Raw genomic sequence first — 120,829 nt, 5'->3', positions numbered from 1 at the left:
TTCAAATCAATTGGGTAAAGGACCAACAGCTGCATTATTACTACATTGTTTCAAGAGGGAAAAGATAATTGCTTAGTACGTAAATCATAAAATGATGCCATATACGAATACGAAGAAATTAAAAACTAAGTTTGTAGGCATTAAGAGAAGTATACCCTTGCCTGGAACCAGGATTTGATTTCTCGAAAGAGCTTTTATTAGTTTTTTTAAATAGTTTTTGCTAGTGTTCACTTAACACAGGCATAAGTAAGGGTATCCTGAATGCCAAACGTAACACATTCATATTACATAATTATATTTTCAAATCAATGGCTTATCTATACTACGTGTAAATAATAGATTCGATTTTTTGGGCTTTGATACGGAAAAATCGGAAGAGTACTTTCTTTTGTTTTATATATTTTAAACATCATTAGTAGTTGAATTTGTTTTTATTTTTTCTCAATCAAACTAAATCAACGCTAATTAATAATCATCAAAAATTCCTTTAAAAAACCCCGTAAATCATCTGGAATTTTTTGGGTTTTACAATCTTGCGCATGTGCATTACATTTACGCTAAATCACGGGAAGCTCTTTAGTTTATGTTTCCACAATATCAAATTTGCATGGATAAACTCAGAAATGATAATATAAATAAGTGTAAATTTTCAATGAAAATTTGCTTTTATACTCTTTCTCAAAGAATATACGGGAGAGAGTTCCGAATGTCAACATGGTGTGTAAATAAACGAGTAAAAAACGTTTCTGAAAAAGTGTTGAATTCTTCATTAATATGAATTAAGTTTTAAGATGAAAGGTATTTACAGCCTCAAAATGGTTTGTTATGAACAATTTGACTGTTATTTTCAATGCAGCTTCAAATATTTTCTCCAAAATCGTTTCGGCGCGATTCTGCAATATTTTGCTACATTACGATTGTATGGGAGGCATTTTAACTGTGGCAAAGGCCTGTCCCGAGACATAATTAGATTGTTCTAACTCAACAAAGTGTAGTGAAATTAACAGCTTTTTTGTAGACTTAAGGCTTGGTTATGTAAATGTCAACAATACGGTGTTTTGGCGTATCTATTTGGTAAATGTCCTATATCATATGCAATGTCAACCCGTGCACGTCAAAGTCTAGTACTTAATTGTAAATATTCAAGATTTTACTTGATGTTTTGCTTAGATACTAAAGCATAAATATTATGAATAATGAAATTAAAAAAGAAGATATATATATATATATATATATATATATATATATATATATATATATATATATATATATATATATATATATATATATATATATATATATATATGATATTGTATTGTATTTTGTATTCAAACTTATTAACGTGTTTTGCAACCACTTGTAAACTGACACACGAATTGCTTTTTATTTTTCATAATGATACGTATAATGCTGTGCTCGCTCTAACGGTCGCACCGTATAACATACTCGAATATATGTACAATTTATCTGCAAAACAACAACTTCCTTACTTGAAAACTGTAGGACTGAAAACTGCAGGAGGAGTTATTGATGCATTAAGAGTACCTTATATGCAATATTATGCCAAATAAAATATAATACGCCAAAATTCACAAGCGAGTTACAGAGCTTACAATTCTTCGCTATGTTTACAAGGCGTTTGTTTACATTTCGAATGTTGAAGTGAAAATTCCAGTTTTAGACCTAAAATGAAAGTGTTTATTGTTAGGAACTGTTTATTTATGCTTAAAATGAATAATTAGATAGACAAACCAGATTTAAAAAGATTTTTTACTGGTATATTGAACCTATGTAAACAAAAACAGGACACGAGTCTTGTTTACATGACGAAGAATTGTAAGCCCTGTATCTTGCTTAAAACCCAACGACTGGCACCAAAATTTCATTTGATTATTAGAAATGCATTCCTAAAGCATTTCAAATAATAAAAACAGAAAAATTATATTTGACCAAAATCGTGACCATGTCCCTTTAAAATCATTAGAAACTAGAGTCACTGCAAAAATGAAAAAAAAAAACATTCGTTAATTCTCCACGAAATATTGCACATACGCTGACTATTGAGTGGAATAGTTTTAAGAAATGAATATTACAGACAACATGATACTGTATAAATGATGTTTATGAGATACTAGTATTCATATTTGAGATTTGACTTAAAAGTCTACTGTGGAGGTAACTTAATTTTTTTCTCAAATTGAGTAATAAACACGACAAAGATTTTTTTTGGTTAAATGCAAATATTTGACCTTTCTCAAACTTGAGAAAAAATCAAACTTAAGCCTGAGATTTGACTTAATTTTTTTTGTGATATCGGAACCAGGGACATATTAGCAACGATCGAAAATCTTGCGTGACGCGATTTCGAAGGTCTTTATATGCATCAATTTTCTTTTATTCTACTAAATACATTGAGTCAATATCCTTTAAAAAAGAAATGTGCTGTTTTACTCCACTCCCGTATATAATTATAATTACGATGATTAAATTCTCCCTTGTGCCTTGTCTACAATGAAGTTGAACTCCATAATTTTTTGTTCTTTCTCTCTCTCTCTCTCTCTCTCTCTCTCTCTCTCTCTCTCTCTCTCTCTCTCTCTCTCTCTCTCTCTCTCTCTCTCTCTGTTTTACGCAATGTAGTCCTTATTGTGGGAAGATAACGGAAAATTTGCATTTTTTTTTTCAAACGTACATGATTATTTCGGAATTAAATGTAAATGTGGCGGCAAAAAAATAAATTAATCCCGTTAGTGTATTAACGTTATTTTACGATTCATGCCTTTAGAGATGATCCATTCAACTTAAAAATGTCATTGGTGTAAGAAATGCAATTTATAAAAAATGAAAAATGAATATAAAAAGTTATGTCGATAGTAAAACGTAGCCATACAGCTTAAAAACACGATTAGAACATAAAATATTGTCAGCTATTCATTTAAAAATTAGCACCGCTTGTTGTCAATTGGCGAGGCCCCTGTTTTGTTTACAGGTTCGAGTAACACAAAGATAATGATTCTTGTCTTCAACCAAAGCTTGCTAACACCAAAGTATAGTTACGGTTGATTGCTTTCAGTTCAGTACATACTCTTTGATAAATGTCAATTTGAAGATCAAACGTGCATTTAAGGATGAAAATTGGAGTAAAATACAAAATACACAATGCAAAAAAAAACCTAAAAAAATGTTATTATAAACTAATAACTTGAAAAAAATCATGCAAAGAGGTGGAATCGAACCAGGGTACAAAAACCTTTAGATTTATGGTAAGTGACAGCTGTAAAATCTATACCATTATACTATAAAGTTTAAAAAAGTTTTTATAGGTTTTTTGTGTGTAAATTTTGACCTCAGGGCAGGGGTGCTTAAAAAAAACCTATCTTAAATTATTTATTTCATACACACTTATCAAAATATCTTTATTATCATATTTCAAGGGCAGGACAACCCTGATGGATTTCTTTGCCAAAAATAATGCAGAAATAGACCATTTTATTGCAAAAATGAAGTTAATCTAATATTTAATAGTGCAATATGCTAGGTTGTAAATTAAAATTCGAAAAAATAGTAATATGTAAAGTAGAAAATATCAAATGAACTTTGATTTATAAAAGATTTTTTCCGAGAAATAGATCTTCCTTATATATCAATTCTTTTGTTATCCTTTTAAAAAAAGTTTTAAGGTATCCCACTCCTCAATGTTGTTTTATCAAGAACATTATTTGAGAAGTATATGATTAAAATCTGTAGACAAAACATACTTAAAATATACAACGAAAAAGTGGGGTCAGTTTTCCTCCCTCTGAGTTATGGCCCATTTAATTTGACCTTTTTGCCTTAAATGCAACTTCAGTCTGATTAGGATATGTTGCTAGCAAACTTATTTCATCAAATATCATTTTTAATTATGCACAATGGTCAGACGGAATAGAGAGTTTACTAAAAAAATTGTATGAAGCTGCATAAATTTTTTGTAACCTTTTTTTTTTTTTTTTTTTTTTACCAAAAATAAACTCTCTAAAATAGTTACAATATAATATGAAATAAAAACTTTTTGAATATCAAGGAGCTTTTAAGATGATTCTAGTGGGCACATTTATATTTTAAGTATTATTTTGGCGCAATGAAATAAAGGGGATCAGTGATGTCAAATTTTAGACACATGTGTATAGGGATTCAAACGTAAAACTCCCAAATTTTCAGACATTTTATATATATTTGCATGATTTTATGCTTATCATCTATCACATCCTCAAGATTTAATTTTGTACATGTCAAACAGAACCTTCAGAACATGTTACAGACCTATCAAATGTTAAGAACGTGCGTTCTGAATAAAATGTAATAAAAAGAAAAGTATATTGAAAATTCGTAAAATTGCCTGTTACTGTCATTTTCGTCTAAAAAGCCTTCCGCACGAAAATATAGTTTCTCCAAGAACTTGTTTGTTAATTGAATTCAAATGGGTTTTTTCTCAATGGATTTTGTGTAATTATGAAATAATAATCTTTTTCAATATAATGATCATTTGCACAAGGAAATCAAACGTGAGGAGTAAGATACCTTAAAGTAGATCCAGTGTTCTGTGATGTCATACTTTATTGTAAAACTTTAAATTCTTTAAGATTTGTGTGATGGATCAATGTGTTGAGTATATCAAACATTTTGGCACAATCAACCAAAAGGTACTTTAAAAAAAGGTTATACAAAGTAATCTGTTACCTTCATCCTTTTTCAATTCAATTCTGGTTTGCTTTCTCCTTCTCCTATTGTGCATTCTGATATTGCCTCCATGCAAACTATTCCGTGCCTTAAAAAGTGATTGAAAACTATTCGTATGAAAATGCCAACATGGTGCTAAAATCTTTTTCCTGACTTCAATTTCAGTCAAATTTTAAGTGCAGTATAGAAAATCAAATCCTACTTGCCTAAGTTTTTGTCATCACCGGACACACGGGATACACACGTTTCAACCAGAATCTAAACAGACGGTACCTTGAGCAGAAACACATGTTAAAGGTTGAACATGGTAAATATGATGAATAAGTCTATTTTAAAAGTAGACATATTTTTTAAAGCAATTTTTAGAATCTCTATAAATTCAATAGTTCAAAACACAAACAGTTTTTCAAAGAATATTACACTGTGTAATGAAACGTAAATGAAACTTTTTTGCCCAACCTACAAACATTTACTGTGTATTTTTAAAGAATGTTATATAAATGAGCTGTTTTTTTTTTGTTTTTTTTTTACAAACAACCTTTATTATAAGGTATGGTGTGAAACAAGCTCGCCTATAGTCATGTTGTGCTTTTTCTATCAACATCCTTTAGTTATATATGAAAACCTGATCAAATATAACTTGGGTTAAACGATTTTTTAAAAAGATTGCATTAGGATATTAGATATATAGAGGATATCAATATTGTGGAATTTTATATTTGCTTTATCCAACGAGTTGAAATGGTGTATATATTCGCGAGGCTTTATAATTAAAATTGTCGCATAAATAAAAAGAAAACATTGAATCAATTTTAAATATATTTATTTAATTTATTTGCACTACAAATATTTTAAAACAATAAAATAATGTTTTAAAATTGCATAACATTTTATATACAATTTTCTTTTTATTTTGACATATAGCACAAAAAATATGGTATTTTTAATATAATGTCAGGTACATGCAGCCATTAGCACTATTTATTGCATCCTTTTATTTTTTAAATCAAAAATAAGACAATGTCGTCTACATGCGAACCAAAGTATATACAGGTAAAGTCTACCTGTGTCCCAAAGTATATACAGGTAAAGTCTACCTGTGTCCCCTTAAAGGGCCCCATGATTGCATTGACCAATTATTATTTTTAATTGAAGAGTAGGCGATCGAAGAACACACCATCTCAAGATGTTATTCACAGAAACACGCCTTTATGCTTTTATTCTTTTCATAGTTTAAGAGATAAACTTTATTGTGCTGAAATTTTTATTCAAAGATCCAGCAGTGTTATTAAAGAGACTGTACGGCGCATCTTATCAAAACACCGACTTGAAAAAAATTTCCGATCGGGTTCGGTATTTTTGTACTACTCATGAATGTATAAACTTTCAGAAAATTACAAAGTTCTCCATGCAATAAATCTAATTATTTCAATTAAGTAACCTATCACATAAATACATCGCAACGTGTTACGGGGTCAGCCTTCTGTACTATTACGCATGCGTATTTACTGTAAACAAAACACATGCAGGGCTCGCGAAGAATCTCCTGGACATATGTCTTTTCTACTTTTCATAGGTAATAACTGTTTAAAGTTTTTAAAATAACCACAATTATTATTTTGTAAGCATTTTTTTTCCGTGTCTATCATAGGAGTTGCTACAACCTAAATTTATTTTTATAAATGAGGCCCCTTGAGGGGTTATTTGACATATTTATATCTATTCATTTGAAAATGAACCTAACTTGGTAAACCATCTATAAATTATCGAGTAATGATGTGTTTCATTTAGAGAATCGCTTTAACCTGGTTTTCCATGATGACCGTGGTGTGACGAAGATCTTGTAGTTTTCAGCACGTGTCAATTACTGTCAATCATAGTCCACGTGGTACAAATAAACGATATAAGATTATTCCGGTTTGTACGACCCCTGAAGTTCCGGAAGCTGATAATTACGTTAATTGAGTATGTGAAAAGGATTTTCATGTATTTCAACTATTACAATAAACGTTATTTCTTATTTCTTAACTATACAATAGGTAAATCTGAAGTTATTCACACATGTGTTTTCAGCTGTACTGTCTCTTTAATCAGAATCAGTCATTTTCATATTACAAGCCTCATACTACTTTAAAATTTCTTGTTGGAATCACTCCTTCTGGTGTAAGTTCATTTGTTTCAGATGGCTTTGGTTGAAGAGTTTCAGACCGACAAATGATTAAGCGCACCTGTCTTTTAGACCTCATGGAAGAGGGCAATGGAGTGATGGCAGACAAGGTTTTTTCCACCAAAGACAAAAGAAAAAGAGATACACTCTTAAGATTCCATCTTTTCGTTTTTCTTCTAATTAGTTAATTACTCAAGAAATTTTAAATACTTAAGAAATTGCTTAATAAGGAAATCGTGTGGAAAGAGTTATAGGACGCGTTATTTGATGGTGTTCTTTCTCTTTCTTTAGCGCCATAATCCCGAACATTATAATATAGTAGCCGCTGGTAAAATATAGCCAATCTTGGGTCGTTGTTCAAAAATATATTTATTGAAGAGAAAAACTTCTAAAAATTTATAAATTATATAAGTTACACCAAATGGACACAAATGAAAATACAATTATAATAGACAAAGATAGACAATGAAATGAAACAGAAATATTACAAATTAGAATTAACTTCAAACTTAGCTTTGTCATAGTAAAAGTAGTAAAATACTTAGCAATTGCCCTGCAAAACTAGTTATGCACATGTGTAGAATTTATTGTAAAACAGTCTGTTATCTCGTGCGTACGGCATAAAATCTTTTGTCCACGACTTATAATAGCAATTTGTTTATTCGGTACTTTGATTTGTCCAAGATCGTTGAAAGGTTGCATGTAGAATGAAATAAAGATTGTTAGTAAATGCTTTTAACTAGGTTTCAAAAAGAAGGAAAATGTAGGATATTCTATGTATACAATTTAGGAGTGTTATTGCATGGGAAAAAATCTACCCTGCCGCGTGTGGTCAAAGACTCGCCTAAATACGGTTATTTCGATGGGGTATACTAGAGACTCCTGGCCTGTGTGCAACTTATTTAGTTAACTTTTTTACACCAAAATGAATTCATGCAAAACGAGCATGAGTTCTACGTACATTGCATTTACTTATTGTTATGTGTACATATAATAGTGCAGCTTTTTTCCCTGCCGGGGGAAAGAGGTGCGATTAATTAATTATTTTAAGATAAATCCCCTTATAGATTTTCCTGGGAATATTTGCAAATTCCAAAAGAGTAAAGAACTTCAATATACTTTACCTCGATTTCTATAATGTTTCTTAAATTCTTATGGAAATGCTTTAAAAAAGTTTTTAACCAGTGTTTATGGCTTATAATCCAATAAGTATAATGATTTGTTTATATTTATTCTAGAGACATGTTTTGTGGGACTGCTAATTGAATTTCCGTTCGTCATCTAAAAAGGTATTTTGAGTATTATACAACACATCATTTGTGTTCATTCATTGTGTTTCATATATTCTTGAGGTATAAGTAATGTTCAAGAATATTATTATGTCAAAAACATCATACGTCATACGTTTTTTTCAGATATCAAGTTTTCAAGGTAAAGTATGTTTTCCGGCAGATTATTGATGTCATTTCATTTTGTTTGAAAACAAAAAACATAAATTTTACAGAGTACTTTATTTACGATTTAAGAAAATAATTAAAGCATGCGAATAGAAAATATTTGTATAATAGCAACAATAAATTAAAATTGAAATGAAAATAATCATACAAATACGACAACATCAAAAATAGGTAAGAATGTTCATGCATGCAAAAAGAAAATCCTCCAAACATCTAAGAAAAAGCCCCTATATAAATGGAACAATTATATTAATTTTTTTTTTAAAAAGGACACTGATATTAAGAAGTCGTTTTTGTGTTTTTGTATAAAACCATTGAAAACGTTAGACTTCAAAACTTGTCCTTGCTAAATATGTCCACAGTCCGTTAACCATTTTAACTGGACGTCTTTTAATAGCTCTCTAACATTTGTTTATAATGGTTAAATAATAAGAATTTTTTTTGTTAGAAAACAATACTTGATACTTCTATCATGCATGTTAAAGAGTCAAAAATTCAAATAAAGGAAAATTTATCAAATCAAATATTAAAAGACTACAGCATATGGAAAAGAGCTGCGACGAAGAGACTCATGGCGCTGATTATTGGTATTCCGGAATCGGAACCTGAAAAGAAATTAATTGTAAAAGAATATCAATTTTAGAATAAAAATACTTTTCTGCATGATGTAAACATATAAAAGATAATATGAGACTTTTCTGAATGATGTACAAATTTTAAAGATAAAACGGTCTTTGTATAGTACGGTGTAAAAATATCACATGTATTGTCAAGTTTAGCCTTCATGATCAAATTCTGTTTATATAAAGACTTGAATATCAAACATAACATACAAAAATATTTAAAAAATATTCCATTGGGATATTAAATATAAGTCATTAATTATGTAATCACTAATCACATGATCGAATATGCATGAAGCAGTTTGAGTTTGAATAGAACAGTTACAAAATAATAATGAGGGGGGGGGCTTATAAAAATCAAACACAGAAACACCCTCTTAAAAAACCAACCCCGACCCTCAAAATCTCAAACGTGAAAGTGTGTTAGAGTTGCAAACAAGAATGGCAGAATGTCTGATATTTGCTCGGACATAATTGATGCTCGTATTTAAAGTAATAAAAAACTGTTACATACATCCTTTGATAGCTAATTTCTTTTTTGCCCTTTTCTTTTGTTCATAACTACAGCCAGGTGAATTATCAACGCATCTCAATTTGGTCCTTAAAAACAACAGTGATTGGAAATCCTTCTCATTAAAATAAAAACATGTTGCGAAATAATTTTTCTGTGACTGTATTTTCAGTAACATTTGCATAATTGTGGTCAATTCCTACTTGCAAACTCTTTTGTCACCAGTCCTCAATGAAGTTGCACAAACGTCCGCCGCACATTTAGCAGAAACACATACTGTGTAAAATATTTTATACAAGATGAAAAAAGCTTAAGTTGGGTTAACCACCATTCAAAGCGCATCTCTGAAAAAAGCATTAGATTCTTTGGAATACATCTAAAGCCTTTTCCTAACAACAAAATTAATATTTTACAATAGATCATTATACTTTCAATACAGTAAAATAGTAAACTTAGCACATCGTTCTTTATATAAATTAGTGATATAAAGGAAAGTAACTAGCAAACACTCTTACCCCTGTGACTGATAGATAATATGGCCATAAGAAGTAAGGCAGCAATGAAAACCTTGTCTGTGGCAGCCATTGCTTGAATCGTACAGTTAGCACGGTGAGGCTGAATCTGGGGTTTGGAATTGCGGGATGCAGCAAGAGAATCAATTATATATCCTTATTCTACTAGCGAATGGACATCTGTTAAACTGTTCAACTGTGCATCACTTTGCGAAAAATATCGACCAAAATCTGATAACAATGCTTTATCTAAAATATGTACCAAGAAGTGTAAAATAAAAAAGATAATAAATACAGAAAAACACACTTAAACTCAATTTAAACATCCTTATTTTTTACATGCAATAAATACGCAAACACAGATAGTTCAACTCATAGTGATAGACACATGTATATATGGACAACGATACATAAACGAATATAAAATATTTCTGCAAATACTATATAGTGTGACATATTATGTGTTAATTTCCAGAAACAAAATATTTTTGATATTGAACATAATAGACCAATTTACACTTTACAAAAGTTATGTTCCTTGGCTGCCATCTTTGAGGAAAAAAACCATAGGTTTCTCACAGTAGCCTTTGTAGTTCAGAAGTTTGTAACTTTTCCATTTTGATTGCCCCACGATGGGGAAACGTTACAAATTTTATCACAGTACGCTCAAATATTTGTTGCATAAATATGGAAAAAGTTCGGTTTTTTCTCTTTTGACCTTTGGATTGACCCCGCAAAGGAAAACAACTCTTGCAAAATGTGGAATGGACAATGAGAGCAACTAAAAAAAGAATACACATGCGTATACAGATATATGTATATATATTACAATTTTTATGTGATTATCTGCCATCGACTGTTATTATCTAAATATCTATAATTCTTTAGAAAAAATAAATTTTCTTTATAAATCCTATCATTAAAATTGCTTAACAAATTAAAAATCAGGTTTTGATAATTGTTGGTTGCAGTATCGTTTTTTTAAATACCAACAGATTTTAAAATTTTCCAAATATTACTGATATTATGTCAAAAATTATAGAATTAGAAATTTAATCCAAAACCTATTTTTAATGTCATACCGTTACTCAGTTCCTTACATTCTTTAAAAGATGACAGTTTATTTCACATGCATGCTGAAGAATCAGATGAGTTTATCTAATATTTAACAGTTTATAGTTTGGAATATTCTATGTAAAATTTGGAATTGGAGTCTTTTGTGACGTTTACAGAAACTTCTTTTCAAATATCGGTGGAATTTCCCCTGCAATTTCCTCCATTTTAGCAACTTTTTTTTTAGTTTCATTTTAATTTTAACCGGGCTTTGCAGTAAGAAAAGTCCAGGTGTATGCAGACCTATCCTTTACTACGCAATATGTATAATGAGACATTAAACGAGCCCGGGTTTCAGTACTTCAATACGTTTCTTTATAAAAATATCATTTTCGAACAACCTTATGTATTTGTAAGAAATAATATAATAGAGTTTATTATGTTAGGTCTAGTCTCTGTTTAAATTATTATTTTTTAATTGTGATAAACTTGCATTATTTAGTTCAGCATACTCAACGAATTTGAGTTTCAGTTATCTATCTTTTTTGCGCCGTCTAAAGAATATTTTTCAATAAGTAACAAATATCAACAATCATCTCCATCTACAAATAAATAGAATCTATTTACTCATTTTATCTTAAGACATTTATAGCTAGCAACAGATGATGGTACCAAAAAACATTAAGACTAACGAAATATTAAGGAATGCTTAAATATAATGAATAACTACAACACGAACTATACAACACTCTAGACTTTGATATTAAGATCATCATAGGTAATATAAATGCCAAATTAGGAGCAGATAATGAGTTATACAATAAGGCAATGGGAGAACATGACTGTTAAATCATGAATGAAAATGGTGAGAGACTTGCAGAGTTTTGTACCACTAACAATTATGTAATTTGAGGTACACTATTTCCTCATAGAAACATTTACAAATTAATCTGGCATTCTCCAAACACAAGAAAAAACCCAAAATTGATCACATCATAAATAAATTGAAAATGGAGACGATCATAAACGGATGTAAGAGTGAAGAGAGATGCCAATGTTGATGGTGATGGCTAATGGTAATTTTCGGAACGGAACCAGTTAAGAGGTCCCAACGGGGAAACAGAAATTTATAAAACACCATTTTTTCAATTCAACATATTGTTAATGAAAGATTGTTTTTCAAATTTTGATGTTTGAATTCACTGTGTTTTAAATGAAATATGCTACTCATTGCCTTTAAGCCATTACCGTTTCTTTCCCGAAAAAATGTAAAGTCACTAGTTGTTTTAAATTGTTAGACTTACAATGTACATATAAAGTTGAGATTTTAACCAAACTCAATAAATCTGTATGTGTTTTATCGGTAAAAAAATATTTTTCTTCTTTGTTATCTTTCTTTTGAATAATTTTTCTTCTGATTCCGTTCCGTTCCGCCAAATACCAAAATCTTTATGAATATTGGTATTTAACGGAACAGAGCGGAATCTTTCAAACGTTTTAAAATATCATAACAACTCATCGTTATTTGTTTTTAAAAATTATTTTGAAATGAATGAAGCAGGCTTTCAAATCAATTCAGTCATCATGTGTATGTGCTAATAATTAATTTCAGTGTTTGTGTGCTGGGTTAATCAAGCTAATGTTTACATCAAATAGAATTCTAATTTATACCAAGCACATTCGCAGGGATGACATTGCTTAAAAATAAATGATAGCCTTATTTAGGATACATTAAAATGAATGAGGATATAACAAATGTTCTGAATAATTTTCTTCTGATTCCGTTCCGTTCCTCAAAATACCAATACCCGTGTGGATATTGGCATTTAACGGAACAAAGCTTTTTAAAATATATAAAATATCATAACAAGGACAACATTTATTCAATTTATAACAAACTATTTGTTTTTAGGAAGTTTATAGGAGAATTAACGTGTTTATTTATAAGTCAAGCTAGCAAAACACAATGTTTACATCAAGTACATGTAGAATTTTATATTCCACTATGGAACGCCATGGCTGCCTTATAGCATTAAACTATAGTTATATTATGTCAATTTGTTATTTCATGATGTCAAATACCATTACATGGTGGTAATACATCCTTACGTTTGGTGTTCCATATAAATATTACAAATGTTGTTTACATACTTCTGAAAAAATTTCCTCTGATTCCGTTCCACAAAATACCAAAAATCGTGTTGGGGGTTTCTTGAAAGAAATATGTTTGACTTAAAGGGCAATAGGTAACATTTTATGTAATGTAAAGTGAATGCAAACATAAAAAGATTAAAAACAATCTTCCTTTTACGATAGGTTTAATTAAGATAAAGTTTTTTTTAAAATTCTGTTTCCCTGTATTGGTCTCTTAACTGGTTCCGTTTCCACTCCCACCTGCACTTTCAAGACATGACCAATGGACTCCACAAATATGCAGGAAGCGGTGGGCTAGAGATAAGCACTTAAAAATCAGATCCCTAAATTTTAATAACCCACCACTGGTCAAAATGTAAGATAACATTCTCTCATGTTCGATACCCTTACGTACTTGGGTAGTAAAGCAACAACATATGTTGGAGCAGAGACAGATATCAAACAGAGACTATCCAAGGCAAGAAAGGCATTTAACAACCTGCAAACTGTTTGGAGATCTAGTCAGTACACAGCTAGGACAAAACTAAAACTATACAAAAGCTGCATTCAAGCTATCCTAGTGTATGTATTAGAGTGTTCGAGAATGATAGAGAGTGATCTGAACACACTGTCAACTTTCCATACATAGTCCCTAATATGGATCTTAAGACTTTTTTGGCCAAATATCATCTCAAATCAACATCTTGGAAAATACGCGACAGGTGTCAACGAAAGGATATGACCACATTCATTGTCAGATGACATTGGAACTGGCTTGGCCATGTACTTAGAAGGGATTTAGACGGCATAACGTAGAGCTTACTTTTGGACACCAGAGGGTAAATGGAAGAGAGGAAGGCCCAAAGTCACTTGGCGGCGGACAATGGAAGCCGAAATAAAAGACCAAAAGAGAAGCTGGGGCACATTCCAAAAGCTAACCAGTGACAGACACGGATGGAGAACCCTCGTTCCTATCCTATTTACCAAAGGTGTCACGAGAAGAAAGTAAATATAACGATGAATATTCTTACTTTAATTGAACAATCTTCCCCCACCCAAAAAAAAAAAGATTATAACTGATTCAAATGTCCTGTCTTTATACTATTTGGAAAGAGGAAACTGCAGATTTTTCGATGTATAGACATATCCTTAAAATATCGTTAGTCTTACTCAGTTTTGTACATCACGTGTGGCCTGCCAGATCTGTCTCGAGATAAAATAGGAAAATACCTAAAAGTGTAGACATATTTTTTTCCACGGGGTCATTATTCCGCAGAATCACAATATCAATTTAAACTGCGGGTTCTTTGAATGACAAAAAAATCGTTTGAATAATTATTATTAAATTTAGTTCTGAGCGATTTTCATTACCTAGAATTTGTCCAACGTTGGACTTAAATTGTAAGAACTGTTCACAGTGAACGGTATTTATCGGTTGTGCACTGGTCGGTAGTCATTAGTTATCCGTCAAGATGTTACGACGCTGGCTAAAATCGTCTTGTGAAACACCACATGATGAATATTTACCAAACCCATGTCTAACATCTTAAAAATCTGTGGAAATTTCAGCAGCAAATGGGGCTGTCGTACAAGCAATGTCTAAATCCCTGAAGAGAAAACGAGGCGAATACAACCATTATTCCGCGGAGCAGAGATATAAAATGGCAAAGTACGCTGTGGAAAATGGGGTAATGAAAGCTTCTAAACATTTTAGTAAAGTGTTGGGAAAGCCAGTAAATGAGACTAGCATCAGAACAATCAAAAAATCTTTCATTTTGAAAAAAGTTACGAAGAATCGGATGGACGAATTCCAGGACGGACTCCCGTGCGACAAACGCGGACGACCAACTTTGTTGGGCACGTTTGTGGAAGATGTTATCGACTACATAAAAAGTCTTCGACTTTCGGGAGGTATTGTCAATAGACCAATTGTTATCGCTGCTGCTCGTGGTATTATATTATGGCTAAAAATCGTCAACATCTGGTTGAATTCGGCGGATCTATTGATTTAAACAATTCCTGGGCTCAAACAATTGTCCGGCGGTTAAATTTTGTCCAACGCAAGGATACGAAAGCTCCACGAAAATTACCAGAAAATTTCCCATAACAAAAAGAATTGTTTTTGTCAAAAATTGAAGAAATCGTTACAGAAAACCGTATTCCTGATGACCTGATCATCAATTTCTATTAGACAAATGTTTACATTGTGCCTGTAGGTGATTACACATTAAAGGAAAAAGGATCAAAACAGGTCCCTATTATCCCACTTGAGAATAATAGACAAATAACTGTCCTCCTTGGATGTACCATGTCGGGCTTCTTTCTCCCCCTCAAGTTATCTACGCAGGCGGAACGAATCAGGTTCACCCGAATTTCCATTCCCCGATGATCGGCATATTACCCATACGTCAAATCACTGGTCCAACTCATGATCAGAGAGCATGTGTGATTATGTTGAAAAAATTATAGTACCTTATATTAAAAACGTGAGAGAAAAATTGCCATTATGTCGCTCCAATGTACCTGCTTTGTGCATATTTGACGTTTTCAAAGCACATCAAGTAAACGAGTTCAAAGATGAGCTGACTCGCAACAACTTCAGGATGCGCTATTTTCCCGCTAGCTGCACATCAGAATTACAATCGTTAGATCTTTCTGGAAATGACGAATTCAAAAAATGCATAAAGAATCAGTTTTCTGAGTGGTACAGGGATCAAATTCAGAAAGACCTAAAAAGGTGAAAAACAATGCAGTCTTTATACGTAGATCTACGATTGTCAACATTGAAACCCATTCATGCGGGGTGGCTGGTCAAGGCACATCAGACAGTTAGAAGCGAAACCACTCTGCAAGGGTAGGAAAAATCGGGAATTCTCACGCGATTGAAAAAGTGAACGTATTCTGAATATGTGTCCATGTAATTTTACAGGTTTTTTAAACTGATTTCAATGAACTGGTTTTCTTTTTATCTGTTTATATGCATGTCGTATTTTTAAAGCCAAATAAATATTTTAATCTTTATTAACAGTCAATTTATGGGTTCACATGTCGTTTAAAATATGAGTTGATCAGTTTTATCAATTAAAAGTCAGAGCACAAAGCAGTATCGGGTCATTGAAAGACAGACCCGTTTGGGGCTATTTGTCGTCTGACACGTGCTGTTATCTCAAGCTGGGACAAGTTTAAATTCATGCAAGTAAATTTACAGAAAATTCAAATCTTTAGGAGATTAAATTATTTATTATGTGAATTCTTAAGACAAATTTGTTTGACAGTTTGCATAGATAAAAACGATATACATTGGGAACACATATATGCAAGTGTTATATAATGTAGTAACTTCCGATTATCCTTATTCATGTAATGCAATTTCAAAATTTCATTCCAAAATGCACTTTAAGTACACTGGGAAAAAATTCCGCGGAAAATTTGTGTCTGAGAAAGTTTCACATTATTTAAGTCTCATGCGCCAAAAGTATGTAAATTTATTCCTTGTACTATGTACACGTAATTTATTGTTAACAAGTCTTAATTTTTAATAATTTTTGATATAATGTTTTGTTAGATTTAGAAGCAATTTTGATTGATGAATGTAAATTCAATATGTACTTTTTTACATTCATTGAAATAGATTTTTCTGACTCATTTGTAATATTTGAGATCATTTAAAAACAACATTATGCGTTTTTTTAGAGATACACTAATTTTTTTTAGATATGTGAGAATATTAATTTAATTAATAACTTAGATATGGCAATCTTTACCAAATGAGCTTAAAAATTGTGGTTCTAAATGGTAGTCCAAACCGTGCACCGAAACATCATCTAAAGAAACTTCTTCACACATATCTGATTAAAACAATCTTTCAAATTAAAACAGTTATTTTGTTTGAAAGAATAAAAAAAAATATCTTATTTTTCTGTAATTAGTAATGTTCATTTGTTTTGCAAAATGTTCGGAGCATTGTCACTTTGATGAACTTTGTGAAGTGATGTCTGCTACAAACATAATGTCATAACGTTCACTTCGCACCTTTAATGACTGTGCATGTTTCTACAAATCTATAGAGTGAAACTAATATTGAAAAGGTGATTGTTTTAAAGGCTTCGCCCTCATCATGGTCCCACTGTAAAACATACGAATATGGGGAAAAAAGAAAAGACCCCTTCAAGGTAACTGGCGGTACTGCTATTTTGCAGGACTTATTGGCATATTTTGGTGAAATAAAGCAACGTAAATTGTTTAATTTATGTCACGTAATTGTCTATCTACCTAAACTTTGCCATGATATCTCAATTTGCCATGCAAAAGAGGGGTACCATAGTAGCCGTGTCTGGATCTATTTATAAGAAATCTTATAGTTATATAATCTTTAATTAATAGACAAGTTTTACCTTTTATTTGCAACACTTGTTTCCTTGTCTTTACCTTTATATTCTTGTACACTTCTTCATTGTATAGGTAGGGCTTAGTAAATGTGATATAGGTATAGGTAAGTCTGTATTAAAGCAGCTGACTAGAGTGCTTTAGAAAGGACAGTGAAATTCTTACAATGTTTTTACTGTACATGTTATCTCATGAAGACTGGTAGTGACGAAAAATATTGTTAGGTAAGGCTATTACGAAGACTTAAGAAATGCATATGTTTCGTTTCAAATAGAGAGATATTGTAAATATTATTAATATACAACGTAGGAGTGTTTTTTATGTAAAAAAGCATCAACCCTGTAACACATTCATTACAATTGCCCATGTCGCGTGTGGTCAATGACTCGCCCTCCTACCCCCTACGGTCATGTTCTGTTAGTTGAACGAGAGACTCTTCGTTTTCTAACACCTAAAAAAATTCATGTAAAACTGCAGGAAATTATATGAATTTACATTATGTTCTGTTTACAAATAACAGCACAGCTTCTTTTCGCTGCCCGGGGAAGAGGTAAGATTAATAATTTATTTTCTGACCCTTCTGATAATTTTTTCTTGGTAATTAGTTAAAATGTTAAAAGAAAGTAACTTCAATATGTATTCCCTACATCAATTTAATCTATCTTAAATTCTTATCAAAATAAATAATTAATATTATATATAAATTATTATTATTTTTTGTTTATTTCTATACAGGAAACGATTTTTGTTCGACAGCGAGTCAAACCGTTCATCATCAACATTTTAATCATGAACTATCCGTAAAGTCCAAGAGCATATCACGATAACTGCACAACTGCTCTCTGCACATGCGCAAAAACACTTTCGCAGTGCAACTTCTATTTTACTGAATCCATTCTTTTTTAGCTTTATTCATAACAACCTAAATGGTTTGTGCTTGTTGTATTGTTCAGTGCACAAATCGAAATGACTCGAAAGGAAAGAGGAAGATCTCCATTTTTTTTTTTTAGGTTTGTTTATGGTATTTTTCTATTTGAATTTTAAAACTACTAACTATGTTTATATATATTAGATAGGCAATAAGTCATAATCTCGTTTAATTTAGCTTTTGTTAGAAAAATCCCTCAGAGCTTGCTGTTTCTCTAAAATTCTTTTCACTGTCAATGAAGATATATTATAAAAACTATGCAAGATTTCAACAGAGTTTTAATAACCCACCACTGGTCAAAATGTAAGATAACATTCTCTCATGTTCGATACCCTTACGTACTTGGGTAGTAAAGCAACAACATATGTTGGAGCAGAGACAGATATCAAACAGAGACTATCCAAGGCAAGAAAGGCATTTAACAACCTGCAAACTGTTTGGAGATCTAGTCAGTACACAGCTAGGACAAAACTAAAACTATACAAAAGCTGCATTCAAGCTATCCTAGTGTATGTATTAGAGTGTTCGAGAATGATAGAGAGTGATCTGAACACACTGTCAACTTTCCATACATAGTCCCTAATATGGATCTTAAGACTTTTTTGGCCAAATATCATCTCAAATCAACATCTTGGAAAATACGCGACAGGTGTCAACGAAAGGATATGACCACATTCATTGTCAGATGACATTGGAACTGGCTTGGCCATGTACTTAGAAGGGATTTAGACGGCATAACGTAGAGCTTACTTTTGGACACCAGAGGGTAAATGGAAGAGAGGAAGGCCCAAAGTCACTTGGCGGCGGACAATGGAAGCCGAAATAAAAGACCAAAAGAGAAGCTGGGGCACATTCCAAAAGCTAACCAGTGACAGACACGGATGGAGAACCCTCGTTCCTATCCTATTTACCAAAGGTGTCACGAGAAGAAAGTAAATATAACGATGAATATTCTTACTTTAATTGAACAATCTTCCCCCACCCAAAAAAAAAAAGATTATAACTGATTCAAATGTCCTGTCTTTATACTATTTGGAAAGAGGAAACTGCAGATTTTTCGATGTATAGACATATCCTTAAAATATCGTTAGTCTTACTCAGTTTTGTACATCACGTGTGGCCTGCCAGATCTGTCTCGAGATAAAATAGGAAAATACCTAAAAGTGTAGACATATTTTTTTCCACGGGGTCATTATTCCGCAGAATCACAATATCAATTTAAACTGCGGGTTCTTTGAATGACAAAAAAATCGTTTGAATAATTATTATTAAATTTAGTTCTGAGCGATTTTCATTACCTAGAATTTGTCCAACGTTGGACTTAAATTGTAAGAACTGTTCACAGTGAACGGTATTTATCGGTTGTGCACTGGTCGGTAGTCATTAGTTATCCGTCAAGATGTTACGACGCTGGCTAAAATCGTCTTGTGAAACACCACATGATGAATATTTACCAAACCCATGTCTAACATCTTAAAAATCTGTGGAAATTTCAGCAGCAAATGGGGCTGTCGTACAAGCAATGTCTAAATCCCTGAAGAGAAAACGAGGCGAATACAACCATTATTCCGCGGAGCAGAGATATAAAATGGCAAAGTACGCTGTGGAAAATGGGGTAATGAAAGCTTCTAAACATTTTAGTAAAGTGTTGGGAAAGCCAGTAAATGAGACTAGCATCAGAACAATCAAAAAATCTTTCATTTTGAAAAAAGTTACGAAGAATCGGATGGACGAATTCCAGGACGGACTCCCGTGCGACAAACGCGGACGACCAACTTTGTTGGGCACGTTTGTGGAAGATGTTATCGACTACATAAAAAGTCTTCGACTTTCGGGAGGTATTGTCAATAGACCAATTGTTATCGCTGCTGCTCGTGGTATTATATTATGGCTAAAAATCGTCAACATCTGGTTGAATTCGGCGGATCTATTGATTTAAACAATTCCTGGGCTCAAACAATTGTCCGGCGGTTAAATTTTGTCCAACGCAAGGATACGAAAGCTCCACGAAAATTACCAGAAAATTTCCCATAACAAAAAGAATTGTTTTTGTCAAAAATTGAAGAAATCGTTACAGAAAACCGTATTCCTGATGACCTGATCATCAATTTCTATTAGACAAATGTTTACATTGTGCCTGTAGGTGATTACACATTAAAGGAAAAAGGATCAAAACAGGTCCCTATTATCCCACTTGAGAATAATAGACAAATAACTGTCCTCCTTGGATGTACCATGTCGGGCTTCTTTCTCCCCCTCAAGTTATCTACGCAGGCGGAACGAATCAGGTTCACCCGAATTTCCATTCCCCGATGATCGGCATATTACCCATACGTCAAATCACTGGTCCAACTCATGATCAGAGAGCATGTGTGATTATGTTGAAAAAATTATAGTACCTTATATTAAAAACGTGAGAGAAAAATTGCCATTATGTCGCTCCAATGTACCTGCTTTGTGCATATTTGACGTTTTCAAAGCACATCAAGTAAACGAGTTCAAAGATGAGCTGACTCGCAACAACTTCAGGATGCGCTATTTTCCCGCTAGCTGCACATCAGAATTACAATCGTTAGATCTTTCTGGAAATGACGAATTCAAAAAATGCATAAAGAATCAGTTTTCTGAGTGGTACAGGGATCAAATTCAGAAAGACCTAAAAAGGTGAAAAACAATGCAGTCTTTATACGTAGATCTACGATTGTCAACATTGAAACCCATTCATGCGGGGTGGCTGGTCAAGGCACATCAGACAGTTAGAAGCGAAACCACTCTGCAAGGGTAGGAAAAATCGGGAATTCTCACGCGATTGAAAAAGTGAACGTATTCTGAATATGTGTCCATGTAATTTTACAGGTTTTTTAAACTGATTTCAATGAACTGGTTTTCTTTTTATCTGTTTATATGCATGTCGTATTTTTAAAGCCAAATAAATATTTTAATCTTTATTAACAGTCAATTTATGGGTTCACATGTCGTTTAAAATATGAGTTGATCAGTTTTATCAATTAAAAGTCAGAGCACAAAGCAGTATCGGGTCATTGAAAGACAGACCCGTTTGGGGCTATTTGTCGTCTGACACGTGCTGTTATCTCAAGCTGGGACAAGTTTAAATTCATGCAAGTAAATTTACAGAAAATTCAAATCTTTAGGAGATTAAATTATTTATTATGTGAATTCTTAAGACAAATTTGTTTGACAGTTTGCATAGATAAAAACGATATACATTGGGAACACATATATGCAAGTGTTATATAATGTAGTAACTTCCGATTATCCTTATTCATGTAATGCAATTTCAAAATTTCATTCCAAAATGCACTTTAAGTACACTGGGAAAAAATTCCGCGGAAAATTTGTGTCTGAGAAAGTTTCACATTATTTAAGTCTCATGCGCCAAAAGTATGTAAATTTATTCCTTGTACTATGTACACGTAATTTATTGTTAACAAGTCTTAATTTTTAATAATTTTTGATATAATGTTTTGTTAGATTTAGAAGCAATTTTGATTGATGAATGTAAATTCAATATGTACTTTTTTACATTCATTGAAATAGATTTTTCTGACTCATTTGTAATATTTGAGATCATTTAAAAACAACATTATGCGTTTTTTTAGAGATACACTAATTTTTTTTAGATATGTGAGAATATTAATTTAATTAATAACTTAGATATGGCAATCTTTACCAAATGAGCTTAAAAATTGTGGTTCTAAATGGTAGTCCAAACCGTGCACCGAAACATCATCTAAAGAAACTTCTTCACACATATCTGATTAAAACAATCTTTCAAATTAAAACAGTTATTTTGTTTGAAAGAATAAAAAAAAATATCTTATTTTTCTGTAATTAGTAATGTTCATTTGTTTTGCAAAATGTTCGGAGCATTGTCACTTTGATGAACTTTGTGAAGTGATGTCTGCTACAAACATAATGTCATAACGTTCACTTCGCACCTTTAATGACTGTGCATGTTTCTACAAATCTATAGAGTGAAACTAATATTGAAAAGGTGATTGTTTTAAAGGCTTCGCCCTCATCATGGTCCCACTGTAAAACATACGAATATGGGGAAAAAAGAAAAGACCCCTTCAAGGTAACTGGCGGTACTGCTATTTTGCAGGACTTATTGGCATATTTTGGTGAAATAAAGCAACGTAAATTGTTTAATTTATGTCACGTAATTGTCTATCTACCTAAACTTTGCCATGATATCTCAATTTGCCATGCAAAAGAGGGGTACCATAGTAGCCGTGTCTGGATCTATTTATAAGAAATCTTATAGTTATATAATCTTTAATTAATAGACAAGTTTTACCTTTTATTTGCAACACTTGTTTCCTTGTCTTTACCTTTATATTCTTGTACACTTCTTCATTGTATAGGTAGGGCTTAGTAAATGTGATATAGGTATAGGTAAGTCTGTATTAAAGCAGCTGACTAGAGTGCTTTAGAAAGGACAGTGAAATTCTTACAATGTTTTTACTGTACATGTTATCTCATGAAGACTGGTAGTGACGAAAAATATTGTTAGGTAAGGCTATTACGAAGACTTAAGAAATGCATATGTTTCGTTTCAAATAGAGAGATATTGTAAATATTATTAATATACAACGTAGGAGTGTTTTTTATGTAAAAAAGCATCAACCCTGTAACACATTCATTACAATTGCCCATGTCGCGTGTGGTCAATGACTCGCCCTCCTACCCCCTACGGTCATGTTCTGTTAGTTGAACGAGAGACTCTTCGTTTTCTAACACCTAAAAAAATTCATGTAAAACTGCAGGAAATTATATGAATTTACATTATGTTCTGTTTACAAATAACAGCACAGCTTCTTTTCGCTGCCCGGGGAAGAGGTAAGATTAATAATTTATTTTCTGACCCTTCTGATAATTTTTTCTTGGTAATTAGTTAAAATGTTAAAAGAAAGTAACTTCAATATGTATTCCCTACATCAATTTAATCTATCTTAAATTCTTATCAAAATAAATAATTAATATTATATATAAATTATTATTATTTTTTGTTTATTTCTATACAGGAAACGATTTTTGTTCGACAGCGAGTCAAACCGTTCATCATCAACATTTTAATCATGAACTATCCGTAAAGTCCAAGAGCATATCACGATAACTGCACAACTGCTCTCTGCACATGCGCAAAAACACTTTCGCAGTGCAACTTCTATTTTACTGAATCCATTCTTTTTTAGCTTTATTCATAACAACCTAAATGGTTTGTGCTTGTTGTATTGTTCAGTGCACAAATCGAAATGACTCGAAAGGAAAGAGGAAGATCTCCATTTTTTTTTTTTAGGTTTGTTTATGGTATTTTTCTATTTGAATTTTAAAACTACTAACTATGTTTATATATATTAGATAGGCAATAAGTCATAATCTCGTTTAATTTAGCTTTTGTTAGAAAAATCCCTCAGAGCTTGCTGTTTCTCTAAAATTCTTTTCACTGTCAATGAAGATATATTATAAAAACTATGCAAGATTTCAACAGAGTTTTTATGAAAACTTAGCATTACATTGTATGCATTGTGGATACAATAAAAACTGCTTTTTCTTGTAAATAATTAAAAATCTATTCTTCTTGATGTTTTGAAAATGTATCAAACAATTTCGTCTAGTCATTGTGAAACTAATAGCTTAACCTAATAGTGTATAGAATGTAAAATTCTTCATATTCTTTTAATCTTCAAAGATCTCCAAAAGATGTAAGAGAGCGCCGTTCCTGTATTTGGGCTATCAACAGAAAAAAAAGTACTTCGAACCAAATAGGTATTCATGCATATGTTCAGAGCATTTTCAGTGTGAATGGCACAGTGATGATTCAGATGATGCCAATTATGCCCCGACCATTTTCCCTTACCAGGAAAATCTAGTGGATCTTATTAGAGAAGAGTGAGCACCTTGGAGAAATCTGCAGAATGTATCTTATAAATTACGTATTTAAGAAATAAATGGAAAAATAATAAATATCATAATTGTTCAACAAAAGTTGTAATTATTTGTATTTAAAATATAAAATTGAACCTTGAATTATTGTTTTAATATAAATTTAAATTTATTTAATGTATTTTTTAATTGTAGGTGTATACATGTGTAGTGTGATCGAATACCCCCGATGAGAGGACTAGATGTTGGCGGTGAACGGCTCTTGATCCCATCGACCAATTCTTAGCAAGCATAAGGAGGCTGGAGGTAACAAATAATTACTGGCAATAAATCTTCCTTTATCATGTAGAGTCAAATTCATATACAAGAATAAGACTAATTGGACAAGGCGGTGCGAATTGGTGTGTCAATGGGTGCATTCTCTTTGTACATTACTACCTAAGTTTTTCTACTCTACAAGAATCTTAAAGTGCTGAAACCCTTTCGATATCAGGATGTTATTCAGAGAAATATGCCTTTATGCTCCTATTCTTTTCTTGGTTTGAAAGATAAACTTGATTTTACTGAATTTTCATTTAAAGATCTAGCAGTTTGCAATTGGTTAATCAGAATAAGTCATTTGGAGTTATATGTATTTACTTAATGTTATGTGGAAAGCTTTTTCCCTGCCGGGGGGAGTAGGGGAGAGAAGAGGTGGAATTAACTAATTAATATGAAATAAACCTTCCTATAAATTTTCCTTTAAATATTTGCTAAAATTGATACAAAAAGAAAGAAACTATAATGTATCTTAAATTCTTATTGAAATGATTTAGATTTTTTTTAAATAAATGTTAATGGCTAAAAATCGCATAAGTATAATCATTTGTTTATTTCCATCCCAGAAAAGTGTATGGTATGAGTGCTAATTGAATTTCCGTACGTCGTCGAAACAGGTATTCTGTATGTTACAAAACAAATCATTTGTGTTCATTCAGTTTCATGTATTCTGAAGGTATCCCTAATGTCTAAGAACATTTTCATGTTTAAAAAACACACTTAAGAAATTTTCAAAATAAAGATTTCACTGTAGGGCATGTTTTATGGCAGACTGATATAATTTGTATAAGTTGTTTTTTTCATGCATGCAAAAGCTCCAAACAAACAAGAAAAACTCCAAAACAAAGGGGGGGAAACAACACACATTAAAAATACACAAAGAAAAAAGTTGCTGAAGTGTTCACTACTATAATCTACCGAAGACTTTACAGCTCATAATATGTTCTTTATATGTTCATTGTCCGTAAAACATCATTCGTTGTCTGATATTTGTTCTCGAACATTTATTCATAATGATTAAAAGGCAGTATGTCCACGTTATAGTTTAAAGCTATCTTTTTTACTTATACTCTGAAAGCTGCTTAATCTGAGTTTTATGTTGTTAAAAGATTGTATAAACAGTTCAGTGATTGTAATTGTTCATTAATTAACAGTTATCAGTGATTTTTACTCGTATTTTAGCAATATTTCTTCTGAGATGAGTTCATATTGGATATATCAAAGAACAGATGATTCACCCCTCAGGAAAATTCGCCAAGGGATTGGGTTGGATGTGGTTTACCAATAATGTAAATATATTTTTAAAAGTATTTTGTTAATCAATACACAAATGTTCAAACAAAACATTATAACAAAGTTTATGTAAGTACACAGAATTTTTCTTCTTAGAGAACAGTATTTGATACTTTTATCAGGTAGCTAAAAGAGAGCAACATTCTTTGTCCAAAATACAAAAATGTTTGAAAGCTGCATTTGACTACCAATCTCTTATCAATTGATAAATATATCTGGTTGTTAAAACTAGAGCATATGGAAGAGAGCTGCAACGAAGAGACTCATGGCGCTGATTATTGGTATTCCAGAACCAGAACCGGAACCTGAAAGAAAATGAAACATATAACATTGCAACCGCAACCCCTAATGCTATAAATTCTTGCATTAACAGTTGACAACATCAACCACTAATGATAAACCGCCGCCTAATGATACAATTTTATCATTAAGCGTCGCGAATGCAAAGCACACCTAACGCTTAATGAAACAAGCAAAAAGCTACAAGGCCAACCCCTAATGATACAAACATTTTATTATTAAGCGTTAGAATTGCACTCTTAATGATATGATAACAAACCAAAATGTGAAACGCCATTTAAAAAAGAAATATCTAGGAAAGAAAGATGGATGGCATGACAATTTATCATACAGAAGAAAGATTTTATCAGAACATATTATCCAATACAATGTCGTATCATACGGAACAATACCATAATGTAACATATTGCACATAACAATATTAAATCATAATACAGTATCATATAATTAGTATGATACAATATCATATTATATGATATAAAAATAAGATTTTTGGATACCTATCATACATATTATACAATATTGCATCATATAATACATTACTATATAAAAGTTTATATTAGTATACAATATTGTATCATATAATATAATTAAATTTCATATTCTGCAATATCGTATCACATGATTCAATGCAATATCGTATCATATTCTACAATATTGTTCCATATGATATATTGCATTAGGGGTGTTATTTTTCTTCTTTAGAGCCACTAGATCAAACTCAGTTAATAAATCGTAATATACTTAAAATCAGTTAGAATATTGCCTTTGATCTGTGATAAGCCCCAAAAACTCATTAAAACACATACTTCAAAATTACTGTAATTAAATTCATGAAAATGCAACATAAAAAAATCTATTTCTTTTTTTACTGAGAGGGTGTGCATTATAAACTCCATGACTTCTTGCTTACCATTTAATGGGGGATACTGTGATAAGCAGTGCACCTATCCTCTTTTTAGAATTTTTAAAATGTTTCTCTGTTACGAGTAAATAAAATAAATCCAGATTCCTGCAGTCTCTCTAAAACAGTATTTGTAACAATGACTACTTAAGAGCCGTAAAGTACGGAGGAATCTAACAATGTAATAGATAAAATACATGAAAGCATCGTAAAAACAAATCAGTTATGTAATTATAGCAGAGTTAGCAAATCAATGCAGCAAAACAATTATATTCACGTGACGAATGTCCTTAAATTTGGTAGAAATCATCATTATGGATAGGAATCTATAAACTGTTTACATTTAATACCAATTTCTTTCCAAAAGTGAAATAACTGCAAAACTTATGCAAAAGGAGATCAATGATTCAAATTCAATTAAGGACGTTGTTGTCAGGATTCAAGTTATTGAATTAGGCTAAAAAAAAGTTTGACATTTAGCAAAACAGAGGAAATTCGGACTAAATTTTCAGATTTTGTTTTCCACTTAAATTTTTTTGCTTGAACTTTAATATTTAAAGTTAAGATTTTATTTGTTGCTCAACATAATTTTGCATAATTTCTGTTAGTGTTATCTCGCTTTTTCGTTTAGATAATAGTACGGCATATACTACAAAAATATTGAAAAATGCTAAAATAAGATAAAAGAACCATAACTCAAAATTTTGATTAGTGACCTCATATGAACTTTATGCCAACAAAGAAAGGTCAGTACCCTTAGTTTTATTCTATAAATGTTTTAGCATTATCCTCATTCACTTTTTTGTTATACTGAATCATAAGTAAGTAAGGATTTGAAAACTGATAGAGGAAATTCGGACTTGAATATCTAAAAAAAATGTGAATGAAAACTTAATACTTTATATCTTTATTAATGTCACTACCATTCATAAACTGTATTTCATTTGTTTAAAAGTTTAGCAATTTGAATTATTTTCACAATTAAGAAAATCTCAGTCATAGTGTAAAATTTTTAGGGATTTTTCTTAAATTTTTCAAAAAATATTTGACCATTAACTCAAAAAGTAGGTCATTGTTTTGTTTTATAGTGTCTTGTTTCTCGAAATTATTCTTATGTGCTGTCGCTCGTAATAATGAGATACATGTAAATGTAACTCGTTAAGATGACAAACACACCGGTACCCCGATACAATACGTCAGTGTCTCGTTTTAAGGAAGGCTTTTTTTCTAAGATATACCCTTTCTCTCCGGTACTTTCTATAAACTGCAGTAAAGATCACAATATTTGTTTCACAAATAATAGAAAATTATACTGAAAACACAATGTAAAGTGTGCTCATTTTTATCTAAATGACTTCTATTCGCTATGAACAATTCATTTACTGTATGCTTTTAGCGAATTATGAGAGAGAGAGAGAGAGAGAGAGAGAGAGAGAGAGAGATCAGCTTGAAAAACAGGTATATTGAACCAATGTAAACTAACACATGGCATGTGCCTTGTTTACAAGTAAAGAATTGTGAGCTCTGTAATTCGCTTATAACTATACGACTGACACTCAAATTTTAGTTTATCACTAGCAATCTTTTCTAAAGCATTGTAATCAATAAATTTTTTAAAAAGGTTGTTAAAAGGTGATGCCAGTAGCCAGTAATTGCATGCTACAATATTATTAGATAAATGCTTTATGATGACTGTCAACATCCAGTGCTTTCTGGTCGCAATATAATTAAAAATGTATACAAATGAATATCTAACTAAGACAAAAATTCAATTTTGAGATAATTTTTTTAGCCATGAATTGACTTTATCAAATGCTAACTAACTTTGTCAGACTAATATAATTAAGCCATTTATTACAAAGTAAGTCTGTTGATATAGTTTATTTCAAATTAAAGGGCTTGGGGGACAATACTTTACTTCTGAATATGACACTCATTTCTACTGTAATTTTGGAAATCAAAGCAAATTTGTTATACCGTAGCATAGATCGCTATTTCGTAACTTTTCCCAGTATATTTTAGATTAAGAGGTTTAAAACATACATATTGGGTTTAGATATATCACTGATGCTATCATTTAACGGATATAAAATAATTACATTTCAAATCATTCTACTGCTATTTTGAAAACCAGGGTGCATTAAATAAAAAAAACTGCTTTAACCTATCTCTACGTAAAGATGTTGTACTATTTAAGTTATTGTTTTAAGGAATTACTGTGCAAATATTTTTCAGTATTAATATTTCAATCAGACTAACGCATTTTAATGACATTCATGTATCATTGTAATTGTTTTAAAAGAATGTTATGTTCATTATCTCTTTACTAAAGAATTTAGTTTAAGTCAAAAGAGGACGCATATACAAGTGGATGTAGTCATGTACAGTACCGTCATAATGCATTATTAGGTTGGGAGGAGTTCTATAAATGATTAAAAATGCGATTTTCATTGAGTTGTATAGGTGTTTATAACGTTTACTTATATTTTATTATAACCACCATAGACATTAAAGATATTCACAACAAGCCGGACGTCCATTGCAGATCAGTGTTCTACATTTAGATATATTATTATATCATTTAGAGTGCAATTGCAACGCTTAATGATAAAAATGTTTGTATCATTGGGGGTTGACCTTTTAGCGTTAGGTCTGCTTTGCATTCGCAACGCTTAGTGATAAAATTGTATCATTAGGCGGCGATTTATCAGTGGTTGATATTGTCAACTGTTAATGCAAGAATTTATAGCATAAGAGGTTGCAATTGCAACGCTTAATGATATTTGTATCATAAAGCGGTGTTTTATCATTAGAGGTTGAAACTGAACTTTATTTATTTTACAACGATTGATAAACAAGTTCTACAACTTATATTAATATCTCTCGTTGGCACGGATGTTAGCGCGAGGGGGTCATTGTTATGGGAAGAAGTTAGAGGTTGATACAGTAAATACTCATTATTGAATAAATGTGTCTTTATATAATGTAATACTGAACCCAAATAATAATTGAGTTAACACTTACTGAAATATGATAAATGTAAATTTATGAAACTTAACAGTAAAGAATATGTTTTCTTACGGTTTATAAGTTAATTAATACAATACATAACTAGATATTGAGAGAGCATTTAAAGATCTAAATCTGTTTTTGTATTATGTCAAACTCGTTAAGTAAATGAAACTTTTTTGATCCAACTATCAAATTTTACTATAAAAAATGTTAAATATAGAAAACTGCTACTTACATCCTTTTTCAATTAATTTTCGTTTTGCTTCTTCCTTCTCTTCCTTTGTACAAGTGGGTACATTATTAATGCAACTCATTCCGCCCCTAAAAGCATAGACTGAAAAATCATTCTTATAAAAAAGGAAACATGGTGCTAAATATCTTTTAAAATAATAAATTTGAGTGTTAACTATATAACAAATTCATACTTGCATGCGGATGCGTTATCACTGGACACAACAAGTACACATGCATCCAACGCAACCTTACAGCCTCTGTTTTGAGCAGAAACACCTGGGAAATGTTGTGAATATGATAAATAAGCCAAAGTTTGGTTTTATTAAAATTCAAAGCATCCATTTCCATTTTCAGAAAATGAATAAACTTCAAATAAAATTTCCAGGTCATTGCAAACTATTTCATCCACACCTTAGGAAAAGTATTCGTTTCTTTTGTAAACATTTATTAATATTAGTCTACTAAATAAACTATTAATGCATCGTTCTGATTATAAATGAGACAAATAATAGAAAATAACCAGAAAACACCCTTACCCCTGTGGCTGATAGATAACATGGCCATAAGAAGAAGGGCAGGGATGAAAACCTTGTCCGAGGGAGTCATTGCTTTTATCGTACAGTGAGCGCGGTGATATGCTGAATCTGGTGATAGACTGGCGGGATGCAGCAAGAGTCTATTATATATCCTTATTCCACTAGGGGCTGGTTTTCTTCTACGATTTGACATCTGATTGGAGAACAAATCAACCAATATCGGTAAGATTTTTTATGGAAAGATTGTTACAAGAAAAAGTCAAATGCACACACACACACACACACACACACACACACACACACACACACACACACACAGAAAAATAATTTTAAACAACTTTTAATTTCTTTACATAAAAGAAATACGCAAATACTTAAAGTTTAACTGACAATGATACATGTATATAAAAAAAAGAAAAAGGAAAGAGAATTACAAATATTTGTGCAAAGAGTACAAAATGTGAATATGGCGTGTTGCTTTACAGAAACAAAAGTTTTTTTTTCGATATTAAACGTAAAAAAGGGCAATTATAAAGGATTTAAATGTGCATAAAGATATATTTATATTACAATTTTTCAGAGATCATCTGCAAATGGCTTTTATAATCTAAATATTCAAAGCTCATTGATAGGCTAGAATTTTTTTTTCATTAAATCTTCAAAAGTCTTCAAAATTGCTTCCTCATATTTGAATGCGGATAAAGATTTATTAAGTTGTAATAGGGTATTTTTTAAACTACCCACATTTTTGAATTGTGCAGATTTTACAGTCATATAAGATTTGAAAGATTTTTCAATTACATGTATTACGTATTTCTGCCAAACATTATGGAAAAACGAAAATATCACACCATCGTTCATTTTACTTAGTACCAATTTTAAGGTGGTATAGGACACCTCCATATTGTGACGTATTTCCGATCGAAGTAAATAATAAAATCGAGTATAGTTTCATTATTCTTTTCTTTCCCTAATTTGTAACCTAATAAGTTAACGCAATTGGTTAGAGCGTAAACTACGAACCTGTCAGTCATGAGTCCGAATCCTGCTTGGGCGTTTATAATTTTTACTTTTAAAACTTTTTTTAAAACTTATCTTTTCGTCAAAAATCGGGAAATTTTGAAAATCTATAAACGGTGAAAGTATTTTGACTATTGTGTTCTTTTATCAACATTGACAAAAACTGGTGTCCAATACCACAAGTTTATTTATTTCACAGAAAGAACATTATGAATATTCAGATACTAATAATTCGATCTTGAAAGGATATCAGCTAGCATTTTTTTGAGAATGGGATGCAATGTAAAGCTGTTTACGCCATAATTTGCGTCGGCGATGAATGAATAGCGGTGAAAACGTACGCATGTGTTTGTGTTTTAAAAAAACAGCTGTAAATAATCGCATTAAATAGATATATTTTCCGGACAGGAAACCAAGGTCTCGTTTTGAATTACAACCTATAACGTGACAACGACAGCTAAATTTAGACTAATTCGCTAAAATAAAAATGGGTAAAGGATCAACAGCTTCATTATTACTACATTGTTTCAAGAGGGAAAAGATAATTTCTTACGTAAAGCATAAAATGATACTATATACGAATACGAACAAATTAAAAACTAAGTGTGTATGCATTAAGAGAAGTATACCCTTGCATAGAACAAGGATGTGATTTACCAAAAGAGCTTTTTATAGTTTTTGCTAGTGTTCACTTAACACAGGCATAAGTAAGGGTATCCTCAATGACAAACCTAATGCACTAATAATGCATACACATGTAATTATATTTTCAAATCAATAGCTCTTAGCAATTAAACCACCAGGAAGGATATGTAAAGATCCATAAGCAAACAATGATAACAACCACTCTTCCTTTATCAATATTAAACAAAACGCATTGAACTCCTGATTGCAATATTTACAATTTCTATTTTGCAATACTTTGTAGAAATTTTCAATACATACATTAAATTTACTCAATCTTATTTTACAGCAAAACAATATCAAACTTATAAAATGAGAAAAAATCTTTGGAACTATTCATTTTCTTACTTTCTTTAGATTTTTTTATTGCTGTTAGAAGAGTCTTTAGATTTATTATTGGGTTCTATATATATATATAGAGAGAGAGAGAGAGAGAGAGAGAGGATATCTATATTGTGTGATTTTATATTTGCTTTATCCGTCGAGTTGAAATGGTGTATATATTCGCGAGGCTTGCCGAGCGAATATAACCATTTCAACGAGTTGGATAAAGCAAATATAAAATCACACAATTATAGATGTTCTATTTATCTCATACAATTTGATTTATATTATGAAGCTTTTGAGACAGTCCCTTGTGTGACCCAAATTGTTTTATTTTTTCAAAGATTAAAAACGATGATGCAACGTTGTGTTATGCGGCTATTGTGACCTTGCGCAATACAATTTAGTACGTAATTCCTGAGATAAATCTAACTGTTTTAATGTAAAGTTTCACTGAAATAAACCTTAAAATAATTTTTTAGCTCTAGATAATTTTTCTTAGAGCTTATTCACTTGATTAAATGGAAATTCCGATTAGAAGACTTGAATAATCAAGTTTGTTGACATAGGCTACACAAAGTTGCGAATGCTCGTTAGTTTGAATTGACTCGAACGAGGAACAGATGTTGATGCATGATGTTTAATAAAACAAACATTAGGCTAGCCTTATGATTCAAAATTGAAAATAGTGAATAAGGATGTCTACTGGTGGTGGAATAAAAGTCTCATGAAACATTATTTCGGTAAGTTCTTGTATAGGCCTATAAACACAACCAGAGCGCTCTGTTTTCATCGCGTCGTGAGGATGAACTCCTTGATAGTGTGTAGTTTTATAAACTTCACAAAGCAAATTGAAAGTTGGAAGTGGGCTAAATTTATCAAAAATCTTGACAAACAAGAAAAAAAGGGTCTTCCCCCTCACAATAGCCCCCCGGTTCCGACGCCTGTGCTACGCAGATATGTGTTTTCCTTCATATTTAAATTTAAATCTTTGACAAAATCAATTTTATATTATTAATTTTTTGTAGTATATATATAGTTATGTTGAAAGTACTAGCAAATCTTCGAAAATAGGTCACTGAAGCGTTGAAGCGAGGGGCTGTGTCAAAAGTAGTTCCGACCGGAAGTATTTGATATAGCATCACCCGTGTGATATAGCAAAGGTTTATCACACGGGTAATAACACGCTTTCAATAAATCGTGCCCTCTAGCGGAAGGGTTATCTACCTTACTTAGCGATGACGTCAAACGAGGATAAACGTAATTACGTACATGTATGAAAGAATATTATACACGACATAAATTTGCGTGAGTAATTAATATGTTTTGCAACGTTTTGTTGTAAGAAAAAATATAACAATAATCGAAACTGTTAACATTTTCCTTGTAATTGACTAATGTAATCGATAATTACGCTCATTAAATCAATATTATATAATATAATCGATTACGAGTCTACTTTCACTTCACCACACGTATGAGATAAATATATATATTAGTTTCCTAAGAGTTCTTACGACAAATCATAAGGAAATCAAGGAAATTTCAGATTCATTTTAAGTCAAACGTAATGGTAAAAATCAAAGCTATCTCAAGAACATCCTAAACTAAGATTCTTACATCATTATTACACAGAGATACACAAGGCTTAAAAGCCCTCTAAGAGGTTTCAAGTAGTTTTTATATAATTATGTGGAAAAAGTTCAGATTATTATGTTCGTCATTATATCATTTTGATAATTCATGGGTTTTTAATATAAGATTGCTTACATTATCACATGTATTCGTCAATTTTACATTGATCGCATTTAGATTCTTTAATAATAGTCTCATTAGATCCTTCAAACTTTTAAATCAAAAAGGCAATAAACACCACTTCCCAACCGCTAAATATTTTTATTTTTAACAATTATATATACCCAGAAAAATGTATCAAAAGAATTTGTTAGAAATTGAGATCAATTATCCAAATTATAGTTTCAAATATACGATGAAAGAAACCATTAAAGAGGTTCGTTTCTGTCATTCTTGATATCTATTTTATGTTACCTCTTGTCTGAAAATCCTGCATCATATATAACTTCTATTTGTATTTTTGTATTTTACAATACCGAATTAACCCTATTGAATACAATTGTTAAAAGAAAATTACATATTAACAGAGTTTAGTAAGGGAGTCTATTTTGTGGCGGAAGGTTTTCAAGAAGAAAATTTTCAACAATTTTAGATTATGTTACTTTAGCTCCTAACTTTTAGCGCAGACCAAAGTCCACATTGTTAGTTTTATTAATGTTGTTCTGAAAAAAGGAAAACATTAGAGTGTTTCTATCGATATATTTTAGCATATTTAGCTTATTAGAAGTCAAGAAAAAATTAACTCCAGTTTTTGCCTAAATTGAGCTTATTTCATGTCATATCTCATTTTTTTCAGATGTTACCCCTACTTTTTTTTAAAATTTATTTGAGACATTATATGTATGTCTATTTATATGCAAAGTTTTTGAAAGATGGCATGACTAATACTTTGTTTATTTATGTTATAATTTGATGACTCCAAATTTTGTAACAATCTTAACATCTGCTGTTATGTTCGTCTCGTCCAGCGCATTTTGTAAGTTTTGGACTGACTCTGTTAGTATGACAGTGTTGTCAGCATAAAATAAGATTAACAAGTTTACTGCAAACAAGCAACTCGTCCTCTTAATCATTTGTGATAATACTTAACCGACTGACATTTCTCTTATTCATAAATTTTTCTATATCGTTAATATAGATGGAAAATAAAAAAGATGGTAGGTTTTTTCTTTGACGTACGCTAAGGTTACAAAATAAAACAGGTTAAGTTTCGTTATTCAGTTTTACTTTTGACTTTATACTGCATGTTGTACATGTTTTTTTTAAAGAATGTAAGACATATACCAGTTATGCTACTTTACTATATTTTAAGCCATAAATCTTCGCGTCACACAATATCAAATGCTTGCTTGAAATCAGTAAAAGCACAAAACAGTTTCTTTTTACAATGCATTAAAGTTTGTGAAAAAAGCAATAGTATAATGCTATCCAGAGTAGAATAACCTTCCCTAAATCCAGACTGGCAACCACTAATTAAGTTTAAGTCATCAGAATACATTTCAAGTCAACTGCTTAAAACGCTTGTAAAAAGTTTACCAAAACAGCTTAACAAAGTAACCTGGATATTTGTTGTTTTTTAACTATAACAGCTGAGAGGAATTTTTCTCGGTAATAGTACTATCAAGAAAGTCACAACTAGTTTCCTCACACTCAACTTGGTCGCTTCATATTATTACTATCAGTGCTTTCAGTTTTATTTTATTCCGCAATTCTTACATATCATCAATATTGACAGCGTATTTACGAACTTGATCCGATTGATTTAAAATTTTCTAGAAGTCCCAACTGGTTTTTACTGTGGAGATTTTTAAAATTTATCAATGCTGTGTAATTATGAAATAATAATCTTTCTGTGCTGATTGAATAAATAAAATCATACTGATTTAAAAAATAATGATCGATCGTGTGTAATGAAAACAAAACGAGACGATTGAGATACCTTAACTTACTTAAAGATCTTTTTATTTTATTTTGCTTTGTATATCAAACCAATGCCTTCTTTAGCAGTTATTGCCCCTGGAAGTTGAATTTCATTAGAAATATTTAAGACCTTTGAACCGTACAGTTTAGAGACACTGGACTACTTGAAAATGAAGAATTACCTTTGCCCATCCAAATGACATAAAGATCAAAGGTCAAGTTGGATTAAAAATCATCACCCCAAATCTATTGACATTATTTTTTCTCGAATAACGCAGGGAAAGCATTCCTCGATTCTTTCAAAACAGAAATATTTAAGGAATGAATTCAATATTTACTTGTTTTATACGATATAAAATGGTTTGGGACAGTTTGTGTTATCTGTTTCAAACTATTTTATATCGTATAAAACTAATAAATATTAAATTCATTGCTTATAATTTAATTTTTTTACTCTTCATTGTAGATTAAAACGGTCATTTGACCTTTAAAATGACGTAAAATTGTACAAAATTCAAGCGGAAAAATACATAACCCACGTTAGCGGGTTTTGCAAATTTTTCTGCAATGATCGCTACCTTCATAACCCGCATGAATCATCAAAGAAAGCATTTTATTATTTATATTAACATCTTTCTTTTAAATTGATTGTGAAAAGTTACTAAAATTCACTAAATTACTGTTAATGTACATATGTATATAATGTAAGCTAGAAGAAACAACCTAATCGTCTCCTGTGAGACTTTGAGTCTGACATCTTCATGATTTTTCGTGCAGTCCGTAAGGACAAGCGCGTACAAGGCCTGACAAATCCCCCCCTACCCAGCGTACAAGGCCTGACAAATCCCCCCTACCCAGCGTACAAGGCCTGACAAATCCCCCCTACCCAGCGTACAAGGCCTGACAAATCCCCCCCTACCCAGCGTACAAGGCCTGACAAATCCCCCCTACCCAGCGTACAAGGCCTGACAAATCCCCCCTACCCAGCGGACAAGGCCTGACAAATCCCCCCTACCCAGGCCTGACAAATCCCCCCTACCCAGGATTTTGAAATGGCATATGAACATATAAAAAATCTTCACATTTGAAACTGTGCATCAGAACATGTACATGTATAATATAGAACTGCATTCTCTGACAAATTAATAATATACAAAAAAACATGTACTTGGTACTCATCTCCGTTGTTTTGATTGATGCTCTCTAAGCATTACAGCAAGATTTCATATCTGTGCTAGCGCTATTTTTATCCGACATTGTATGTACAGAACATGAATTGTTGTCATTATATAAATGGTATTATATATTTTTCTCATAATCGATAAAAAAGCAAAACACGTTTTACTTAAAGGCAAATGAATTTGAAATAAAAACGCCGTCTATACGATTCGAACACCCTCTCCGTTGAGAAGTATGGACTACGAGCCTCCGCCTATCACAGTGAGCTACGCTGACACATTAGAGTACGGGTGAATAAATTTAACTCTGACAATAATTAATAAAGTTAAACGTTTTTGGTGAAAATCACAAATTTGACCTATTATCTCCAATAAATCAATAATAAAAATCAAAATAAACTCATTCTTTAAATAAAAGTACTTTTAGGATGGAGTCAGGACCCATTCATACCTAATTTTGCAATTAAAAACGGTGAATGATACAAGATTTTGGCAAAAGATGATGTGCAGCTTAATTTGGAAACCAATACCTGTCGTGTTTATAGAATAAACGCACAATATTGACTTACATCGTGAAATTTATAATGAAAACAATGCATATAAGTCAAAAATTAATATTATAACTTGAATTGAAATTCTTTCGCCTTTATTGCTCCGAGTGGGGGATATGCAACGCCCCAGGGGCCCGTTTCACTAAAAGGCGTAAGATACGACGAAACTTAAAAAGATAGAAACTTGTCAATTGTGTTTGCGAGAGAGAGAGAGAGAGAGAGAGAGAGAGAGAGAGAGAGAGAGAGAGAGAGAGAGAGAGAGAGTCGTAAAGTATTCAGGCATATTGATCTTGTTAAGTGACAAAATCACACAACAAAACTTACTGAAATGTTTTATTTGAAAGATATATTTGATGAAGCATATAGGATATGTTCATTCAAAATAATTAACTCATCAGCACTATTTTGTTATCGATATCTACGGTGATTTAACCATGCTTCGAACACCCTTGGAATTTCTATTTTGATCAATGGTCAATTATGGCCCGAGTATAAATATTTTTTTATATTAAATTTTCTGGTTTCCTCTTGCTCTATCATTGAAAGGAAATCAGTGAATTTGTTACAAAAATAGAAAATATAGCGAATTAATGCAGTAATGAGGTATTTAACCATGGATTGGACAATATAAAGCAAGCATCGAACAACCATACAACAGATACTAAATATAACGAAATTTTAATATTTCATGCACACACAAAAAAACCAAAAAACAAAAACAAAAAAAACGAAGAGACTCGAATAATTATATTTATTTCTTTCATATAAAGATTTGTGTCAATGTAAAATGTGGAGAAAAAATGATTAATTCCAAGTCTAATTTTTATTTTTACACAATTTGTTTCCGAAGTTAGTTTTTTTCCCGAATTATTTAAGTGAACGGGTACATGCAGATCATAAGTGCATGCACGTTTATTTGTAAATGTTTCACCAAAGTTATCAGATCCAAGGTACAGATGTATGTGTCAGACGTGTGATGGACTCAACATAAACTACCCAAGTACACTTACATGTGTCTTTAGTATATTGAACGAGGCTTCATATAAATTTGATGTTAATAAAGAGTAGGTGTATGTAGCCTACGAAATAAAATATATTTAATCTGGAGTCAGTGTTTTGCATCGGTTGTATGATAAATACATTATCTAATATTTAAAAAAAAATTAGGGACTTTTGACGACTCTAAAACATAGTTGGAGCTTTCATCATATTTTGGTATTTACATTTTAACAATACTGAAAATACTTTTGTGATTAACCTTAGTTTAACTACCTAAGATAACACCTTTTATTCACCAAAAATTAAATAAAAAAAGAGGAAAATATCAAAGTCAATAACTCACTTAGTGAGTTTTAAATTTCAAAGTATCCCGCTCACACATATTTTGCGTGGAAGTTGGGGGGGGGGATGAAATGCTTGAAATGCTAGACATTTCTGATACAAATATACCTTTGTACTACGTGTGCATCATGTAAACATATTTTCTGCATTATTCATTGCCCAATTTACTAAAAAATATGAAACGTAAATCAAATTATTGAATAAAAATAATCGAATGAAATCTATATATCGATTATCTAAATATGTCATTTTAACATGTAAACGGCAAATGCAAATATAAAGAATGTGCATAAAACATGGTAAGAAAGTTTCTATTCGAGAATTGGTACCACCTATCAAAAGCCTCCATTTTCTTAATTTCATATGAAATTAATAAAATTTACATGACAAATTGTACTATTTAACATTACGGTCAGCACCGATATTCTCAGCAACAAAATTAGCAGTCAATTCCTGTTTAGGATAATTACATATACATGCAACATATATAGAAGTACTGCAACTAAAGAAACTTTGCACACTTATTTGTATATATTTATATTAAACTTTAAATCCCGTCTGGAACCAAAGAATTGTCCGAGGGTCACAGTTTCAACAATTGAAAATCAACAACGTCAGGATGCTGGGACGTATGTAATATCATAATTCATACCATTGTTGTTCTTGTGAAGTTTTTAGATTTTTTCTATGTTAAAATTTTACCCATATAGTAACCCAAATCTACTCCCAGGGATCATGTGAATGTGAATCTGCACTACCTGATGATGGATTCACACAAGTGTCAGCCGTTTACGGAAAATGGTTTCTGGTAAGATTATTTACAAATGTCAAACATTTTCAACAATTCTTCATTATCTTTCCCTTGTAGAAAGACATTGCCTTCTTTTTAAATTCTATTAAATCCCCTTTACAAATGAATTATTAAAAGAGGCTAACAAATACTGCAGACGGACGGGGGACATATCGATAGACGCCGGACAAAAAGTGATCAGAGAATCTCACTTCAGCTATCAGCTTAGTTGAGCTACCATAAAAAAATCAAACCCCCTAATAAACAAACAAAAAACAAAATGAAACAAAGAATACAAAATAAAGGAAAATATTAGCAGAACAAATTCAGGTAAAAATTTTAAATATTCTGGCTTGTCGCCTTAACAACGGTTTTAATTCTTCATGAATGATTACTTTGTCGCAAAGATATTGTAATGATTATTATAATATATGAATTTGACTTTTAAACTCAAGATATCAACTACTGTTTTTACAGTCTAGTTGCTATTGTACACTTCTACAACACAATCATGTCTGTTTCAGCACCTCTTCATAAGAAGGTGACGGTAGATTGCTGTTGTTCACTGAGAGAGGTATGGGGAGATATGAGGTGTGGTCTGGGAGACAACTGGTACTCAGTCGGTGCACCGGACGGAGGGTACCCGGCGAACTGATTGAACGACCGTGCTGGTGGGGTATAACCATGTGGAGGGTTGTTTTGTCCTGAAACTGGTTCACTTCCCGCTAAGGCATCCTGATTTCTATGGTTATCAACTACAGGTAAAATTATAAAATACTAATCAATGCAAAGATTGTAATAAACAACTAAACAATAGCAAACCCCATTTTCATGAAATATCCCCTCACAGAAAAGCTAGAGACATCCTCTTTCCGACAAGAGACACCCCCTTACAGAAACAAGAAACAAGAAACATCTCCTCACAGACAAGAGACATCTCCTCACAAACAAGAAACACCTGGAAGACTTACCTTGATGGTAATGGTGGACGACCTTGGGCTGCTGATTCTGTCTATACGTCACTACTCGGTTCTGGTTCTCCATATCACGCGCTTTCTTTAGTCGGATACAGCACACAGGAACAACAATGGCCACCAACAATCCCAGGACTCCAATGATTATGGCGACGTATGAGGAGGAAGAGGTACTATTGTAGTCTGCAAAATACAAAACAAATAAAACTCCAGTAAGATCTGCTCAGAGACTTCATCACAACAATCTGTATGACCACCTCCTCCTCGTCATCACGTCATCGCAATCATCGTCGTAATCATCACATTTACAATCCAATCATCGTCATTGCCTATGTGTAGATATTGACTTTCTTCATTGCGGATATTTTGCATTCTCATAAAATATTACGAATTTGCATTCATGTATCTATTTAATTAAATAGTGTATGCTTAAACATGCTTATAGCATTGTGATGTGATGAAACATTAAGGTTTTTATGGTGGTATTTCGTATTTTTTACCGAACGAAAAATCTGTGTTCTGCTCCCGGCCGCTGTAGACCGTGTACGTCACTCGGGAGGTCTTCCTCTCCAGCCCGTCAGAATTCATCCTAACGTACAATCTATCGAAAGTGCAGTACACTGGAGTCTGCCCGGGCGAGTCATTGCAGTCATACAACTGTAAAGAAAACCGCCAACATTTTATTATAAAGTTAAAATTTATAAACGTTTACGTGTAGTTGTAGTGTCTAGTTATGAGTTTTATTAAACGGGAGAAAGAAACAGTCAAGAACTGTAATTGGCCCATTAAATAAAATTAATTTGTTTACATGTTTTTTTTTAAACAGTAAAGATATAAAAGTATTATTTTCACGATAGGAAACGGAAATTTTTGAATTCGTGAGAATATTCAACCGTGAAGCAATTAAATAGTACATGCTTCGTATAGATAAAAAACAAGACGCAATTTTATTTAAAAAGATTTGGTCATACGTTGTCATACCTTGGAGGGACTTGCATCGTAATCGCGGACCCTGTATTCGAGTCTCTGGGAACATTGTAGTTGGTTCTTTATTAACTTTACACAAACTTCTCTCTGTTGACTATTGATGCTGTCCCAACCACTAAAAACTAAGTCCTGACAAAAGCTGCTGGCAGTTGTGGATGTTACATGAGTTATAGTCAAGTTTTCTTGTGGGGTCAGCGTAAAGGGCCCGTCACAGCTCCCTTCCCCAAAAGTTACTGAAAAATACAAAATTGACACTGAGAAGTGACTTACACGACGAAGAGTTACCGTTACTGAATAGAATAATTCCAGACATTTTTTACTTAATGTCGAAGTAGACTCCATAAATAACATCCATAACAATATATATATCAGCGAGATCCGATGGATCATATTAATTAGTAATTCTAAGTATCTGGATTATCAAACTGCTGCATTATAAAACTACTATATGCTGTTTTGGTCAGCCACGGCGAAAGCAAACATTGAAGAGTGGTCGTTCTTTATTCCCTCTCTTTGGGAGCGGATCGAGAATTTTCATACATGTTCTGCTTTCAGCTGACTTGTAAAAGGTCTGTCAAGAACCTTATCAGTGCTATCGTTGGAGTGTATAGTCAATATGAATTTCGTGAAAAATATCTATCTATTTAATTCTATTGGTTCAGTTTAGATATTTGGACATGTTAAAAAATAAAATAGATAAATAAATGTACCTGACCAGATCTAGATAAAAATTTGAATAAAAAATTGCCCACATGCACTTTTGTTGACATGCTCTATATCTTTGTTAATATACAATTAGTTTGTCGACATGCAACATAATTAATGATTTTGACATGCAACTAATTGGTTTTGACATGCAGTGTGCAAGTACGTGTATGCAGCTATGCAAGTTTACTTTGGTTAGGTAATACTTATAACAGAGAGAGAGAGAGAGAGAGAGAGAGAGAGAGAGAGAGAGAGAGAGAGAGAGAAGAATAAGGGAGGCAAAATTTTAGCATTAAGATGGATAAAATAATGGAAAATAAAATAGCAACATATCTGTTAATTCTTTTTTTAAAAATCGTTCTAAAAGATATATTACACTTCAAATATAATTGAATTAGTGAATTCATGCGTTCCAAATTCGTTTAATTATATAATTTAGAAATTTAATGGTTTTCATTTTAAGAGTGGACCTGTCTTCTCAAGGAGACGAACAATCAACAAACATTAGAAACATCACTTTGTATCTTAACAGTTGGACGTTTTGGGATATTAACACAGGTTCGTAATCTCGTGGCTAGAGTCATTTTAGGCGGTATCGGACACCAATCGATAAAATTGTAGAGAAAAGTTTATATATATTTAAAATACTTGCAACGCATCAGAATTTTCGAATTTTACAATATTGTCCAAAAATTGTGTTTTAAACATTTTTGAAAGATAAAAATTATAAAATCCCAAGCAGGATTTGAACTATTGACTTACAGATTCGCTAACCATCTAAAGCCACTTCGCTACTCTGTTAGGTGACAAATTTTGGAAAGAAAAGAATTATATTATCATACTTGATTTTATTGTTTAGGCCTATTTCTATCGGAAGTACGTAACAACATGGAGGTGTCCCATACAACCTTAAACAATTAAATGCTTTCTTTGGTGATTCATGCGGGCTATGGAAGAAGCAACAAACCGAAGAATTACATAACCCGTGCGTTAGTTTTATTGTTAATATTAGATCTTTCTTATAATTAATTATTGAATCAATCATAAATAGTACGAGGGTTGTTCGGAAATTATTGAGACAACTCGAATATTTTCTATCCTAATTGACGAATTTTGGTAAAAATTGGCATAGACACTGAAGTTACGCCAACAAATAATAAAACAAAGTTAATATTTATTCGTTTGATGAGGTATCGGCGCTTCTGATTGGTTGAAAAATTTCTTTGATACCTGCATCAATAAAATTTTCGCCGGATCTACTTTTCTCAACTGCTCTGATCTAACACTATTTATAGAACGGGAATTTCCAAGATAAACACTGTCAACAAAATGTAAAGTTGTGTCTGTTTATTGTCAGCAAACAAAATGCAAACTTGTGAATATAAAAACTTGAAAGTTTAACCTTCAAAAATAAACAAAACATTTTGTTTGATTCACGAAATAGAAAATTAACCGTCTTCTTACGATTTCGTCTGCTTGAGATCAATCAACATTTACAGCGAGGCTGGCTGTTCCTTTTAAGGATTTCAATATTATAACGAACATATAGGCATATAAACTTTCACGGTAACACTGCTGTTCAAATTTGGTAACGATAATTTTTAAATTTACACACGTAGATGATCGGTCATCAAAATAAGCGTCGTAAAGAAAAGCTATGAGTAATGCATCAACTCCTTCGGTGAATTCCAAGCGGCAGTTATATACCATTTAAGTACATCACTGGCAATCTAGTTACCACAAAGTTTACAAAAGTCGCTTATACATACTATTCTTTGTCGACATATCAGCTATTTCGTCCACGATCGCTTTTCCTTGGATGGTTATGTCCAGTTGCATATTCCAGCGATCTCACATGAAAACTAGTTTTAATACGAGTTTTTCTGCACAGTGAATGATATCACAAGCTATCGCATGTATTTTCTTTTCGTTTTCAATTCAGCCGGTTCAGATTTTAAATCACTATTTGTGTTTAATCCATTAAATTCAGCCCAGTAGCTCTGCATCAGCTGAAGGCGAATCCATTTTGAATATTGTTGCTGTTGTTGTTTTGTATTCATACGCGCCGCTTCATTTACATTATTTACATTTTTGATCAATGACACTTCATATTTTTATATTTGAAAATGTTTTATTAAATGATAAGAAATGAAGAAAAAAAATTGACCGGAAAACTTTTTCATCAATGCGCTACGCGCATTGATGAAGTTTTCCGGTCAATTTTTTCTTTGATACGTCGATCAATGGAAAAATTATTATCTTCATTTCTTAATGAATATCTAATATTTTGTTTACGACGATAGATAAGCAAGTCGGTGATCGGGGTACCCGGCGCAGCCATGAACTTGGAGATTTAATAACTTAAACATCTACTTTATAAGTGTCTGTAGAATTACAGTTAATGATAAAAGAAATCAAATTAAATATGTCCATTTTGCTATTCTTTGCGACTAACTTTTGATTAAGTTTCACTGATGTTTGAGTTGAAATACGGATATGGTACACATATATTTACCAAACAATAGAAATCTGACAACGACTTTACATTGAATTTTGACGTCAAGGCGGCGCATTAAAAACCGTCAAACTGGTGGAAATCTCAGAAGAAGACCTTTTAAGGCCAGGCAATTGCTTCAAAAAACCTATACGACGACAAGACAAGGTATAGAGCTTCAGTTCATCAGATTTTTTTCACTGATTGTTTAACTAGAATTAGGCCAAAGGGATTGATTATAAAGTACTTTTGACACACTAACTGTTGTCAACAGTTCTAACATATATAAAAAATAACTGCAGGAGACATTCGCAGTAATTAGACTTTCGGGAAAAATAACTCGATTTTCACCCTGAAAATAACAAGAATGACAGAAAATGTAAATGATGACATCTTGAAATGAAAACAAAAGATGATAAATAAAGAATAGTTCTTATTTCCGTTGGTTTGTAAGGTGTTTAAAACACAGGAGCAATAAGAAGCGTTAAAATGACGTTGCGAAAAGTTTGCGGTTACGCCGGGTCATTGGACAAAGGTAGGTTGGTCAGCTTACCAGGAATGATCTATTCATGCCATGAACAAGAAACTTTTCACATTGATAGTCTCTATCGTGATTTACGTTTTGGTGAAATTTCAATGGTTTATCTTTTTTACTAAAAGAATAAGAGGAAATGTCTCAATAATTTCCGAACAACCCTCGTAGGTAAATTATCATTATTTTTAAAACCTTTCCCCTATATTCTGAATTGTTAAAATCGATACCCTCATTTTAATATTGGGGCCCCAAGAGAGATTAAAAGTCTTACATAAAAATATATAGAGAAAAATATTTAAAATTCTTCTCCAGAACTACAATGCTACAATCTGTGAAATTACTTTGCAAGTATCGTCAAATAATGTTAATTCAAAATTGTTTATAAATTGTGACCTCCTGATTAATACTAATACAATTTTTAGAATCTTTATTATGATATATAAAAGCTTTGGTGTAAATATTGGCATTTCTGGTGCAGTGATTGTTGAGAAAAATATTTTTAAAACACACATCCTATGTTCACCATTTCGCAATTTATCTCTCTTTTAAAAAGAACTTTGCATTTTATTTTAACAAGAAATAATCCCCTTCCCATAAGGATGCTTTTTGCCAAGTTTAATTAAATTTGGCCCAGTTTTTCTAGAGAAGTAGTCAAAAATGTGAAAAGTTTACATACGAACGGACGACGGACAACAGGTGATCAGAAAGCTCACTTAAACATTCGGTTCAGGTGGGCTAAGAAAAGACACAAGTTCAGTCGTATGTCCAGCCAGTTTGCGTGTTTCCTATAGAGATAAAAACATTGCAATGTTCTTGATTGTATCATTTTGTCCTCATTTTTTTCTCTTTTTCACCAAATGTTTGTTGCTGTTAATATCACCATCCATACTAGTGCAGACTACGTACATGTCATTTCTTTATTTACACATTTAAAAAGGTGTGTGGCAACGCACTTTGGAAAGGTGTTGGATGCAAATGGGAATTTTCGAAAGGAAACTATTGTATAGAAATGAAGAAAAAAATACTGATTGAACTACACAGCTTAATTTTACAAAAGTTATTGCTTAATTGTCTATAGATAAGATAAATAAAATAAAATACATATATACATGTACATAAAAAAACACAAACAAAAAGAGTATAAAAATATCACAGAGTACACAGTACAAAGTTCCCATGCTATCTGAAAAACGAGTTACAGCAAATAACCGTTTACACATAATTTGAAGTCGTTTACAATACAAATACTTTCATAACTTTTATGGCACAAATGTACTTTACTGTACTTTTTAACGATCAACAGTGGAAAAGCAGCTACAAAGTCATCAAGATCCACTTGCAGCTTGTCGTTGCATATTTTGTGCACAATGCCCCTCGGCACTTCTGTTTTATGATATTATCACTCTGATATTGCTAAGCAGAACTAAAGGTCTGTGTCTATGCTACACTTTTACTTTGGGGCCTCGTCGTACGATGATGAATCACTCGATGTCAAATGGACGCTTGTTGGTGTTTGTTGTCCGACCCCGAGTACGCAACAGGTGCGTTAGGGGCGGGGTAATTTGGAAACTGACTGCTCCACTGTTAAGGCCCCTGTGCTGGCACGCTGTACCCTTGTAGAGAGGAAGTGGAGGGCTGTCCGTGGCCAGGGTTCTGATTTGGAGACACGTCCTGATTTGGAACTAAAATGAAGACAAAAATATACTCTGTTTTGTATAAACGGGTATAGCTTTCATATCAATCCCGCTGGACGATTCAGGATGAAGGTGTTCATATGCAAACTTAAACAGTACTTATATTCATGTTTTGTTGACACTGTATATGTAAACACTCGGGTACAAAACTGCATGACAATATTCCATGCCGTAAATACCAGGATACCAATAGTTGCATACACAACACTTTCCTGGACGACAGTGCTCCTACACCGTATATATAACTGATGATAGTACTTACATGTATGTATATACTTGGGTGATTGTATTTGGAGTACTTACTCAATTTTCCTGACAATATATTATCATAAATTTTGATAAAAGTTTTCGAGTACATACTTAGATAATACCGGTATATACCTGTATGACTTTGATTATGTACGTACCTGGGTGGTAGCAATGATTAATATTGATCTGTGGTTGCTGGCTGGGGTTATACGTAGCCACTTCTTCATGGTTCCGATGCTGTGGTGCTCTCCAATGGCGCATGTAATACCCGAATATACAGGAAGTAAAAAACAATGCTGTCAGTAGTGTGGTACCAAGAAAGACGACAATTAAGGACGATTCTGAAAAAATGAAACAAAAAAGAAGAAGCATATATTAAAAGGCATCCACTATAAGCCACTTACCCCTATATTAATTTAAAAAACTTCTATGCCGTCACCCATTGTATTTAGTCAACGTTTATTTTCACTATTCAATCAACCGTTGTTGGATATATAAATATCCAACTGATGGGCAGTTGGATATTTTTAATATCCAACCGTCAATCAGTTGGATATTCAAATATCCAACAGTGCATAAAACAAAGAAAAATGACAAAATGTTGAAACATGTATTTCCAACATAAATCCAAACTTATAAAACAGAATCTTGTCATCCGATAAGCCACGAATAACATTTCTGCAGAAATATCTCTCTTTCTTAATTTTGATAACACTTCCATACATTGTACAAGTGTGTACTTTGCGTTAAAAATTCACCTTCTAAATCTATTTCTGCTCGGTACAGCGATATGGTTTTCTATAACATGCGCACCTGTTCACTAGTCCATGAATAAAAAGGTGTGTTTGGTTAGGTTATTGTGTATGGTACTGCTGCATCACAGTTGGATATATGAATGGGTCAATGCTTCTTAGAGGCTCAATGGGGGGAATTTTTTTAAGTAAGATGAATAACTCGATAGTGTTGAATAGTTTAGAGAAAACATCCCCTCCTCGGGCCTTCGGCCCTCGGAGGGAATGTTTTCTCTGAACTATTCAACACCATCTCGTTATTTATCCATTACGTAATATATTGAACACTACACTTTGATTTGTTTACAACGATAACTTGTATATATGTATTGTGGCCGCTGCCTGCTGTACCTTTTGAAGAAAGGATTTGTTAGATATATGTGTAAAACTTTCAACTTTCAAGAAAAGACAGGCCATGCACTGATAAACTGATTTGGCTACTGAATAACTTTGTAGAGAAGTGTTTCCGAAGTTTAAAATGATTTGTTTTTAATTCACTTGCAGTTTTGCGGTTTTGATTTGTCTAATTGTTTACTTTATCTAATCTTTTTTCGTTTTGCATGTTCACTGTATTTTGTATGCATCAACTTGCAGATTTCAGAAAAAATGGCAAATGTGTTCATGAATGCTACTGCAGAGACCAGTCGTCTTTTGTTTCGTTCAAATACAACCCAACGTGTTCGATTGATTTTAATAGAATACTGTTGATTTATTAAACATGGTACGATACGCTATTTTTAAAACTGGTCTTACTGGGATCGCTGTTCTGAGGCCTTTCTTTCCCGCTGTACACCGTGTAAAGTACTCGTGTATTCTCGCTCTGCTCGTCACCCTGTATCCGAATATATAAAAGCTCAAACGTGCAAAATATTGGAATAGTATCTACATCGTCATTGCAGTCACAACTCTGAAAAAAGAAATAAGATCATATCAGATGAAATAAATACGACACGAATTCAATTCCCACTCCTGTGGCGTTACTATTATCATGTGTGATGTGGGATGAAGATTAAGACATGTGCCCCTGAATTAAACTGTTCTAATATGAAGGCACTGGTTTCTAATTAACCAGATGTCAAATGTATGTCAACGTTTTGTCAATATACTATTAAACATACATATATTTGATTTGAAATAAACCTTTATTGTTATATTTCAAATTGTGCTGCATTTTGAAGAGATTCAGGTCAATTAGTGTATTTTCCATTTGCACAGTTTGACAGAATGTACATGTATTTGACATATTGTATTTGATATAATATACAAATAAATTACATGTAAAATTCAGTGTGTCAAACACTAGTCCCTGTATCCTTTGCAGTTTTCAAGACAGAATAATAACATTACATTTCAAACATGAAGAATAGGAAAATAATTTTTATAATTTGCTTTCAAAGCATACAAAACATACGAACCCAAGTATGCAGATCTTTAAAATCTGTTCAATATTAATTCCAAGAAACTCTTGTGAAAATGTTGCTGTTCAATGAGAAGCACAACAAATACTGACGATTGAAAAGTTTTTGAAACATAAATGTACGCAAAGCGAAGAAAAGAATCCTTCGCATTACATTAATTACGATGTAATTGTGTAGCTAGCTGCCCGAAAAAAAAATAGAAAAGTAAGCGTGTACAAGCGTGTAGGTGTATACCGTTATATTCAGGAATACTTCAAAATTAATTCTATGACTTGACTAAATATTTCCCAAGTATGACGTGACGTACATACCTTAGTTGGTTTGCCCCAGTTAGTGCCCTTTCTGTATTCAAGCTTCTGGGAGCAGTCAATTTTATAGTCCGTTACTTTTACACATACTTCGACGGGGTGATCATAATCCCAGCCACTGAATGACATATCCCGACAAAAGGTGTGCAGAGGGGCACCCGTGTGATTGACCATAAAACTCTCTTGTGGTGAAGGTTTGTATGTTCCCTTGCAACCGTCATCTTTAAACGTCACTGAAAGTTTCAACATAACGAACTAGTTTTTTTAAAAAAACCTAAATTGATAGTACTGCAGTATAAATTATGAAAAGAAAGATAGATTATCAAAATAAGAAAACTTTATCTGCAAAACAAGAAATGAGAAATGATTTTTTTTTCTAATACTAAAAATTTCAATACAAATCAATGCGATTGGCAGAGTAAATCCTTTAACCTTTTCGTCAGTTTCTTCTTCTTTTTTTTACGAAAAAGGTGGAGGCAAATATGGATAAATCAAATTAATATAGTAAGTAACATTCTCCTTCCAAATTGCAGGGATTAGTATGGAGTTCGTTCTCTCGATGTGTCTTTTGTTTCAGTCGATCAAAAAATAATCCAGGGAAAGTCAACAGCAGAAATACACAGAGGATATTAATAAACGATGTAAAATTGTTAGTGGCTGGCATATTTGGATTTTTTTAAAAAGCAAGCAATGCTGGAAATACGCTTGTATATATGTGTATATTCTTATGCTGACAGCTTCGTTGATTTAAAGACACGATTAATATATTGTGATGTAAATACATGTATCTAGATTGAATACCAATGTTTCAGTTGCATTTGTTGTTTTCATAAAAAATACATTTTTTTCAAAATGTTAAGGATTTTTAATAAGAATTTATAGGGGAATCAACAATATTTCATCATAATATATACATGAAAGGGATCAATATCACGGGTCAGCGTTCGTTTACTTATAAGTTAATATATCTAAACTACTATATTAAAATAATAGACTCGAATGTTTGGGCTTTAATACCGAGGAATCGGAAGAATACCGTTTTGTGTTTTATGTAATTTAAACATCATTGGTACTTGAAGATAACCAATTTGTTTTTATTTTTTCTCAATCAAGCTTCTCTAATTAATAATCAACGAAAATTCCGTTAGAAAATCCGGAAATCATTTTGATTTTTTGGATTTTACAATCTTGCGCATGCGCATTGCATTCACGCTAAATCATGGTAGGCTCTTTAGTTGATGTTTCCATAATATCACATTTGTACGAATCAACTCAGACACGATAATATAAATACATTTCATTGAAAAATTTTCATATATTCTGTTCATCAAAGGAAATACGGGAGATAACTCTAACTCAGTGAATTTAATATGCAAAAATCCTGAAAGTTCCGAAGATCAACATGGTGTGTAAATTCAAAGCGAGTAAACACGTTTTTTAAAAATTATACATGTCACATGTAAACCTAGAAAACCAAACATCGATTAAAAATAAACTGAACTGCTTGATGAAGGACATAATTTTCTAGGAATATTTTAAGAGGTTTTAAATAATTATTACGAGTAATATTTAAACGTTTACGAGGGAGTGAGTTGTCGTTCGTTGACGGTTGCTATACCACCATAAAAAAAAAAGAAACAAACTACGAGGTCGATTACTACTTACGTGTACGACCAAGAGATGGCGCAGATCTTAGGAGCAATAGAGACAATAGAGACACGGGTAGTAAACTCATCACGACAACGCCATGCTACAAGGTTCCTCGGTCCTCAACCTTATTTTAATGGCCAGACTGTACGGTAAACAAACAGAGTTATCGTTCGTTTTATTTTAACTACTGAAGCATGATCAGTTTATAACTATACTTAATACAACATTTTATACCAAGATACTGAAAATTTGTATGTACCAAGAAATATATCGCCCGAGTGTGTCTGTTTATGTCTTTACCAATATTATTTCATTACACATGTTATATAGACTAGGAAATTGAACAACACCCCCCCCCCCCCAAATTACACGTACACGCATGGGTTGCCGTTCATATTTTTTGTTTTGTATGATAACTAAGGCAAGGCAAAGGTTTTATCACACGGGTAATATACACCACACGATAGAAGTCTTATAACACACCCCTAGGGTTTATATCACACCCCTAGGCGAATTTTCGGTTTATATCGCGCAGCCCGGAAAAGGGCATAGTTTCTAAAAGTATACGATATTTATTGAAAGATCTTTGTGTATAATTAAACACAAAGTATGCAATCGTGATGTTTTTCTTAATATATAATACTGTAATAGTTTAGTTAACATTTAAGTATTTATCTAATACTATGATATTTAATTAATTTTATTGCATTACCCTTGCGTGAATTAATATTTAATTATTATTCATTCATATATCTGTTAAAGTATTAACGTTATGACAAATTGCTCCCTCCCGCCCGACTCCTATTATGAGCAATACAAACACACAAATAAAAACAAACAGCACTATTGATAATCCTATATCTGTACAGGATCAGACTGACAGATTAGGGTAAAATATTCTGTTTAATGATAAAATACTGGTAATAGTTACACTGTAAATATAGTAATATCGTAACAGGATCAAAATTAAGTATACGTGTATAAAAATAAAAGTGACAAGAACAACTAAGGTAGAAATATACAAATTGTACAATTCTACAAAATGTTAACAACACAACAACAGCTTATAATAGATGAAGAGCGAGCTGCAGCAAATAAAAATTTACACATAATATGCATTTTTTTACTTTAACAATTTGTATGAAACAAATGTACTTAAAAATACTATTAAAAATTAAAGGTCGAAAAGGCAACTTCAATGTCACTGAGAGAAAGCATCCAGTGGTAGCTTCGTTTACATTTGTTGCATATTTTGTGCACAACCGTTCGGGACACTTCAGATTCGGGATCTACTTCTGCTCTTTTTCTGGATGCTAAGTATTATTACGGGCCGACAGGAGGCGGTCCGTTATTTATTGTAACTGCGTATTAAAAGTAAAATTGCATGTAGAAATATGTTTTAAGCCTTTTAAAAATATTAATACATACTTTTTGTTTTGCTCGTAAATGAAAAGTTGGTCATACACTGTCGTGTTAGACGCGTTTTATCGAGACTATAATCCGTTCGGAAAATTTCGGAGTTTTTCCATTGTATCGGGATCGGTATACGGGACATACTAAAGACCTGAAATACTAAAGACCTGAATGACATGAACTTTTATATACATGATGTATTTGAATTTCTATGTGCTGCTTCAAATAAAATGACTTTGTGTGTGAATTTATTATATTGCCATGTCCTTTGTGGTAGAAAATTATCATGAAATGACATCCATATCCTTTTTTACGCAAAAATATGAAAGAACTGAAAATTTGTATGTACCTGAAAATTTGAGCTAACCTGATTTATTTTTTAATTCTTTTGAAATAACAATGATTATCTTTATAAACTATAGTATAGATAAAATTTATAATTCCATTAAGAAAAAAAATGATCGAACTATATTCTTAACAATAATAGTAAAATGTTAAAATTCAAAACGAGTTGCTGAAAATATAGTACATGTAATTAAAATTAAAATCTACCATTAAAATTAGTACAACCAACTAACAACCAATGGTGAATCATACAACAATTATATTTTTGCGACCCATTTGACGCTTGCGTCAATATGATTTCTTGTCTGTCTCTGTGCTACATCACAGCTTTTGCTTCGTGACCTCATTGTACGATGGCGGACCACCGGATGATGACTGGACGCTTGTGGCCGACTGCGGGGGGATTATTTGTTGTCCGGGAGCTAACGGGTACGCAACAGGTGCGTTAGGGGTAGCGTAATTTGGTAACTGTGTGGATATTTGGGATGGCATGCTGTAACCTTCAGGGGGGTAAGGCTGGCCTTGGCCTGGGTTCTGATTTGGAGGCACGTCCTGATTTTGAACTACAATGAAAACGATGGTAACTTTATCGATTTTCAAACTGCTATACCAAATTATTTCATGTTTATAAAGCCAAATATAATTTTTTATATATACTTGGATGAAAGTACTGCATGATCTTTATATTTAGATGATATTGTTCACATAAAAGTATTCAATCGAGTACAAAACCAGATGGGAATGTTTTATCCAGTAAATATCTATGTAAGCAATATATCTGTATGTATCTGAATGACAGTACTCATATAATAAAACAATGGCCCCGGTGTACATACTTGGGTGATACTACACACATTTTAGTACCTGACAATACCTCATAGCATACATGTAAAATAAAAATCGAATACATACTTAGGTAACACATGTATATACCTGGAAGGTTTTATTTACGTACGTACCTGTGTGATAGTAGTGATGTACGTTGACTTGTGGTTGTTGGCCGGGGTTATATAAAGCCGCCCCTCCCCGGTTCGGAAGTTGAGTGGCTGTCTTCCGGCGTATATAAAAAACGAATATACACACACAGACACATACTGCCAAAATTATCAGAGGACCAAGAATGGCAAAAATTTAGAAGGATCCTGGAAAATAAACCATGGTTGAGGTTGTTAATGATTAAATTAAAACATCCAACTTATGTCACCTATTAATGATCCGTTTTAGCTCCATCAATTTTGATTCATTAAACATGTCAAATATGTTTTATAGCTTATCATACCTTCTTCATTGGGCTTTTCTTGCCCGCTGTACACCGTGTAAAGTACTCGTGTATAATCGCTCGGTTCGTCACCATCTATCCGAATATATAAAAGCTCATACGTGCAGAGTATTGGAATAGTAGATGCCTTATCATTGCAGTCATAACTCTGAAAAATAACAATTAAATAAAATATATACTTGTATACCATGCAAAACCAATTTACCTTCATAATGCATTACGTTTTCTTATGGGCTCAGAGATGAAGATCAAAACATGGCTATGTCAGTATGAACTAACTACCAATATATAGCTTACACTCGGATGCCAAAAAGTATATCTTTTTTATTGGTTTGATATATATTTTATTTGAAACAAACCTAATATTTCAAAAATGCTCTAATGCATTTTTTGTGGTACATGAGCTTTCAAAATGCTTGGATTCATTATTGAAATATTTTCCAGACAAGTTATTTTGAAAATTTGTCACTCAGATCAATCAATTTTTTTTTTATAAAACCCCCCAAACCCGACAATTGTTAATGAATTATCTTATACACGTTTTTATTTGCATTGTAAACATTACACCTAAGAGATGTACGATTTGTAAATATTTAAATTTTATTCAAAGGGGGTATGGAAATTCGTATTCATTGATGAAGATTGGTGAAATATGCAGTGATAAGTTAAGAAATTTAAATGTTGTACATGTAGAAGTGACAGAAAGATCTTTTAAATACATGCTGGTAATACAATGACAAACTTTTACGTACGAGACACCAGCTGACCGGGTCGATAATATAGATAAAATTAAACAATAGCTTAAATTTATATAAATATAGATTTAATATAAAAATCAATTATAGAGAATAATGAGGTGATCAAAAACGACCAGGCGTGACATATTCTAAACCCTTCGGGCTTTATTGGATTCGATCACCCTGACCGTATTTGATCACCTCATAATTTCCCCAGAGTATACACAAGACATACTTTAGATGGCTTTCCCCTGTTTCCGCCCTCTCTGTATTCCAACTTCTGGGAACAGTCCATTTTATAGTCCGTTACTCTCACACATACTTCCCGTTCGACACTGTTATCATAGTCCCAGCCACTGAAGGACATATCCCGACATATGCCGGACTTAAAGGGCTCAGTGTGAGTGACCATCAAGCTCTCTTTTGGTGACGGATTGTATGCTCCACCGCAACGGTCATCTTCAGACGTCACTGAGAAATTCAAAATAACGACATTTGTTTAAAAAAATTTGAGGTGGCCGCTACAACTTGAAATTATAGCTTCTCAAACCAACAGAAAATTACATGTACTTAATTATGATTGTGGTGCTTAAGAAGCATATAAATCCAAAAGAGAAAAATATACAATTTTGGAAAAAACATTGTGATTTAGAAAAAAATAATCTCAGTAAATATAAACAAATGCCTTTTTACTCGAAAACACTTATATGAGGGAAAATATATGTACGGAAAAAATAAAGAATTTTTTTTATACAAATGTGTCAGAATTTAATTATAAACTATTGCATAACCTTATAACATGTAAAAAATATGTAAGCAAATGAAAACCAGTTGTAGACAAAAATTGTATTAATTGTAATTTAGAAGAAGATGTTAAAAATCTTATTTTTTATTGTTATATTTTTCAACCATCATAGAAAAAAAAATATCTCAGATTTTAAATGAAAACGTGTCATGGAAATTATTGTTGGTGGTTTTCCAGCATTTTGTAATGAGAATACATTTGTTTTAAACAATGTTATCCTTTGTTGCATATAAGATGTATAAATATAAAAGGAAATGTAGAGTATTAAGAAAATGTATCATATAATGGTATTCTATGTTTTTTATACCCCCGCTCCGAAGGAGAGGGGGTATACTGTTTTACCCTTGTCTGTCTGTCTGTCTGTCTGTCTGTCTGTCTGTCTGTCTGTCCGTCCGTCTGTCTGTCTGTCTGTCCGTCCGTCCGTAACAAAAATTTCTGTCGCATTTATCTCAGCAACTATTTATCGCAGATGCTTGAAATTTTAACACAGTGTTTGTATAGGCATGCTATATCTTTGGATATATTTTTGTACCAATCGGACGTCAACTTCCTGTTAAATGACGACTTTGCTTATTTTTTAACCAAAATTTTCAAACAAATTTTCGTCAAAGATTTCTCAGCAACTGTTTATCGCAGATGCTTGAAATTTTAACACAGTATTTGTATAGGTATGCCATATCGTGGGATATATTTTTGTACCAATCAGACGTCAACTTCCTTTTAAATGACGACTTTGTTTATTTTTAGCAAAAATTTTCAAACAAATTTCCGTCAAAGAATTCTCAGCAACTATTTATTGCAGATGCTTGTAGTTTTAACACACTATTTGTTTAGGCATGCCATATTGTGGAATATATTTTTGTATCAATCGGATGTCAACTTCCTGTTAAATGACGACTTTGCTTATTTTTTAACCAAACTTTTCAAACAAATTTTCGTCAAAGATTTTTCAGTAACTATTTATCGCAGATGCTTGAAATTTTTACACAATATTTGTATAGGCATGCCATATCGTGGGATATATTTCTGTACAATCGGCTGTCAACTTCCTGTTAAATGACGACTTTGTTTATTTTTAGCCAAAATTTTCAAACAAATTTCCGTCAAAGATTTCTCAGCAGCTATTTATCGCAGATGCTTGAAATTTTTACACACTATTTGTTTTGGCATGCCATATCGTGGGATATATTTTTGTATCAATCAGACGTCAACTTCCTGTTAGATAATGACTTTGTTTATTTTTTGCCAAAATTTTCAAACAAATTTTTGTCAAAGATTTCTCAGCAGCTATTTATCAGAGATGCTTGAAATTTTTACACAGTGTTTGTTAAGGCATGCCATATCGTGGGATATATTTTTGTACCAATCGGACGTCATCTTCCTGTTAAATGAGTACTTTGTTTATTTTAGCCAAAATTTTCAAACAAATTTTCCTCAAAGATTTCTCAGCAGCTATTTATCGCAGATGCTTGAAATTTTAACACACTATTTGTTTAGGCATGCCATATTGTCGGATATATTTCTGTACCAATCGGATGCCAACTTTCTGTTAAATGTCGACTTTGCTGATTTTGCATATTCACATCAGAGCGGGGGTATCACTAGTGAGCATTGGCTCACAGATATTTTGTTTAAAAATGCTCTTACTCAGTTCTTCCTAACAACAAAATCCTCTAAAAGCGTATCATATGATTTCAAAATTTTAAATACATAATGTGAAAAACTGTTATAATCCAAGGGATTCCAAAGTTTTTAAAAACACTTTAAAGCTGAAGATTATTTTTTCTAGAAAATCTTCTACGAAAGGGTAAATGATCTAGTTTAACCAATTTATTTTTTCTGCAAGAACAGTACACCAAATGTTATAATACTTTTTACGCAATTTATAGATTTAGTGAACAACAATGCTTTATCTGTTTTTGTTATTCTATAACATATACTTGTACATTGTTTTCTTTTAAGGAATATTTGATAAGGAATTTATATGGGAGTTAAAAAAATATTTGAAAATAATTTAGATTACATTTTTAAAACATCAGTGAGTATACACAACAAAATTCACCAGCAATTACTATTATATAAGTGGATAAGCACAGACACCGAGCCATGCATATGGTTTTTAAAAATAAAAACAAATTAACATTTCATCAAGGATAATATTATTTGGTCTATATTTTAGAAAATTGTCAATAATCTGTTTAATTTCCTCAGATGTGTCATATATATATTTCAACAAAGAATCATTAACTGGTGAAAATCTCGTAAGTTGTCAGAACTTGCGACTAAAGCTCTTGTAATCTTTGATATGTTGAAATCAAATCAATAAGAATGAAGTGGGTTGTCGTTCTTTGCCACATCTGTACAACTTACGACAATACTTACGTGTACGAGCAGAGGATGGTACACATCTTAGGAGCAGGAGAGATACGGATAAGAGCCACATCACGACAGCACAATCGTTCATGGTTCCTCCACAGATACATTGAATAATGAACTTTAACTTTCAACAAGGCCAGGCGGTCAGACCGGGGATACCGTCAGACCGTGAAGTAAACAAACGGAGTTACCGTTCGTTGTATCTTTTTAACCGAAGCATGATCAGTTTATTTAATCTTTAATCTTTTTAATTAATTCGGCAGAGATCGATACTTTCAGGACCTTCATGAATCATAAACAGGCATTTTATTTACTAAACAAATTAATTGTTAAAAGTGAGAAAACTTAAGTAGACTAAAATGTTGTTAGATAAAGAAAATGGCCAAATGGTCTTCCATGGTGTTAGATGTGAGCATTGACGGATCCAGAGGGGAGTTCCGGGGGTTGAACCCCCCCCCCCCTTTTCTCTGGGACATATGCATTTTTTAGATAACTTCTATTGCCTATTTAAAGGCAATTTTTTCCATTTATAATATAAATACTGTAATTATCTCAAACAAATGCTTTTAGAATTGCTTATCTTAAGATTTTCTCACAACGTACCGTAATTTACATGTATTTCTGATATGAAAAACCACTATTTGTTTTTTATCGAAAAAAGTACTTCCCTTCAGCATCCAGTGTTCACTTCCATGCGTGAACATACAGATTAACCCGATAAGCCATCGAGTAAAACGACGTTCAAGCGCGAGTACACACATTCGTTTTACTTTTAAAAGCTGCTTTCAAATGTATTGTTTAGTTAATTTGAGTAATTATAGTTTTAGTTTGTTTCATAAGAAAAAAAAGGGGAAAATGCAGAGAAAAATAAACCCGCTCATGCGGGTTATGCTATTTTTCTGGAATGCCAGCTACCTTCATACCCACATAAAACACAAAAGAAATGAGAAATTATTTTTTTTTTCATACACTAAAAATTTCAATGCAAATCAATGCGTTTGGCACAGAAAACCTTTAACCTTTTCGTCAGTTTCTTATTTTTTTTCTCGAAAAATGTGCGCGAAAATATGGATAAATCAAATTAATATAGTAAGTAACATTCTCCTTCCAAATTGCAAGGATTAGTATAGTTCATTCTCTCGATGTGTCTTTTGTTTCGATCGATCAAAAATCCAGGGAAAGTCAACAGCAGAAGTACACAGAAGATATCAATAAACTATGTAAAATTGTTAGTGGCTGGCATATTTTGATTTTTTTTTTAAAAAGCAAGCAATGCTGGAAATACTCTGTATATTCTTATACCGACAGCTCCGTTGATTTAAAGACACGGTATATTGTGATGTAAATATCTGGATTGAATACCACTGTTTCAGTTGCATTTTTTGTTTTCATAGAAAATACATTTTTTTTCAAAATGTTCAGGATTTTTAATAGGAATTTATAGGGGAATCAACAATATTTCATCATAATATATACATATGCATGAAACGGATCAATATCACGGGGTCAGCGATCGTTTACAAATATGTTAATATATGTATATTATACATGTCACGTGTAAACCTAGAAAACCGAACATCGATTGAAATAAACTGAACTGCTTGACGAAGGACATAATTTTCTAGGAATATTTTAAGAGGTTTTAAATAATTATTACTGCATAATACAAAATGTCTATACCAAGATACTTGAATTACATCGCCCGACTGTGTCTGCTGATGTCTCTGCCAATATTATCACATTATACATGCTATATTGACTAGAAAATTGAACCTCCCCCATACACAGACGTATATTACACGCACAAGCATGGATTTACATATCTTTTTTTGTATGATCACTACTAAGGCATAATCAATTTATAAACCGAATGAACAAATTTAATAAAGCACATTAATTGGTATTTATCATTAGGTAAATGTTATGGACAGTTAGTGGGTACAACATGCATACCGATATCGGTTGGTATTTATCATTAGGTAAATGTAATGGACAGTTAGTGGGTACAACATGTATACCGATATCGGTTGGTATTTATCATTAGGTAAATGTTATGGACAGTTAGTGGGTACAACATGTATACCGATATCGGTTGGTATTTATCATTAGGTAAATGTTATGGACAGTTAGTGGGTACAACATGTATACCGATATCGGTTGGTATTTATCATTAGGTAAATGTTATGGACAGTTAGTGGGTACAAAATGTATACCGATATCGGTTGGTATTTATCATTAGGTAAATCTTATGGACAGTTAGTGGGTACAACATGTATACCGATATCGGTTGGTATTTATCATTAGGTAAATGTAATGGACAGTTAGTGGGTACAACATGCATACCGATATCGGTTGGTATTTATCATTAGGTAAATCTTATGGACAGTTAGTGGGTACAACATGAATACCGATATCGGTTGGTATTTATCATTAGGTAAATGTTATGGACAGTTAGTGGGTACAACATGTATACCGATATCGGTTGGTATTTATCATTAGGTAAATGTTATGGACAGTTAGTGGGTACAACATGTATACCGATATCGGTTGGTATTTATCATTAGGTAAATGTAATGGACAGTTAGTGGGTACAACATGTATACCGATATCGGTTGGTATTTATCATTAGGTAAATCTTATGGACAGTTAGTGGGTACAACATGAATACCGATATCGGTTGGTATTTATCATTAGGTAAATCTTATGGACAGTTAGTGGGTACAACATGTATACCGATATCGGTTGGTATTTATCATTAGGTAAATGTTATGGACAGTTAGTGGGTACAACATGTATACCGATATCGGCTGGTATTTATCATTAGGTAAATGTTATGGACAGTTAGTGGGTACAACATGTATACCGATATCGGTTGGTATTATCATTAGGTAAATGTTATGGACAGTTAGCGGGTACAACATGTATACCGATATCGGTTGGTATTTATCATTAGGTAAATGTTATGGACAGTTAGTGGGTACAACATGTATACCGATATCGGTTGGTATTTATCATTAGGTAAATGTTATGGACAGTTAGTGGGTACAACATGTATACCGATATCGGTTGGTATTTATCATTAGGTAAATCTTATGGACAGTTAGCGGGTACAACATGTATACCGATATCGGTTGCTTTACAGGCTCTTGGCTTTTTAAATCTAAATGCATATCACTTTATATTTATTAGAATGATCTATGTGTATAAACACAAGTATGTAATCGTGATGTTTTTCTTAACATATAATAATAAATTAGTGAACATTTAAGTATGTATCTTACTATGATTTATAGTTATTTTATCGCATTACCCTTGCGTGAATTAATATCAATTATTATTCATTCAGATATCTGTTAAAGTATTAACGTTATGACAAATACAACGCCCTACCGCCCGACTCCTATGATGAGCAATACAAACACACAAATAAAAACAAACAGCACTATTGATAAGCCTATATCTGTACAGGATCAGACTGACAGATTAGGGTAAAATATTCTGTTTAATGATAAAATATTGGTAATAGTTACACTGTAAATATAGTAATATCGTAACAGGATCAACATTAAGTATACGTGTATAAAAATAAAAGTGACAAGAACAACTAAGGTAGAAATATACAAAGTGTACAATTATACAAAATGTTAACAACACAACAACAGCTTATAATAGATGAAGAGCGAGCTGCAGCAAATAAAAATTTACACATAATATGCATTTTTTTACTTTAACAATTTGTATGAAACAAATGTACTTAAAAATACTATTAAAAATTAAAGGTCGAAAAGGCAACTTCAATGTCACTGAGAGAAAGCATGCAGTGGTAGCTTCGTTTACATTTGTTGCATATTTTGTGCACAACCGTTCGGGACACTTCAGATTCGTGATCTACTTCATGCTCTTTTTCTGGATGCTAAGTATTATTACGGGCCGACAGGAGGCGGTCCGTTATTTATTGTAACTGCGTATTAAAAGTAAAATTGCATGTAGAAATATGTTTTAAGCCTTTTAAAAATATTAATACATACTTTTTGTTTTGCTCGTAAATGAAAAGTTGGTCATACACTGTCGTGTTAGACGCGTTTTATCGAGACTATAATCCGTTCGGAAAATTTCGGGATTTTTCCATTGTATCGGGCTCGGTATACGGGACATACTAAAGACCTGAAATACTAAAGACCTGAATGACATGAACTTTTATATACATGATGTATTTGAATTTCTATGTGCTGCTTCAAATAAAATGACTTTGTGTGTGAATTTATTATATTGCCATGTCCTTTGTGGTAGAAAATTATCATGAAATGACATTTATATCCTTTTTTACGCAAACATATGAAAGAACTGAAAATTTGTATGTACCTGAAAATTTGAGCTAACCTGATTTATTTTTTAAATCTTTTGAAATAACAATGATTATCTTTATAAACTATAGTATAGATAAAATTTATAATTCCATTAAGAAAAAAAATGATCGAACTCTATTCTTAACAATAATAGTAAAATGTTAAAATTCAAAACGAGTTGCTGAAAATATAGTACATGTAATTAAAATTAAAATCTACCATTAAAATTAGTACAACCAACTAACAACCAATGGTGAATCATACAACAATTATATTTTTGCGACCCATTTGACGCTTGCGTCAATATGATTTCTTGTCTGTCTCTGTGCTACATCACAGCTTTTGCTTCGTGACCTCATTGTACGATGGCGGACCACCGGATGATGACTGGACGCTTGTGGCCGACTGCGGGGGGATTATTTGTTGTCCGGGAGCTAACGGGTACGCAACAGGTGCGTTAGGGGTAGCGTAATTTGGTAACTGTGTGGATATTTGGGATGGCATGCTGTAACCTTCAGGGGGGTAAGGCTGGCCTTGGCCTGGGTTCTGATTTGGAGGCACGTCCTGATTTTGAACTACAATGAAAACGATGGTAACTTTATCGATTTTCAAACTGCTATACCAAATTATTTCATGTTCATAAAGCCAAATATAATTTTTTATATATACTTGGATGAAAGTACTGCATGATCTTTATATTTAGATGATATTGTTCACATAAAAGTATTCAATCGAGTACAAAACCAGATGGGAATGTTTTATCCAGTAAATATCTATGTAAGCAATATATCTGTATGTATCAATCAATGAATGACAGTACTCATATAATAAAACAATGGCCCCGGTGTACATACTTGGGTGATACTACACACATTTTAGTACCTGACAATACCTCATAGCATACATGTAAAATAAAAATCGAATACATACTTAGGTAACACATGTATATACCTGGAAGGTTTTATTTACGTACGTACCTGTGTGATAGTAGTGATGTACGTTGACTTGTGGTTGTTGGCCGGGGTTATATAAAGCCACCCCTCCCCGGTTCGGAAGTTGAGTGGCTGTCTTCCGGCGTATATAAAAAACGAATATACACACACAGACACATACTGCCAAAATTATCAGAGGACCAAGAATGGCAAAAATTGAGAAGGATCCTGGAAAATAAACCATGGTTGAGGTTGTTAATGATTAAATTAAAACATCCAACTTATGTCACCTATTAATGATCCGTTTTAGCTCCATCAATTTTGATTCATTAAACATGTCAAATATGTTTTATAGCTTATCATACCTTCTTCACTGGGCTTTTCTTGCCCGCTGTACACCGTGTAAAGTACTCGTGTATAATCGCTCGGTTCGTCACCATCTATCCGAATATATAAAAGCTCATACGTGCAGAGTATTGGAATAGTAGATGCCTTATCATTGCAGTCATAACTCTGAAAAATAACAATTAAATAAAATATATACTTGTATACCATGCAAAACCAATTTACCTTCATAATGCATTACGTTTTCTTATGGGCTCAGAGATGAAGATCAAAACATGGCTATGTCAGTATGAACTAACTACCAATATAGCTTACACTCGGATGCCAAAAACTATATCTTTTTTATTGGTTTGATATATATTTTATTTGAAACAAACCTAATATTTCAAAAATGCTCTAATGCATTTTTTGTGGTATATGAGCTTTCAAAATGCTTGGATTCATTATTGAAATATTTTCCAGACAAGTTATTTTGAAAATTTGTCACTCAGATCAACCAATTTTTTTTTTATAAAACCCCCCAAACCCGACAATTGTTAATGAATTATCTTATACACGTTTTTATTTGCATTGTAAACATTACACCTAAGAGATGTAGGATTTGTAAATATTTAAAATTTATTCGAAGGGGGTTTCGAAATTCGTATTCATTGATGAAGATTGGTGAAAAATGCAGTGATTAGTTAAGAAATTTAAATGTTGTACATGTAGAAGTGACAGAAAGATCTTTTAAATACATGCTGGTAATACAATGACAAACTTTTACGTACGAGACACCAGCTGACCGGGTCGATAATATAGATAAAATTAAACAATAGCTTAAATTTATATAAATATAGATTTAATATAAAAATCAATTATAGAGAATAATGAGGTGATCAAATAGGTCCAGGCGTGACATATCCTAGACCCTTCGGGCTTTATTGGATTTGATCACCCTGACCGTATTTGATCACCTCATAATTTCCTCAGAGTATACACGAGACATACTTTAGATGGATTGCCCCTGTTTCCGCCCTCTCTGTATTCCAACTTCTGGGAGCAGTCCATTTTATAGTCCGTTACTCTTACACACACTTCCCGTTCGACACTGTTATCATAGTCCCAGCCACTGAATGACATATCCCGACATATGCCGGACTTAAAGGGCTCAGTGTGCGTGACCATCAAGCTCTCTTTTGGTGACGGATTGTATGGTCCACCGCAACGGTCATCTTCAGACGTCACTGAGAAATTCAAAATAACGACATTTGTTTAAAAAAATTTGAGGTGGCCGCTACAACTTGAAATTATAGCTTCTCAAACCAACAGAAAATTACATGTACTTAATTATGATTGTGGTGCTTAAGAAGCATATAAATCCAACAGAGAAAAATATACAATTTTGGGAAAAACATTGTGATTTAGAAAAAAATAATCTCAGTAAATATAAAAAAATGCCTTTTTACTCGAAAACACTTATATGAGGGAAAATATATGTACGGAAAAAATAAAGAATTTTTTTTATACAAATGTGTCAGAATTTAATTATAAACTATTGCATAACCTTATAACATGTAACAAATATGTAAGCAAATGAAAACCAGTTGTAGACAAAAATTGTATTAATTGTCATTTAGAAGAAGATGTTAAAAATCTTATTTTTTATTGTTATATTTTTCAACCATCATAGAAAAAAAAAATTCTCAGATTTTAAATGAAAACGTGTCATGGAAATTATTGTTGGTGGTTTTCCAGCATATTGTAATGAGAATACATTTGTTTTAAACAATGTTATATCCTTTGTTGCATATAAGATGTATAAATATAAAAGGAAATGTAGAGTATTAAGAAAATGTATCATATGATGGTATTCTATGTTTTTTTAAAAATGCTCTTACTCAGTTCTTCCTTACAACAAAATCCTCTAAAAGCGTATCATATGATTTCAAAATTTTAAATACATAGTGTGAAAAACTGTTATAATCCAAGGGATTCCAAAGTTTTTAAAATCACTTTAAAGCTGAAGATTATTTTTTCTAGAAAATCTTCTATGAAAGGGTAAATGATTTAGTTTAACCAATTTATTTTTTCTGCAAGAACAGTACACCAAATATAATACTTTTTACACAATTTATAGATTTAGTGAACAACAATGCTTTATCTGTTTTTGTTATTCTATAACATATACTTGTACATTGTTTTCTTTTAAGGAATATTTGATAAGGAATTTATATGGGAGTTAAAAAAAATATTTGAAAATAATTTAGATTACATTTTTAAAACATCAGTGAGTATACACAACAAAATTCACCAGCAATTACTATTATATAAGTGGATAAGCACAGACACCGAGCCATGCATATGGTTTTTAAAAATAAAAAAAAATTAACATTTCATCAAGGATAATATTATTTGGTCTATATTTTAGAAAATTGTCAATAATCTGTTTAATTTCCTCAGATGTGCCATATATATATTTCAACAAAGAATCATTAACTGGTGAAAATCTCATAAGTTGTCAGAACTTGCGACTAAAGCTCTTGTAATCTTTGATATGTTGAAATCAAATCAATAAGTATGAAGTGGGTTGTCGTTCTTTGCCACATCTGTACAACTTACGACAATACTTACGTGTACGAGCAGAGGATGGTACACATCTTAGGAGCAGGAGAGATACGGATAAGAGCCACATCACGACAGCGCAATCATTCATGGTTCCTCCACAGATACATTGAATAATGAACCTTAACTTTCAACAAGGCCAGCGGTCAGACCGGGAATACCGTCAGACCGTGAAGTAAACAAACGGAGTTACCGTTCGTTGTATCTTTTTAACCGAAGCATGATCAATTTATTAAATTTTTAATCTTTTTAATTAATTCGGCAGAGATCGATACTTTCAGGACCTTCATGAATCATAAACAGGCATTTTATTTACTAAACAAATTAATTGTTAAAAGTGAGAAAACTTAAGTAGACTAAAATGTTGTTAGATAAAGAAAATGGCCAAATGGTCTTCCATGGTGTTAGATGTGAGCATTGACGGATCCAGAGGGGAGTTCCGGTGGTGGACCCCCCCACTTTTTCTCTGGGACATATGCATTTTTTAGATAACTTCTATTGCCTATTTAAAGTAAAACGACGTTCAAGCGCGAGTACACACATTCGTTTTACTTTTAAAAGCTGCTTTCAAATGTATTGTTTAGTTAATTTGAGTAATTATAGTTTTAGTTTGTTTCTTAAGAAAAAAAAGGGGAAAATGCAGAGAAAAATAAACCCGCTCATGCAGGTTATGCTATATTTTTCTGGAATGCCAGCTACCTTCATACCCACATAAAACATTGTTTCATAAGAAAAAAAGGGGAAAATGCAGAGAAAAATAAACCCTCTCATGCGGGTTATGCTATTTTTCTGGAATGCCAGCTACCTTCATACCCACATAAAACACAAAAGAAATGAGAATTTTTTTTCATACACTAAAAATTTCAATGCAAATCAATGCGTTTGGCACAGAAAACCTTTAACCTTTTCGTCAGTTTCTTATTTTTTTTCTCGAAAAATGTGCGCGAAAATATGGATAAATCAAATTAATATAGTAAGTAACATTCTCCTTCCAGATTGCAAGGATTAGTATGGAGTTCGTTCTCTCGATGTGTCTTTTGTTTCGATCGATCAAAAATCCAGGGAAAGTCAACAGCAGAAGTACACAGAAGATATCAATAAACTATGTAAAATTGTTAGTGGCTGGCATATTTTGATTTTTTTTTAAAAAGCAAGCAATGCTGGAAATACTCTGTATATTCTTATACCGACAGCTCCGTTGATTTAAAGACACGGTATATTGTGATGTAAATATCTGGATTGAATACCACTGTTTCAGTTGCATTTTTTGTTTTCATAGAAAATACATTTTTTTTCAAAATGTTCAGGATTTTTAATAGGAATTTATAGGAGAATCAACAATATTTAATCATAATATATACATGAAACGGATCAATATCACGGGGTCAGCGATCGTTTACAAATACGTTAATATATGTATATTATACATGTCACGTGTAAACCTAGAAAACCGAACATCGATTGAAATAAACTGAACTGCTTGACGAAGGACATAATTTTCTAGGAATATTTTAAGAGGTTTTAAATAATTATTACTGCATAATACAAAATGTCTATACCAAGATACTTGAATTACATCGCCCGACTGTGTCTGCTGATGTCTCTGCCAATATTATCACATTATACATGCTATATTGACTAGAAAATTGAACCTCCCCCATACACAGACGTATATTACACGCACAAGCATGGATTTACATATCTTTTTTTGTATGATCACTACTAAGGCATAATCAATTTATAAACCGAATGAACAAATTTAATAAAGCACATTAATTGGTATTTATCATTAGGTAAATGTTATGGACAGTTAGCGGGTACAACATGTATACCGATATCGGTTGGTATTTATCATTAGGTAAATGTTATGGACAGTTAGCGGGTACAACATGTATACCGATACCGGTTGGTTTTTATCATGAGGTAAATGTTATGGACAGTTAGTGGGTACAACATGTATACCGATATCGGTTGGTATTTATCATGAGGTAAATGTTATGGACAGTTAGCGGGTACAACATGTATACCGATATCGGTTGGTATTTATCATGAGGTAAATGTTATGGACAGTTAGCGGGTACAACATGTATACCGATATCGGTTGGTATTTATCGTTAGGTAAATGTTATGGACAGTTAGCGGGTACAACATGTATACCGATATCGGTTGGTATTTATCATTAGGTAAATGTTATGGACAGTTAGTGGGTACAACATGTATACCGATATCGGTTGGTATTTATCATTAGGTAAATGTTATGGACAGTTAGTGGGTACAACATGTATACCGATATCGGTTGGTATTTATCATTAGGTAAATCTTATGGACAGTTAGTGGGTACAACATGTATACCGATATCGGTTGGTATTTATCATTAGGTAAATCTTATGGACAGTTAGTGGGTACAACATGTATACCGATATCGGTTGGTATTATCATTAGGTAAATCTTATGGACAGTTTGTGGGTACAACATGTATACCGATATCGGTTGCTTTACAGGTTCAATACATGTATCTAGATTGAATACCAATGTTTCAGTTGCATTTGTTGTTTTCATAAAAAATACATTTTTTTCAAAATGTTAAGGATTTTTAATAAGAATTTATAGGGGAATCAACAATATTTCATCATAATATATACATGAAAGGGATCAATATCACGGGTCAGCGTTCGTTTACTTATAAGTTAATATATCTAAACTACTATATCAAAATAATAGACTCGAATGTTTGGGCTTTAATACCGAGGAATCGGAAGAATACCGTTTTGTGTTTTATGTAATTTAAACATCATTGGTACTTTAAGATAACCAATTTGTTTTTATTTTTTCTCAATCAAGCTTCTCTAATTAATAATCAACGAAAATTCCGTTAGAAAATCCGGAAATCATTTTGATTTTTTGGATTTTACAATCTTGCGCATGCGCATTGCATTCACGCTAAATCATGGTAGGCTCTTTAGTTGATGTTTCCACAATATCACATTTGTATGAATCAACTCAGACACGATAATATAAATACATTTCATTGAAAATTTTTCATATATTCTGTTCATCAAAGGAAATACGGGAGATAACTCTAACTCAGTGCATTTAATATGCAAAAATCCTGAAAGTTCCGAAGATCAACATGGTGTGTAAATTCAAAGCGAGTAAACACGTTTTTTAAAAATTATACATGTCACATGTAAACCTAGAAAACCAAACATCGATTAAAAATAAACTGAACTGCTTGATGAAGGACATAATTTTCTAGGAATATTTTAAGAGGTTTTAAATAATTATTACGAGTAATATTTAAACGTTTACGAGGGAGTGAGTTGTCGTTCGTTGACGATTGCTATACCACTATAAAAAAAAGAAACAAACTACGAGGTCGATTACTACTTACGTGTACGACCAAGAGATGGCGCAGATCTTAGGAGCAATAGAGACAATAGAGACACGGGTAGTAACATCATCACGACAACGCCATGCTACAAGGCTACTCGGTCCTCAACCTTATTTTAATGGCCAGACTGTAGGGTAAACAAACGGAGTTATCGTTCGTTTTATTTTAACTACTGAAGCATGATCAGTTTATAACTATACTTAATACAACATTTTATACCAAGATACTTGAAATATATCGCCCGAGTGTGTCTGTTTATGTCTTTACCAATATCATTTCATTACACATGTTATATAGACTAGGAAATTGAACAACACCCCCCCCCCCAAATTACACGTACACGCATGGGTTGCCGTTCATATTTTTTTTTGTATGATAACTAAGGCAAGGCAAAGGTTTTATCACACGGGCAATATACACCACACGATACTTGTAGAAGTCTTATAACACACCCCTAGGGTTTATATCACACCCCTAGGCGAATTTTCGGTTTATATCGCGCAGCCCGGAAAAGGGTATATTTTCTAAAAGTATACGATATTTATTGAAAGATCTTTGTGTATAATTAAACACAAAGTATGCAATCGTGATGTATAATACTGTAATAGTTTAGTGAACATTTAATTATTTATCTTACTATGATATTTAATTAATTTTATTGCATTACCCTTGCGTGAATTAATATTAATTATTATTCATTCATATATCTGTTAAAAATATTAACGTTATGACAAATAGCCCCCTACCGCCCGACTCCTATCATGAGCAATACAAACACACAAATAAAAACAAACAGCACTATTGATAAGCCTATATCTGTACAGGATCAGACTGACAGATTAGGGTAAAATATTCTGTTTAATGATAAAATACTGGTAATAGTTACACTGTAAATATAGTAATATCGTAACAGGATCAAAATTAAGTATACGTGTATAAAAATAAAAGTGACAAGAACAACTAAGGTAGAAATATACAAATTGTACAATTATACAAAATGTTAACAACACAACAACAGCTTATAATAGATGAAGAGCGAGCTACAGCAAATAAAACTTTACACATAATATGCATTTTTTTACTTTAACAATTTGTATGAAACAAATGTACTTAAAAATACTATTAAAAATTAAAAGTCGAAAAGGCAACTTCAATGTCACTGAGAGAAAGCATCCAGTGGTAGCTTCGTTTACATTTGTTGCATATTTTGTGCACAACCGTTCGGAACACTTCAGATTCGTGATCTACTTCATGCTCTTTTTCTGGATGCTAAGTATTATTACGGGCCGCCAGGAGGCGGTCCGTTATTTATTGTAACTGCGTATTAAAAGTAAAATTGCATGTAGAAATATGTTTTATGCCTTTTAAAAATATAACATAATTTTGTTTTGCTCGTAAATGAAAAGTTGGTCATACACTGTCGTGTTAGACGCGTTTTATCGAGACTATAATCCGTTCGGAAAATTTCGGAGTTTTCCATTGTATCGGGATCGGTATACGGGACATACTAACGACCTGAAATACTTAAGACCTGAATGACATGAACTTTTATATACATGATGTATTTGAATTTCGATGTGCTGCTTCAAATAAAATGACTTTGTGTGTGAATTTATTATATTGCCATGTCCTTTGTGGTAGAAAATGACATCCATATCCTTTTTTACGCAAAAATTTCGGAAGAACTGAAAATTTGTATGGACCTGAAAATTTGAGCTAACCTGATTTATTTTTTAATTCTTTTGAAATAACAATGATTATCTTTATAAACTGTAGTATAGATAAAATTTATAATTCCATTAAGAAAAAAAATGATCGAACTCTATTCTTAACAATAATAGTAAAATGTTAAAATTCAAAACGAGTTGCTGAAAATATAGTACATGTAATTAAAATTAAAATCTACCATTAAAATTAGTACAACCAACTTACAACCAATGGTGAATCATACAACAATTATATTTTTGCGGCCCATTTGACGCTTGCGTCAATATGATTTCTTGTATGTCTCTGTGCTACATCACAGCTTTTGCTTCGTGACCTCATCGTACGATGGCGGACCACCGGATGATGACTGGACGCTTGTGGCCGACTGCGGGGGGATTATTTGTTGTCCGGGAGCTAACGGGTACGCAACAGGTGCGTTAGGGGTGGCGTAATTTGGGAACTGTGTGGATAATTGGGATGGCATGCTGTACCCTTGCGGGGGGTAAGGCTGGCCTTGGCCTGGGTTCTGATTTGGAGGCACGTCCTGATTTTGAACTATAATGGAAACGATGGTAACTTTTATCGATTTTCAAACTGCTATACCAAATTATTTCATGTTCATAAAGCCAAATATAATATTTTATATATACTTGGATGACAGTACTGCATGATGTTTATATTTAGATGATATTGTTCACAAAAAAGATTTCAATCGGGTACAAAACCAGATGGGAATGTTTTGTCCAGTAAATATCTATGTAAGCAATATATCTGTATGTATCTGAATGACAGTACTCATATAATAAAACAATGGCCGCGGTGTACATACTTGGGTGATACTACACACATTTTAGTACCTGATAGTACCTATTAGCATAAATGTAAAAAAAAATCGAGTACATGCTTAGGTAACACATGTATATACCTGGAAGGTTTTATTTACGTACGTACCTGTGTGATAGTAGTGATGTACGTTGACTTGTGGTTGTTGGCCGTGGTTATATAAAGCCGCCCCTCCCCGTTTCGGAAGTTTAGTGGCACTCTTCCGGCGTATATAAAAAACGAATATACACACACAGACACATACTGCCAAAATTATCAGAGGACCAAGAAAAAAAATTGAGAAGGATCCTGGAAAACAAACCATGGTTGAGGTTGTTAATGATTAAATTAAAACATTCAACTTATGTCACCTATTAATGATCCGTTTTAGCTCAATCAATTTTGATTCATTAAACATGTCAAATATGTTTTATAGCTTTTCATACCTTCTTCACTGGGCTTTTCTTGCCCGCTGTACACCGTGTAAAGTACTCGTGTATAATCGCTCGGTTCGTCACCATCTATCCGAATATATAAAAGCTCATACGTGCAGAGTATTGGAATAGTAGATACCTGATCATTGCAGTCATAACTCTGAAAAATAACAATTAAATGAAATATATACTAGTATACCATGCAAAACCAAATATACGTTCATAATGCATTACGTTTTCTTATGGGCTCAGAGATGAAGATCAAAACATGGCTATGTCAGTATGAACTAACTACCAATATAGCTTACACTCGGATGCCAAAAACTATATCTTTTTTATTGGTTTGATATATATTTTATTTGGAACAAACCTAATATTTCAAAAATGCTCTAATGCATTTTTTGTGGTACATGAGCTTTCAAAATGCTTGGATTCATTATTGAAATATTTTCCAGACAAGTTATTTTGAAAATTTGTCACTCAGATCAATCAATTTTTTTTTTATAAAACCCCCCAAACCCGACAATTGTTAATGAATTATCTTATGCACGTTTTTATTTGCATTGTAAACATTACACCTAAGAGATGTAGGATTTGTAAATATTTAAAATTTATTCGAAGGGGGTTTGGAAATTCGTATTCATTGATGAAGATTAGTGAAAAATGCAGTGATTAGTTAAGAAATTTAAATGTTGTACATGTAGAAGTGACAGAAAGATCTTTTAAATACATGCTGGTAATACAATGACAAACTTTTACGTTCGAGACACCAGCTGAACGGGTCGATAATATAGATAAAATTAAACAATAGCTTAAATTTATATAAATATAGATTTAATATAAAAATCAATTATAGAGAATAATGAGGTGATCAAATAGGTCCAGGGGTGACATATCCTAAACCCTTCGGGCTTTATTGGATTTGATCACCCTGACCGTATTTGATCACCTCATAATTTCCTCAGAGTATACACGAGACATACTTTAGATGGATTGCCCCTGTTTCCGCCCTCTCTGTATTCCAACTTCTTGGAGCAGTCCATTTTATAGTCCGTTATTCTTACACACACTTCCCGTTCGACACTGTTATCATAGTCCCAGCCACTGAAGGACATATCTCGACATATGCCGGACTTTAAGGGCTCAGTGTGCGTGACCATCAAGCTCTCTTTTGGTGACGGATTGTATGGTCCACCGCAACGGTCATCTTCAGACGTCACTGAGAAATTCAAAATAACGACATTTGTTTAAAAAAATTTAAGGTGGCCGCTACAACTTGAAATTATAGCTTCTCAAACCAACAGAAAATTACATGTACTTAATTATGATTGTGGTGCTTAAGAAGCATATAAATCCAACAGAGAAAAATATACAATTTTGGAAAAAACATTGTGATTTAGAAAAAAATAATCTCAGTAAATATAAACAAATGCCTTTTTACTCGAAAACACTTATATGAGGGAAAATATATGTACGGAAAAAATAAAGAATTTTTTTTATACAAATGTGTCAGAATTTAATTATAAACTATTGCATAACCTTATAACATGTAACAAATATGTAAGCAAATGAAAACCAGTTGTAGACAAAAATTGTATTAATTGTCATTTAGAAGAAGAGGTTAAAAACAGTGGCGTAGCGCCCTTTACGCAAAAAAGCAAATGAATACACAACATTATGCAAAGCATAAGTCTCATAAACTCATCGAATTGCCTCTTAGGCTCCATGGAATAATCTGCATATTTGAATCAATATGTGGGCGAAGTTACAGTATACCGCATTGACTTTCATGTTATTAGCTAAAAGAATAACTTACGATAAAATTATTAAAATGAGATGAACAACTTTTTAACTCCTTTTCAGTTTTTATATTCATACTAAAACCTGGAAACACAATCAATTTTGAGTTTATGTCTGCCTGTCTGTCTATACGTAATTTAAAGTCGGCGGGTGATTCAAATTTGAACAAGGTCACAAAAATAAACTTCATCAAAAGTAACATTTTGAGACAATATCTCATCATGCATCAAAAAACCTGAAAATCCAAAAGCTAAAACCTTTAGAAATTCGGGAGATTCCGCCCCCTGCACTTCCTACTGATTTTGAATACATTAAAAAAAATCTAGCTACGCCACTGAAAAATCTTATTTTTTATTGTTATATTTTTCAACCATCATAGAAAAAAAAATTCTCAGATTTTAAATGAAAATGTGTCATGGAAATTATTGTTGGTGGTTTTCCAGCATATTGTAATGAGAATACATTTGTTTTAAACAATGTTATATCTTTTGTTGCATATAAGATGTATAAATATAAAAGGAAATGTAGAGTATTAAGAAAATGTATCATATGATGGTATTCTATGTTTTTTTAAAAATGCTCTTACTCAGTTCTTCCTTACAACAAAATCCTCTAAAAGCGTATCATATGATTTCAAAATTTTAAATACATAGTGTGAAAAACTGTTATAATCCAAGGGATTCCAAAGTTTTAAAAAACACTTTAAAGCTGAAGATTATTTTTTCTAGAAAATCTTCTATGAAAGGGTAAATGATCTAGTTTAACCAATTTATTTTTTCTGCAAGAACAGTACACCAAATGTTATAGTACTTTTTACACAATTTATAGATTTAGTGAACAACAATGCTTTATCTGTTTTTGTTATTCTATAACATATACTTGTACATTGTTTTCTTTTAAGGAATATTTGATAAGGAATTTATATGGGAGTTAAAAAAAATATTTGAAAATAATTTAGATTACATCTTTAAAACATCAGTGAGTATACACAACAAAACTCACCAGCAATTACTATTATATAAGTGGATAAGCACAGACACCGAGCCATGCATATGGTTTTTAAAAATAAAAAAAATTAAAATTTCATCAAGGATAATATTATTTGGTCTATATTTCAGAAAATTGTCAATAATCTGTTTAATTTCCTCAGGTGTGTCATATATATATTTCAACAAAGAATCATTAACTGGTGAAAATCTCATAAGTTGTCAGAACTTGCGACTAAAGCTCTTGTAATCTTTGATATGTTGAAATCAAATCAATCAGTATGAAGTGGGTTGTCGTTCTTTGCCACATCTGTACAACTTACGACAATACTTACGTGTACGAGCAGAGGATGGTACACATCTTAGGAGCAGGAGAGATACAGATAAGAGCCACATCACGACAGCGCAATCATTCATGGTTCCTCCACAGATACATTGAATAATGAACCTTAACTTTCAACAAGGCCAGCGGTCAGACCGGGAATACCGTCAGACCGTGAAGTAAACAAACGGAGTTACCGTTCGTTGTATCTTTTTAACCGAAGCATGATCAGTTTATTAAATTTTTAATCTTTTTAATTAATTCGGCAGAGATCGATACTTTCAGGACCTTCATGAATCATAAACAGGCATTTTATTTACTAAACAAATTAATTGTTAAAAGTGGGAAAACTTAAGTAGACTAAAATGTTGTTAGATAAAGAAAATGGCCAAATGGTCTTCCATGGTGTTAGATGTGAGCATTGACGGATCCAGAGGGGAGTTCCGGTGGTGGACCCCCCCCCCCCTTTTCTCTGGGACATATGCATTTTTCAGATAACTTCTATTGCCTATTTAAAGTAAAACGACGTTCAAGCGCGAGTACACACATTCGTTTTACTTTTAAAAGCTGCTTTCAAATGTATTGTTTAGTTAATTTGAGTAATTATAGTTTTAGTTTGTTTCATAAGAAAAAAAAGGGGAAAATGCAGAGAAAAATAAACCCGCTCATGCAGGTTATGCTATATTTTTCTGGAATGCCAGCTACCTTCATACCCACATAAAACATTGTTTCATAAGAAAAAAAGGGGAAAATGCAGAGAAAAATAAACCCTCTCATGCGGGTTATGCTATTTTTCTGGAATGCCAGCTACCTTCATACCCACATAAAACACAAAAGAAATGAGAATTTTTTTTCATACACTAAAAATTTCAATGCAAATCAATGCGTTTGGCACAGAAAACCTTTAACCTTTTCGTCAGTTTCTTATTTTTTTTCTCGAAAAATGTGCGCGAAAATATGGATAAATCAAATTAATATAGTAAGTAACATTCTCCTTCCAGATTGCAAGGATTAGTATGGAGTTCGTTCTCTCGATGTGTCTTTTGTTTCGATCGATCAAAAATCCAGGGAAAGTCAACAGCAGAAGTACACAGAAGATATCAATAAACTATGTAAAATTGTTAGTGGCTGGCATATTTTGATTTTTTTTTTAAAAAGCAAGCAATGCTGGAAATACTCTGTATATTCTTATACCGACAGCTCCGTTGATTTAAAGACACGGTATATTGTGATTTAAATATCTGGATTGAATACCACTGTTTCAGTTGCATTTTTTGTTTTCATAGAAAATACATTTTTTTTCAAAATGTTCAGGATTTTTAATAGGAATTTATAGGGGAATCAACAATATTTAATCATAATATATACATGAAACGGATCAATATCACGGGGTCAGCGATCGTTTACAAATACGTTAATATATGTATATTATACATGTCACGTGTAAACCTAGAAAACCGAACATCGATTGAAATAAACTGAACTGCTTGACGAAGGACATAATTTTCTAGGAATATTTTAAGAGGTTCTAAATAATTATTACTGCATAATACAATATGTCTATACCAAGATACTTGAATTACATCGCCCGACTGTGTCTGCTGATGTCTCTGCCAATATTATCACATTATACATGCTATATTGACTAGAAAATTGAACCTCCCCCATACACAGACGTATATTACACGCACAAGCATGGATTTACATATCTTTTTTTGTATGATCACTACTAAGGCATAATCAATTTATAAACCGAATGAACAAATTTAATAAAGCACATTAATTGGTATTTATCATTAGGTAAATGTTATGGACAGCTAGTGGGTATAACATGTATACCGATATCGGTTGGTATTTATCATTAGGTAAATGTTATGGACAGTTAGTGGGTACAACATGTATACCGATATCGGTTGGTATTTATCATTAGGTAAATGTTATGGACAGTTAGTGGGTACAACATGTATACCGATATCGGTTGGTATTTATCATTAGGTAAATGTTATGGACAGTTAGTGGGTACAACATGTATACCGATATCGGTTGGTATTTATCATTAGGTAAATGTTATGGACAGTTAGTGGGTACAACATGTATACCGATATCGGTTGGTATTTATCATTAGGTAAATGTTATGGACAGTTAGTGGGTACAACATGTATACCGATATCGGTTGGTATTTATCATTAGGTAAATGTTATGGACAGTTAGTGGGTACAACATGTATACCGATATCGGTTGGTATTTATCATGAGGTAAATGTTATGGACAGCTAGTGGGTATAACATGTAGGCCGATATCGGTTGGTATTTATCATTAGGTAAATGTTATGGACAGCTAGTGGGTATAACATGTATACCGATATCGGTTGGTATTTATCATTAGGTAAATGTTATGGACAGTTAGTGGGTACAACATGTATACCGATATCGGTTGGTATTTATCATGAGGTAAATGTTATGGACAGTTAGTGGGTACAACATGTATACCGATATCGGTTGGTATTTATCATGAGGTAAATGTTATGGACAGTTAGTGGGTACAACATGTATACCGATATCGGTTGGTATTTATCATTAGGTAAATGTTATGGACAGCTAGTGGGTATAACATGTATACCGATATCGGTTGGTATTTATCATTAGGTAAATGTTATGGACAGTTAGTGGGTACAACATGTATACCGATATCGGTTGGTATTTATCATGAGGTAAATGTTATGGACAGTTAGTGGGTACAACATGTATACCGATATCGGTTGGTATTTATCATTAGGTAAATGTTATGGACAGTTCGTGGGTACAACATGTATACCGATATCGGTTGGTATTTATCATTAGGTAAATGTTATGGACAGTTAGTGGGTATAACATGTATACCGATATCGGTTGGTATTTATCAATAGGTAAATGTTATGGACAGTTAGTGGGTACAACATGTATAGCGATATCGGTTGGTATTATCATTAGGTAAATGTTATGGACAGTTAGTGGGTACAACATGTATACCGATATCGGTTGGTATTTATCATTAGGTAAATGTTATGGACAGTTAGTGGGTACAACATGTATACCGATATCGGTTGCTTTACAGGTTCTTGGCTTTTTAAATCTAAATGCATATCACTTTATATTTATTAGAATGATCTATGTGTATAAACACAAGTATGTAATCGTGATGTTTTTCTTAATATATAATAATAAATTAGTGAACATTTAAGTATGTATCTTACTTTGATATTTAATTAATTTTATTGCATTACCCTTGCGTGAATTAATATCAATTATTATTCATTCAGATATCTGTTAAAGTATTAACGTTATGGCAAATAGCTCCCTCCCGCCCGACTCCTATCATGAGCAATACAAACACACAAATAAAAACAATCAGCACTATTGATAAGCGTATATCTGTACAGGATCAGACTGACAGATTAGGGTAAAATATTCTGTTTAATGATAAAATACTGGTAATAGTTACACTGTAAATATAGTAATATCGTAACAGGATCAAAATTAAGTATACGTGTATAAAAATAAAAGTGACAAGAACAACTAAGGTAGAAATATACAAATTGTACAATTATACAAAATGTTAACAACACAACAACAGCTTATAATAGATGAAGAGCGAGCTACAGCAAATAAAACTTTACACATAACATGTAATAATTTGTATGAAACAAATGTCCTTAGAAATGCTATTAAAAATTAGAGTTCGATAGGCAACTTCAAGGTCACTGAGAGAAAGCATCCAGTCGCAGTTTCGTTTACATTTGTTGCATACTCTGCTTTATGCTCTTCTTCTAGATGGTAAATAGTATATGTCTCTGTGCTACATCACAGCTTTTGTATGTCTCTGTGCTACATCACAGCTTTTGCTTCGTGACCTCCTCGTACGATGGCGGACCACCGGATGATGACTGGGCGCTTGTGGCCGACTGCGGGGGGATTATTTGTTGTCCGGGAGGTAACGGGTACGCAACAGGTGCGTTAGGGGTGGCGTAATTTGGGAACTGTGTGGATATTTGGGATGGCATACTGTACCCCTGCGGGGGGTAAGGCTGGCCTTGGCCCGGGTTCTGACTTGAGGGCACGTCCTGATTTTGAACTATAGTGAAAACGATGATACATGTAACTTTATCAATTTTCAAACTGCTACACTAAATCATTTCATATTCATTAAGCTGAATATAATTTTTCATATAACCTTGGGTGAAAGTATTGCATGATGTTTATATTTAGATTATATTGTTCATGTACACGTATTTAAACCAGTACAAAACCAGATGGGAATGTTTAATCCACTAAATATTCATGTCAGCAATATGACTGTATGTATCTGAAAGACAGTACTCGTATAAATAAAAAATGGCCGCGGTGTACATACGTGGTTGATACTACATACATTTTTAGTCCCTGACACTACCTCATTGCATACCTGGATAAAATGTTTTCGATAACATACTTGAGTAATACCTGTATGTACCTTGGAGGTTTTATTTATGTACGTACCTGTGTGATAGTAGTGATGTACGTTGACTTGTGGTTGTTGGCCGGGGTTATATAAAGCCGCCCCTCCCCGGTTCGGAAGTTGAAGGGCTCTCTTCCGGCGTATATAATAAGCGAATATACACATACAAACAAACACTGCCAAAAGTATCAGGGGACCAAGAATGGCAAAAATTGAGAATGATTCTGAAAAAAACCCATGGTTGAAGCATGCAGTTGATTATCAAATTAAAACATTCAACTTATGTCACCTATTTAAAAAGTTCCGTTCACCGATACAACACAGTGTGTACGATATCTAATTCAATCACTTTTGATTTGTTAAGCATGTCAAATATGTTTTATAGCTGGCCATACCTTCTTCACTGGGCTTTTCTTGTCCGCTGTACACCGTGTAAAGTACTCGTGTGTTGTCCTTCGGTTCGTCACCCTCTATCCGAATATATAAAAGCTCAAACGTGCAGAGTATTGGAATAGTATATGCCTCATCATTGCAGTCATAACTCTGGAAAAAAACACGATCAGATAAAAACCACACAAAACCAATTCATGTTCATGATGCATAAATTACCTTTTAATTACCATATCCGCTCAGAGATGAAAATAAAAACATGAGTCCCGAATGAAACATTGTCAGTATGAACTACACTGGTTTCTAACTACCATTATAGCACACACTCGGACGCCAAAAAGCATATCAATTTTTATTGGTTTGAAATATATTTTATTGGGAACAAACCTCATATTTCAAAAATGCTATAATGCAGATTATTGAAATATTTTACAGACAAGTTTTTTTTTTGAAAATTTGTCACATCAAACAACCAAAAAAATCCCCCTAAAACACTCGACAATTGTTAATGAAACATCTTATACACTATTTTTATTTGCTTTGTTAACATTACACCTCAGAGGTGTAGAATTGGGAAAACATTTAAAATCTATGCGAAGGGGGTTTGGAAATTCGTATTTATTGATGTAGATTGGTGAAATATGCAGTGATAAGTTATGACATTTAAATGTTGTCACCCGGGTGTATGAACATGTAGAAGTGACAGAGGGATCTTTTGAATACATGCTGGTAATACAATGACAAACTTTTACGTACGAAACACCAGGCTCCAGGATCATGAAAGATCTTAGGCTTAAATCAAAATTATAATCATTCACCAAAAATGTATTAACCATAGATTTTCACTTGAAGTGTGTAGGTAGCAACAAGATAGGCAAACAATCCTAAAACATATTTTGAATTTTGCTTGTATGTTATTATAAAACTTATGAAAAGCATTCAAATTCTGACTTAAGTCTAAGACAGCTTCATGATCCTGGGGCCAGGATCGTCTCGATAATATATCTATAAAATTAAACAATAGCTAAAATTTATATAAATATAGATTATAAAAAAGCATTCTTAAAGTATTATGAGGTGATCAAAAACGACCAGGCGTGACATATCCTAAACCCTTCGGGCTTTATTGGATTTGATCCCCCCGACCGCATTTGATCACCTCATAATTTCACCAGAGTATACACGAGACATACTTTAGATGGCTTGCCTCTGTTGGTGCCCTCTCTGTATTCCAACTTCTGGGAGCAGTCCATTTTATAGTCCGTTACTCTTACACACACTTCCCGTTCGACACGATCATCATAGTCCCAGCCACTGAAGGACATATCCCGACATATGGTGGACAATGGGGCCCCAGTGTGAGTTACCATCAAGCTCTCTTTTGGTGACGGATTGTATGCTCCACCGCAACGATCATCTTTAAACGTCACTAAAAAATATAAAAAACGACAGTTGTTTAAAAATTTTAAGGTGGCCACTACAACTAGAAATAGTCTCTCAAACCAGCAGAAAATTGCATGTACTTGATTATGATTGTGGTGCTAAAAAGTATATAAATCCAAATGAGAAAAAATATGCAATTTTGGAAAAAACATTGTTATTTAAAAAAATGTAATCTCAGTTAATATTAACAAATGCTTAAAGTGGTTTCGAACTCATGATATTCGTTTCATTTGCCCACTACTCTAACTACTGCATTGTGATGATATTCAAACAAATTAATTGATACAAAACCCGCCGTCTTGCAATTGTGACGTAGTGTCTTTGGAAAAATGTTTAAATTGATGTATAGTGCGTTACCTTAACGGACAAGTATAGATTGAAATAAGAAGATTTTCAAAGGAAAGACAGTCATAACTGCATAACAAGTTAGGGAATAGGATTTTTTTCATTTATGGAATTTTCAATAAATTAAATCCTTTATTGTGTTTTCTATCTTGGTTTTCAGTATTTTTTTTCATTAATATTCATGTATAACAAAAAGTGGCGAATGTAAATGAAACATAGTAATCTTATTTTCCAAACTGCGGACCCAAGTGGCATACAAAGGTATAATAGGGAACAAAAATAACATACATGTATATCATACATGTATGATAAGACATAGCATGCTAAGTGACCCTTGACATGATAACAATGATTAGGATTGTTAGCAAGAAATTTTAGATAAAGACATAGAAAAATGTGAACGGGAAAAGTAATAGTACATGTATATAGAACAATACATACCACTATACAGAGTCAGCTTCTGTATCTAAGATAGTACTTTATTTATCAACGGTAAGCAATTGTTTAAAAGTGTGCCAAATGTTATTATTATACTTTCATGTTAAATACTGAAATCTGATTGGTTTAGACGCAGTTAGTAATCCGTTCTATTACCCTTAGCGTTAGCAACGCACTTGGCAACGGGTAACACAACGAATTGTTACATGCGCATATATTATGCGCGTACGGTTCGCCGTAGAATTCACTTCATTTTTATATAAAAGCAGTAAAATTTTCTCTTAAATCAAGACATTCAGTATAATAAAATAAATAGTGCCTGTTTGGGAGGGTAACTGTTGAAATTGACACCCCTAGAAAACCATTGTCAACCTCCGCTTCGCGTCGATTGACAATGGTTGTCTCGGGGTGTCAATTTCAACAGTTACCCTCCCAAACAGGCACTATTTATATAATAACACAATTACATTTGTTACTCATAAGCTAGTTTATACACTTAACATCCCTATTACTCAGATTAACAAACGTTTTACAAAATAAAATATTTACGGACTTTTGGGAAGGCTTTCCGAAGTTATTGTTCGTTTTTTTTCTTCCTGTTTGGAGTTTACCACTCACATTTCTGAGTGTTGTACACTCCGTTAAGTGAAGTTCCTCCTCCACGCTCTTTGCAGATAGTACATTGCCTTTTGTTTACACGAGTGAGTTAGTAACAACCAGTTTCAATAGCTAAAGAGTGCGAGCTGATTACAAAGTTTTTAAAAACATTTAAAAGCTGAAAATTATTTTTTCTACAAAATCTTGTATGAAAGGGTAAATGATCTAGTTTAACCAATTTATTTTTTCTGCAAGAACAGTACACCAAATGTTATAATACTTTTTACACAATTTATAGATTTAGTGAACAACAATGCTTTATCTGTTTTTGTTATTCTATACAATATACTTGTACATTGTTTTCTTTTAAAGAATATTTCATAAAGAATTTATATGGGAGTTAAAAAATATTTGAAAATAGTTTAGATTACATTTTTAAAATATCAATGAGTACACACCACGAAATTCACCAGCAATTACTATTATATAAGTGGATAAGTACAGAAACCAAGCCATGCATATGGTTTTAAAAAAATAACGTTTCATCAAGGATATTATTATTTGGTCTAAATATTTAGAATATGTGTTTCAACAAGGAATCATTAACCGGTGAAAATTTCATCAATTGTCAGAACTTGCGGCTAAGCCTTTGGTATTCTTTGATATAGAATGTAAATATGTTAAAATCAAATCAATCGAGGGAATAATAAGTATAAAGTGGGTTGTCGTTCTTTGCCACATCTGTAACACGTACAACAATACTTACGTGTACGAGCAGAAGATGGTGCAGATCTTAGGAGCAAGAGATACACGGGTAGTAACCACATCACGACGACGCCTTTATTCATGGTTCATCCACAGATACATCGAGTAATGCACCTTAACTTTCAACAAGGCAAAGCGTTCAGATTGTGATGTAAACAAACGGAGTTACCGTTCGTTGTATCTTTTTTTGGGTGTAATAACCGAAGCGCGATCAGTTTGTTTAATTTTCAATTTTTTAAAATTAATTCTGCAGTGATCGATACTTTCAAATCCCGCATGAATCATAAACAGGCATTTTGTTTGCTAAACAAATTAATAAATTGATTGTTAAAAATGAGAAAAATTAACTAAAATGTTGTTTATGTACGTCAGTACGTTAAATCAGATTAAGAAAATGGCCAAATCGTCGTCCATGGTGCTAGATTTTCGTCTGGCATCAGCATGATTTCCAAAGAGCCATGAATGTTCAATCAATTTCCGTAAGAAATAGGGGGAATTATACTTGGTGGTTGATTTTTAGTCCTGTCCGTTTCTCCAGATAATTGCGATAAGTGTCCGTAGGAAACAGAGGGAACGATACTCGGTGGGTGTTAATACATTATGATAAAGACTCTTATGAATCATACATGTTTTGTTCACACAATACATTAACATGTTACATCAACACGTATTGAAAACGGTTACATATAGTGATTAAAGAACAAAAAGTATACATGTAGAGCATAATGTTTAATGATAGATACATACAAGTAGGTAACAGTTTTTCTTTCTGTAAAGTCAATCATCAATGGAAGTGTCAGGCAGGTACTTAAAGCGACATAGTTTAAGGGGGGGGGGGTGTCTTAACTATTTTGTAGCAAGATACCATTTCCTTGTATTAATATTTGAAGTTTTGAATACGATACTGTTAAGAGGGGTTTTTTTTAAACATAAATATGATATATAAAAAATAGGTTTTAAAATCAATTGGACAACCCTGTTCTCCATGGATTATACGCTGGAGGTTTGGAAAATAAAGTATTTTTATATTTTAACTTGTTAAATTTGTAGGAGCTATGAACTCCTTTTGAAAACAATGACACGTAGGTGTCTAATGCTTAATAACAAAGATATCTCAGTAATCGCAGTAAAATATACAATAATATAATAGTATTTAAATAATGATAATTACTAGTATTATTCTATAACTAAACAAAACGACATTTCATGAAAGTTTTGAAATACAAGATAGTGTTGTATATATATTATAGAATTATGAGATTTTTTTATACATTATGTTTATATTTCGCTATATGTTTGCAATGGAAATCTATAATATTTAATATTCTTTAAAACACGCCAAAGTTGATCACGACGTATGGGCACATCAAGCTTTGGTCATCACGCGTGTTGCATTGATATTGTTAGATTGAAAGAAACTATTGGCTCAAGGTTGAAATTAATAACGTACACCGAGACATTAATAAATGCTGATGAAGAACATGATAAGATTGAAAGCCGATCTTTAATCCGAGTACAATTGTATCCATCTCATATCATTAAAAACAAAACAAAATATATGTTTATAATTTCAAAACAATTAGGATACCAAACAATTTTAAACATGTATAAGGATTTGTACCACTGCCTATGTTGTTATATGATATAATGACACCGACAGCGATTGTACATGTAATGTATAGGTTATTGATTTACGCTAAGTAAAACGTCAATGCACAGCTTATTTACTTCTGGTAATTTTCATAACATATTGCACAAATATTGCACATACATAAATAGAAACATTTGGCATAGCCGAGAATATACACATTACATTGCTAAGATTGTATGGCACATTTGTCACAAAAGCACCTACAAATGTTTCTTAATCAGAGGATACCGGTATTTTTTATTTTTTAATCCGCTGCCCTGGTTTCATGGTTCTCTTAGGGTTGACATCAACTGTTTGTGTTCGAGCTGGATCATCAACATCATGTGTTTTGCGCTGTAAGTTAACTTTTCGCCATAGTAATCTATAAAAGATGTGCAGGTACTTGAATTTACATTGTTTATATACTCTTGAAAATGATAAAGCCCAGAGTTTTTAACATTTTAAACTGATATTTTGAGAGAGAGAGAGAGAGAGAGAGAGAGAGAGAATAAAAATACTTTAGCTATTAAACGTACATTAATCCTAGTGTAAGACATATAATCGATGCAATTGCTATCAGGCAAATTAACCAAATCGGGATGCAAGCTATAAGTTAGAGAAAAAAATATCACAAATGGAATTATTCATTTGTAGAGTGAAGCTTTCAATAATATATCAAATAAAATATAAATATGATTTTAACTGCTTTAATAAATTTGTACTCAATAATTGATAAAGAAAATACATAATATAAATGCCAAACCTACCTAAAGATCTATAACCACATGTATTTGTTCCGATTCCAATGTTTATTGGTGACACTATTATATATATATATATATATATATATATATATATATATATATATATATATATATATATATATATATATATATATACATCCTTCTTCAGGTGAACGTACATAAGTTCGTACGTAACTTATGTACGTTCACCCGAAGAAGGATGTAAATCCAGAAAGCGCTAGTGAATAGAAACTTTGGAACTGTTCATTTTCTTTTTCTTTATATATATATTATGAGGTAGGTAAATATACCTATAGTTAAATTTCGAATCAATCGTAACGTTTCACCTTTTAAGTAATAATTCAACGTTCCAATTATTCTGCCCTTATTATCATCTAATGAAAACAGATTTGTTTTAATGTCAGTACGTCACAACATGGAGATAAACCTGGGGTTTTTTGCATTAAGAAAGTTGCTTGTGTAATTTTGTAGAGCAGTGCAGGGAATATATACCTTAAGACAATCTTACTGTTTTCATAAAGATTTTCCGAATTGTTGTTTTCATAGAGATTTTTGTAGTGTGAAATATTACAAATAAACTAAACTCTTTGAAAAATGAAATAGAATATATGAAGAACAGCGTACCCAAATTGATAAAAAAAAAAAGGTTTTGACCACACCTTTTAAAAATGACCAAATCCAAATGTCATCCACCAGATCAAGTTCTACACGCACCTATGTTTGATTCAATTACAGAAAAATCTTAAGGATTATAACACTTAGACATTTAAAGTCCTGAAAGCTACACAAACTATAATTTGCGTCAATTTTGAATTACAGTGAAAACGCACGCGTTTGTTTACTTATAAAAGTTACTTTTATTCTGCAAATTGTGATGGTGAATTCCATCTTGTTTCAAAGATATAGAATTTTTGCTTTTTTCCTGCCCGGAAAGTTATGCCTTTTCATAAATATTGATGATGAAAGAGCGAAACCGACCTCAATATGCATGTCTGCGGGAAATAAGGTGGCCGTGGTTAAATTGCCTAGTTACATATCCGTCTTGATTTTTCATTTTTTCATACTTATTGTTCGGCCATTGTCAATCCCAGAATTGTGTACGGATTTCCCCGTTTTTCCAATTGCAACAAACAGAACACGGCGGGTGGTACCTGATCCTACCTTTATTTTTTGTAGAAGTTAGTGTTTGCTCTGCTCCTGTTTTATATTTCTCCTTTTGATCATGACTTTTGATTGAGAACACTGTTCGTTTTCGCCTCATTTCATGTCTTATGAGTGTTATACGTTTAAATTTACATTCAGTGTATATTTCCCCTTATGTTTGCATTGTAAATCTGCGACGTTCATTTTTAATTTAAACAATGTTAAACAATATATAGCCATACAAGGTCAAGGTCATATATACAATATTTAGTGCCATGAATCATCATTGATTGTTTACATAATATACTATAAATCTTATTTACACTTCAGTTTCTGAAGATAATCATGGATATTTAATTGCATGAGATTCTAAAAAGAATAAAAAATAAGTCTTACTAGGTCAATTTACTCTCATCAGGTCTATAAAACTACATGTATGTATTGACCTCATTAAAAGGCTATAATTTTTTTATAATGTGCATTCTCACTCGCTTGTTCTTTTGTTTCTTTTTTTGGAAGTTTTTTTGTTTGGTTCAAATCTACCAGGGTCAATAAAAAAAAGACAATGTGGCTTTCTATCATTTATTTTTCATGAAAGCCATACTTAACACTGACACTTATGTTATTCATATGCGAAGTTTTAGTCTATTTGATGAAACGGTATTTTTGTTACCCCTTTTTAAAAACAACATGTTTTGTCACCACGGCGCAAGGTAACGTTCAAAACATGACGTCAAGATTATACACGCACAGTTTATATATATACCCAATCTTAGCCTCTTGTGCCTTTCTCCTTTTTCTTACGATTTAAAATTGCACTGAACCACTTAACAATTTATTTGCACACATTTGTTCGAGAATCATCAGTTAGTTCTTCAAAGTTTTCATTTTCTAACCTTTATCTCTTACTTTACAGTAAAGATGAACGTCGGTTGACATAACTCATTTTTGACCAAATATTTACAGATATTCTACTCTCTTTCGGACTGTTTTATATTCAAAATACAATTACCACCACCCCCAAAAAATATTATTTAGAATCTTATCCCGCAAAAATGAGGTCACGGCGCACGGTTAACTTTGTGTTCTGTAAACAATAAGCCATATTCCGTTGAAAGTGATATCCCCCATAAATTGGGCTTAAAACCAACTAATATTGAAACCTTAAATTAAAGATTTGTAATGATATTCTATGTACCAAATATTGACGGGATATTTAAAAATAAACATTGTCATGAAGGTGGTTTTGATATGCTATTTTGACGGTTTTAATAGATTTATAGCAATTTTCTAATTGGTACTTAAATATTCGCCCAATATTTTCCAAAATTTACATGATATACCACACAATCTTTGTATGCAAGACAGACAGCATTTAAAATCCTATTTCAGAACATAAACATATTAATAGAAATTGCAGAATTTTTTTTGATTTTTAGGGTGAAAAATGTATTTGAAAATGATAAGAGAAAGAACGACAAATATGGAGAAATGCATATTCTAAAAGTGTTTTTGTACATGTATATAAAAAAGCAGCACATGTTTTAGGTAAATCAGAATCATTTGACTAATTTTTAACTGTCGTTTTTAATAGCTGATTATTTTCTTGAAACATCCTTAGAAGATTCATTTTTAAAACAATATTATTAAGATTTTTGGGTTAATATCTGACTATTCTGCATAGGAAGTATAAAACGATATTTGTCAATATAAACACAAGCCGGTGTTTAATGTACATGTCTGAAATGGTGAATATTTAGAGTAATCAAGAAATCCTTGAGAATTTGTGTTAATGGTATTCTAGTTTTTTCAGGACGTTTTTTGTAAGGTTGGTCTAGAGTTCACACAAACAGGGATGAAATGGAAATACAATTCTTTTCTTTATTTAGCTGACATAATTGGATGAATTCGAAATTTGTTAAAAGCCACAGAATTAGGAGATTAAATTTTATTGTTTCGTGTTAAAAGCACAACTTACAAGTCAATCACATTTAATAATGGCTTGTAACTAATAAATAGCAAAGCTTAAATCATCAAAGTTTTGTATGATATGGTATAAAAGTTAATATTAAGGTAAGAAATTAATTTTATAGACGGTTAATCAAATTTATTAGAAACACTTTTACTTGGATATTCATATAAACTGTTATGAGTTTTCAATCGTCTCGCATTCGACCGATAAAAAACACACAACTCGTTGGATAAATATCATCTACTATCGCAGATCTCTAGAGATCTTATATCTGAAATTCGTATGTATATTTGAACAGTAGTGTCACAAATTAACATAAGACACGGAACAAGTCCAGTTGGACACACAACTTTTGGAAGTCTAGTCATTTATAGTATGTATTAGCATTACCGTTTATGAAATAAACAACTTAATTGCGATAACACTGTTCTTTAAACATTGCACTATTAATTAAATCAGAAAGAAGATATTTAATAAGAAAAAAATCTTTAAAATCTCTAGAAAAATAAAAGTATTTTGTATTCAAGCAATGAAATGTGGCGATAACGAACTTTCTAAATCAAAAGTCTAGAGGAAAAATAGAAAACGGGAGCACGGACCACTACAATGATTGAAGGCAGAACCAGGTGCCATTGAGAAGTGAGCATCCTAAAATGTAAGAATTAAATTTTTGGTACCATGTACACTTGCATAGTTTTTTTAAGAGGAAGCCAAATGCAGGCTAGAATTAACTAATCAAAATGACATGTCAATCCTTTACTGAAAATTGAAGCTGATTTATCTATGGGCAGATAATAAAGAAAATCCAAGGCTGAGAGAATCTATGAAAATTGTGTCTAAACATGTTGACATTGTGATAGAATAGTAAAAATATAAACATGCAATACTACTGCTTTGTGTTTAGGAATACATCAACATTTATTTGCAAGACAGGAAAATTCGATACCCATGCGCATTCATTTTTTAAAAACTCGATTTGATAAAATTACTTATCAGAAGGAGACAAAGTTAGCAGTTGTTAAGCTAAATTCGTGTATCAACTATGACATTTATTTGTTACTGATTTAGACAATATAAATCAAATGTTGTTATAGTCTTTTATTATGAACTCTTACACTTGATAACTTAATGATTTCACTATTCTTTATACAAAACATCACTTTTTATTGATATCTTATCTTATTAATGACCTTATAGTGGACCAATCAATCTTAATTAAGTTGTTTACTAGATAAAAGGTAATGTCATTATTATATAATTGCCAAGCTTACCTGAATATGTATTACCGCTTCGAGTTGTTCCGTATCCCGTGTTGATTTGTAACACTACTGTCATAAATATAAATATGGACTTTAAGAATTTGTATTATGCATGAGTTATCAACATTTATCATTATTAATTTTGAACCAATTGTTAAACTTGACCTTTTAGTATCAAATAGTCTTTGTATTTTCACACTAGAAATTAGCTTAATTATGTCAGTAATTTTAGTAAAAAAAAAACAACAGGCCAGCTTACCACCACTTGTACTTGCTCCAGGAGTAGGAGTTACATATGGTCTGTTTTCTACATGAAATACATATAATAAAACAAAATAGAAAATGCTAGAAATTCATACATCTAGGAAATAAACCATTTTGTGCTGGTTTCCTTAACCTTTTGTGGAATCCTTGGTAAAGACAAATATACTATGCTAATTTTATACTAATGATATTGATGTTATCAATCAGTCTTCAGATTACTATGGATATTTTATGGATTTTTGAGATGGTTGACAGTTTGTTATTGTCATATATCAGTTTAAATAATACCGTAGCAATAAGCCTTATCACAGCTTGTGGAGTTCCGATGGAAATATACAAGGAAGGGTGTGCAATTCCTGATATCGGTGTCAGTGATATTTTCACAACACCCAGTAGCGTTTGTTTTACAAATATGTTTTGATACGCGGCTATTTGAGACCGGAAGCGTCCCTGAAAGAAGACAAAACGTAAAGTAGGACCATCACCAACCGAAAGTGTTTCAAAGACTCTTTATAGCTGTATTCAGATCAATAGGAGATATTCTTTAATTTACTAGTAGTTTAATAATAAGTCCAACCTTTCATCCATAGCGGCGTTTGATTACTGCAATGGTTTTTTGCGGGACACCCCTTTGTGCTGTTAAGTCCGACAAAAATGTTGTCATTATACCAACTATTATTCAGCCAGAGCATTTCACAAGTAACAGCTGCAGTAGGGGTATAATCCGAAGAAACGGACCCATTTCCAATATTTGACAAAAACGTGCTTGTGCAAAGCTGATCTGAAAATAATTTTTTGAATCATTACCGACGACCAAAATTTCGATGTTGTGGTTTTTAAAGCAGCAAATAATGAAAAATCCTTACATGGAATAACGTTCGTGGAAACTCCAACAAGCCAATGATAGGAAACCAGGAAGAATCTCACCAGATCCATGGAATCCTCTTCCAGATTGTATGAGGTCACGTTCCAATGTAAAGTAGTCAGATCTCTTTCTTTAACCACTTTATGTAGCTCAATCGATAGAAAGCATGTTTTAAATTTATCTCTCACACGACTTAAGTCTTAAAGGGTGTTTTCGCTAGCTTTAAGTGAGAAGATAAGAAAAACTACGAAAAGTTTTCGTCGTTCTGCGAAGAACAAGATTTATAACGACAAGGCCCAGAATAAATATGAAAATTATAGGCTATATCAATTGATCAATAGTAACATTTCTATACAAATTTGAAACAGGTCCCTAGTCTAACTAAAAAAACTAAATGTTGATAAACGGATAAATCAGCATTTAACTTCTGCATTCGTATATATTAATCTTATTCTCAACAAGACTTAATGTACGACAAACATCAAAATCAAAGAAACACATTGTTACCTTGTACGACTATGTTCGGAAGCACTATAAAACCAACAACACTCATTATCTACGTGTGTCCAATCTGAAAGATACACGGATATAACATGAGATATAAAAAGCACTAAGAAATCCAATGACACAAACAATAACGTAATAAAAAAATCTGACCCTTATTCAGGACCAAAAAAAAATAAAAACACAAATGCAGGGATAAAAACAATAGCACTAAAAACTACCACTTAGCTAAAATCTAAATAATGAAAATATACTGGATTTAAACGTGGAAGCTATATCTTTGTATTAAAGATCAAAACCCCGAGAAATAAAACTCAAACCCAAATGTAGGGCTGAAAGATAACGTGAACATTCCATTTAAAAATCAAAATAATTCCGATACGTAGGTCCCATTTATCATTCTAAAAAGGAGGTCAAGAACATTTAACATGAACTTTTTAGAAAGAATGTATACATTTTAGAAATATTTCATTGATCAAAAACGTAAAAAAGTAGGATTCCCAGCATGTTTCTATCTTATTTCATTGAAAAAGGCAGTATAAATATGACTTTTTCCATGATTATCGTATTTAAACCTAAATGGACCTTACAAACCAAGTATATGTTACAAAGCATCATTAAAAGAATAAAATTTACATGATTACAACAATGTAGTTGAAAACAGTGTTAAAATTTAAAAGTCCAAAGGGAAAATACAAAACAGGAACAAAGCAAACAAGGATCTTCACAAAAGCGAGAGGAAGGATCAGGTGAAGGAGTGAGCATCCTCTGCTGACCGGTCACACCCGCCGTGTACCCTTTGTTGTAATGGGGAAAACGGTAAAAAAAACGTAGATAAATCATTGATAATGGCCTACCAATGAATATAAAAAACGTCAGTCAGTTAGCATGCGACCCAGCGAAAGATTGTATTTACCGACACGCGTACGGTTGATGTATTGACCAAAACTCACGAACTCATGACATTAATCGAGACTGTTGACAATCTTATTTTGTCAATTTGTTTGTCAGTAACTTACTTGGTTTTGGAAATTGTTCTAACGAAAAGAATGCCCTTGCTTATCGGATCATCTGTGAGATGAAAACTTCATATGCAGATGAGGAAGTTATATTGTTACATAAGTGTTGTTAGGTTACCAATTTGATTTAATGCACATCAAAGCTGAAGGAGAAAATTGTTCGTAACTGTGCCAGAGTATATTTAAAACTTGAATGTTCGGCGGAGCTTAATTTATCCCACTCCTCAGTGTTGTTGTATCAAGAATTCCTTGAGAAGTTTATCACTGAAATCTGTAGACAAAACATACTTTACAAATACAAATATAATGGGGGATCAGAATTCATCTGTTTGAGTTATGGCTAATTTAATTTGACCTTTTTGCACCTAAAATGCAATTTTAGCCTGATTATGATTTGTTGTCAGTTTTTTCGATCAAGCAAACCTATTTCTTTTTACTTTGTTTTTAATAATGCACAATGATTACACTATATAGAGAGGATTACAAAAAATATGTGCAAAGCTGCATAAACTTTTCGTGACCTTTTTGCACTTAAAAGAGACAATTACAATAATAGTTAGAATTTATATTTTGATTTGGAATAAAAACTTTTTGAAAATCATGAATTTTATAAGAATAATCCAGTTTGCCCAGATATGTATTCAGTATCATTTTTACATAATAAAATATGGGGGTTAGTGATGTCAAATAAAAGATATAGGGCCTCAAAGGTACAATTCTCGCAAATTTTGGCTTAAAAAATTCAGACATTTCATATATATTTGCATGTTTTATGCCAAATTAAACGTCTCTCAAGATTAATTATTTTACATGTCACACACAACATACAGAATATGTTACAAACCTATCAAATGTTAAAGATGTGAATAATGAATAAAGTATAAGGAAAATCACAAAATTGCTTTTTTGTCATTTTCGTCTTAAATAAAAAAACTTCCGCACGAAAAAATAGTTCACTAATAAAACGTGTTTGTTTCTTCATTTCAGATGGATTTTCTTTATGAAGGCCGAGGGCAATAGATCATACTGAGCTTTTCCCTGCACCAAGGGAAAAATATTCTGGTCTATTGACTGCTCAAGCATTAAATAATTGTATAATACTTTACCATAAAAAAAAATTTGGTCTTTCAAGTCAAATGACATATTGACATATTTATATCATAAATGTCTTACGGTTATTCTTAGAGGAGATTGTTTCTTTCTTACAGGACATACATACAACTAAGCAATTGCAGCATATGCATGCAAAAAGAATTATATGAAACAGGACTCCTAGTTTATTGACAATAAAATAAATTTGAAAAAATTCTGGTCTATTGACTGTTCAAGCATTAAATAATTGTTTTATTACCTAATTCCTTTTTTATTTTTCCGGGTGTACAATTTGCATATTGCAATTTTTCATCTTTTACATGCACCAAACCTGTTGCATGCATTACAACATCTCAATTCAATATTAGTTAACACAAAGAAGGAGGAGTCTTCAACCCATCAGATTATAAATAGTCTTTTACCTTATATGAGGCTTTAAAACTGTTGATTATTTGATACTCCATTTTGATAACATATATTGAATTTGGTTTCACCAAGTACTAAAAACAGTGAAAGGGTGAGAAAGGATGTAACATTATAACATACACGTGGACTGATATACGTTGCCGGTCCAATAGATCACAGTCTATTGCCTAGCGGTTCAATAGATCGCAGTCTATTGACCGGCGGTCCAATAGATCGCAGTCTATTGACCCGCGGCCTAATAGGTCGCAGTCTATTGACCGGCAGTTCAAAATAGACGTAACTATTTAATTTGTAATAAAACAACAAAATCCCTTTGATTAGGTAATAAAACTATATATGCTAGTTTTAATTCAATTACTTAATAAAGGGTAAGTGCACTGAAATTGAGTTGCGTTTCTAAACACGTATGCAATTTGTGGCGCTTTTTATTACAAATTGAAGATAAATGTAAATCGAATGCTTTTTTTTTAATTTTAGCTGCATATTCATAAAAAAGTATGTAACATAAATTGACTATACAGTTTGATGTTCATTTGATACCTATGTACAAAGTACTCTCCATTGATATGAGGGGAACTAAAGATATCATTTAACAGGGAGCATTTATTTCAAAGTTTAAAGTAATTTTTGCACTGAGTCTCATAAACAATCTTTGATTTATATCAATGGAAAGCTTACCATCACTTGCACGTTTTCCAAGAATAGGATTAACATCTGGTCCGTTTACTTCATCATATAATATGAACCAAAGCAATTTTAATAAAATTAACATCATCTAAAACTTTAAAACTGTTGATTATTTGATACTCCATTTTGATAACATATATTGAATTTGGTTTCACCAAGTACTAAAAACAGTGAAAGGGTGAGAAAGGATGTAACATTATAACATACACGTGGACTGATATACGTTGCCGGTCCAATAGATCACAGTCTATTGCTTAGCGGTTCAATAGATCGCAGTCTATTGACCGGCGGTCCAATAGATCGCAGTCTATTGACCCGCGGCCTAATAGGTCGCAGTCTATTGACCGGCAGTTCAAAATAGACGTAACTATTTAATTTGTAATAAAACAACAAAATCCCTTTGATTAGGTAATAAAACTATACATGCTAGTTTTAATTCAATTACTTAATAAACGGTAAGTGCACTGAAATTGAGTTGCGTTTCTAAACACGTATGCAATTTGTGGCACTTTTTATTACAAATTGAAGATAAATGTAAATCGAATGCTTTTTTTTTTAATTTTAGCTGCATATTCATAAAAAAGTATGTAACATAATTTGACTATACAGTTTGATGTTCATTTGATACCTATGTACAAAGTACTCTCCATTGATATGAGGGGAACTAAAGATATCATTTAACAGGGAGCATTTATTTCAAAGTTTAAAGTAATTTTTGCACTGAGTCTCATAAACAATCTTTGATTTATATCAATGGAAAGCTTACCACCACTTGCACGTTTTCCAAGAATAGGATTAACATCTGGTCCGTTTACTTCATCATATAATATGAACCAAAGCAATTTTAATAAAATTAACATCATCTAAAGATAACAAAGTGATAGTTTAAGGTAGTCCATTCATAGCTATCATATTTCATATCTAATAAATTTTAAGTTTGATTACTAAAATCTTAGTGTGGTTTTAAGGGGTTTATTTAATAATAAATATTCGTCTTTAAAATTTTTAAACATTTTTGATATTAAAAAATTTATCCCATCTTGAAGTTAACATTGAAGTCTATGGGAAAATGCATTTTTTAATATATCTTTATAGTATAAATAATTTTCTCACACATCTCTTGGTAAAAAGTTGCAAAACCTTTCCTTTTCTTTGATAATGCTAAACAAATCATTATTTACCGTACATATTCTTAATAATTAAATTTTATAAATTTTTGCAAGGGGCAGACAACTATTTAAAAAAGTTCCAAGTGCAAAAAGTTCATTTAACCAACTCCATACATATTCCCGAGTTTGGTTTATGTCGCCCTCATAATACTTTTATAATAGATATTCAATATAGTTCATATCACAGTTGTAAATTTACCTCAGTTATGGATGGACTAATCCTTAATTATACCCGCACTTTCTAAAGAAAGTTTGGGTATATTGTTGTAACCCTGTTCTGACCGTCCGTCCGTCTGTCCATCCGTCCGTCCGTCCGTCCGTCCGTCCGTCTGTCACGTTTTACTTTCTCAAACTGCTCTTACATTTTATAAACCAGCAAACTGAAATCTTGGAGTTTGATTTGGGGTATCATGTTGTTTTCAAAAAAGGTTTCAATAATTCTCTGTTAGTCCTCAGGGTCAAATAATTGGTAAAAAATGACGTTTTTTCCACAAAAAACCTTCTTCCTCGAACTCCTCCTACATTTTCAACAGTAGACAACTCATCTTTTGGAATATGTTTTAGGGTATCCTATAGATGCGCAATAAGGTTTCGGAATTTTCAATTTTGTCCTGGGGGTCATTTAATGGCTGAAAAATGACGTTTTTTTTACCAAAAAAACTGGTTTCAAAAACGTCTTTTTTTTGGCAGTAGCCAATTGATCTTCTAGAATATGATTGGGGGTGTCATATTGAGGTGAGATCAGGTTCCAGAATTTTTTTTCTATTAAGGGGATCAGTGAGCAACAAAAAATGACGTTTTTTGGCAAAAAAAGTATGGTTCCCAGAACTCCTCTTACAACTTTTGTAGTAGCTACGTCATCTCTTGGGATATAATTGGGGTTGTCCTATAGATGTGCAATAAGGTTTTAAAAATTTAAATTTCATCCAGGGAGTCAAATAGTAGCAGAAAATTGACGTTTATCACTAAAAAAAAAAAGATCCAAGAGCTCCTCTTATGAATTAATGGATAGACACATCATATCTTGGGATATGATAAGGACTGTTCTAAAGATGTGCAGTAAGGTTTTAAAAATTTAAATTTCATCCAGGGAGTCAAAAAGTAGCAGAAAATTGACGTTTATCACTTCAAAAAAACATAGATCCTAGAACTCCTTTTATGATTTAATGGATATAGACACATCATATCTTGGGATATGATAAGGACTGTTCTATAAATGTGCATTACGGTTTTGAAAAATTAAATTTAACTCTGAGGCCCATTACCTATATACCTTTTGATGCCCTTTAAGGATCAAGAATATATATGGTTAAGGGGTGGGGATCTCAACCGTTTTCGAGATATTCATGCACTTCCTGTTCGAGAGGGGTCAGGACCACCCACAGGGCCCATGACCTACATAACATTTGATGCCCCTTGACATCAGAAACATGAAGATAAGTGCACGACCCGACCGAAATTATCACCTCATAATATTCAAAGAATGATTCCTTATTACTTACATTTATATAATTTAAGCTATCGTACAATTAAATCTTTAACTATAAATAAGCAAACCCCGCCGGCGCCTCAATTTGGCGTCATTTGTATTATGGGTTATATAGTACAAAATCGATACGTAGTGTTATCACAGGCAAAGACACTGGAAAATGTTAATATATATAATTATAGAGCCTCTTTTATGATCCATACATGTTTTTTCTCCACACAATACAGTAAGTCATTAAAGAACAAGTGAAAATAAAGTGCACATGTAGATCATAATGTTTAATGATAAATACATACAAGTAGGTACATGTAACAGTTTTACTGTACAGTCAATCATTAAAAGAAGTGTCAGGCAGGTACTTGTAGCGACCTAGTTAAGGGTGAGTGTGTCTTAACTGTTTTTGGCCAGATACCTTTTCCTGGTATTAATATATAATTGATGAATGCTGAACATCGCTTCGAGATATTAACTTTAACATTATTAATACTGATGAGCCTGTTGGCTCAAGGTTGAAATTAATAATAACGTACACAGAGACATTAGTAAATGCTGATGAAGAAATAAGATTGAGGGCGATCTTTAATCCGAGTACCATTGTATCTATCTCATCTAACTCAAGAGCAACAATGGCGTAGTATAAAACTTCAATTTCAATCCTACTTTCCTTATTTTCATATTATTTTTTAACATGCTCCCAAAAAGTGGGGGGGGGGGGGACTGCATGATAGTTCAGTTTTGGGGCCAGCCCCCCCCCCTCCCCCCCCCTCCCCCGATGCTACGTGCCTGAATAGAAACATTTGACGCAGACGAGAATATGCACATTAAATTGCAACTATTAACAAATGAATGGAGCAATTGCCACAAAAGCACGTACAACATTCTTCTTAATCAGAAGATATCTTTTATTTATCATCAATCCGATTTTTTCGAATTTCAACGGGTTTCCTAATAACTGCTTGTGCGTGAGCTTGGTCATCAACGTCATGTGTTTTGCGCTGTAAGTTAACATTTCGCCATAGTGATCTATAAAAGATGTGCAGTTACTTGAATGTACATTGTTTATATACTCTTGAAAGAATGTTAAAGCCCAGATTTTTTTTACATTTTAAAATACTATGAGAGAGAGAGAGAGAGAGAGAGAGAGAGAGAGAGAGAGAGAGAGAGAATTGTCTGTATAAATATGATAGTAGTATTAAACGTACACTAACCCTAGTGTAAGACAAATAATTGATGCAATCAGAATTGCTATGAGGCAAATTGTCCAAATCGGGATGCCAGCTGCTAGATAGAAAAAAAAATCACATTTGAAATTATTCAGTTGTGCAATGTTTATGCAACTTCAATAATGAATCAAATATCAATGTACATTTATTCTGATTTAATAGTGCATCTGATTCAGTTAATATAAATATCATTATCTTAACAGAGTTGTTTACTCGATCAACGGTAATTTTAATAGATGACATATGTAAAGCATACCTGAAGATGTATTGGTACATCGACATGTTTCGTTTCTGTTGTTCACTGGTTTATATGAATATATGTTGTGTTATTAACAAATATTTTTTTTAACAGAGACTATCTATTTCAAAACAGGAACTGTTACACTTAACCTTATATGATATAAGCAGACCAAGGACTTTTTAAAAATGATTATCAATGTGATGAGTTAAGCTATTTAAAAAAAACTGGAAAGTATATGTAGTTCGGCTTACCACTGCTCATATTTGTTCCAAGAGTTCACTAAAAATATAATAAAATTTTGATAGGACCTAAAAGTAATCTTTACCAAGGTAAATACACTGTACTACTGTAGATTCTTAATTAAACGCAGTGAATTAGTATCCGAGTAGAGTCGGGACAAGTCCATCTTGCATAGTTTAAATATCGCAGTTATTTTTCGGACAAGTATAAACTAAATTGAACCATAATAACATTTTGACCCTCGCGATTTTACATTCTCGCGATTTGAAGCAGTTGATTCGCGGAATTAAGTAATAGCATAAAATAATGAATTTTCAGTTTAACATAAAACAGATATAATTTGATATTTTAATTGCACTTATAATCATCGAATTATTAATGGATTTTTTTTTACAAGCAACCAGTGTAATGAATTACTAAATGATTGTTACATGTTATTGTAAACGTAGTTGTTTCAGCGTGAATGCGTGTCTGTTTTATTTACATCTTCAGGTGAGATTTTCCAGCATTTCCTATTGATTCCGATTTTTAAAACATGCCCCAAAGACAATTTCTCTCGACAGTAGCAAATGCTAATTTAAAATCAACAAGTGCACACCTAGTTTTACCTTAAAAGAGAGTAGACATATAGAAAGTTCAAGAAGAATTATATTCCATACAGCTGCCAGATTATATTTCTGTTTAGTTACTTTTTTATTGATGAATATATTCTATCATTCTCTTGCTTATATTAATTTTCAATTATTTTATGTTATATATCGAACAACATGTGTCTACTGTCTCTTAGTCCATAAGCGTCGGAACCACTTTTTTGCAGAGTTAGACCTAACCATTAGGCACATAGAATCATAGAGGGTTCAGCCCCTAACTGTTTTTCGCAGCAAAGATAATTGTTCCTAAATTTACCTTGAAAAAAATGGAGTTGAAGTCAAAGGTATACTAGCTACTACTCCCCAACTCGACCAATCGATAAATGGGGCGTGTAGATTTCAGTCTGGCTGTTTCAAAAGCGCTATGAATTAGCAATATGTTTTTGTAAGAGGGAATAATAATTGGTAGATGGAAATATAATACATGTACTATGTTGGTTTTCAACACTTTTTCCCAGAACGTGGCGGGCCACGTTGAGAAGGCTTACATGGGCATTGCCTGCTGCCCAATCCTTTTATGTAAATGTATTTTTGCATAATGAAATGTTCAAATCAAATCAATGTGGCGAAAAGCATTCAATAATATCATCAATAGTCAAATCCAATCGTAACAATTCTGCCATTTCCGTCACCGTAAATCCTTTTATTGGTTACGGAGAAGGGCGAGCGTGATCTGAATGTAGTCAAATCAACACAACATGTACATGCATATAGGTTGTCAGATATTGGTCAATAAATACCATAACAATGAGCCTCAACACAGCCCGTAGAGTTACGATTAAAATATACACTGACAGGTAAACAGGCGCTGATTTTCATGCTGGTTTTATTTTCACAGCATCCGGTAGCATTAATCTCGCAAAACTGTTTGTATTCGATGCCTTTTGAGACCGGAAGCATCCCTGAAAGAAGACAAAGCTTAAAGTAATCACCAGGAAGTGTTTCAAAAATATACAGTTCTATTTCGGTATTAACAATCGAAAATATTGTTTTATTTGTTATTAGTTGTTATGATAAACGTTCGTCCAACCATTCATCCATCGCCATGAAAATGTTTTGGATGAATTGCATTGGCTCAATGTTGGACACGCCAGTGTGGTGTGATGTCCAACAAATGTGTTCAGAATATGCCAATTATTGCTTGACCAAAACACACAAGTAGCAGCTTCAATAGGAATATAACCCGACGACATGGAACCTCTTCCATTATTCGACAGAAAGGTTTCATTGCAAGCATCAACTGTAATTTTAATTAAAATTGTTTAAATTAATTACAGAAACATAATAATGTTATTGGTGATTCCCACAGCAGCTAACAAACCGTAATACTTACACAGAACATCCATGGTAACCCCAACAAGCCATTGAATAGAAACCAGGAAGAATCTCCGAAGATCCATGAAATCCTGTCCAAGATTATTTAGGGTCGCGTTCCGTTGTGGGGTAGTAAGCTCTCGCCATTCAACAAGTCTATGTGTCTCAATCAATAGATTACAGGATTTTAAAATTATCTCGCACACGGAATAAATATAAAATAGTGGTTTATATAGCATTGATTGATAAGATAAGGTAGTATCACAAAAAGTGAAATATTTATCATTTGATATTTAGAATAGATCATTGCGTTTACATATATTCTGGAGATGAAATAAAAGAGATGCTTGCGTTTCTAATTGACCGATTATATGTAATAAACCCCTGGGGCTCGTAACATAAAGCATGCTAAGATTTTGACTTAAGTAGGGTCATAAGTAGGACTTAGGCGGAATCTTAGGACCTACATAAGTCCCACTTAAGTATGTCTTATACCGTCACATAAAACAAACTTAGCTAAGTCATGCTTATGCTAAAATTTAGGAATGAATTTTTCATATTATCTTTTGTTGAATTTGAATGCATTGATAATAAAACCATTGTCTTAGATTAATATCTTGTTTATTCTTAATATCTTTGATATAAGATGGGGTAGATGTAAATATACAGACACAAAATTCAAGGTTGCATGGTATACATACATGTACATACGTACTTAAAATTTTTAAAAAGCTCAAAGCGATGGATCTTAGGCAATGTTTTTCAGTCTGTTGTTTTGACGAATATTCACTATTTTAGTCGTTCTCGAAGATTGCCTGTGGCGTAATATCGCGATGCTGTTAGAACTTGATAGAATAATTTAGTGGATTTATTTTTTTTATCTTTTGTTATACATCTTACCCCACCAATAAGGCAATTCACATACTCTGAGTATGATTTTTCATTAAGTGGATAAACATTGTTACAGTAATGAAATGAGGCAATCGTCTTTATAATCACTGATGGTTTTTCTGTCTTCGTACGTCCTTTTTTCAATTTCTCAAGTTTCGCGAGTTTACATAATTATAGTTACTTCTTGTGAACTGACCATTACGTGTTTACAACCTATTCAGCAGCCCAGTTGCATATTATAAGGAAAACAATATAGCTCATTAGGAACACTGCTTAAATTTATATAAATTAAATCAAAACTTTTATATTGGTGAATATTTATATATTGGTTTTGTGTGAATGTGTGATTAATAATCTGTATTCAAAGGCTGAATTGAAATAATTAACAATGAAACTTCTAAATGTATGAAAACAATATTTAAGACATACTTAAGTCACCTCTACCGGCAGCCTAAGTTTTAGGTAAATTATCCTAGCTAAGCACTCTTCTAGTTACGGACTTAAGTCTAAGAATGTACATAAGTCCTACTTAAGCACTGTCTTAGACTTAAGTACCCTTTATGTTACGAGCCCCAGGTCTTCCAACAATCTGTTGAATTCCCATGAGTGCCAATTGTGCGCCATTCTTAGCAAACCTTTTTCTATATATGTAGCAATATACATATGATTCGAAACGCAAGGGCATGTTCGACGTATGATCAATCGTAAGAGGTATTAGCTACTGACAAACAAGTTGTCAACTTAATAAAACAAGAATATCAAGTCTTGATCGAAGTTATCATTTTGTTAGTTCTATGATCAATACAACGACCTTTTCAGCCGTTAGGTCAAGGGATGTATGACTTTTTTAATAAATGCTTATTGTTAGACCATTATTTATCAATATTTACATTTGCAAATATGTTTCCTTATATAAACCTATAGAATAGCGAAAACGTTCAATTTTGAATTAACGTTTTCATGACGTCACAATGGATTATTGTAAAATCTCGGTAATTTTAACAGTTCTGAATAATTTGTCATTTCCAAATTTAAATATAAGTAATAAATAGCAATGTTAAAAAGTTCACCGGGATATAAAGATATTTGGTACGTGATCAAATCTACTGAGAAGCTCTTCAGGTTTCACAGGATTTTATCACATGACCAACCAACTTCCTACCCCGGTGAATTTTTTTAAATTGCTGTATATTTCTTAACCGAATTGTCTACGGATTTAACAAATAACAACAAAGAGAACACGATGGGTGTGACCGGTCAGTAGAGGATGCTTGTAGAGTGGAACTCCTTTTTTTTTTTTATCTTGAATTTCAGTCTGAAGCTGTGCAGTTCGAAGTGATTAAAATGCATTGTTCTGTTCTTGTATGCGTACATTTGCATACCAAAAAGCAGGTATAGCCTCACATTTTTTGACGATAGTTTTAGTCATTTTAGGCAGAAACAATCCAGTTAAGAAATGTTTACATTTTTATCTTCAAAAGTGAAAGATGACCGCTTTCCCCCTTAAAAACAGTGCAACAGTATATCAATATACAAATCTTACAAACACAAAGAAGGTTACAATGATAACAAATTAAAAAAAGATGCAATAACATGGACTATTTACGTAGATAGGTAGCAGTACAAACACATACACTAACAACTGATTGTTGGCATCGAAATAATAACGCACATCAAAACAACAGCGTACGCTGGTGAATGGGTTAAGATTAGGGTCTTATAACAAAATGCTAGGTCATCTGAAGGGCTGTCTGTACAAATGAATAACAAATCAAAATACAACTTAATATTTTCAAAACTATTAAGATACATAAACAAATATATGGACAACAATTTCAATAACATAGTTATGATTTTAATACTTATGATAATTATAATATAATCTAATGACAACACGGATAACGATTACATTAATTTATTATATTAATTTAACGTTACGACGACCAGCTTACTTCCATCTGCTAAAATTTGTAATATATTACACCCATATTGCACACATAGAAATAGACAAAATGGCACTGACGAGAATTAACGGACTATACTGCTGTGATTAACAAATATATGGGAGTAATTGCAACAGAATCACGTACAACATTCTTATAAATTAGAAAATATCTTTATTTGTCATTTAATTCGATTTCCTATTTTAATAACTTCCGTATTTTCTGCTCTTATGTCAGCAGCTGCATGTGTTCTACGCTTATTTTTCAGCCATAAAAATCTGTAAAAGATGTAGGTTACTTAAATGAATATCTTTTTATATACCTTTGAAAAAATGTAAAACTTCATATAACGTGTTAACGCTTAAAATGTAAAATATATACAGTGCTAAATTTCAAGAGAGAGAGAGAGAGAGAGAGAGAGAGAGAGAGAGAGAGAGAGAGAGAGAGAGAGAGAGATGCCTTTATAATTAAACGTACACTAATCCTAGTGTTAGAAAAATATTTGATGCAATCGAAATTGTTATAAGGCAAATTGACCAAACCGGAACACGAGCTTCAAGTTGAAACAAAAATATGTCACGATGAAAAATTATTCAGTTTTAGAGTATAGCTTTCAATAATAAATCAAATTAAATATGAAGCTTAATGATCCTCTTTCAGTGGAAGGGTATTTAATTTAACTGACTTGAATACATTTTTTCTCGATAATCGAAAAAGAAAATACACAATATAATTGTCAAACCTACCTAAAGATGTCTGACCACTTCGATTTGTTCCGCTCCCAGTTTTTATTGGTGACACTATTGCAATAAATACGAGTTGTAAAAGTATATTGTATGCACGAGTTATTTACAAAAATTCTCATTAACCAATTAACCAGAGTGTAAGTATCCTTAGTGTATTCAAGTTTGATTAAATTATGATCCCCGAGGGTAGAATGGATCGCAATTGGGGAAGGGGAACGAATTCTTACATTATTTATTCATATTCAAGTGAATAAATTCAATAGAATTGAACAACCATACTTTATGTTTATCCCCTCTTTAAGTTCCTACATAGAAATATACAGACAAAAATCTTCATAAAACAAATTGCTTAAAAAACTGTTACTTGTGCGACAGCATCCTTAAAAAGGGTTTGTTTAAGCCATGATCCAAAAGGAATGAACACAATGAGGGATGGTCAAATTGTTACATAAAATTTATTGTGAAAAATCTTATCAATTATCATTTTTTCAAAAACCAATTGGCTAGGCAATCTTTTACTTATGTAAAAGCATTGTCAGGTAGTGTTGATTTAAGTTGATTAAATCATTATCCCTGGGGAAAACACCATGAGGGCGTAAGTTTTTTTACGCAGGAATATAGTGATAAAATCTTTAAAAATTATCTTTCCAAATACCATATGGCCAGACAAGGTGTAACTTGCGTAAAAGCTTCCTCGTGTAGTGTAGATTCAAGTATGATCAAATCATGATCTCCAGGGATAGGATGTAGCCGCAATTGAGGAGCGTTGAATTTTAGCATATAAGGAACCAATTCGTTAGCTGTTTCTTTTAAGGAAGTAACCCCTGGTAGTGTAAAATCAAGTTTCTTCAAATCATGATTCTAAGGAGTAGGATGGGACCACAATAGGGGATGTTGAAATTTTTGTTGCTATTTAAATTTTTTACTTAAAAACCATCAGGCCAGAAAAGCTGTAACTTGTGTTGACGCATCCTCAGTTAGTGAAGATTCAAATTTGTTAAAATCATAATATCCGGGTAATGATGGTGCCAGAACGTGAGTGGTGTTGGGGGAAGGTTGTGGGATAGATTTTTATATACAAAATAAAATCAATTATTTTCACTTTTTAAAAAAACCTCAAACGTTATGGTTTATTGTTTTACTTTTATGCATGTATCTGCAGTTGATATTTATTGATTCCTAATTGTATAGACTTTAACGATTCAGACAAGTGGTTCAAAGTTTAATGTAGGTTTATACTAAACAGTTGTGTAATATCGTTTAAAGATTACAATAATCTATATATAATTCTATATAATTATGATAATGTATGACTACTAAATCTTTCAAAATGGTATCAATGTTAAACAAAAGAAAATCTGGAGAAATTTGTTAATTTGCACAGGATGTTTTTTACTACATTGTGCAGACATTTTGCATATGGCTCCGTATAGTCGATTTTATTATGGCAATTGTTAAGGTGATCGATGTTCCCCCATGGGCCTCTTGTTTTTGTTTTTTGGGTTTTTTTTGTTTCTTTTTATTAAGCCAAATTCCATAAAATAGAAATCTTTTGATTGTTGTTCAATAACAATTAGTTTTATGATCACTGTTTTTGTATAGAACTTTTTGTAATCGATATATTAAGTTTTTAATATCGGTTTTATTTGTAAAAAATTCTTCATATGGGCAAAATGACCTTTGAGGAAAGGACTGTAATAATGTTGGTGTTACGACAGGTTGTTCTATCTTTTGTTCATTTGATCCTTGACATTGTTTTAAACAATAAACAATCATATAAACAACCCAGATAAAATTTCCTTAGTGTAATCATTATCTTCCATTACTGTATCATCATGTAAATAGATTTTAAAACAACCAGAAAGCTTGAGCGAAATTCAATAAAACCAGAAGTGTTTGTGATATCAAATGGTCTCGGGTCGCAACCAGAGGTAAAACTTTTTGATAGAACGGTGTAATTCAGTCACCACAACGACAAGACAAACAAATATGTAAATTTCATTTAATAAAAACATTTTATTGGATAAACACTTAGAACTGAGGATCAGTATATATACATTTACTGTTATATTTTTCACCATATGATTTGATGTTTCATATCTGTTAATACAGAAAATACTTTCCATTTTAATAAAGGATATAAAGAAGGTTTAAGTTATTATATCTAATAATTAACTAAAGCTTAATTCTGATTTTAAAAAAAGTGCGTCGTTTAATAACACATTTACCTTAACTGAGTTTTTTTAATTGATAAATGGCAATTCTAATAAATAATATAAATGATATGCCTACCTGAAGATGCATGTCCACTCTGATTTGTTCCGTTTACCGCGTTAATTTGTGATCCTACTGAAATGAATATACAAAATATACTAGTTTTAGATATAGGATCTCTCTCATGATTTGCGATGGTAGATGATGTTTATCCATCGAGTTGTGGTAATGCTTTTACATACTGTAAATGCAAAGTCTATCAGAAGGTGTATGTCCACTTGAAGTTGTTCTGTTTCCCTTGTTAATTTGTGTCTTAACTGATATAATGATGCATATTAGTTAAATATATAGGATCTCTTATGATTTGCAATGATAGATAATAATTATCCAACGAGTTGTAGTAATACTTATTCAAAAGGTAAATGTCAAGCCTACCTGAAGTTGTATGTCGACTTGGAAGTGTTGTGTTTCCCGTTTCCATTTGTGTCTCCACTGATATAAATGTATAAAAGAGTTTTAGATATAGTGTCTCTTGTGATTTGAAATGGTAGATGATATATCCAACTATTTGTGTGTTTTACCGAGCCTTCGTGAGAGGATAGAAAACACACTACAAATTAAATTATATAGTCAGTAAAAAGACTTTTTTATCGCATGTTTTCCACGTCTTTTGTTTCAAATCAATCGTTTGTGTAAACATTATACATGTAGATGTGAGCTGCACAACAGATTTACTACTAGACGCAACACATTTACGCAGGAAAACATTTTCAATGCTAAACAAACCAACATTTTTGTCAATTGATAAAAGAAAACGTATTAGACAGCCTTAAGTAAGGCTGTTACAAGTATTTGAGTACTTGACCCTTACTAGATCACGACGATTATCAACTAAAATTTTCTTAATCGATTAGTTGTTATAAAGTATAAACAATGATATATTTTTTACTGAAGGCATCTACATTAGCTTTATCTTGTTTTTCAATCCAAGTCAATTATCAGATGAAAACTTACACAGTGTATAACTATGACGTCATGTGTCGTAAGAATACATAGTGTAATATTAAGAATCTGTTTTTCATGAATTTGTTTTTAAACTTTGTAGAGCTGTCCAGTGACTTTTTTTTGTTCATCAATATTCATAAAAAGCAATTAATCTTTAAGGGAAGCATTTTTTACTCTAAATGATTTTTTTTATTTAATTAAGTCGAAAAAATGTAGAAGACTATTCCTTCGATATTGCAAGGAAAATACGGTATCTAAAAAAAAATCCGGTTAATAAAAACGACAGTTGAAAACACTCTGTTAAATGATTCTGATTCCCCTTATACATGTACTGCTTTCTACAAAACTATGTCTTCAAACCAAAAGTCAGTAATGTTTTTTTAAAAGATAAAGCTAAATGGATTTTACCATTATCTAATTGTGATGACAAGTCTATTCATATTGAATTAAATTATTTATATTAAATTAATATTATGTTAGTTACTGAAAGTTGCAAACAATTTATCAATGCTTAAGAAAATCCAAGGTTGAGAGACAGGTTTGATTGTCTTATTGAAATCTCATCTATGACAATTGTGTCAAAAACGCTAAACAATTGTTACAATTTTAACATGCATCTATTGCTTCATATGTTGTAGAAGAAAAATCAACATCTTAGTATGGCTTAGAAGTAGGTAACGTCATCTTAGAAATTTGTTGACTTGAAAGACGTTGAAATTCAATACTAAACTCTATCAGATCGTATCAAAAATATTAGTTTTGATCTAATTACTTATGAAAAGTTGGAAAAGTTATTAGCTGTGTGTCAATACATATTTTGAGTATGTCATTTATTTGTTACTGACTTATGTTACTGACTTATAATATGTTCAGAAAAATACGATTCTGATATTAGTTTTTCAGTTGATAAATTGATGTCTCAGTAATGTTTATACAATAAGTAAATAAATTAATAAATAAATTAATGAGTAAATAAAAGAACAAAATTACCCCCTCACTCAAAAAAACACCCACTTTCCATAGAATGGAAGATATTTAGAATATATTGTCTGATATTATCTTACTCAATACGATAACTTAAAGAGCATCATTTAAGACATTATTTATCTTAAATGAGTTGTTTACGCGATAAATGGTAACGTCAATATCTAACATAATTGTCGAACCTACTTGAAGTTGTATAACTACTTGGACTGGTTCCGTTTCCCGTGTTGATTGGTAACACTACTGCTATAAATATAGATATAAGATATACATATTAATATTGATTTTTTTATTATTATCATTTAAAATGCTTTAGGAATGCATTTCTAATGATCAAATAAAATTTTAGAGTGAGTAGAAAAGTTATAAGCAAGATACAGAGCTCGCAATTCTTTGTCATGTAAACAAGGCTCGTGCCCTGTTTTTGTTTACAAAGGTTCAGTATACCAGTAAAAATATTTTTCAAGCTGTTTTGCGGTCTTCTTATTAATTTGAAACATAAATAAACAGTTCCAAACGTTTAGGTCTAAAACTGGAATTTTCACTTCAAAATTCAAAACATGAACAAAAGCTTTGCTCACATAGGAAAGAAGTGTAAGCTTTGTAACTCGCTTATAACTCAACAAATAACACTCAAATTGTAGTTGCCTATTAAAAATGCCTTAATTAAGCATCGTAGACATTAAAATATGAATAATAATTTTTGACCAAAATCTTGACCATGCCCCTTTAAATAGTAGGTACATGTATCATTTTAAAATTATTATTTTACAGATAACTTTGATTCATTTTGAAATGATAAACAATTGTGACACTTTACCATTCAAGTATTAAACAAACAAAAAAAGTCTTTGTATTTTTTCACTAGAAATTGCTTAATTGTTTCAGTAAACTTGAAATTAGTCCTGTTTACCACCACTTGTACTTTTTCCAGGAGTAGGATACACATCTGGCCCGTTTACTAAATAATATACATAAATATATTATGAAACAAAAGTAAAGTTTATGAAGATTAATATCACGTAAACATATAACACAATTATATTTTAATGTTTATTTTTTTTTATTTTTCATTACCATCAAATATCAAACACTTTCTCTAACAAAATATAATTTCATGTGTCAGTGTACGTGTATTTAAGGATCCTCTACACCATGTGACTTTAGTTTTTAATGACAGTACACAACAGCAAGGTGATTCAATTGCTTTGTGTATTGAGATCGAATACGGCATGAAGGTTTGTTTTCAAGAAATCGAATATTTGTAAAGGTTTAGAATTCCCCAAATTGAAACATTCATTATATAATTTACGAGTCGTTCAGATACTGGAACTTTAAATCTATTAAGTTTGTGAATGTTTGCGAAAGATTTTCCCCAAAGTGAGGGGGACCCTTGATGAAGACAAACATACTATGAAATCGATATCAAGGTAAAGATCTAGTAAATGAAAGATGCCTACATGTTCATGAATCAAGAAACAGATTCTTTCTATGAGACTGCATGTTTGGTAAACACAATGAAAAATCAGGGTTTAAACTGTTATTTTCTATGAAATATGAAAAAAAATCAGTAACAAATCTCGGAGTTTTGTTTATTTTGACCAATGAAATGTATCTTGAATACCTACAATCTCTCCAAATTTGACTTTAGACAAGCTCTTGACCTTCCTTTAAAATGATGTTATTGAATATAGATATCAGAATTACTTTTACGCTGATCTAATATATATGTTTCTTTATCTACATAATTTCTTTAAAACCGTAAAATACGGGAAAACATTTCTTAACTCAAATATAATATCAAAATTATTCTATAAAAATACACTCTGAAATCAACCACTAGATCTTGACCTTAAGGTATCCGATCCATAATAGCCTCAGATTCAATGAATCTGGGTGCATAACAGATATGTATGGGCTTAACACTGAGTATACTTGAACATAATGTTTCTATTTAAGTATCTATATGTAAGTGTGGAATGTGTCCTAATTAATGACCTTTTCCTTTTTTGGAAGAGTTGTCCCCATTTGCTTTTATTCTAAAAAAAATTAATTCCAAAAAAATCTACACGATATCAAATTTATTTTCAGTAGTTTTAGTATTCCTATGGATAAAATACATCTTTTCACCAAAGCATTTTTAATACTCCTAGTAATTACTTTTTTATCTGAAAAAATGTGCTTGTCTGCATAGACCTTAATGCAATCTTCATTAATTAATTACTGCTAAGTTAATACTTTATATTTGAAAATTTGTCTCGTTAAATCTTTTTCTACTCTTAAATGCTTTAAATGTAGTATTAAATACATGATGAATATTCAAGGTTGGAAACAGTTGGTCCTAATATGGATCGGATACCTTAAGTAACGTTTATATGCAGTTTTAGTGTTTATGCAATAAGTACATTGCATACCGTAACAATGAGCCTCATCGCAGCCTGTGGAGTTGCGATGGAAATATACATGGAATGATGAGCAGTTCCCGACTTTGATCATGGTGTTATTTTCACAACATCCGGTAGCGTTAATCTCACAAATTGGTTTGGATATGGAGCCAATTGAAAACGAAATGGTCCCTGAAAGAAGATAAAAATCAAAATAGGAAGATCACCTCCAGGAAGTGTTTAAAAAAATTCTACCGTTCTTTTCTATACTAGAAAATGTAATAGTAAGATTTAAGTCCTACCATTCAACCACCGTGACAAGAATACTGGACTACATTGGTTCCTCGCGGGACATCCCTGTTTGTGAAGTCCGACAAAAGTGTCCAAAGCCTGCCTACTATTGTTCGGCCAAACCATATCACAAGTTGCAGCTGCAAGAGGGTAATACTCCGATGAAATGGATCCGTTACTCGGCAAAAATGTGTCATTGCAACGATATTCTAATATATATATATATATATATATATATATATATATAGCCTACTCCGGATATATTGAAATTCATGGGACCATGCAAATTATTTCAATATATCCGTATTTCAATATAAGCGAAATTGACTGACGTGAAGCCGCCATTTTGGAAAGTTCAATCCCGATGTAAGCATAGAAAACCAAACCCGAACAAATTATTAGATCATCATTTATCTATTACAATAAACGGATTACATGGAACATTAGTCCTTGAAAGTTTGATTAGAATTATATCCGAAAGTTTTGTAAGTTTCGTTTTGTTACTATCTTAAACCTCATCATAATCTCGGATCGCATTCTTTTACGTTTTAGAAAAACGTTAGAGAAAAATCACCACACTCAAACGCTTCAAATATTGCTGAACGCTGCTTGTATATCATCGTAAGTGTACACGCAATAATCTCAAAATCCTTAGCTATTTCGAATTTAGGCTTTGTTCTTTCATCAATAGACATAACTAGTTTGTATTGAGCGTCCGGAGATAAGGTATTTCTTTTCCGTGGGGTTTCCATATTACGTCTAGCCTTAATACATCCGTTTTCGTAAAAACAAAACATTAAACAGTGAATAAATTTTACTTTTTAATAAAAGTATAAAAACACACATGAAGAGAAACTTATCAATTCACACCTTTGTATCTAGAAGATTATTTGTTAGATAAAAACATAACTGGACTGTCTACAATTACTGAGGGAATTGAAAAGGAACTATTTTTATATTTAAAAATGTTTATCCTGTTTTATGCAGACGATACTGTTATTTTAGCTGAGTCTGCAAACGACTTACAGTTTGCCCTTAATGAATTCTATAGATACTGTGATACGTGGAAACTTACTGTTAATATTTGTAAAACAAAAATTGTTGTATTTTCTAAAGGTCGTCAACCCAAATATGTCTTTTCATATAATGGTTTACCTATTGAAATAGTTAAGGAATTTAATTATATCGGTGTAATTTTCTCAAGAACAGGTTCATTTTTCAAAGCAAAAAAACGGCTATGTGAGCAAGCACAGAAATCAATGTATGGAGTTATAAGGAAGATAAGAACTTTTAATTTACCTATTGAGTGTCAATTAGATTTATTTGATAAAATTGTTGTACCAGTTTTATTGTATGCATGCGAAGTTTGGGGTTATGAAAATATTGAGATTATTGAACGTGTCCATTTAAAATATTTGAAACATATACTTAATCTGAAAAGTTGTACACCTAGTTACATGGTATATGGTGAAACTGGACGATTTCCTCTGTATATAACCATTTTTACTAGAATGATTTCATTCTGGGCCAACATAATCAATAGCAGTGAAAACAAGTTAAGCAAAATCATATATATGTATGTACGTATTCTTTTTGATAAGGGACAAATATTAAATCCATGGCTATGCTCTTCAAAAAATGTTTTAGATAAATGTGGGCTTTCAAATTTATGGTGTGATCATGAATCTTACCATTATAACTCCAGTTGGATTAAGACAACTATTAACCAAAGGTTAAGAGATCAATTTTTACAAAAATGGCATAACGATATTCAGGAATCGACTAAGGGTGTTATATATAGAATTTATAAAACAAATTTTGAATGTGAACGCTACTTACTCTTGTTACCCAGTAAATTACGAAAAATATTAGTTAAGTTTAGAGCTACAAATCATCATCTTCCGGTTGAAATAGGAAGGTGGAGTATTGTTGAAAGAAGTAAACGTTATTGTAATTTGTGTAATTGTAACAAAATTGGTGATGAATTTCATGTTATATTAGAATGCAAGGCATTAAGTAAATTACGAAGTCAGTTTTTAGATACATATTACTGTTCTTCTCCTAACACTAAAAAGTTTTATGAAATCATGTCTTCAGTCGATTATATCACATTAAGAAAACTGTGTTTCTTTATTTCAAAAATTAATCATATTGTTCGTTCACCCCACTTACTTTCTTGAACTTTACAACTATATTGTATTTATGTAAATATGTTTGTTCTTCTTATGTACCTCTTGTACCATTATATGGTGTTGAGTGAAAATAAACTGAACCACTCTAAAAAAAAAAACAAAAAACTGAACTGTATATCAACCGGTCAGTCTGGCATAATTACTGTCACCAACCGTGACGACAGCCGCCAGGGAGAACTTCAATATAACCGTTATAAAAACAACTAATTATCACATTTGGGGACCGATCAGTGGCTTCAATATAAGCGATATTTCAAAATAACCGATTTCATTATATCCGTGAAATCAATGCAAAGAATATGAGAGGTAAAATCTGGGGATTTATTTCTATTTCAAAATAAGCGGAATTTCAAAATAAGCGAGTTCAATATAAGTGGAGTAAGCTGTATATATATTTATAATTCTTATTATTATCGACTACCTTAATTCTGGTCTTTTGCTTATCTGTTTCCCAAGCAACAAACAAACCTTACTTATATCAACAATGGAAACTCCAAAAACCCAGTAAATTGAAACCAGGAAGAATATTCGCGGATCCATGAAATCCTCTCACAGATTATCTAGGCTTGCGTTTCGTTGTTGGGTAGTAAGCTCTCATCATTTAACATATCTATGTCTTTTAGAATTTTAGAATGATATCTCACACGGAATAAATCTGAAAGGATGGTTTTACTAGCTTTGAGTGTTAAAGAAAAACCACAAAAAAATAAAATATTCATCATAGATATTTAGAATAGATATATTTTTATGAAAACGTAAAATATAAGATAATTCCACGGTACATTCATTTCAGGCTTCAAATTATCATTAGATTTGAATTATCATGATTTATAATGAGGTGTAACTGTACATTCGTGTGATTAGGAAATCTCATGTATGAACATTATGAACAACTTTACTTTATATTTCTAAAATTGAAAAAAAAGAACAATTTAGTGAAGATATTTTATGCTTAGCTAACATTATATATAAGATATATTTTTATTTCTTAGAAGAAAAGACTTGTAACACAAAATCACATCTATGCTACTAATAGTACACCTACCTCGATAGAACAATCCTTGACAAACCATGCCGATCTAGAGTCTAGCGATAAAAATGAACTAAGTTGGTTTTAAGCCTTTTAGGTTTTTATCATTCTGCTAAGAACAAGATTTATAACGACAAGGCCCAGAATTGATTTGTTTTACAAACTTTGAGAAATTTAAAAGATATATCAATGTATATAAATAGATATAGAATAATATTTTTGTTCGAATTGGAAGCAGATCCCTAGTCTTACTAAGAGAAATTAATGTTGATAAACGACCAGATCAACATTCTACTTCTGAATTCGTGTTATATCTTCTCCTCGACAAGAACCACTGTCCGACAAACATTCAAATCAAGAAACACACACTTACCTAGAAACAGTTTCTTAGGTACACCTTTATTACTCAATTCCTTTTCAGAAATATTTCTTTGTCATTTAATAAACCGAAACCCAATAATGAACATTTAAAAAAATGGAAACATTGAATCCCAAACAAATTTTACAATTTAGTAGCATTAAGGTGGTACACAACATATAAGCCATCGTTTTCCTCTGAAAAAATGTTTTTCTCAAACATTAATATAAGAAAAATCCCTAAGGAGAAATCAAAATTCATACAGGAATTGTTTTTTCTACAGGAATATATTAATTTCCTGTAGGAAATTATATTATTTTAACTTCCTATAGGATTTAATATTTTCCCATAGGATAGGCATTTTCCACAAGATAACCCTGTAAAAAATCCTGTAAAATCCTGAGAATTTTTTTCTGTGGTATATTTATGTTTAAAGGTAAATAACTCACTTGTCAGGTGAGATGCCCTTAAGTCAAAGATTGTTAAATACTCTTTATAAGCTATGGTCTATCAATGGACATTAATAAAATTTTAGAGAAATATGCGCCTTATTCGGGTGCAAAAATGCCGCCTTGGCACGTGTGTCTTTCACTTATTAACAATTTTTAATGTTTATGAGTCAATGACTAATTAAAAATTGTTAATTAGTAAAAGACAATAAGTCTTGCATAATGATCCGGCACAGTGTTTTTGTCAGTTATAAAACCTGTAAGCCTGAATTTAAATTTTTTTAGGAGAACTCTGCATCACATTTTTGCGAATTCTTACAATTTCAATCCTTTTCAGTGTAGTGTAAAAAGTAAGGCGCTTGTGTCTTTAAAATAGCAACTTTAACAGGGGTTATTATGACACCATCATGCAGTGTATCGCGAATTGTGGGTCACTTCCTGTTATTTCATATCAGAAGTTAAAATGGCAGTAATAAAAATAGATGTATTAGAAATGTCCCCTAGTCTAAAAAAATAAAGATATCATTATTTATGGATTACTGATATGGTGGTGCTCGGTTTGACACAATACAACTCAAGACATTGATTAAGTAATAAGAATGGTCATTTATTAAATAATATAATAGGTGACAAAGTACAAAATATAACATAAAGATGCCACAATGTAAACTACAAAAAACACAATACAGTTAATCAAAGAAACAATCCTGCATATATAAAACATAGATAAATAATACAGTATTGTGACTAGTATAAACAGAGACCATAAGAAAATAAAACATGGCAATTTCTATTTACAAAAAAAGTGTCAAATTATTTTAGTTATACGTTTAGTAATATACCCTATGCATTGCCTGTACACGTTATCTGTAGAAACACTATAAATAGGATATTAATGTTTTGCACATTCAGACAATTCAATAAAAAGTATCTAATATGACAGATGGAGTAAGCATTCTTTTATTTGAATGCGCTCGTTAGTGTACACGCATGATTTGAAATACCCTGTACTGAAGGGGATGGAAAATGCTGTAATTTGGTCTTTATTGAGAGAGTTGGACTTTTTAGAATAATGGTTCTATTTTGATGAACATAATGTTAAAAAATTTATATAGCATAAATTCGATTTCTACCAATGACATAGTTTACGCATTTTTTTGAATCGCTTTGCGGAAAACACGAGTGAAGAAAATTCGTAAAGGCAGTATGGTTTCGAAATAGAATTAATAAAATGTGGTTCTAAATATCCTGATCACTGGTCTCAAAATTAAAAGATTGCAAGCTGCTTCTACAGACATTTTAAAGGTACATTACTGACAAATAAAACTTACTTTGTCTATGATAAAATTTGACGAACAAAAACACAATGGGGTATTGGTTTTGTTTGATAACGTCACATATGTCGTTAGTTTGGTGGCGGATCATAACAATATTTACTGCTGTTGCTGAAAAATATTGTCTTGTCGCTCAAAAAATATAAGTGGTGTTATTTGGGGGGGGGGGGGGGGGTTGGGGGGGGGGGGGGCGGGGGTGATTGTTTACAACATAAAAGTTATTTGCTAATATGATTTTGTCAATACTAGTATTCATTGGCATCAAGTTTGACGATTTGATGAATGAAATGATGCTGTTTGATGATTTGATGAATAAAATGATACATGAATTCGATAATATGATCCTGTCAATACCGTGTGTAATCAGAATTTGCATCTCAATGAACATTTATTTTCGTGAATCAACTTAATAATGAATGTCCACAAAAATTGATATTCACCGAATATTCATGAAATCATAGTATTTTATAATTATTCATTCAAATACATGTAATTATTTTCCTTTGTGTGATATAAATCTTACCGGTTGCGTACATGTTTGGTTGCTGACAAAAACTCCCCAGTCTCTTTTCTTAATTTAAATGGACCTTCAGTGTCATAGCGCTTAAAGGATGTATACATAAAGCGGAACCATTTTTCATTTTCCAAACTTTAATGGAATAATTAATAATACAATTTACTGATATATCGTTTTATTTGTCTTTACTCTTTATCTACCAATTCAATGGTCCAAAATGCTCTGATAGTTCATTGTATTAACTCACGGTTTCATTGGACATATAGTGATAACAGTATGGTATAACGTAATTCTTTGCAATTTTTAAAATTTGAAATAATAGGAGAAACCATGAAAGGAATGTAAAATGGTGGTATAAGGTTTCTGTAAAGCTTCATTTTGAATTCGAAAAATATGTGTGTTTACTTAAGGAACACCACATTGATCTGACAACAACTCTTATAAATTTGGTTTGATCTACCTACCTATACATTTAATATGTCAATACTCTAAGAGATGACTTCATATTACTTAAATAGGTACATCGAATTTTGTCTTCAGAAGACCCGAGCTCAAGCCGAACACAGTGATGTAGAGATGTTGTTTTCACTTTCTCCAAAAATATATGTTTCTGTAAATGAATGACCCAGAAATCATTAGTTATGTTTGTTTTAACAACTCTGAAACTCACCCATCTGTGTCAGCTAAAAAAAAATCTTCCTTCTTCTCTCTCTTCGTGCGAGCTCTGGACTGACCTGCTGACCTGAACAAACTGTAAACCCTCAACGTCAGTTCTCCAGGGATATCCAAAGTTTTAGAAATATTAATCACCTCTGGCATGTACACCTAATCTCAGCCTGCTGTCACTAAATAGATATATCGACAAATGATTCTATTTCTAGGTGATTTGGATAGGCCAGACAAAAAACAAATGCTCAAAATAAAATACTCATGTTTCATAACTTCAAAGAATGATATAAAAAGGCTATCTAAAAAACCTATACAATTAAATATAACTCATCAAATGGTTCTAGTTCGTCTGATGTTGATGACAACAAAAATATGCATTCAAAACAAGTGGTCAAAACGTGCTTTTAAAATCGAAAGCCAGAGATCGAGACACCTATAATTTAATCGTGCTGACAATGACAACTTTTATGAACAGCCCGCCGATTCAGCTATGTCAATCGTTTAAACAAATCTGAGAGCTGTAATTTATCGTCTT

At 32.1% G+C, this 120,829-nt stretch overlaps 8 protein-coding genes and 2 long non-coding RNA genes across 21 annotated transcripts; all 10 read right to left on the bottom strand.

The window, feature by feature from the left end:
* Window positions 1–7,233: 7,233 nt before the first annotated feature.
* On the bottom strand, window positions 7,234–10,226 carry LOC136272642 (uncharacterized). Its single transcript, XR_010710620.1, has 4 exons — window positions 9,990–10,226; window positions 9,678–9,750; window positions 9,478–9,563; window positions 7,234–8,945 (listed from the first exon to the last, which is right to left on the bottom strand). It is a non-coding gene; the product is annotated as an uncharacterized lncRNA (long non-coding RNA).
* A 15,299-nt stretch (window positions 10,227–25,525) lies between these two features.
* LOC105330947 (uncharacterized) lies at window positions 25,526–31,146 on the bottom strand. The gene is made up of 4 exons (XM_011432898.4): window positions 30,994–31,146; window positions 30,649–30,733; window positions 30,459–30,544; window positions 25,526–26,312 (listed from the first exon to the last, which is right to left on the bottom strand). The coding sequence occupies exons 1-4, from the start codon at window positions 31,061–31,063 to the stop codon at window positions 26,236–26,238; spliced, it is 318 nt and encodes a 105-aa protein (XP_011431200.3). The 5' UTR covers window positions 31,064–31,146; the 3' UTR covers window positions 25,526–26,235.
* Window positions 31,147–40,827: 9,681 nt separating this feature from the next.
* Window positions 40,828–42,900, bottom strand: LOC105330948 (uncharacterized). The gene is made up of 5 exons (XM_011432899.4): window positions 42,718–42,900; window positions 42,392–42,630; window positions 41,911–42,067; window positions 41,408–41,593; window positions 40,828–41,191 (listed from the first exon to the last, which is right to left on the bottom strand). Exons 1-5 carry the CDS (start codon window positions 42,785–42,787, stop codon window positions 40,968–40,970), a joined length of 876 nt encoding a protein of 291 aa, XP_011431201.3. The 5' UTR covers window positions 42,788–42,900; the 3' UTR covers window positions 40,828–40,967.
* Window positions 42,901–46,543: 3,643 nt separating this feature from the next.
* On the bottom strand, window positions 46,544–70,968 carry LOC105330975 (uncharacterized). 4 transcript variants are annotated; one of them, XM_066074541.1, is made up of 5 exons: window positions 70,815–70,966; window positions 50,595–50,824; window positions 49,619–49,772; window positions 48,233–48,415; window positions 46,544–47,813 (listed from the first exon to the last, which is right to left on the bottom strand). In XM_066074541.1, exons 1-5 carry the CDS (start codon window positions 70,882–70,884, stop codon window positions 47,716–47,718), a joined length of 735 nt encoding a protein of 244 aa, XP_065930613.1. In that variant the 5' UTR covers window positions 70,885–70,966; the 3' UTR covers window positions 46,544–47,715. The 4 variants fall into 4 exon arrangements, with proteins under 4 accessions (XP_065930613.1, XP_065930612.1, XP_065930611.1 ...); XM_066074540.1 differs by lacking the exon at window positions 70,815–70,966 and adding an exon at window positions 52,257–52,415; XM_066074539.1 differs by lacking the exons at window positions 46,544–47,813; window positions 48,233–48,415; window positions 49,619–49,772; window positions 50,595–50,824 and adding exons at window positions 62,658–64,117; window positions 64,520–64,702; window positions 64,840–64,987; window positions 65,810–66,045 and having other exon boundaries at window positions 70,815–70,968.
* Window positions 53,086–59,413, bottom strand: LOC136272639 (uncharacterized). Its single transcript, XM_066074542.1, has 5 exons — window positions 59,203–59,413; window positions 56,251–56,486; window positions 55,279–55,426; window positions 54,959–55,141; window positions 53,086–54,562 (listed from the first exon to the last, which is right to left on the bottom strand). The coding sequence occupies exons 1-4, from the start codon at window positions 59,282–59,284 to the stop codon at window positions 55,131–55,133; spliced, it is 477 nt and encodes a 158-aa protein (XP_065930614.1). The 5' UTR covers window positions 59,285–59,413; the 3' UTR covers window positions 53,086–54,562; window positions 54,959–55,130.
* Window positions 70,969–71,613: 645 nt separating the features above from the next.
* On the bottom strand, window positions 71,614–77,040 carry LOC117681644 (uncharacterized). Its single transcript, XM_066074537.1, has 5 exons — window positions 76,899–77,040; window positions 74,761–74,996; window positions 73,790–73,937; window positions 73,473–73,652; window positions 71,614–73,076 (listed from the first exon to the last, which is right to left on the bottom strand). The coding sequence occupies exons 1-5, from the start codon at window positions 76,978–76,980 to the stop codon at window positions 72,835–72,837; spliced, it is 888 nt and encodes a 295-aa protein (XP_065930609.1). The 5' UTR covers window positions 76,981–77,040; the 3' UTR covers window positions 71,614–72,834.
* A 3,238-nt stretch (window positions 77,041–80,278) lies between these two features.
* Window positions 80,279–85,516, bottom strand: LOC117681643 (uncharacterized). The gene is made up of 5 exons (XM_034447026.2): window positions 85,338–85,516; window positions 82,942–83,177; window positions 81,754–81,901; window positions 81,400–81,582; window positions 80,279–80,995 (listed from the first exon to the last, which is right to left on the bottom strand). The coding sequence occupies exons 1-5, from the start codon at window positions 85,417–85,419 to the stop codon at window positions 80,754–80,756; spliced, it is 891 nt and encodes a 296-aa protein (XP_034302917.2). The 5' UTR covers window positions 85,420–85,516; the 3' UTR covers window positions 80,279–80,753.
* A 562-nt stretch (window positions 85,517–86,078) lies between these two features.
* Window positions 86,079–94,018, bottom strand: LOC117681646 (uncharacterized). Of its 3 annotated transcripts, none has more exons than XM_066074533.1 (8): window positions 93,741–93,987; window positions 93,235–93,372; window positions 92,946–93,149; window positions 92,657–92,818; window positions 92,364–92,411; window positions 92,117–92,173; window positions 87,503–87,572; window positions 86,080–87,348 (listed from the first exon to the last, which is right to left on the bottom strand). In XM_066074533.1, the coding sequence occupies exons 1-8, from the start codon at window positions 93,784–93,786 to the stop codon at window positions 87,225–87,227; spliced, it is 849 nt and encodes a 282-aa protein (XP_065930605.1). In that variant the 5' UTR covers window positions 93,787–93,987; the 3' UTR covers window positions 86,080–87,224. The 3 variants fall into 3 exon arrangements, with proteins under 3 accessions (XP_065930606.1, XP_065930605.1, XP_034302937.1); XM_034447046.2 differs by having other exon boundaries at window positions 93,235–93,382; window positions 93,741–93,935; XM_066074534.1 differs by lacking the exon at window positions 92,657–92,818 and having other exon boundaries at window positions 86,079–87,348; window positions 93,741–94,018.
* A 6,374-nt stretch (window positions 94,019–100,392) lies between these two features.
* Window positions 100,393–103,608, bottom strand: LOC117681648 (uncharacterized). The gene is made up of 6 exons (XR_004596265.2): window positions 103,307–103,608; window positions 103,004–103,213; window positions 101,335–102,875; window positions 101,099–101,143; window positions 100,828–100,897; window positions 100,393–100,642 (listed from the first exon to the last, which is right to left on the bottom strand). It is a non-coding gene; the product is annotated as an uncharacterized lncRNA (long non-coding RNA).
* A 2,113-nt stretch (window positions 103,609–105,721) lies between these two features.
* LOC105319641 (uncharacterized) lies at window positions 105,722–117,049 on the bottom strand. 7 transcript variants are annotated; one of them, XM_034447037.2, is made up of 11 exons: window positions 116,983–117,027; window positions 116,411–116,592; window positions 113,757–113,954; window positions 113,485–113,646; window positions 111,984–112,031; window positions 111,257–111,316; window positions 109,517–109,573; window positions 109,160–109,213; window positions 106,868–106,921; window positions 106,599–106,674; window positions 105,727–106,399 (listed from the first exon to the last, which is right to left on the bottom strand). In XM_034447037.2, the coding sequence occupies exons 2-11, from the start codon at window positions 116,475–116,477 to the stop codon at window positions 106,303–106,305; spliced, it is 873 nt and encodes a 290-aa protein (XP_034302928.2). In that variant the 5' UTR covers window positions 116,478–116,592; window positions 116,983–117,027; the 3' UTR covers window positions 105,727–106,302. The 7 variants fall into 7 exon arrangements, with proteins under 7 accessions (XP_065930604.1, XP_034302931.2, XP_034302928.2 ...); XM_034447036.2 differs by having other exon boundaries at window positions 105,728–106,399; window positions 109,160–109,216; window positions 111,257–111,313; XM_034447039.2 differs by having other exon boundaries at window positions 105,729–106,399; window positions 109,160–109,216; window positions 113,757–113,885.
* Window positions 117,050–120,829: the final 3,780 nt, after the last annotated feature.

Source organism: Magallana gigas, chromosome 2, assembly GCF_963853765.1.
Source record: "Magallana gigas chromosome 2, xbMagGiga1.1, whole genome shotgun sequence".
In the NCBI taxonomy this organism is placed as follows: Eukaryota; Metazoa; Mollusca; class Bivalvia; order Ostreida; family Ostreidae; genus Magallana; species Magallana gigas.
The sequence above is the reverse complement of the archived record's forward strand: the minus strand, read 5'-3'. Positions and strand labels throughout refer to the sequence as shown.

Coding starts and splice junctions, on each gene's coding strand:
- LOC136272639 (XM_066074542.1), bottom strand. CDS start 59,284: ATGAACGATTGTGCTGTCGTGATGTGGCTCTTATCCGTATCTCTCCTG. Junction 56,487..59,202: donor ACCATCCTCTGCTCGTACAC/GTAAGTATTGTC, acceptor TGAATTTCTCAG/TGACGTCTGAAGATGACCGT. Junction 55,427..56,250: donor ACAGGGGAAAGCCATCTAAA/GTATGTCTTGTG, acceptor GTTATTTTTCAG/AGTTATGACTGCAATGATAA.
- LOC117681643 (XM_034447026.2), bottom strand. CDS start 85,419: ATGAATAAAGGCGTCGTCGTGATGTGGTTACTACCCGTGTATCTCTTG. Junction 81,902..82,941: donor ACAGAGGCAAGCCATCTAAA/GTATGTCTCGTG, acceptor GTTTTTTTCCAG/AGTTATGACTGCAATGATGA. Junction 80,996..81,399: donor ACATCACTACTATCACACAG/GTACGTACATAA, acceptor TTTTCACTATAG/TTCAAAATCAGGACGTGCCC.
- LOC117681646 (XM_066074533.1), bottom strand. CDS start 93,786: ATGAGTGTTGTTGGTTTTATAGTGCTTCCGAACATAGTCGTACAAG. Junction 93,373..93,740: donor TCCGAACATAGTCGTACAAG/GTAACAATGTGT, acceptor AGCTACATAAAG/TGGTTAAAGAAAGAGATCTG. Junction 92,174..92,363: donor TGGAGCAAGTACAAGTGGTG/GTAAGCTGGCCT, acceptor TATTTATGACAG/TAGTGTTACAAATCAACACG.
- LOC105330975 (XM_066074538.1), bottom strand. CDS start 67,514: ATGAATGATTGCGCTGTCGTGATGTGGCTCTTATCCGTATCTCTCCTG. Junction 66,046..67,432: donor ACCATCCTCTGCTCGTACAC/GTAAGTATTGTC, acceptor TGAATTTCTCAG/TGACGTCTGAAGATGACCGT. Junction 64,988..65,809: donor ACAGGGGCAATCCATCTAAA/GTATGTCTCGTG, acceptor GTTATTTTTCAG/AGTTATGACTGCAATGATAA.
- LOC117681644 (XM_066074537.1), bottom strand. CDS start 76,980: ATGAATGATTGCGCTGTCGTGATGTGGCTCTTATCTGTATCTCTCCTG. Junction 74,997..76,898: donor ACCATCCTCTGCTCGTACAC/GTAAGTATTGTC, acceptor TGAATTTCTCAG/TGACGTCTGAAGATGACCGT. Junction 73,653..73,789: donor AGAAAAGCCCAGTGAAGAAG/GTATGAAAAGCT, acceptor TTTGTTTTCCAG/GATCCTTCTCAATTTTTTTT.
- LOC105330948 (XM_011432899.4), bottom strand. CDS start 42,787: ATGATCCATCGGATCTCGCTGATATATATATTGTTATGGATGTTATTT. Junction 42,631..42,717: donor GGAGTCTACTTCGACATTAA/GTAAAAAATGTC, acceptor TGTATTTTTCAG/TAACTTTTGGGGAAGGGAGC. Junction 42,068..42,391: donor ACGATGCAAGTCCCTCCAAG/GTATGACAACGT, acceptor TTTTCTTTACAG/TTGTATGACTGCAATGACTC.
- LOC105319641 (XM_034447035.2), bottom strand. CDS start 116,477: ATGGATCCGCGAATATTCTTCCTGGTTTCAATTTACTGGGTTTTTGGA. Junction 113,647..113,756: donor CTTGTCACGGTGGTTGAATG/GTAGGACTTAAA, acceptor ATCTTCTTTCAG/GGACCATTTCGTTTTCAATT. Junction 106,675..106,867: donor AAGTGGTCAGACATCTTTAG/GTAGGTTTGACA, acceptor TTCAACTTGAAG/CTCGTGTTCCGGTTTGGTCA.
- LOC105330947 (XM_011432898.4), bottom strand. CDS start 31,063: ATGACTCCCTCGGACAAGGTTTTCATCCCTGCCCTTCTTCTTATGGCC. Junction 30,545..30,648: donor GATAACGCATCCGCATGCAA/GTATGAATTTGT, acceptor CTATGCTTTTAG/GGGCGGAATGAGTTGCATTA. Junction 26,313..30,458: donor AAAATTAATTGAAAAAGGAT/GTAAGTAGCAGT, acceptor ATTTTCTTTCAG/GTTCCGGTTCTGGTTCTGGA.